Source organism: Bufo bufo, chromosome 1 (assembly GCF_905171765.1).
Source record: "Bufo bufo chromosome 1, aBufBuf1.1, whole genome shotgun sequence".
Classification (NCBI taxonomy): Eukaryota; Metazoa; Chordata; class Amphibia; order Anura; family Bufonidae; genus Bufo; species Bufo bufo.
The window spans coordinates 240,148,229-240,292,407 of NC_053389.1; the positions used below are offsets into that span (position 1 = coordinate 240,148,229).

At 44.6% G+C, this 144,179-nt stretch overlaps 2 protein-coding genes across 10 annotated transcripts; both read left to right on the plus strand.

Annotated features, from left to right (window-relative positions):
• Positions 1–33,393: 33,393 nt before the first annotated feature.
• ABCC9 (ATP binding cassette subfamily C member 9) lies at positions 33,394–116,957 on the plus strand. 9 transcript variants are annotated; one of them, XM_040437733.1, is made up of 41 exons: positions 36,206–36,951; positions 43,666–43,816; positions 44,229–44,370; positions 46,887–47,008; positions 49,255–49,421; positions 49,497–49,739; positions 60,814–61,002; positions 61,242–61,418; positions 62,298–62,453; positions 63,567–63,701; positions 63,775–63,937; positions 66,073–66,113; positions 67,248–67,390; positions 67,726–67,834; positions 70,360–70,470; positions 72,618–72,690; positions 74,627–74,732; positions 76,717–76,758; positions 80,622–80,660; positions 83,418–83,519; positions 86,622–86,706; positions 89,952–90,032; positions 92,446–92,583; positions 95,581–95,706; positions 98,084–98,198; positions 98,311–98,543; positions 98,645–98,817; positions 99,854–99,923; positions 100,003–100,160; positions 100,549–100,641; positions 101,646–101,748; positions 105,466–105,591; positions 107,896–108,016; positions 108,125–108,255; positions 110,326–110,404; positions 111,567–111,675; positions 112,023–112,126; positions 112,506–112,639; positions 114,021–114,083; positions 114,332–114,503; positions 116,676–116,812. In XM_040437733.1, the coding sequence occupies exons 2-40, from the start codon at positions 43,672–43,674 to the stop codon at positions 114,467–114,469; spliced, it is 4,785 nt and encodes a 1,594-aa protein (XP_040293667.1). In that variant the 5' UTR covers positions 36,206–36,951; positions 43,666–43,671; the 3' UTR covers positions 114,470–114,503; positions 116,676–116,812. The 9 variants fall into 9 exon arrangements, with proteins under 9 accessions (XP_040293659.1, XP_040293667.1, XP_040293715.1 ...); XM_040437781.1 differs by having other exon boundaries at positions 36,207–36,951; positions 98,099–98,198; XM_040437725.1 differs by lacking the exons at positions 36,206–36,951; positions 114,332–114,503 and adding an exon at positions 33,394–33,584 and having other exon boundaries at positions 116,676–116,957.
• A 10,835-nt stretch (positions 116,958–127,792) lies between these two features.
• KCNJ8 (potassium inwardly rectifying channel subfamily J member 8) lies at positions 127,793–135,428 on the plus strand. The gene is made up of 3 exons (XM_040437791.1): positions 127,793–129,028; positions 129,624–130,058; positions 132,857–135,428. The coding sequence occupies exons 2-3, from the start codon at positions 129,706–129,708 to the stop codon at positions 133,755–133,757; spliced, it is 1,254 nt and encodes a 417-aa protein (XP_040293725.1). The 5' UTR covers positions 127,793–129,028; positions 129,624–129,705; the 3' UTR covers positions 133,758–135,428.
• The last annotated feature ends 8,751 nt before the right edge of the window (positions 135,429–144,179 follow it).

The following is a 144,179-nucleotide window of genomic DNA, read 5'->3' on the forward strand; positions in this document are numbered from 1 at the left end:
ACGCGAAAAATTAGAATATCGTGCAAAGGTGAAACTAATATATGAGATAGACTCATTACATGCAAAGCGAGATATTTCAAGCCTTTATTTGATATAATTTGGATGATTATGGCTTATAGCTTATGAAACACCAAAGTCATAATTTTGAGGTACCCTTTGCTCAGGGGGTATGGATTAATTAGCTGACTAGAGTGTGACACTTTGAGCCTAGAATATTGAACCTTATTAAAATATTCAAATTTTAAGTTGCATTAATCATGCAATTCCTTTTAAGTTGCATTACTGAAATAAATGAACTTTTGCACGATATTCAAATTTTTCGAGTTTCACCTGTATATACACTGCTCAAAAAAATAAAGGGAACACTTAAACAACACAATGTAACTCCAAGTCAATCAAGCAAATGGGATAGACAACAGGTGGAAATTATAGGCAATTAGCAAGACACCCCCAATAAAGGAGTGGTTCTGCAGGTGGTGACTACAGACCACTTCTCAGTTCCTATGCTTCCTGCCTGATGTTTTGGTCACTTTTGAATGCTGGCGGTGCTTTCACTCTAGTGGTAGCATGAGACGGAGTCTACAACCCACACAAGTGGCTCAGGTAGTGCAGCTTATCCAGGATGGCACATCAATGCGAGCTGTGGCAAGAAGGTTTGCTGTGTCTGTCAGCGTAGTGTCCAGAGCATGGAGGCGCTACCAGGAGACAGGCCAGTACATCAGGAGACGTGGAGGAGGCCGTAGGAGGGCAGCAACCCAGCAGCAGGACCGCTACCTCCGCCTTTGTGCAAGGAGGTACAGGAGGAGCACTGCCAGAGCCCTGCAAAATGAACTCCAGCAGGCCACAAATGTGCATGTGTCTGCTCAAATAGTCAGAAACAGACTCCATGAGGGTGATATGAGGGCCCGACGTCCACAGGTGGGGGTTGAGCTTACAGCCCAACACCGTGCAGAACGTTTGGCATTTGCCAGAGAACACCAAGATTGGCAAATTCGCCACTGGCGCCCTGTGCTCTTCACAGATGAAAGCAGGTTCACACTGAGCACATGTGACAGACATGACAGAGTCTGGAGACGCCGTGGAGAACGTTCTGCTGCCTGCAATATCCTCCAGCATGACCGGTTTGGCATTGGGTCAGTAATCGTGTGGGGTGGCATTTCTTTGGAGGGCCGCACAGCCCTCCATGTGCTCGCCAGAGGTAGCCTGACTGCCATTAGGTACCGAGATGAGATCCTCAGACCCCTTGTGAGACCATATGTTGGTGCGGTTGGCCCTGGGTTCCTCCTAATGCAAGACAATGCTAGACCTCATGTGGCTGCAGTGTGTCAGCAGTTCCTGCAAGACGAAGGCATTGATGCCATGGACTGGCCCGCCCGTTCCCCAGACCTGAATCCAATTGAGCACATCTGGGACATCATGTCTCGCTCTATCCACCAACGTCACGTTGCGCCACAAACTGTCCAGGAGTTAACAGATGCTTTAGTCCAGGTCTGGGAGGAGATCCCTCAGGAGACCGTCCTCCACTTCATCAGGAGCATGCACAAGCGTTGTAGGGAGGTTATACAGGCACGTGGAGGCCACACACACTACTGAGCCTCATTTTGACTTGTTTTAAGGACATTACATCAAAGTTGGATCAGCCTGTAGTGTGTTTTTCCACTTTAATTTTGAGTGTGACTCCAAATCCAGACCTCCATGGGTTGAAAAATTTGATTTCCATTTTTTTTTATTTTTGTGTGATTTTGTTGTCAGCACATTTAGCTATGTAAAGAACAAAGTATTTCAGAAGAATATTTAATTAACTCTGATCTAGGATGTGTTATTTTTGTGTTCCCTTTATTTTTTTGAGCAGTGTATATATATATATCAATAACTTCATTACAAGTATTTATATAAATATCATAATTGATTCCAAGAGCAACATAACAATAATGTTCAAAGGGCGATTTTTTTTATAAAGGTGGGCACCACATAATGAGACGATAAGATCATAGTTTGAAATAATATCCTCGGTTAATGCTTGTCCATTCATAAGGAGGTCACAATCAGAGTCAAAATGTCCTATAAGATCCAGGGACAGTAACAATGACAAAGGTAGTCATATTCCCATAAAATCAGATAATAAAACCAAATTAATAATAAAATTAATAAGATACCATAAAATCAGAGCATAGGTTAAAAGCAAAACTCAACATCAGTGGAACAAAAACATACCATAATATAATCTTACATCTTACATCAGGTATGGAGGGATAAAACAAAAATGAAGTGGGAAAAGAGAAGAAAGAAAAAGAAGAAAAAAAAGAGAGAAAAAAAAGCAATAAAAAAGAAAGAAATACCAAACACAGTGACCAGAGGACATTGTGGAACGCATGCCCTACAATTGACACAGGAACATGTGAGTCTAAATTAAACCATCTATCCCCATCTGTTTTTAATTTTGGATCATGGTATAAATAGTTTGATAGTTTGTAGTATGTTATCCCCTGAGGAATCTTAAGGCGAAACATACAGTGCTGCTCATAATTATTCATACCCCATGGCAAATTTTGACTTAAAGGGGTTATCCCACTTTGCGTTTTTATACTTACCTGCTGCCACCGCGCGTTCACTTCCTGGATTCTGGCTGGGGGCGGGCTTCATCTTGATTGAAGTCTTCTCCCGGCCGGGCCGCGCACTGGACTGAACGCGCACGCTGCCGCGCATGCGCCATGTGACTTATTTCTGGCCAGTATAGTACAGAGCCGGCGTGCGCGTTCGCAGCTCTGTACTATTCTGGCCGGGAAGAAGTCACCGTCGCGCATGCGCGGCAGCGTGCGCGTTCAGGACAGCGAGTGGCCCGGCCGGGAGAAAAGAAGGAGTCTTCTGGGCAAGCGCGACCATCGGGATTTTGCAGAAGAGCGGTGGTCGTAACCAGGGGAGACCGAGTCACAACAATAAGGTAAGTGGGGATGAATTTTATCCTAATCGGTGGGAATTTGTTAATAAAGTATATTTACAAAAATGATCACTGTCAAATCATTAACAGATTTAACAGTGATCATTATGATGGGATAACCCCTTTAAAGTTACTTTTATTCAACCAGCAAGTAATTTTTTGATGGGAAATGACATACTGTAGGTGTCTCCCAAAAGATAATAAGACGATGTACAAGAGGCATTATTGTGGAAAAAAATCATTTCTCAGCTTTTATTTACATTTGAGCAAAAAGTGTCCAGTTGGCGTAAAAAAGGAGAAGCCTTTAACCCAAAGAACACCATCCCCACTGTCAAACATGGTGGTGGGAACCTAATGCTTTGGGGGTGTTTTTCAGCCAATGGACCACGGAACCTAATCACAGTAAACGGCACCATGAAAAAGAGCAATACATGAAGATTCTCAACGACAACATCAGGCAGTCTGCAAAGAAACTTGGCCTTGGGCGCCAGTAGACATTTCAGCATGACAATGACCCAAAACACACAGCAAAAGTGGTGAAGAAATGGTTAGCAGACAACAACATTAACGTTTTGGAGTGGCCCAGCCAGAGTCCACACTTGAATCCAATTGAGAATCTGTGGAGGGAGCTAAAGATCAGGGTGATGACAAGAAGACCCTCCAACCTGAAAGATTTGGAGCTCATTGCTAAAGATGAATGGGCAAAAATACCTGTGGAGACATGCAAAAAGCTGGTCTGCAATTATAGGAAGCGTTTGATTGCTGTAATAGCCAATAAAGGCTTTTCTATTGATTATTGAGAAGGGTATGAAAAGTTTTGGACTGGACACTTTTTGCTCAAATGTAAATAAAAGCTGAGAAATGTTTTTTTTTCCCCCCACAATAATGCCTCTTGTACATCGTCTTATTATCTTTTGGGAGACACCTACAGTATGCCATTTCCCGTCAAAAAATTACTTGCTGGTTGAATAAAAGTAACTTTAAGTCAAAATTTGCCAAGGGTATGAATAATTATGGGCAGCACTATACGTCGGGGCTGGAGCTACACTGGTCGGTATTTACATTTTATATGTTCTCCTTCTAGACCTATGCTTTGTTTATCTATAGTATATTGATCTATACTTACAGACTCTGTTTTATACTGTCATTAATTCTTGATTTGCACTATGCACTTTACTTTGGCGGTATATATATACGAAGCGAGGTGCAATATTACCATGCACCGGGCTCAGTAGTGGGTCTCAATGATTGTTGCCACAGCTTTAGTGTTCTCCGTTTTTTTCTGTATATGTATGCCATCACCAATTACAGTATGTGTTTTTATGCAATAAAGTTATTTGTAATTATATATACTGTGTTGTATTGTATTTTCATATTGGGGTGCTATATTTGTCTTACAACACATTGATTGATGATCTGTGGAGGCGGTTGTAAGTAGGAGGTTCATTTTTTAAGTGTAAACTCATTTTCAAACTTTTTTTTCCCCAGGAAAACCCTTTTAAAGAGGCTTTCTCACCTCAGACATTGGGGGCATATCGCTAGAATATGCCCCAAATGTCTGATAGGTGCAGGTCCGACCTCTGGGACCCACACCTATCTTTAGAACAGATCCCACAAAGTGAAGTAGGGCGCACCTTGCATGAACAGCCGCCCTCCATTCATTCCTTTTTTTTTTTTTTTTTACTTTTTTTTTATTGAAATACCATTTTCTGTTACAAAAAGCACATTTGGTACATGATATTGACATGGTATTAATTTACAAGTTATACATAAGGACAAAAAAAAAAGGCAGGAGAACAAGGAGTATAATACCTGTTGAACAACAAGAAGGATCGCTCACATCAGTCAAATGTGAAGTACAGTCTACATCATGGTTATTGTTATAAAGTATTTCAGAGTCATACCATAAAGGCAACTGTGTATATCTTATTCACAAGTTTTTCATCCACAAGATAAGTGTAGGGGTACATGTTCATTAATGTCCCGGTTTAGTAAAAATTGATGTGGTCCATAAGTCCCACCAGGAGCGATGTTTATTAAGGTAGTTGAAGGACGACGCAGACATTTTTTCATATCAGCATAATATTGGATATGTGTAGGGGTACATTTTGTTTCCAATTCGCTGCAATTTTCTGTCTCATTGCTATACACATGTGAGAAATAATAGTGGTATGTAAAAAAGAAAGCTTATCTATTCCCAATGAAAGGAGAACCAGGGCTAGATCTGGGTCAATAGGAAATTGGCTTCATTTGGATAATATCAAGAATATTTGTTCCTGACCCTCTTCACATAAGTGCAATCCCACCGCATGTGAATATAAGTACCTTCCGCTCTGCAACATCTCCAGCAAGTGTTTGAAGTGCCTGGAAATATTTGGGAAAGGCGGATCGGGGTATAATACCATCTATAGAAAATCTTTCGATATGTCTCAAGGTGAGAGGTACATTTAGAAAATTTTGAAGTAGATGAGAGAGCAGCTTGCCATTGATCATCTGAAAAGATTTGGTTTAAGTCTCTGTGCCAATGATTTTTAATAGTCTTATCTCCCTCTTCCAACAGTAGATTTCTATAGCAAAAATATTTTTTTTGTGAATTAGAGTTAGGATGCGACATCCACAACAATAATATAGAGTTTTGGGAAACACTGGAAGGGGCAGTGACTTTTGATTTAACCATATGTCTTAATTGCAAATATATAAAGTAGTCTAGATCCGACAAGTCATATTTTTCGAATTGAACCAGTTCAGCGTCACCAATATCTCTCAAATAAATGATGCCCTTCTTGGTCCATTCATTTTCAATGGGGACGGAAAAGATGCGGACAGCTCCGGAAAAAAATAGAACATGTCCTATTCTTGTCCGCAGCTGCGGACAAAAATAAACATTTCTATTGGGGTGCCGGCCCGGTGTTTTGCGAATCTGCAATTTGCGGATCCGCAAAACACTGCGGACGTGTGAATGGACCCAAAGACGCACTTTTTTCCCCTCAAAAGTGGAGGGAAAAAGTCAGTGCGTCTTATAAATGCAAGGTGATCCCAATTGTGCAGACTGCGGCAGCTCAGGAGCTCTCACTAACGGCTCCTGAGCTGCCATGAAACTGTGGGCGGGCGGGAGCAGGCTGGCAGCAGAAGTTAGCCTTCAGTGAAGCCTCCAGCGCATACATCACGGCACTAAGCAGCACCTTGGGGCTGGACGCTTCACTAAATGCTAAATGATGCCGGCAGCCCGCGCTTTGATTCATCTTTATTGTTTGCCCCCCCTCCCCAACGCCACCCAGCCAAGTTATCCCCAGACTGCAGTGAGGGGGGCACAGGTCCCGGGCGTCCCCGGATCTCCCCTGCAAATGCCGGCTCCGTGTCCCTCTAGCAGACAGATTATGTCTGCAGTCCCAGCGTTCCGCTCCCTCAGACCGCACTGCTCCCAGTCACAAGTCCTCTGCTAACAGCGCCGCTACTGCTCCGCTCACTCACCCAGCAGGAGGATCTCCTTCTTTGTGCTGGCCATCCAGCTGATTGGTGGTGAGCTCATCCTGCTCCCCCCCCTCACCCCCGCCTCCACCAATCAGCTCCAAAATCATATCATAGCTTTATATGTGGAGGTTAGAAATGGGGATTTATTTTGTGTTATGAAGTTAAGATTAGTAATGGATGAACATCTGCCGGGACGGTTCGCGAACGCGATCAAATGTTCGCGAACCGCAAGTTTGCGGTGGGTCCCATTCATTTTAATGGCAGGCGAACCTGAAAAACTTTCAGCTCATATTTGCAGCCAATAAATAATTACTAGAAGTGCACAAATAGTCCCACAACATGGACAGTGACATACCAGATGTATTATTCGAATTTGCGATCTCCATTCATTATTTTTTTCAATGCGAAATATCGGCAATATAATTTTTGCGTACGCGCATGCGCAAATGCATTATACAGTACCCAAATGCACTATAAAGAAAATATATTGGTATATAACACCCCGCTTCAATCTGTTTTTTTGGGGGGCGACTGGTATATCACACCAGTAGAAATTATTTGTTCCAATAACGCTTGTCCCTCTATATACCTGCAGTATCGCAGCAGAACCGCACACAACTGCCGCACAATACAAATGCACTATAATATACTTTCTAACATAGAAAGTAAATTATAACATTGTACAAGGAAGGCAATCCATTAGAATATACATAAAGATTAAACGTAACCTTTAATAATGTTACTATGAGGATCCGCAAAACACAGACACCGGCAATGTGCATTCCGCAATTTGCGGACCGCACATCGCCGGCACTATAATAGAAAATGCCTAATCTTGTCTGCAATTGCGGACAAGAATAGGAAATGTTAAATTTTTTTGCAGAACTGGAAGCACAGATGCGGAAGTGCGTATCCGTAAATGCGGATGCGGATCCGCAAATGCGGATGCGGATCCGCAAATGCGGATGCGGATCCGCAAATGCGGATGCGGACAGCACATTCCGGCCCCATTGAACGTGAATGGGTCTGCACCCGTTCCGCAAAATTGCGGAACGGATGCGGACCCATTTTGCGGACAAGTGAATGGGAAAAGATATCCCTCAAAATAAAAATAAATGTAATTATTAAAGTTAAAGGGGTTCTGCAGTTTGTTTTAACTGATGATCTATTCTCTGGATAGATCATCAGCATCTGATCGGTGGAGGTCCGACACCCAGGACCCCTGCCGATCAGCTGTTTGAGAAGGCAGCGGCGCGGCCTTCTCACTGTTTACCGCTGGCCCAGTGACGTCACGACTAGTATGAACTAGCGTGGGCGGGGCTAAGCTCCATTTAAGTGAACAGAGATTAGCCCCGCCCACGCTAGTTGATACTAGTCGTGACATCACTGGGCCAGCGGTAAACAGCGAGAAGGCCGCGGCGCTGCTGAAGTGCAGCTGCCATCTCAAACAGCTGATCGACAGGGGTTCCGGGTGTCGGACCCCCGCCGATCACATGCTGATGATCTATCCAGAGGATAGATCATCAGTTAAAACAAAGTGCAGAACCCCTTTAAGCAAAAAGCATAGATGTGATAGGCAATAACAGGTGCTTGGCGGCACTAAATCAGGTGCTCTACGGCACCAAATCAGAAACCATATGTCCTACCACAATCCGGGGGTTCCAGTGCACATCCATGAATCCCGGAGGGAAAGCAAAAACCAACTATCCCTGGGCTAGATGATGATGTGGTATTGAAGGACAGGGTGGGCAAAGAACTGTCCCTGATATTGCCCTACAGGGGGGTGCTATTCTGGCCCTGATAGCCTAACCACAGACCACCTGCCCTGATAAGAGCGACCCCGTCCTGAACCTTACCCTATATAAAAATGGCTCTAGTAAGCCCCTAGCCCCTAGGCCCCTGACTTCCAGGTGATCACTATATAGATCTATGTGTTTTTGACTCATTATAAATGTATAAGTATATCGCACCCCTTTGTGTATCACACATATAGATAGCACACCTATAAAATTACTTTTGTGGCCCTATTAGCTAGCGTTTGGTGTCCCTAAAAGCCTGTCCCTGCTCCACACAGCAACCTCTCCCTACACTGGCAAAACACTGAATGTAAAATGGCGGCCAGGTTTATTTATAAGGTAGGTGGTATGTCCATGTGCTGAAACGTCTAAATTGGCTGTCCTGTACCACCTGATGGATGTGTCATCGGTCAAAGTTCTTCATAATGTAAAAGAATATGGCGGGCGCAAATTTCTCCATATGTTCGCATGTTTGGCGAATCGCGAACACGCAAAGTTCACCGCGAAACGACCGCCGGGCTAACCGCAAGGCCATCTCTAGTTAAGATGTGCATACAAGAAATGTGAAATATAATCTTTCAGCATTCCTAGTTCAATTTGAACCCATCTCTAGAATAAATCCCTTGTCCAAAGTGATTTCAGGTGAGCTAAAACTACTGATTTATAATATAGTGCCAGAGAAGGACAACAACAAGCCACATGGTAAACAAGGACACCCGTCTTTACCCTAGCTCTCCTTCCACTCCACACAAACTTCATGATCATAACTTGCAGCGTTCTGATGTAAGATGGAGGAACATAAATCAACACATTCCTAAAGGTATAGAGAATTTTTGGTAAAATCATAATTTTGATTACAGCAATTCTACCTAGCCATGAGATACCAAACAGTTTGTAAGCAGTAAGCTTTCTCTTGATCTCGTCCAATAAAACAATATAATTAAATTGGAACAGTGTGGGGGGGGGGGGGGGGGTAAGACAATATAATACCTAAATATGGGAGGCTATTTTTGACCCATTGAAAGTGAAATTCCCAAATTTATAGGGAATATTTGGGATTTATTTACATAAATCTTATAGTAGGACACTTCACTAAAAAGATTGAGTATCTCTATGACCGCTGGAAACGAGATTGTGTCATAAATAAAATGGTGTCATCAGCAAACAGGCCAATTTTGTACATTGCCCCAAAGGTCCTAATGCCTGAAATGGCCTAAGAGATTCAAATGCTCTCCACTAGGGGTTCCATAATTAAAGCAAAAATGAGTGGGGACATGGGACAGCCCTGACGAGTACCATTCGTAATGTCAAACGTGTTATATAGAAAGCCCGAGGTGTAGACTAGAGCATTAGGGCGAGAGTACAACGCAAGTAACACAGTGAGAAAACTGCCCGTGAAACCAAATTTAAGTAGTGTGGCCCTCAAAAAACACCAGCTAACTTTATCGAACACCTTCTCTGCGTCCAGAGAAAGGAGCAGAGAAGGCGCTCCACATTTATCAATGATATCTAGAAGGTCCATAAGTCTTCTCGTGCCATAGAATGTTTGCCTGTTTTTCACAAATCCCACTTGGTCATTATTAACCAAGTCGGGTAAGATATCCACTAGTCGGTTAGACAATAATTTGGAAAAGATCTTTAAATCCAAATTGAGTAGGGATATAGGGCGAAAATTAGCTGGGGTATCTGGGGATTTAGCTGTCTTAGGCAGTGTGACTATCATGGCCGATAACATTTCTTTAGGGATGGGGTGACCATCAAAAAATTGTTGAAAGCATTCTCTCATGTGTTCTGACAGAGCTGGGCAAAATACTTTATAATATTCGTTAGTTAGTCCGTCAGGGCCTGGGGACTTATTTAGGTTAAGAGAAGCTATAACTTTTGTTATCTCTTCAGTTTGTACAGTTTTGTTTAGTATCTCTAATTGAGTAGCTGATAATCTGGGAAGGGAGATTTTATTTAGGAATGCACTAATTGTTTCTGGAGTAGGTTGTGCAGTTCGGTCATCCTTAGTAAGATTATAAAAATTTGAAGTAATAGGACGCAAATTATTTCGCGATATCCTGTGGGTTCATAATTTTTTGTCGGTCTGAGTTGTACAAAAAGGGAATTCTGGATTTGGCTGATTTAGTTTTGATTCTATTTGCTAGTGATTTATTGGCTTTATTACCACTGTAATAGTACATGGACTTAGATTTGCGAAGGAGGAATTCAAACCTAAATTGCATAAGGACATATAATTCGTGTCTAAGGTCTTTCAATTCAGAAGCATAAATTGCTTTAGGTGATTTTTTGTTTTATTCTCCAATTGTGTTATTTTGTTGGTGAGTAATTCCATTTTTTGGTGATGTTTTTTCTTTTCAAGGGCAGAATATTTTAGGAAAAGACCTCTCATAACTGCCTCGTGGGCACAACATACTGTTCCTGAAGTAACATCTGGTGCTGAGTTAGATTTGAAATATTCCTGCAGGGCTGTGCGGAATACATTTAGGTAATCTGGATTATTTAGAATGGAATTATTCAATCTCCAAGGCGCAAAATGTGACCTAAAAACTTGTAGTTTAACAATTATGGTCTGACCAGGATATAATACCTATAGCTTTTTCCCATATAATACCTATAGCTGATATGACATTTTGCAACAGTATTTTGTCTACAAAAATCATATCTGTGCGTGATTAAGAATCATGAGGAGTGGAGAAAAAGGTGAAATATTTTTCAGATGCATGTAAAATGCGCCAAGGATCAAAAATCCCCTCCTTATGCAGAAATTCTCTGTAGGAAAGATCTTTATCTCTAGTATCCAGTGGTGATTTATCAATTGTGGGGTCTATAATCTTATTATAGTCGCCACATAGCACCAGGAAACTGTGTTTTAGAGGCGTTAATGCTGTGAGGAATCGACATAGGAAGCGGATTTGAGACCTATTGGGGGTATATATAGATACAATCATATATCGACCCTGGTAATCAGCATAAGATGCAATAAGATTAAAGGAGACCGTATATTTTATTGCAATCATTAAGCCCGCTTTTTTTTTATCAGAATGTTAGTGAAAATGTGAGGGAATCTTTTGTTATTAGATAACATAAAAAAGACAACCAAAAACTTTTAGGAATCTAGGAGATCCCAAACAGTCGCCAATCCCATTCACAATTACCATGTGTAGGATTGGGGAGAATGTGTTGGGGGGGTGGTCAGTTGTGTAAAAGGGGTAAGTAACCAAGGTAACAATTCCAATATAGCAAAAGTAGAACAAATCCTCAGATCAGTAAGAGGAATAATGTAAAAAGGAGAAATATTTTGGCTAGCTCCAGCTAACCAACTGCCATAATTTTAAAGAAGTGGTTGCATAAAACCCGTAAGTTGGGTTATAAACGTATGAAAAAATGTAAAAAAAAAAAAAATTATGTTGAGAAAAATTTTTGGGGAAAAAAATATATAAAATAAATATAAAGATAGATTTCCCTGAGTATTAAGGATAAGGGTAGGGTACCTCACAGAACCACAATGAATTCCATCTTTTATCTTGAGACTTTCACTTCAGTCCAGTCTTGCATCAAAGTTGGAGGCTTCTGCTTTTCTGGAGATCTTTCTCCCTCTTGTAGTAGATGAAGGGACCTCGTGGGGAAAGCGGGCACCATCTTGGATTGGCACTGATGTGAAGAAGGAGGTGTGTTTGGTCGGAGGACCTGGAGTCTTCTTGGTCCTCGTCTTCTTTTGTCCTCCTGGGGTGGTAAGCAGGTTGTTGAGGAGCTCTGGGTAGATTTTGGAAGCGGAGAGTAGCTTAGCAGAGTGGTAGTTGGCTGAGGCTGCCGGAGTTCAGAGCAGTGCGCGTCCTCTCAGCACAGCATCCGGCCACGCCCCCTCCATTCAATCCTATGGGAGCACTGAAAATAGCCGACTATTTTCGTAAGCCCCATAGAAGTGAATGGAGTGTTGAGCGCGCTTGCACGGTGCACTTCCCATTCAATGTGACTGCAGAAGATAGCTGAGAGTACCATTCATCTATTTTCGCCTCTTCCGTAGAAATTAATTGAGGTTGGCCATGAATGCGCGGTGCGCCGTTCTTGACTTTGTGGGCTCCGTTCTAAAGATCGGTGTTGATCCCTGAGGTGGGACCCGCATCTATCAGACATTAGGGCATAGCCTAGTGATATGCCCCCCAACGTCTGAGGTGAGACAACCGGTTCAGTCATGAATTTTCAAAGTATGTACACCAGCCTCATCAAGTCTAAGAGATTTTTTGAGTAACGTATCCAGTTTGTACTGTGGGTTTTGGTGACAGATCCCCTTTAAATCCCATTGTGATGAATACCGCACCCCGACTAACGTCGGACATCAACTACGTAGAGCCAGCGAGATACGGTATGGTCACTGGTTACCAAGGCGTGACGTTACGCCCTCCTGAAGGAGCGGGTAAGGTCAGTCTTGGTACAGTTTTCACAGACTCCTTCTGTCCACACGGGCACAGAGAGGCAACAAGCTGAGAGAGCCTTTTCACTGCCCCAGTGAAACAGCGCGTTCTCAGCCCGGAAAGACTGCCACCCGTTTCTTGTTTGATATAAGCCCGGTCCGCTAACGGGATTATATATGGTAAGAAACCAACCCGTGGTAGCGTATTACTAGGCCGAAACACGGACGTGGGGATTCGTGATCGAGATACCAGACAGCACAAGATTAATTTATATATTTAATCGCCTTAAGGGCTCACTAGACAATATACTACAGTCCCTGACAAAAGTCTTGTCGCTTCTCTATTTTGTAGAAACTCCTGCTATTAACCTGACTTTTAATTAATCAATTGGTGTTAGAAATAGCTCATATGAAAAGCTAAAGCCCTCCCAAATGATGTTTAATGCACTGAAATAAATTTGTTTCACTGAAAAAAGATTTATCATTTAATCAAGACAGAAAGGTCAAATTTTGGCAAGACAAAAGTTTTGTCGCCAATACAGAAATTGAACAACTTTACTGCAAATCCAAAAATATGTGTCACGAGGGTGTCAAGAGCCATGCCTGACTCCGTTATACCCGGGGTCAGGAAGTCGCAGCGGGGGGCTGCGCGCTCTATGTAGAAAGATTGTGCTGTTTCTTTATTGCTTTTTCCTCTCTAAAAGAGAGGTTTACCTCGGCACCTGTACAAATCCAACCTGATGTCTCCCAGCCTTTTATTGTTGAAGTAGATGCGTCAGAGGTGGGAGTGGGGGCTGTGCTGTCTCAGGGTCCGTCTCCTGGCAAATGGCGTCCTTGTGCTTTCTTTTCTAAAAAACTATCTGCAGCAGAAAAGAACTATGATATTGGCAATAGGGAACTATTAGCTATTAAACTAGCGTTTGAAGAATGGCGTCACTTTTTAGAGGGGGCAATCCACCCCGTCACTGTGATTACGGACCACAAAAACCTTCTGTACCTCGAATCAGCTAAGCGTCTCACCCCTAGACAAGCTAGGTGGTCGCTATTTTTTACCAGGTTTAACTTTGTTATTACCTATCGTCCTGGGGCAAAAAATACCAAGGCAGATGCATTATCTCGTTGTTTCCCTGGAGGGGGTAATGTGAGTGATCCGGTACCCATTCTACAAAGAGGAGTGGTTGTCTCTGCGGTACACTCTGTTCTGGAGGGGAAGGTGTTAGAGGCCCAGGGGGACGCCCCGGTCTCTTGCCCCTCAGAGAAATTGTTTGTACCGTTGAACCTGCGTCTCAAATTATTAAAGGAACATCATAATTCGGCACTTGCTGGGCACCCGGGTAGTAAAGCAACCTTGGAGCTATTGTCTCGTCGTTTTTGGTGGCCAAGGTTGCGTCAGGATGTAATGGATTTTGTGTCTTCTTGTTCTACTTGTGCGCGCGCGAAAGTCTCTCATACACGTCCTGCAGGGTCTTTATTGCCACTTGTCATTCCCAATAGGCCATGGACACATCTGTCAATGGATTTTATCACTGACTTACCTTTGTCTGCGGGTAAAACAGTTATCTTGGTAGTAGTGGACAGGTTTAGCAAAATGGTACACTTCATTGCGTTACCCGCACTACCTAATGCTAAGACTCTCAGGTATTCATCAGTGAAATCGTGAAGCTTCACGGGGTCCCTTCCGATGTTGTTTCGGATCGGGGAACCCAGTTTATTTCTACGTTTTGGAAAGCTTTTTGTTCCCGTTTGGGGGTACAGACTGAGCGTACCAACCAAAACCTTGAGACATATCTAAGATGTTTTGTGTCTGAAAACCAAGAGGTGTGGTCATCAAATTTAACGTTAGCCGAGTTTGCCATAAATAATCGCCGTCAGGAATCTACTAGTAAGTCACCATTTCTTGGTGCATATGGTTTTCATCCCCAATTCTGTACTTTCAAAGAGGGGGGGTCTTCTGGGGTTCCCGAAGAGGAACGGTTTTCATCATCTCTTTCATCGGTATGGCAGAAGGTGCAAGCTAACTTGAAAAATATGGGAGGTAAATATAAATGCATGGCTGATAAGAGACGGTCGCCAGGTCCGGACCTAGGAGTGAATGACTATGTGTGGTTGTCTACTAGGAATATTAAATTAAAGGTTCCCTCTTGGAAACTGGGTCCTAGGTTCATTGGCCCTTACAAAATAGTAGCCATCATTAACCCCGTGGCTTTTCGCCTGGAGCTACCTCAGACTTTTAAAATCCATAACGTCTTCCATAAGTCGTTACTCAAGAAATATGTTCCACCTCTAGAACCGTCACTGCTGCCACCCCCTCCTGTTGTTGTGGATGGTAATCTAGAGTTTCAAATATCCAAAATTGTTGATTCTCGTCGGGTCCGTCGCTCTCTTCAATATCTGGTGCATTGGAGGGGTTACGGTCCCGAGGAAAGAATGTGGGTTCCAGCGTCTGAGGTAAACGCTGACAGGTTAGTTCAGGCTTTTCATGCCTCTCATCCTGAGAGACCTAGTCCTGAGTGTCCAGAGGCCCCTTGTAGAGAGGGGGGTACTGTCACGAGGGTGTCAAGAGCCACGCCTGACTCCGTTATACCCGGGGTCAGGAAGTCGCAGCGGGTGGCTGCGCGCTCTATGTAGAAAGATTGTGCTGTTTCTTTATGGTAGCTTTCTGGGTTTGCCTTGCAACCCTTTTTGGCTCACTCAGGGATCCGTAGCTCCTTCTCCTCAGCTGTTTCTTGTCTAGCACTCCCAACCTCCTTATATTCCCCTCTCACACTTCTCTGGTTGCCAGATATAGAGCTTCCTGCCTGGACTTCTATACTGACCCACTGGAGCTGTGTAACTGTGTTCCCTGGTTGTTGTTCCAGTACGTTACCCTCCGGATCCCTGTTGGGCCTTGGTGGTCTGCTGTTGTTGCCCACCTGGGATTATATGTTTGTCTGTATTGTCTGTCCTCTCCTTGGTGTTTCCCTTTAGTGTCAGTGGTGCGGACTAGTGATCCCACCGCCCTGTTCACTACACAGGGCTCATCTTAGGAAAAGCCAGGGTTTAGGCACGTGATCGGCGTACGGGTGAGGAACCCGTCTAGGGACGTCAGGGCAGTCAGGTGCCAGCCGCAAGGTGAGTCAGTGGTCACCACCACCTTTCCCTCTCCCTTGGACAGGGCCTTCCCATTTTCCTCCCTTTGCGTGACGCCGGTCATTACAATATGTCAGCAAATTAAGTAGTGGTGCTGTGAGATCCAAATTTAATATCTTGTATGACTTCCATGAGCTTGAAGGACAGCATCCATGCGGTTTGGCAAGGATTCATACAATTTATTGATGAAGTCATCAGGAATAGCAAAGAAAACAGTCTTGCATGCCTCCCAGAGTTCATCAATATTCTTTGGTTTCGTCTTCCATGATTCCTCTTTCATCCTACACCACATATGCTCAATGATGTTCATGTCTGGTGACTGGGCTGGCCAATCCTGGAGCATCTTGATCTTCTTCGCCTTAAGGAACTTTGATGTGGAGATGGAAGTATGCGATGGAGCACCACCCTGCTGCAGAATTTGGCCTTTTTTATGGTTGGGAATATAAGAGGTAGCTAAGATTTCTTGGTATTTTAGACTATTGATGTTGCCTTCCACCCTGCAGATCCCTCGCACCCCCCATACTGGATGTAACCCCAGGCCATGATTTTGCCTCCACCAAACTTCATTGTTTTCTGGGTAAATCTCGGCTCCATGCGGGTTCCAGTAGGTCTCCTGCAATATTTGTGGCGACTGTGGTGTAATTCAACAGAAGATTCATCTGAAAAATCCAACTTCTGACACTTTTCCAGCGTCCATCCTTTTAGCAGGCTGTGGCCCTTGGCAAATGACACACGGTTTTTCAATTGTATTTTGTTTAGTGCTGGCTTATGGGCACTGATTCGACCATGGAGGCCATTTTGAGACAGAATCCGACAAACTGTTATGGTTGACACAGGGACTTCAGGTGACCAGGTCTCGTGGAGCTCTGCTACAGTGGAAAATGGTCTGGCCTTGGATTTTTGAGCCAACAAACGGTCCTCTCGAGCAGTTGTCTTGCGGGGTCGGCCTGACCTGGCCTTGTCCAAAACGTCTCCAGTCTCTTCAAATCTTTTTTTTATCCTCTGAACTTGACGCTGAGACACATTGAAGGTGTCTGCCACATCAGCAGTGGATCTGGTCTTCAGCCTCTTGATAATCAACACTTTTGTCTCCGGGTGAATCTTAGGCATGTTTGCAGAGGTCTAGTTGCAGTTGATGTGAAGGTCTAGTGTACTGGGGTTCTTTTTCTACACACCTGAGACCTAATTGATCCATTATTAGTCACAGGTGAAGCTCATATGACAAGGCGACAACACTTATGTCTTGGCAAAAATTGACTCAATGGGCTTTACCAAGCTGTAAATATTAGAATACTTTTTGTCAGTTTTGTTTTGCACTGAAACATTATTACAAAAGCTGTTGGGATTAAAATGACCAATTTCTTGTAACAAAATCTTGATTAGAAATATATTTTAGCGGCACTTCAGGTCAATTTGTACACAAGCGACAAGACTTATGTCAGGGACTGTATACACACAAGGATATATACAGTGGTCTGAGGTTACAAATACAGGTGGTATGGTACAAACAGGATTAAACAGAGCAAAAGTCAGTTTAACAGATGGATGAGTCCTTTTGGGTTGTGATGAATCCTTTGCTGTAGTCACATGGAGGGCAGTGATTTCAACAGGTTGAAGGTCCCTCTAAACACATGGCACGATGTGACCCTCCTTCAGAAAAAAGACACACCCACTTTCTGGCACAAGCTTTTTAACCTGTAGCCGGCACCTCCCCTCCCGGCCTCTGCTGGGCTGGCAGCACATGAGCCAGAAAACCGATTAGGGCTCATGGCTCCAGACCAGAATGTCGCAGGGAGGTGGGACCAATGGATCCGCCTGGGTTCCGGCTACCAGTAGAGTCCAAGCATGGTACCATTATTTGGTTTCTGTGGGGAGATATGTATATCTCCCCTCCCTGGCATCCCACCACCACGCTATGACCACAGGCCTGTTCATCGTAGCCACAGGACATAAATATGCATCTGGTTTATGTCTGTGATGGACGGGCGATTCATAATTCCTTATAAATTGCTGGTTCCGTGATGTCTAATAATGTACATTGAACTGGGGAATAGCCTTGACCCCCTGCAGAGAAGTTTTTTCAGTTTCATTAGCTGGGTTCCTGGCTGGCTGAATAGAGGTGAGAAATTTAAACAAAGGTGGACTGCTAGAGGCTCTCTGCCATCTAGCTGGCTTTGAAGCTGAGCCCCCCTGTGGAGCTCACTACCACTGCTACCTTTTAGCAGATGGTTGGTGTGGGAACATGGCTGACAGTAAATATTAATTCATATTCCTCACACCCATGTATTTCAATGGTCAACCCCTTTAAGCTCCGATGACTGGCCTTCCATAGTGGGTGAATCGCAGAAATGTCAGACACAGGATACAGTGCCTGCTGGAGAAGAGTAGAGACCAGGAGGTCAGCCAGTGTCCAATTCATGAGGACAGAATGTTCAGAGTTTGCCTACAATGCAAGAGTTATTGTACCACAGGCATGTGAACCCAAGGAGCATCAGAGATTCTATGAGTTATGATTATTATTATTATCTGATCATTGATAAAACAAGATCAATCAAATAACAGAAACCACGAGACACAAGGGAGATGATGGCGGCAGTAGTGACAAACATGAAATATTGGAAATAAAAAAATAAAATAAAATGTACACCCCCATCCTCCAATACAACTCTGCAGCCGTAGCTGCTGGGATGACATCAGGCACTGGGGGTCTCTCTCCCTTCTGAGTTCAGGAAGTGTTAGTGCTTTCCCATGACACTGACCCCAGTGATGAGATTTACTGTAGGCCATGCATCATCTCATCCTCAGCGCACACTCTAGGGATCAGTCTTTATGATTAAGGGAAGGGCAGATGGAAATAGGCTCACATTTTTTGAGGCAACACCATCATTTGTAACTATAATAGACAAAATAGCCAGTGTGTGGGACAGAGTTAAAGCAAATAAATTATTTTTTCTCGGATGGGGCTGGTGCAGATATGTCCTACATACAGACAAGCAATTCACATTTACGGCATACATATTAGGACATCGTCAGACATCATCCACAACTCCATCGTCTGTCAGGCAAAAGATGTCTGACGATGTCCTAATATGTATGCCGTACACATCACCCTCATATTCCTTCAGCACATACACCTTATCCAGGTAAATCCGATCAGATCTGTGTGAGAATACTAGTAACGGCACAATGGCAGGTATACTTCTGTGTGTCAGATACTGTATATATCATCCTGTTATATTGAGGTCATCTTCAGCACCTATGCACACGGCACAGTACCACCTCTCCTATTTTATATGTATTACTGCTAGTATTCTCTAGCCCTTTATGATAAATGTAATTATCAGTATTTGCTCCTATTCTATAGATATGGACACTGCACAGTACCACTTCTCTTGTCCTGTATACTGGGTGTAATTCTCAGTGTCTGCTCTTATTCTGTATATATGGACACTGCACAGTACCACTTCTCTTGTCCTGTATACTGGGTGTATATCTCAGTATCTGCTCTTATTCTGTATATATGGAAACTGTACAGTACCACTTCTCTTGTCCTGTATACTGGGTGTAATTCACTGTATCTGTTCTTATTCTGTATATATGGACACTCTACAGTACTACTTCTCTTGTCCTGTATACTGGGTGTAATTCTCAGCATCTGCTCTTATTCTGTATATATGTACACTGCACAGTACTACTTCTCTTATCCTGTATACTGAGTGTAATTCTCTGTTTCTGCTCTTATTCTGTATATACGTACACTGCACAGTACCACTTCTCCTGTCCTGTATACTGGGTGTAATTCTCTGCATCTGCTCTTATTCTGTATATATGGACACTGCACAGTACCACTTCTCTTGTCCTGTATACTGGGTGTAATTCTCAGTATCTGCTCTTATTCTGTATATACGTACACTGCACAGTACCACTTCTCTTGTCCTGTATACTGGGTGTAATTCTCAGTATCTTCTCTTATTCTGTATATATAGACACTGCACAGTACCACTTCTCCTGTCCTGTATACTGGGTGTAATTCTCTGCATCTGCTCTTATTCTGTATATATGGACACTGCACAGTACCACTTCTCCTGTCCTGTATACTGGGTGTAATTCTCAGTATCTTCTCTTATTCTGTATATATAGACACTGCACAGTACCACTTCTCCTGTCCTGTATACTGGGTGTAAGTCTCTGCATCTGCTCTTATTCTGTATATATGGACACTGCACAGTACCCCTTCTCTTGTCCTGTATACTGGGTGTAATTCTCAGTATCTGCTCTTATTCTGTATATATGGACACTGCACAGTACCACTTCTCTTGTACTGTATACTGGGTGTAATTCTCAGTATCTGCTCTTATTCTGTATATATGGACACTGCACAGTACCACTGCTCTTGTCCTGTATACTGGGTGTAATTCTCAGTATCTGCTCTTATTCTGTATATATGGACACTGCACAGTACCACTTCTCTTGTCCTGTATACTGGGTGTAATTCTTAGTATTGTTAGCGCAATTCATGCGCTTCTCCTTCTTCTTTGTGTGGTGCCAAATCAATTAGAAGTATAAGTATGTGCATGCCATACAACTTTATAATGAGACCAGACACAGTAGGTGGTTTCATGAAAGCATCTTCTCATCTTCCCTGAGCCATGGTAGAAGAGCCCCTTTATTCACAGTACATTCACTTAAATAGCAGACATGACATCACAAAAGGGGTGTTCCTTAAGAAGAGACTATTGGCTCCTTAACCTGATAGGAGTGGTTTCAGCAACTTCAACTGAGTTTATAGGTGTATTTGAAAACTGTAATGTAATCCCCTCTTCCCCCTCCCTTATTGACCTTCTCATACATATGGTTTGCGGCCATCTAGTGGACAAAAATGTGTACTACAGAATGTTCTAATTATATATGCATAAAATAATAAATCGTTCTCTCACAAATCCCTCCTTTTACGGGAAATAGACCAGAGGTGAACAGGCAAAGTGAGGTACTCTCCCAACGCCCTAAACAGCGAAGAGCTGGACTTTCCTGGAGTCTAGTGAAAACTTTCTCCACACACTCTGTCCTGAGGACAATGTGACTGACTGATGATCTAAACACTTCCTCCCAGATTCACTTATCTTCACTATGCATTAAATCCCCAGCTCTACATTGGACTCAATTTTCCAAATCTCATAAATAATCTCATATTTTAACTAATTTTCTATAAAGCAGCATAAGTAAGTCCTCTGAATTGGGAATTCTATTCATCATGGCAAAATTGATGTCACTACTGGGTGTGGTATAATGATGCAGATATCCCTATACTTTCACTCATACCTGCAATCTAGATTGAGTAGACTGGCCTGGAATATTTCTAGTAGGCATCATAGGGGCAATTACTGCAGGTACATTTTTAACTGATGGGACATACAATTGGGAAGGGTTATTTTCAGACATCACTGGATATAATCCAGTGTTGGGAACTATGATAGGAATTGTGTACTGTCTTTGAGATCCACACATAACACACATGTTATTCGTCTCAGCATTCCTGTGATTGCACACACACTCCCATCCCACATAAGGAGGCGGTTGATGCTCTATGGAAAGAGTTTTAGGGGAGGGGGAAGGGATAGAGGGAGCAGAAGGCACAGTGGGTGGTGCTGATAAGCGCATTCCAGCACATGGTGTAGAGGAGGGGCTGACACAAGGATTGTTTGTTGGACCACAAGACCCAGGATTACTTACAACAGAGGTGGTGGGGAAAGGGATGCCGCATGGCAAACTGTCCTGTTCTTTGTTCCTTACCACACCCAAATCCTCCATCTTACTATACCAATATTGTCCATTCTTCTCAATTTCTTTCAACTTTCCATCAGTCACATCTGCAGACAACTTCCACCATAACTCTGCTTGCACCAGCCTATTATTATCTCTCAGCCAACCTTTCTTTTCTTGTAATATATTTTTCCATAAACTTTCCTTTAATCTTCCAGTTTCATGCATACCAATTGCCTGCATGAACGATTTTAACTTAGTTACTGAAATTTTTCCTTCTCTTTCTCTCATCAACTGAGCTGCTGTTAACATTTTTTTTTTCACTCTGTCCTGCAACATTAGAATTTCCCATTATTGTAGTTACACAAAGTTCAAACAATTGCTACTTATCAAACCCGCAAACTTAAGCGTAGTTGCACAAAGCTCAAACGGTATCCGATTACTATAAGTAATCGCCACCGAACCCACAAACTTAAGCGCAGTTGCACAAAGCTCAAATGATATAATAGTATTGAACCCACAATCTCTCAAAGTGAAGACCCCTAGTCAATTCACCGGGATACAAAATCTTAATAACTTCCAATTGCCTATGACAATTGGTGTTAACCCTTTTCTCCAGATTCTCGTCAGAATCTTGGCTGGGATCCAATTCTACGTCACAGGATATCCGGCTCAGCCGTCTAACAACTTCCGTTTAGTTCCAGCATGTTCCACCACACAAAGAAGGAATATTTCAACAGGTTCTTTCTAACGGACAGATCAGCTATAATTTGAACCCTTATATCGCGATAACACCAATTCAACTCTTGAGAAAACACTTGGGCAAAAGACTCAGAGGAGGTTGTAAGAATAAAAGCTTCTTACCTTGCTGCAGCTTATGCCTCGTCTGATGGTTTTACGCAAGTCCACTCCTGGCGTTTGAATCGGAAGTTACGCAAGCTGTCTGCCCCACGCTTGGCGCCATTTTGTTAGCGCAATTCATGCGCTTCTCCTTCTTCTTTGTGTGGTGGCAAATCAATTAGAAGTATAAGTATGTGCATGCCATACAGCTTTATAATGAGACCAGACACAGTAGGTGGTTTCATGAAAGCATCTTCTCATCTTCCCTGAGCCATGGTAGAAGAGCCCCTTTATTCACAGTACATTCACTTAAATAGCAGACATGACATCACAAAAGGGGTGTTCCTTAAGAAGAGACTATTGGCTCCTTAACCTGATAGGAGTGGTTTCAGCAACTTCAACTGAGTTTATAGGTGTATTTGAAAACTGTAATGTAATCCCCTCTTCCCCCTCCCTTATTGACCTTCTCATACATATGGTTTGCGGCCATCTAGTGGACAAAAATGTGTACTACAGAATGTTCTTATTATATATGCATAAAATAATAAATCGTTCTCTCACAAATCCCTCCTTTTGCGGGAAATAGACCAGAGGTGAACAGGCAAAGTGAGGTACTCTCCCAACGCCCTAAACAGCGAAGAGCTGGACTTTCCTGGAGTCTAGTGAAAACTTTCTCCACACACTCTGTCCTGAGGACAATGTGACTGACTGATGATCTAAACACTTCCTCCCAGATTCACTTATCTTCACTATGCATTAAATCCCCAGCTCTACATTGGACTCAATTTTCCAAATCTCATAAATAATATGAGAAAACTCTCCATATTTTAACTAATTTTCTATAAAGCAGCATAAGTAAGTCCTCTGAATTGGGAATTCTATTCATCATGGCAAAATTGATGTTACTACTGGGTGTGGTATAATGATGCAGATATCCCTACACTTTCACTCATACCTGAATAAGGACTTAGAATGGGTGCAATCTAGATTGAGTAGACTGGCCTGGAATATTTCTAGTAGGCATCATAGGGGCAATTACTGCAGGTACATTTTTAACTGATGGGACATACAATTGGGAAGGGTTATTTTCAGACATCACTGGATATAATCCAGTGTTGGGAACTATGATAGGAATTGTGTACTGTCTTTGAGATCCACACATAACACACATGTTATTCGTCTCAGCATTCCTGTGATTGCACACACACTCCCATCCCACATAAGGAGGCGGTTGATGCTCTATGGAAAGAGTTTTAGGGGAGGGGGAAGGGATAGAGGGAGCAGAAGGCACAGTGGGTGGTGCTGATAAGCACATTCCAGCACATGGTGTAGAGGAGGGGCTGACACAAGGATTGTTTGTTGGACCACAAGACCCAGGATTACTTACAACAGAGGTGGTGGGGGAAGGGATGCCGCATGGCAAACTGTCCTGTTCTTTGTTCCTTACCACACCCAAATCCTCCATCTTACTATACCAATATTGTCCATTCTTCTCAATTTCTTTCAACTTTCCATCAGTCACATCTGCAGACAACTTCCACCATAACTCTGCTTGCACCAGCCTATTATTATCTCTCAGCCAACCTTTCTTTTCTTGTAATATATTTTTCCATAAACTTTCCTTTAATCTTCCAGTTTCATGCATACCAATTGCCTGCATGAACGATTTTAACTTAGTTACTGAAACTTTTCCTTCTCTTTCTCTCATCAACTGAGCTGCTGTTAACATTTTTTTTTTCACTCTGTCCTGCAACATTAGAATTTCCCATTATTGTAGTTACACAAAGTTCAAACAATTGCTACTTATTAAACCCGCAAACTTAAGCGTAGTTGCACAAAGCTCAAACGGTATCCGATTACTATAAGTAATCGCCACCGAACCCACAAACTTAAGCGCAGTTGCACAAAGCTCAAATGATATAATAGTATTGAACCCACAATCTCTCAAAGTGAAGACCCCTAGTCAATTCACCGGGATACAAAATCTTAATAACTTCCAATTGCCTATGACAATTGGTGTTAACCCTTTTCTCCAGATTCTCGTCAGAATCTTGGCTGGGATCCAATTCTACGTCACAGGATATCCGACTCAGCCGTCTAACAACTTCCGTTTAGTTCCAGCATGTTCCACCACACAAAGAAGGAATATTTCAACAGGTTCTTTCTAACGGACAGATCAGCTATAATTTGAACCCTTATATCGCGATAACACCAATTCAACTCTTGAGAAAACACTTGGGCAAAAGACTCAGAGGAGGTTGTAAGAATAAAAGCTTCTTACCTTGCTGCAGCTTATGCCTCGTCTGATGGTTTTACGCAAGTCCACTCCTGGCGTTTGAATCGGAAGTTACGCAAGCTGTCTGCCCCACGCTCGGCGCCATTTTGTTAGCGCAATTCATGCGCTTCTCCTTCTTCTTTGTGTGGTGGCAAATCAATTAGAAGTATAAGTATGTGCATGCCATACAGCTTTATAATGAGACCAGACACAGTAGGTGGTTTCATGAAAGCATCTTCTCATCTTCCCTGAGCCATGGTAGAAGAGCCCCTTTATTCACAGTACATTCACTTAAATAGCAGACATGACATCACAAAAGGGGTGTTCCTTAAGAAGAGACTATTGGCTCCTTAACCTGATAGGAGTGGTTTCAGCAACTTCAACTGAGTTTATAGGTGTATTTGAAAACTGTAATGTAATCCCCTCTTCCCCCTCCCTTATTGACCTTCTCATACATATGGTTTGCGGCCATCTACTGGACAAAAATGTGTACTACAGAATGTTCTAATTATATATGCATAAAATAATAAATCCTTCTCTCACAGTATCTGCTCTTATTCTGTATATATGGAAACTGTACAGCACCACTTCCCTTGTCCTGTATACTGGGTGTAATTCTCAGTATCTGCCCTTATTCTATATATATGAACACTGCACAGTACCACTTCTCTTGTCCTGTATACTGGGTGTAATTCTCAGTATCTGCTCTTTTTCTGTATATATGGATACTGCACAGTACCACTTCTCTTGTCCTGTATACTGGGTGTAATTCTCAGTATCTGCTCCTATTCTGTATATATGGACACTGCACAGTACCACTTCTCTTGTCCTGTATACTGGGTGTAATTCTCAGTATCTGCTCTTATTCTGTATATATGCACACTGCACAGTACTACTTCTCTTGTCCTGTATACTGGGTGTAATTCTCAGTATCTGCTCTTATTCTGTATATATGGACACTGCACAGTACCACTTCTCTTGTCCTGTATACTGGGTGTAATTCTCAGTATCTGCTCTTATTCTGTATATATGGACACTGCACAGTACCACTTCTCTTGTCCTGTATACTGGGTGTAATTCTCAGTATCTGCTCCTATTCTGTATATATGGACACTGCACAGTACCACTTCTCTTGTCCTGTATACTGGGTGTAATTCTCAGTATCTGCTCTTATTCTGTATATATGCACACTGCACATTACCACTTCTCTTGTCCTGTATACTGGGTGTAATTCTCAGTATCTGCTCTTATTCTGTATATATGGACACTGCACAGTACCACTTCTCTTGTCCTGTATACTGGGTGTAATTCTCAGTATCTGCTCCTATTCTGTATATATGGACACTACACAGTACCACTTCTCTTGTCCTGTATACTGGGTGTAATTCTCAGTATCTGCTCTTATTCTGTATATATGCACACTGCACAGTACTACTTCCCTTGTCCTGTATACTGGGTGTAATTCTCAGTATCTGCTCTTATTCTGTATATATGGACGCTACACAGTACCACTTCTCTTGTCCTGTATACTGGGTGTAATTCTCAGTATCTGCTCTAATTTTGTATATATGAACACTGCACAGTACCACTTCTCTTGTCCTGTATACTGGGTGTAATTCTCAGTATCTGCTCTTATTCTGTATATATGGACACTGCACAGTACCACTTCTCCTGTCCTGTATACTGGGTGTAATTCTCAGTATCTGCTCTTATTCTGTATATATGGACACTGCACAGTACTACTTCTCCTGTCCTGTATATTGGGTGTGATTCTCAGTATCTGTTTTTATTCTGTATATATGAACACTGCACAGTACCACTTCTCTTGTCCTGTATACTGGGTGTAATTCTCAGTATCTGATCTTATTCTGTATATATGGACACTGCACAGTACCACTGCTCTTGTCCTGTATACTGGGTGTAATTCTCAGTATCTGCTCTTATTCTGTATATATAGACACTGCACAGTACCACTTCTCTTGTCCTGTATACTGGGTATAATTCTCATTCATTTCTCTATGAACATTGCACAGCCCACTTCTCTTATAATAACTATTAAATCCTGTTTAATTGGTGCATATTAAGATAAAGGTTTATTTTATAAGATATTGGTTTATTTTAGGAAGAGGTGAAATGAAATCTTAATATCCATAAAATTTGCTCATTCCCGTTTATGGTTTAAACAATTTACAGTGAGAAATAAATAAAACTCAAAATAAGTATGGACCCATAGTGGAAGCAGCAAAACCTTGTGGGAGGTCAGGGGCTCATAATTTCATAGTGGAAGGCACAGCAGTTTAGCTGCATGTATGTAATCCAGGAGAATAGTTGTTATTAAAATAGATGACAGTACAGTGCTAGGTGTACGGAACAAGACTTTGCAGCGTGGAAATCACCAGAGTAAACTCTGTGCAGACACTCAATAAGCAGGGACTGCTGGAAGATCCAAATCTGAAACTGCAGAATAGTGAATGCAACTTTGTAGTATAACTCAGGATCAGTACAGGATAAGTAATGTAATGTGTGTATACATTGATTCTACAGAAGAATAGTGAGTACAGCTCTGGAGTACAATACAGGATGTAACTCATGATCAGTACAGGATATGTAATGTATGTACACAGTGACTCCACCAGTAGAACAGTGAGTGCAGCTCTGGAGTATAATACATGATGTAACTCATTATCAGTAATTTAATGTATGTAGACAGAGATTCCCCTAGCAGAATAATGAGTGCAGCTCTGGGGTATAATACAGGACGTAACTCAGGACTAGTACAAGATAAGTAATGTACAGTACAGACCAAAAGTTTGGACACACCTTCTCATTCAAAGAGTTTTCTTTATTTTCATGACTATGAAAATTGTAGATTCACACTGAAGGCATCAAAACTATGAATTAACACATGTGGAATTATATACATAACAAACAAGTGTGAAAGAACTGAAAATATGTCATATTCTAGGTTCTTCAAAGTAGCCACCTTTTGCTTTGATTACTGCTTTGCACACTCTTGGCATTGTCTTGATGAGCTTCAAGAGGTAGTCCCCTGAAATGGTTTTCACTTCACAGGTGTGCCCTGTCAGGTTTAATAAGTGGGATTTCTTGCCTTATAAATGGGGTTGGGACCATCAGTTGCGTTGAGGAGAAGTCAGGTGGATACACAGCTGATAGTCCTACTGAATAGACTGTTAGAATTTGTATTATGGCAAGAAAAAAGCAGCTAAGTAAATAAAAACGAGTGGCCATCATTACTTTAAGAAATGAAGGTCAGTCGGTCAGCCGACAAATTGGGAAAACTTTGAAAGTAAGGGCTATTTGACCATGAAGGAGAGTGATGGGGTGCTGCGCCAGATGACCTGGCCTCCACAGTCACCGGACCTGAACCCAATCGAGATGGTTTGGGGTGAGCTGGACCGCAGAGTGAAGGCAAAAGGGCCAACAAGTGCTAAGCATCTCTGGGAACTCCTTCAAGACTGTTGGAAGAGCATTTCAGGGGACTACCTCTTGAAGCTCATCAAGAGAATGCCAAGAGTGTACAAAGCAGTAATCAAAGCAAAAGGTGGCTACTTTGAAGAACCTAGAATATGACATATTTTCTGTTGTTTCACACTTGTTTGTTATGTATATAATTCCACATGTGTTAATTCATAGTTTTGATGCCTTCATAGTCATGAAAATAAAGAAAACTCTTTGAATGAGAAGGTGTGTCCAAACTTTTGGTCTGTACTGTATGTACACTGTGACTCCACCAGCAGAATAGTGAGTACAGCTCTGGAGTATAATACAGGATGTAACTCAGGATCAGTACAGGATAAGTAATGTAATGTATGTACACAGTGACTCCACCAGCAGAATAGTGAATGCAGCTCTGGAGTATAATACAGGATGTAACTCAGGATCAGTGCAGGATAAGTAATGTATGTATACAGTGACTCCACCAGCAGAATAGTGAGTGCAGCTCTGGAGTATAATACATGGCGAAACTCAGGATCAGTAAATGAACAATGCCTGTAGAATATGGTAAATTAACTTTTTAAAGGGCAATTCCCATCTCAGCCTTGTATGGTCAAGAAGGGAGTAACCAGAGTAAGCGCTGGCCAGGGTGGCTGGAGTTATGGATTCATCAGAGTAAGGACTCATACACACGACCGTATGCCCTCCGAGACATACGGTCCGTGATCGGGCCATATGTCCTGGAGCGGCATACATCGTGCACACAGGAGCACACAGCATCATAGGGTACTATGATGCTGTGCGCATCGGGCCGCCCTCGGGACTATTCTCCTGCACTCATAAGATCATGAGTGCAGGACAATAGTCCCGCGGGTGGCCCGATGCACACAGCATCAGAGATGCTGTGCGCTCCCGTGCGCACGATGTATGCCGCTCCGGGACATATGGCCCGCTCACGGACTGTATGTCTCGGAGGGCATACGGTCGTGTGCATGAGACCTTATAGTGTATTACAGTGAGCTGCGTTGTTTCCAGTAATTCTGCAGCTATTGAAATGGTATAGCACGATGTTCTGTTTGCATAGCTCCTATTCCGTATGAGATTTGGAAAACAGCACAACCCACCCAAGCATTTCTGCAACAGTTTAATCCTGGGCTGGTGCTTCCTCTGGTTATTCCCATCTCAGCTATGAAAGGCTGAGGGGATTTAGTCTGCCTTCTCATATCCAGCAGCAGAAACTGCTGCGATGTGCTGCTGTTCCTGCAGTGCGTTTTCATGTGGACCTGCTCTATTCCATTGAATGGAGCTAAACCTCCAGCAGGCTCCTGCTGCGGTCCATGTGGTAACCGTGTGCCAAGAATGGACCACTACATCCTTAGTGCAGCGCCAACAACTGTCGGCCACATGAACTGTTTCAGCACAAGTTCTTCCAATTCTCAGTACCAAATCTACACTGAAAAATGCGCCTAAGATCCTCTGTGTGAGCCTGCCCTGAGATGGGAATAACCCTTTAAATCTCAATCACATGTCACCGCCTGGAGCAACACAGAGCACTTTGGTGGACTTTATGTACATCAGTTTCTAGGTTGCACTGGCTGAGCAAGCAATGATCGGAAGGCAACTGTTCTTTCCTGATAATTTCCTGCTCCTCAGTGGAGGTGAAGCGCCCATTTACATGCAACAATCACCTCCACTGTATGGGAAGAGCAATGGCTACTGCTATCTCTCATCCTCATACAGATTGATTGTTCCTGGGCAGCAGAACACTGTTCACACAGCACAGACTGCGGCACAGAAGCGATGATTTAGGTGAGCACATCAACGATGAATACATCCGACAGACAAGCATTTTGCTCATTCATCGGGGGCTCGGTGGCACCTTTACACGGGCTGATTATTAGGAACGGGCGTTTGTGCGAATGTTCGCTCCCGTAAATTGGTCAGATAGTCGTGTGTAAATCCGCTGCCTAGTTTTTCCAGTTTTATTCTAGAAACAGAAACCTGAACAGCGGCCTGGATCTGTCAAATGGGGTACCCGATGGAACCCAATGGCTATAGTGGGTCAGTCAGGTTTCCATCAGGGACCGTGACATTTTAGCTGAGAAAATAGTGAGGCACGCCAGTGTCTGGCCTCTTTTTACATGTCAGTGAATCTCAGACGTGTGCTGTTCGTGTTCTCTGCAGACAGCACACATATCCATTGATTTTAATGTGTTTTTTCACACATACGGTCAGTGGAAAACCATGGAGACAAGCACTACTTAGGTATGTGATGAAGACCAGACGCGCCCATTGAAGTCAGTGAAAACCACTGATGACATCCGTGTTCTGTCAGTGGTTTTCACGGACCATTGGTAGGAGACAAAGGCAAAAAAAATATACAATGCAACAGCACTCTGCAAACCAAATAAAGTGCAATAATGCCAAAATAATAGAAAGTATTCTGGTGCTAATGCTACGCTAATAAATATGAGATGCTTGGCAAATCATTTTGTACTAAATTATTTGGGCCCGTCTGCCAAACGTCAAGGCGATCTCAGTAAGACGGGAACCTAACATTAAATACCACATTAACTGGTGCCATACTGGCCTCCATTACATTCAGGGAATGCAGGTTCCACAATTGGTGGAAGAGACAATTGGTAGGAGACTTCCGCACCCCGCTACTGTCGCCTATGGTCTAATATAATGTCATCTATGTATTTATTTCAGGTCCAAACAATGTGCATTCCCTATTTTGTAACTGTTATTGTTCAAGTAATTTATCTGGTTCACCAGAAGGTGGCAGCAAGCATGGCAGAGCTACAGTTAGAGAGAATGAAGCCTTTCTTTCCATTCTAATTCTACCTCTAAGGAGGGAAGGGAACTAGTTAGTTACAGTCAGTCTAGCTTACCCCCTGCTAGGGGAAGGAAGCAGGTGCACGTCCCTGCTGGACATGCCTTGCGTGAGCCAGCCAGACCACCTTCAGCTCTGCTGGATGTGGAGGCTACAGCTTGGAGCCTCTGAAGCCAGGAGCAAAGTTCCCTGGACTAAGCTAGAGTCAGACTACAAAAAGAGAAGTTGCAGCATACAGCTAAAGCAAAGTTATTCAGTCAGCCTGTCAGACAGCAGAGCCAGAGAGCAACAGATGTAGCAGGGTTGAGTTTGTTTCGCCTGCCAGAGTTAATGCTAAAGCCTGCTGGGAACCAAGACAAAGCCTGAAACTGTTGGAGAAACGTTTATGCAAAGTGAAGCTGTTGTTGGACTTCATCAGAAGGTCTGGACTCAATTTATTTCATCATCCACTGGGATGAACACCACCCCCCCCTTTCATTGCTTTGGGGCCAAGGCCTGGGGTCCAGCGTATCCAGGTAGGAGCACTGTGACACGTGCAAAAACATTAGGGGCATTTAGGCCACCCTACACCACTCTGGCATTCCTACACCTGGGTACCATCCACAGTATCACTAAAAGGGGCCCTGTGCCCTTGTTGCTTCATTGCAACTGGCGTCACGAAAACAAGTACTAATACTCTTAAAGGGCCCTGGAGGGAGGCGCCCGCTGCAATTACATACACAAACCTACAAAGATTACCAGACCGCACGCAATTACAATACTGCATATACTTTATTAGTACATATAATAAGGAGGATTTGCAAAAAATGTGACATCATTGGAGGAAGAGGGGCACAGACAGGATTGGCGATATTAGCTGTATGCGTATATGCAAACAGATTCGACTATGCAGATAAAAGGCTAATCATAAAGTGCAAAGAAAATCACAAGCCTAATGCAATAATCTGCAAGCGGTTATACAAAACCAAATACAGTTCATAAGAGAGCCATTACCCATGCTGCGTCCCACAATCCAAGATGGCACCTACCTAGGGTTGCCACCTTTCCTAACAAAAAATACCGGCCAAGTTAAGCCACACTCCAAAGGGGGTGTGGTTGTGGGGGCGTGGCTTAATGCAGGTTGTTGAGTAGTAATAATGTGGCTCCCAGTATAAATGATGTCCCCATTAGTGCTCCTGGTAATATTAATTCCCCCATTAGAGCCCCCCAGTAATATTAAAGGGGTTGTCTCACTTCAGCAACTGGCATGCATTTATCATGTAGAGACAGTTAATACAAGGCACTTACTAATGTATTGTTATTGTCCATATTGTTTCCTTTGCTGGCTGGAATTTTTTCCCCATCATATTATACACTGCTCGTTTCCATGGTTACAGACCACTCTGCAATCCATCAGTGGTGGCCGTGCTTGCACACTATAGGAAAAAGTGGCAGTGTCTCTGGTGGACGGAACCATGGGAGCGCACATAGGCTAGTGCATTTTTCTATAGTGTGCAAGCGCGACCACTGCTGCTGGATTGCAGGGTGGTCGTAACCATGGAAACAAGCAGCATATAATGTGATGGAAATGTGAATGAAGACAGCAAAGGAGGCAATATGGACAATCACAATACATTAGTAAATGCCTCGTATTAACTTTCTCTACATGATAAATGCCATCTGCTGAAGTGAGTCCACCCCTTTAATACCCCTATTAGAGCCCCCCCCCCCCAGTAATATTAATACCCCCATTAGTGCCTCCAGAATTACTAATGCCCTCATTATTAATAATGCCCTACTTCTCTGCTTGTGCAAAAAAAAAAAATAACTCCCTCCCTCCATTTCATGGTGCCTTGCTGCTGACTGGAAGCTCAGGACAGGACCTGCGCTCCAGCTTGATGACGTCTCACAGGTCCTGTCCTGCACAGGCAGTCAGCAGCGCCATCAAATGGATGAGGAGAGTTTTTTTTTTCTTAACACAAGTGGGGGAGGGGGGAAGGGGCGGAGGCACTCATTAGTAACAGTTCTGATAGGAAAATACCAGTAATTATTATTGCAGGGAGAAAAAAATTAGCAGCCGGCAAGTTACCAGCCGGATGGCAACCCTGTGCCCACCCCATCCCCCGGAACACGTGTGTATGTATCCACATCCGCAGGCACAACCTTTACACAGAGATAAAGTATCATGGAAATGGCTGCACCTATTTGACCATCATCTGGTTTAGGCTCCCAATCACTGACTGTGTGGAATCGGCTATATTATGGAAATTCATTTTCAGTCTTGTACGTGGAGGAGAAGAATCCGACATATGAACCAAACACGGATGTCCGCAGATAAACACTGACCATCTCTGATGTCATCACAGAGTTGTGAAAGAGGACTTTGTTAACGGAATCTGCGACACCTGTGTCCCAGATCTATGAACATAGCCCAAGTTGTATCTGTCCCCTGGAAAGCTGAGTGTTGATCAGGATACTGGAATGAATGCCACCCAGCTTTCCTGGAGCCCTGAATGGGAAACTGTCCGTGTCCAGGAGTCTACCATGGAGGAGGAGACTCCAGGCTGAGGACGGCGGGCACCGGGTGATACCCACCCCCTCCCCCTTTTATGCCCAGGGTCTCCCCATCCCCCAGAGCTGCTGCATTTCGCTTATCATCCCTGGAGCCCTGACAGGTGCACTGTTCTGTGAGTACTCGGGGAGGATGGGGGTTATTATCTTGGTATCTCTCCGGTGAGGAGGCCCGGACGCAGGGGCAGGCGTTGCTGATATTACCGTAGATCTGCAGCCTGACAAAATGCATGAATGGCGACCGCCAGCTCGACCGTCCCCTGTTATCTGCCTCTGTATGATGTACTATTGTCTTTCCTAGTGTGATATAACCTTATGGGAGTACGATATCAGCAGTATATCTAACATTATTCTGCATTGTGCTACATTGCGCAGCGACCACTAGGAGGCGCTCTCTGGTGACATCCTGCAGGAGATGCCTATACGTTCGCACTGCGATGTAAGAATTCGTGCTATGCCGAGGCCATTAGTCTGACATATGAATATATTATGCTGAGGCCCGTTAGTTTACAAATCTCTGGGGGGCAGGGTGATATCTGTTACTTTACAATGTGCCCCCCCTGCCTGTCACTGCATCTTAAGATCAGGAAACCCACACCAGATATAGTGGCCCAAGTCCAACCATCAGATGTCCCATGTGACAGTGTGCCCCCAGGTCCAAAAACCTCCAGCGGATGTCCCGTTTAACAGGGCACCCCAAATCAGGAGACCTGCACAAGATCTTATTTGTGACATGGAACCCCAGAAATAGTGCCCCAACCATCAGATGTCCTATGTGACAGGGTACCCCCAGGTCCAAAAAATCCAGCAGATGTCCCGATTAACAGGGCACCCCAAATCAGGAGACCTGCAGCAGATATCCCATATGACAGGGCACCCCCCAGGAAACCCCTAGCTTATGTCCTATTTGACAAGAACCTCCAAATCAGGAAACACCAAGCAGATGTTGCATATGACAGGACATCCCCTGATCTGCAGCCGCTGTCCAGTAGATGTCCCATGTGACAGGACACCCCCCTGATCTGCAGCCGCTATCCAGTAGATGTCCCATGTGACAGGACACCCCCCTGATCTTCAGCCGCTGTCCAGTAGATGTCCATGTGACAGGACACCCCCCTGATCTGCAGCCGCTGTCCAGTAGAGATGTCCCATGTGACAGGACACCCCCTGATCAGCAGCCGCTGTCCAGTAGAAGTCCCATGTGACAGGACACCCCCCTGATCTGCAGCCGCTGCCCAGTAGATGTCCCATGTGACAGGACACCCCCCTGATCTGCAGCCGCTGTCCAGTAGATGTCCCATGTGACAGGACACCCCCTGATCTGCAGCCGCTATCCAGTAGATGTCCCATGTGACAGGACACCCCCTGATCAGCAGCCGCTGTCCAGTAGATGTCCATGTGACAGGACACCCCTCTGATCTGCAGCCACTGCCCAGTAGATGTCCATGTGACAGGACACCCCCCTGATCAGCAGCCGCTGCCCAGTAGAGATGTCCCATGTGACAGGACACCCCCCTGATCAGCAGCCGCTATCCAGTAGAGATGTCCCATGTGACAGGACACCCCCCTGATCTGCAGCCGCTGTCCAGTAGAGATGTCCCATGTGACAGGACACCCCCCTGATCTGCAGCCGCTATCCAGTAGATGTCCCATGTGACAGGACACCCCCCTGATCTGCAGCCGCTGTCCAGTAGATGTCCCATGTGACAGGACACCCCCCTGATCTGCAGCCGCTGTCCAGTAGATGTCCCATGTGACAGGACACCCCCCTGATCAGCAGCCGCTGTCCAGTAGAGATGTCCCATGTGACAGGACACCCCCCTGATCTGCAGCCGCTATCCAGTAGAGATGTCCCATGTGACAGGACACCCCCTGATCAGCAGCCGCTATCCAGTAGAGATGTCCCATGTGACAGGACACCCCCCTGATCTGCAGCCGCTATCCAGTAGATGTCCCATGTGACAGGACACCCCCCTGATCTGCAGCCGCTGTCCAGTAGAGATGTCCCATGTGACAGGACACCCCCCTGATCTGCAGCCGCTATCCAGTAGATGTCCCATGTGACAGGACACCCCCCTGATCTGCAGCCGCTGTCCAGTAGATGTCCCATGTGACAGGACACCCCCCTGATCTGCAGCCGCTGTCCAGTAGATGTCCCATGTGACAGGACACCCCCCTGATCAGCAGCCGCTGTCCAGTAGAGATGTCCCATGTGACAGGACACCCCCCTGATCTGCAGCCGCTATCCAGTAGATGTCCCATGTGACAGGACACCCCCCTGATCTGCAGCCGCTATCTAGTAGAGATGTCCCATGTGACAGGACACCCCCCTGATCTGCAGCCGCTATCCAGTAGATGTCCCATGTGACAGGACACCCCCTGATCTGCAGCCGCTGCCCAGTAGATGTCCCATGTGACAGGACACCCCCCTGATCAGCAGCCGCTGTCCAGTAGATGTCCCATGTGACAGGACACCCCCCTGATCAGCAGCCGCTGTCCAGTAGAGATGTCCCATGTGACAGGACACCCCCCTGATCAGCAGCCGCTGTCCAGTAGAGATGTCCCATGTGACAGGACACCCCCTGATCTGCAGCCGCTATCCAGTAGAGATGTCCCATGTGACAGGACACCCCCCTGATCTGCAGCCGCTATCCAGTAGATGTCCCATGTGACAGGACACCCCCTGATCTGCAGCCGCTGCCCAGTAGATGTCCCATGTGACAGGACACCCCCCTGATCAGCAGCCGCTGTCCAGTAGATGTCCCATGTGACAAGAAACCCTGATCTGGAGCCTCTAGTCAGCAGATGTCATATGTGACAGGACACTCCTGAATCAAGAAACCCCCAGCTGATGTCCCATGTGACAAGACACCCCCAGATCAGGAAATCCTTTACAAATCTTGTGACAGGGTTCCTCCAGATCTGGAGCTCTCACCCAGAAAATATCCCATGTGACAGAACACCCCAGATAAGGAATCCACAGGCAGATATTACATGTGAAAGTTTCTCCCATGTGAAAGGACAACCCTGATCTGCAGCTCTTATCCAGACGGTCCCGTGTGACAGGTCACCCCTATCTGGAGGCTTCACCAGGCAGATGGGCTTCCCACAATCTGGAGCTTGCACCCAGCAGATGTTCTATGTGACAGGGTACCCCCACCAAATGAGGAAACCCCAAGCAGATCTTCCACGTGATAGGGCACCTCTGATCTGGTACCCCCACCCTTCCAATGTCCCATGTGACTGGGACCCCCAGATCAGCTTCTGACGCTCCTGTTTCCTCTCTCGTTCTTGAGATTCTCACAGCTCCAAATAAGTGGAGTCTGGAGTAGGGAGATCTGTGAGGAAACTAGAGAGGAGGCAGCAACTGATCTCACGACCTAAAAATAATCCCAGCTCCAGCCTCATCCATGTGATAGAAGCCCCCAGAGCGGGACCTGCCCTGACTAATACCAGAGACCTGGAGCCTCAGACCCCCACAAGGTAAGAGTCAGGGTGCAGGCTGGGGTACTACTGCAGTGTCAGTTATGCTGGGCTACAACATTGTGGGGTCACAGTTCTGGGTGTGAACATTATTCAGCATTTCTCTAGTCAGGATCAGGGTCTGTATGGTGACAAGCAGCAGATTAACCCCAACGGCCCCTGCTCCCTGCTGGACGGGACTGCCATGCTGTTTACCCCGGGTCGGCTTGGCGTTGTGAAATATGTAGTTTTCCATTGAGATAAAAACTGCAAATCTTATGATATCTTGTATCTGTGCATAACATGTATCATCTCATATAAATTATACACATTGTATCATCTTACACACAGTATACACATTGTATCATCTCATACACAGTATATACATTGTATCATCTCATACACAGTATACACATTGTATCATCTCATACACAGTATACACATTGTGTCATCTCATACACAGTATATATTGTATCATCTCATACACAGTATATACATTGTATCATCTCATACACATTATATACATTGTATCATCTCATACACAGTATACACATTGTATCATCTCATACACATTATATACATTTGTATCATCTCATACACAGTATATACATTGTATCATCTCATACACAGTATACACATTGTATCATCTCATACACATTATATACATTGTATCATCTCATACACATTATATACATTGTATCATCTCATACACAGTATACACATTTTATCATCTCATACACATTATATACATTGTGTCATCTCATACACAGTATACACATTTTATCATCTCATACACATTATATACATTGTATCATCTCATACACATTATACACATTGTATCATCTCATACACAGTATACACATTGTATCATCTCATACACATTATATACATTGTATCATCTCATACACATTATATACATTTGTATCATCTCATACACAGTATATACATTGTATCATCTCATACACAGTATATACATTGTATCATCTCATACACATTATACACATTGTATCATCTCATACACAGTATATACATTGTATCATCTCATACACAGTATACACATTGTATCATCTCATACACATTATATACATTTGTATCATCTCATACACAGTATATACATTGTATCATCTCATACACAGTATACATTGTATCATCTCATACACATTATATACATTGTATCATCTCATACACAGTATATACATTGTATCATCTCATACACAGTATACACATTGTATCATCTCATACACATTATATACATTGTATCATCTCATACACAGTATATACATTGTATCATCTCATACACATTATATACATTTGTATCATCTCATACACAGTATATACATTGTGTCATCTCATACACAGTATATACATTGTATCATCTCATACACAGTATACACATTGTATCATCTCATACACAGTATACACATTGTATCATCTCATACACATTATATACATTGTATCATCTCATACACAGTATATATTGTATCATCTCATACACAGTATATACATTTGTATCATCTCATACACAGTATATACATTGTATCATCTCATACACAGTATATACATTGTATCATCTCATACACAGTATATACATTGTATCATCTCATACACAGTATATACATTGTATCATCTCATACACAGTATACACATTGTATCATCTCATACACATTATATACATTGTGTCATCTCATACACAGTATATACATTGTATCATCTCATACACAGTATATACATTTTATCATCTCATACACATTATATACATTGTATCATCTCATACACAGTATATACATTGTATCATCTCATACACAGTATACACATTGTATCATCTCATACACATTATATACATTGTGTCATCTCATACACAGTATATACATTGTATCATCTCATACACAGTATATACATTTTATCATCTCATACACATTATATACATTGTATCATCTCATACACATTATACACATTGTATCATCTCATACACATTATATACATTGTATCATCTCATACACAGTATATACATTTTATCATCTCATACACATTATATACATTGTATCATCTCATATACATTATATACATTGTATCATCTCATACACATTATATACATTGTATCATCTCATACACAGTATACACATTGTATCATCTCATATACATTATATACATTGTATCATCTCATACACATTATATACATTGTATCATCTCATACACAGTATACACATTGTATCATCTCATACACAGTATACACATTGTATCATCTCATACACAGTATATACATTGTATCATCTCATACACAGTATACATTGTATCATCTCATACACATTATATACATTGTATCATCTCATACACAGTATATACATTGTATCATCTCATACACAGTATACACATTGTATCATCTCATACACATTATATACATTGTATCATCTCATACACATTATATACATTGTATCATCTCATACACAGTATACACATTGTATCATCTCATACACAGTATACACATTGTATCATCTCATACACAGTATACACATTGTATCATCTCATACACAGTATATACATTGTATCATCTCATACACAGTATATACATTGTATCATCTCATACACATTATATACATTGTATCATCTCATACACAGTATACACATTGTATCATCTCATACACATTATACACATTGTATCATCTCATACACAGTATATACATTGTGTCATCTCATACACATTATATACATTGTGTCATCTCATACACAGTATATACATTGTATCATCTCATACACAGTATATACATTGTATCATCTCATACACATTATACACATTGTATCATCTCATACACAGTATATACATTGTGTCATCTCATACACATTATATACATTGTGTCATCTCATACACAGTATATACATTGTATCACCCCTAATTTACATTAGGATACAGTGTCTCTCTGTAACATGGAGCTGTACACAATGTACACATTATGCAGATTGTATATATACGCGCATTTAGATTTTCCAATCATTTATCGTACAGTGATGATTAGGAGGTCATATACTGAGATTACTAGCTGATACCCGTGAGCCAGTTGGACGCCTGTGTGATTGGTGGGGTCAGGGGGCAGATGCTGACATCACTATTGTGTCTATTGACCGATCCTGACATGAAGTCTTTGCACTGTACCACATGGTGATCATAGTGTGAACTTCCCACAGATTTATGATGTCATAAACCATTATAATATTTGTATACGGGGCACTGGATCTTGTCTCCCATATGAAAAGCTATCGTGACATATCCAGCACTGTCCTTACTTATATTCTACTGTATTATACTCCAGAATGGCATCAGTGGGGGAGACTGCTGCTATTACATGCAGCGATCCCCTCCACAGTATGGTGAGGAGTGATCACTAAATGCCATCGCTCATCCCCATACTGACTCGCTATTTTCTGGCAACTGATGGATGCTCTTTACACAGAAAGATCTGCTGCTGGCAAACACCCAATTTGTGTGTCCGCACAAATGATCTACGATGCATCGGGTAATCGGCGGCTACTTTACGCTGTCAGATAATCCTATGAACGCTTGTTATCGATTACTTGGTGGATTCTCGGCCCATGTAAATAGCCCTTCAGGCTACTTTCACACTTGCACTAGCAGGGTCCGGCATGGGAACAGCCTGCCAGATCCGTACTAACGCTAGTCCACGTTTGCTCCGGCCCCAAGCCGCAGCATATCAAACATGCCAAGAGGTGGCCGGCCAAAAACTGCAGCATGCACACATGGGCTAGCGTTAGTACGGATCCAGCAAGCTGTTCCCTTGTCGGACCCTGCTGGCGCAAGTGTGAAAGTAAAATCACAGAATAGAGCGGTCTATCTGGGAGGAAACGCTCAAACCTCAAACCCTGTGGCGTGTTTATAACCGGGGGAGCAGATCCTCCACATGTGACCCGTTGCTAACTGCGATCCCCAGCAAAAATGCACACAATGGAGGATGCCGGCAGCGGACCACATGTACCACAAAGGCATCCTACACAAGATGGAATAATGTGTGGATGGAAATATAAGAGTAAATAGATCACTGCAAATGGTGCGCAACTGACAATACAAGGCTTAACCCTCACACTGATGTGAAAAAATGAGATTTCAGTCAGTATATTCCTGGCGCACCATCAGTGAGCGTGTGTGAAGGTAGCCTTAGACCGGCCGTCTAGACCGGCAGCAGATCTATCACAGGGGCTGGGCAGGACGATGAATGTGGCGCAGGGACGGACGCTTCTCTCCGACTTTCTGGTTGGCTCACTTTGGTTTTTACTCCAGGACTGTCATGGCCCTTTCCCCTGAAGCCTACGTCTATTTTGTGCTAATCCCCGCCCCCATGTCGAGCATGTGGAATAAAAGTGTAGAAAAGTGTACGTCAAATGGCGACAATTTGCGTCATTTCTCACCACTTTTTTTTTAGACAGATTTTGGGAACAGATACATTAGTAAATCTGGGCCAGTGTGTCTTAGGCTAGGTGTACACGACGACATGTGTCGCGCAACAGATAGGGCGCAACTGCACCGCAACATTTGTCGCGCGACATTTTTGTGGCCTGCTCGTCTCAGACCTTCAGCGATCATGTGGAGCTGGTGTTCTTACAGCTAAAAGTGAAAAAACAAGCAAGGATTGCATTCACCCGTCCCACAGTCAGCCTCCTCCTAGCCTGGAATGGCTGATGCCAGCGACTGATTCGTTTTAAAGGGGTTATCCCATGAATAATGTACATAATGTAGTACATGACAACCTATTTCTAACACAGCTAGAACCAGCCCTGTGCCTCACATGGATCCAGAGATCTCCCCGTTCATTGCTCCAAGTAGATTTATTTCAAGCTGTCAGCTTAGGGGGTCATACCCTTTCTCATAGGCGTGACCTTTCTGCTGCTGCTGGTGGCAGTCAAAGGATGGAACTGAGCACGTGCTTCCGTCTCAGTGAGCAGGACAGAGAAATTAGAAAAAAGGAAACAGCAGGTGGCGCTATACAGATAGATTTCATTGAATAACTCAGTATCTATTACATGCAATTACAAAACTATATTCAGAACCAGGTGCTGGTTTCAAAAATGTAGAATATGTTTTTGTGGGACAACTATTGGACTAGAGCTGCAGTCCAAATAAATGCATTCAGTTAAATAGATAAAATCAATCAGTCGATTCTAGAGCTGCAGTCACAATTCTGCCGGTCGATTCTAGAGCTTCAGTCACAATTCTGCCGGTCGATTCTAGAGCTTCAGTCACAATTCTTCTGGTCGATTCTAGAGCTGCAGTCACAATTCTGCTGGTCGATTCTAGAGCTGCAGTCACAATTCTTCTGGTCGATTCTAGAGCTGCAGTCACAATTCTGCCGGTCGATTCTAGAGCTGCAGTCACAATTCTGCCGGTCGATTCTAGAGCTGCAGTCACAATTCTGCCGGTCGATTCTAGAGCTGCAGTCACAATTCTGCCGGTCGATTCTAGAGCTGCAGTCACAATTCTGCCGGTCGATTCTAGAGCTTCAGTCACAATTCTTCTGGTCGATTCTAGAGCTGCAGTCACAATTCTGCTGGTCGATTCTAGAGCTGCAGTCACAATTCTGCCGGTCAATTCTAGAGCTGCAGTCACAATTCTGCCGGTCGATTCTAGAGCTGCAGTCACAATTCTGCTGGTCGATTCTAGAGCTGCAGTCACAATTCTGCTGGTCGATTCTAGAGCTGCAGTCACAATTCTGCCGGTCGATTCTAGAGCTGCAGTCACAATTCTGCCGGTCGATTCTAGAGCTGCAGTCACAATTCTGCCGGTCGATTCTAGAGCTGCAGTCACAATTCTGCTGGTCGATTCTAGAGCTGCAGTCACAATTCTGCCGGTCGATTCTAGAGCTGCAGTCACAATTCTGCCGGTCGATTCTAGAGCTGCAGTCACAATTCTGCTGGTCGATTCTAGAGCTGCAGTCACAATTCTGCTGGTCGATTCTAGAGCCGCAGTCACAATTCTGCTGGTCGATTCTAGAGCTGCAGTCACAATTCTGCTGGTTTCCAGTTAGTTCTCAAGCTCCAGTACTTCACATTTCATTGCAGTTCCCTACTGGTCCAGCTTCTGTACCGAGCATGGTGTATAAGGCTACTTTCACACTAGCGTTTCTATTTTTCAGTATTGAGATCCGTCATAGGGTCTCAATACCGGAGAAAAAACCCTTCAGTTTTGTCCTCATTCATTGTCAATGGGGACAAAACATAACTGAACAGAACGGAATGCTCCAAAATGCGTTCCGTTCTGTTCTCATACCGGAGAGCAAACCGCAGCATGCTGCGGTTTTCTTTCCGTCCTGGGATGTGGAGCAAAACGGAACCGTCATGACCCACGTCAATGGGGACGGATTCTTTTTCTCTGACAATAGAAAACGGATCCGTCCCCCATTGACTTTTAGTGGAGTTCATGACGGATCCGTCTTGGCCATGTTACAGATAATACAGCCGGATCCGTTCATAACGGATGGAGATGGCTGTATTATCAGTAACGGAAGCGCCTTTGCTGAACCCTGCTGGATCCAGCAAAAACACTAGTCTGAAAGTAGCCTAAGACATGATGTAATGGCAGAATTGTGGCTGCTGCTCTGGATGTGACTTGAGTATAATACAAGAGATAACAGCAGAATTGTGACTGCAGCTCTGGATGTGACTGGAGCATAAGACATGATGTAACCGGTAATCTTCAGTCCCCCATTGACCCCATAATGTTCTGTTTTCTAGGAAGAAATGAGCCTCTCGTTCTGTGGTAACAACACAAATGCCTCCTACAATGTGAACCAAGGGGTACTGAACAATATCTGCTTCCTGGACGCCCTGAACCTCGTCCCTCATGTCTTCCTGCTGTTCATAACTTTTCCCATTCTGTTCATAGGTGAGTGTCCTGCTCAGAATCTGAGGATATGGGGGGTCCCAAATGCCACATGTGGACCGCACCTGGTTCATAGTGAATCATACATACATGTGGACTGTACCTGGTTAGGTGGGGCGTACACGTATATGTAACAGACCTGTGGATTATACCAGGGTATATTGTGGAGAATACAGAAAAGAAAGAAGGAGCTGACAATCTACAATAATTTTCAAAAAAAAAACTTTTGACCGGGTAGAGTGTTTTTGGAGGTCAGCTCCCGCAATCTCAGTCTGCAGATGATGCTCTGCCCAGATTTGGACCCATGACCAAGGTGCTGTAGAGGATTATGCCACCACCTGGGAGTATAAGGTTCCTGTGACTTCGTCATAGAAGTTTATATGATTTTTTAAAATGTTTTCTGTACTATTTTCAGGATGGGGAAGTCAAAGTTCAAAGGTCCAAATTCACCACAACACTTGGCTGCATTTCCCGGGACACAGCCTGCGATGGATCCTGACCTTTGTGCTGCTGTTTGTCCATGTGTGCGAAATCGCAGAGGGCATCGTGTCCGATACGTGAGTCCATGCCACCTACACAAACATTGGAGGATCCTGAGACATGAACTTTACATCAGAGGGGTAACATGCAACCATGGGGCCCCATGACAAAACTTGGAATGGGGCCCCATTCCACCATGATTTCAGCAGCATTTTCAGAAAAGCTTAGGACTGGTCTCTCTGAAGCAAAGGTCTAAGGCACACATTCATGTCATAGTACAGGGATAACGCACCCAGTGATGTCACAGTACAGGGATAACGCACCCAGTGATGTCACAGTACAGGGATAACGCACCCAGTGATGTCACAGTACAGGGATAACGCACCCAGTGATGTCACAGTACAGGGATAACGCACCCAGTGATGTCACAGTACAGGGATAACGCACCCAGTGATGTCACAGTACAGGGATCACGCACTCAGTGATGTCACAGTACAGGGATAACGCACCCAGTGATGTCACAGTACAGGGATAACGCACCCAGTGATGTCACAGTACAGGGATAACGCACCCAGTGATGTCACAGTACAGGGATAACGCACCCAGTGATGTCACAGTACAGGGATAACGCACCCAGTGATGTCACAGTACAGGGATAACGCACCCAGTGATGTCACAGTACAGGGATAACGCACCCAGTGATGTCACAGTACAGGGATAACGCACCCAGTGATGTCACAGTACAGGGATAACGCACCCAGTGATGTCACAGTACAGGGATAACGCACCCAGTGATGTCACAGTACAGGGATAACGCACCCAGTGATGTCACAGTACAGGGATCACGCACCCAGTGATGTCACAGTACAGGGATCACGCACCCAGTGATGTCACAGTACAGGGATCACGCACCCAGTGATGTCACAGTACAGGGATCACGCACCCAGTGATGTCACAGTACAGAGATCACGCACCCAGTGATGTCACAGTACAGAGATCACGCACCCAGTGATGTCACAGTACAGGCATCACGCACCCAGTGATGTCACAGTACAGGGATCACGCACCCAGTGATGTCACAGTACAGGGATCACGCACCCAGTGATGTCACAGTACAGGGATAATGCACCCAGTGATGTCACAGTACAGGGATAACGCACCCAGTGATGTCACAGTACAGGGATAACGCACCCAGTGATGTCACAGTACAGGGATAACGCACCCAGTGATGTCACAGTACAGGGATCACGCACCCAGTGATGTCACAGTACAGGCATCACGCACCCAGTGATGTCACAGTACAGGGATAATGCACCCAGTGATGTCACAGTACAGGGATAACGCACCCAGTGATGTCACAGTACAGGGATAACGCACCCAGTGATGTCACAGTACAGGGATAACGCACCCAGTGATGTCACAGTACAGGGATAACGCACCCAGTGATGTCACAGTACAGGGATAACGCACCCAGTGATGTCACAGTACAGGGATCACGCACCCAGTGATGTCACAGTACAGGCATCACGCACCCAGTGATGTCACAGTACAGGGATCACGCACCCAGTGATGTCACAGTACAGGGATCACGCACCCAGTGATGTCACAGTACAGGGATAACGCACCCAGCGATGTCACAGTACAGAGATATTGCACCCAGTGATGTCACATTAATGTCACAGTATTGGCATAATGCACACAGTGATGTCACATTAATGTCACAGTATTGGCATAATGCACACAGTGATGCTACAACACAATTATAATGCATGTATGATGTTACGGTATACAATGTAGTGATGGCACAGCACAAAATAATGCAAACAGGCCCCTTAGTTGCTGGACCCCATACGAGCTGCTATTCCTGCTGTTCTGGTAGTTACATCCATGCTTTACATAATAGCTTTACACCAGTCACATCCAGAGCTGCAGTCCTAACGATGCCGTTACACCATGTATTATACTCCAGTGACATCCAAAGCTGCAGCCACAATGATGCTGTTACACTATGTATTATACTTCAGTAACACCCAAAACTGCAGCCATAATGATTCCATTACACTATGTATTATACTCCAGTGACATCCAGAGCTGTAGCCATAATGATTCCGTTACATTATGTATTATACTCCAGTGACATCCAGAACTGTAACCATAATGATGATGCTACACCATGTATTACACTCCAGTGACATCCAGAGCTGTAGCCATAATGATTCCGTTACATTATGTATTACACTCCAGTGACATCCAGAGCTGTAGCCATAATGACATAGTTAAATCATGTATTATACTCCAGTGACACCCAGAGCTACAGTCACAATAGTGCGGATAGATCATGTCTTATACACCAGCCAAACCCAGCGCTGCAGTTATAATGATGCTATTACATTAAGTCTTGTACTCCAGTCACATCTAGAGCTGCATACTCAGTTATGCTGTTACATCATGTCGTATATTTTAGTCAGATTCAGAACTGCTGTCACAATTCTGCCATAACATCATGTCTTATACTCCAGTCACATCCAAAGCTGCATTTACAATTATACAATTATGCTTCAGTAACAGTCAGTTTCTGATGTGTTATGTGCAGGAAGATGACGTCGCGGCACCTCCACCTGTTCATGCCGGCCATTGTGGGATTTATTGCTGCAACCACGTCCATTATCTATTACCACAACATTGAGACGTCAAACTTCCCAAAACTGTTACTAGGTGAGAGGGTGAAAGAGAGAGCGATGCACAGGATGTGCACGGAGGGTCATTGTAGAGAGCAGCAAAGATGAAGAGGGAGAGTGCAGGGAAGATGAATAGGGAGAGTGCAGGGAAGATGAATAGGGAGTGCAGGGAAGATGAATAGAGAGTGCAGGGAAGATAAATAGAGAGTGCAGGGAAGATGAATAGAGAGTGCAGGGAAGATGAATAGAGAGTGCAGGGAAGATGAATAGAGAGAGAGTGCAGGGAAGATGAATAGGGAGAGTGCAGGGAAGATGAATAGAGAGTGCAGGGAAGATGAATAGAGAGAGAGTGCAGGGAAGATAAATAGAGAGTGCAGGGAAGATGAATAGAGAGAGAGTGCAGGGAAAATGAATAGAGAGTGCAGGGAAGATGAATAGAGAGTGCAGGGAAGCTGAATAGAGAGAGAGAGAGTGCAGGGAAGATAAATAGAGAGTGCAGGGAAGATGAATAGAGAGAGAGTGCAGGGAAAATGAATAGAGAGTGCAGGGAAGATGAATAGAGAGTGCAGGGAAGATGAATAGAGAGTGCAGGGAAGATGAATAGAGAGTGCAGGGAAGATGAATAGGGAGAGTGCAGGGAAGATGAATAGAGAGTGCAGGGAAGATGAATAGAGGGAGAGTGCAGGGAAGCTGAATAGAGAGAGAGTGCAGGGAAGATGAATAGAGAGAGTGCAGGGAAGATGAATAGAGAGAGAGTGCAGGGAAGATAAATAGGGAGAGTGCAGGGAAGATGAATAGAGAGAGAGTGCAGGGAAAATGAATAGAGAGTGCAGGGAAGATGAATAGAGAGTGCAGGGAAGATAAATAGAGAGTGCAGGGAAGATGAATAGAGAGAGAGTGCAGGGAAGATGAATAGAGAGTGCAGGGAAGATGAATAGAGAGTGCAGGGAAGATGAATAGAGGGAGAGTGCAGGGAAGATGAATAGAGGGAGAGTGCAGGGAAGATGAATACAGAGTGCAGGGAAGATGAATAGGGAGAGTGCAGGGAAGATGAATAGAGAGTGCAGGGAAGATGAATAGGGAGAGTGCAGGGAAGATGAATACAGAGTGCAGGGAAGATGAATACAGAGTGCAGGGAAGATGAATAGAGAGAGAGTGCAGGGAAGATGAATAGAGAGAGAGTGCAGGGAAGCTGAATAGGGAGAGAGTGCAGGGAAGATGAATAGAGAGTGCAGGGAAGATGAATAGAGAGTGCAGGGAAGATGAATAGAGAGTGCAGGGAAGATGAATAGAGAGAGTGCAGGGAAGATGAAGAGAGAGGGAGAGTGCAGGGAAGATGAATAGAGAGAGAGTGCAGGGAAGATGAATAGAGAGAGTGCAGGGAAGATGAAGAGAGAGGGAGAGTGCAGCAAAGATGAAGAGAGAGAGTGCAGGGAAGATGAATAGAGAGTGCAGGGAAGATGAATAGAGAGAGAGAGTGCAGGGAAGCTGAATAGAGAGTGCAGGGAAGCTGAATAGAGAGAGAGAGAGTGCAGGGAAGATGAATAGAGAGTGCAGGGAAGATGAATAGAGAGTGCAGGGAAGATGAATAGAGAGTGCAGGGAAGATGAATAGGGAGAGTGCAGGGAAGATGAATAGGGAGAGTGCAGGGAAGATGAATAGAGAGTGCAGGGAAGATGAATAGAGAGAGTGCAGGGAAGATGAAGAGAGAGGGAGAGTGCAGGGAAGATGAATAGGGAGAGTGCAGGGAAGATGAATAGAGAGTGCAGGGAAGATGAATAGAGAGAGTGCAGGGAAGATGAAGAGAGAGAGAGAGTGCAGGGAAGATGAATAGAGAGTGCAGGGAAGCTGAATAGAGAGAGAGAGAGTGCAGGGAAGATGAATAGAGAGTGCAGGGAAGCTGAATAGAGAGTCCAGGGAAGATGAATAGAGAAAGAGAGTGCAGGGAAGATGAATAGAGGGAGTGCAGGGAAGATGATGAACGCTGAGAGTGAGTGTTGTGCAGTAGAGTGCAGCACAGGTCAGTGTAAGGAGAGATGTCGAGCAGTTTAGAGGGGCTATGCTGTCATCTGGGGTATATCATATGCTGCCGTAGTAGATGGGTGTGACACATTCCTGGGGGGTTGGAGGACTTCCAGTTTTTCCTCAGTCCTCATATTACAGATCTGTCATGAGCAGACCTCACAAAAGAATTGACAGAAGGCCTCTTAAGTTACCTTCAGTCTATGCAGTTGTATTTGTGGGCGGCCATGTGGATTTTAACCCTTGTGTACCACTTCACAGCGCTCTTCCTCTACTGGGTCTTGGCCTTTATCTCAAAAACGATCAAGCTTGTGAAGTATTGTGAAAATGGCATTGGGGTGCACCAGCTCCGGTTCTGCATCACTGGGGTCATGGTGATCCTGTACGGGCTCCTCATGGCAGTGGAGATCAATGTCATCCGGATCCGGGTATGTCATTGCTTTGTCTGCTGCCCCTTCCGCTCTCAGACAGTCCCCTGATGTTCCTCTGTCCTCTTTTTCCAGAAATATGTGTTCTTCATGAACCCTCAAAAAGTGAAACCCCCAGAGGATCTCCAGGACCTGGGAGTGCGCTTCCTACAGCCATTTGTCAACTTACTTTCCAAAGCAACATACTGGTGGATGAACCCGGTAATCATCGCTGCACACAAGAGGCCGATCGACCTGAAAACCATCGGTAAATTACCGATAGCGATGAGAGCGCTCACCAACTACGTCAGCCTGAAAGACGCTTATGACGACCAGAAGGTAAGGGAATCCATTTCCCCGTGCTTGTATATAGGCAGGGTATATACTATGTAGGATTACCCTGCCGATGATAAGGGGCCAGAACTTTCCTTCTATATATGTCCAGGGCCGTCTTTAATATTGATTGGACCCTGGGCAAGAATTTACTTGGGCCCCCTGGATCCCGCCTTCCCACACCTTAAAAAAAAGCGAAAATCTTATACTCACCTGTGTCCTTTCACTGGCGCTCACTAGCTGCTGGTACGGCGAGGGATGGTGCAACGCAGACGCGCACACCTTACCGCGTCCTGGCACAGGCGGGCGTGATGACATCATCACGCCTGCCTGCGCTGGGATTTCACTACCAAATAGACCTCAGGCCTGTAGCCTATGACAAGTCTTGTCGCCATCTGCAAATTTTAAGGCGCATTGGCGATTATTTTGGTCGCCATCTGGAGCGCTGTATTGCATCAGTGACATGAACACTCTCCACATATAATGTTATATTACATCAGTGACATCACCGCTGTCCACATATAAGTGATATTTTACATCAGTGACATCACCGCTGTCCACATATATGTGATGGGCGGTGATGTCACTGATGTAATATATTACTTACCGGTATATGTGGACAGCAGTGATGTCACTGATGTAATATATTACTTATGTGTGGAGAGTGGTGATGTCACTGATGTAATAGATCACTTATAAGTAATATATTACATCAGTGACATCACCGCTCTCCACATATAAGAGGCATATTACATCAGTGACGTCATCCCTTGGCGCTGGGGTGCGCGGCCAGGGCCGGCCTTAGGTGTTCAGGCGCCCTGTGCGAGCTAACCTTGTGGTAGTGTTACCTGCAGTCCTATGTAAAACCACAGATAACACTAGTGCTAAATAATGTAGTAGTGTTACCTGCAGTCCTATGTAAAACCACAGATAACACTCGTGTAGATCATGTGGAAGTGTTACCTTCGTCCTTAGTGTGCCTCCCTGTGTCTATCGCACGGACTCCATGCTGGCGCTGCCTCCTCTTCCATCTTCTTCCTCTTGCCCCGCACAGAACGTTCTGAAGCAGCTGCGTCAAGACATAGGAACACTGTGGGCATGGTGATACACACAGGGAGAGACACACACAAAGGGACAGGGACACACACAGGGACGGACACACACACACACAAAGGGACAGACACACACACAAAGGGACAGACACACACACAAAGGGACAGACACACACACACACACACACAAAGGGACAGACACACACACACACAAAGGGACAGACACACACACACACACACAAAGGGACAGACACACACACACACACACAAAGGGACAGACACACACACACACACACAAAGGGACAGACACACACACACACACACAAAGGGACAGACACACACACACACACAAAGGGACAGACACACACACACACACACAAAAGGGACAGACACACACACACACACAAAGGGACAGACACACACACACACAAAGGGACAGACACACACACACACACAAAGGGACAGACACACACACACACACAAAGGGACAGACACACACACACACACAAAGGGACAGACACACACACACACACAAAGGGACAGACACACACACACACACACAAAGGGACAGACACACACACACACAAAGGGACAGACACACACACACACACACACACAAAGGGACAGACACACACACACACACAAAGGGACGGACACACACACACACAAAGGGACAGACACACACACACACACACAAAGGGACAGACACACACACACACACAAAGGGACAGACACAGACACACACACACAAAGGGACAGACACAGACACACACACACAGGGACAGACACACACACACACACACACAAAGGGACAGACACACACACACACACACAAAGGGACACACACACACACACACACAAAGGGACAGACACACACACACACAGGGACAGACACACACACACACACACACAAAGGGACACACACACACACACAAAGGGACAGACACACAAACACACAAAGGGACAGACACACACACACACAAAGGGACAGACACACACACACACAAAGGGACAGACACACACACACAAAGGGACACACACACACACACACACACACAAAGGGACAGACACACACACACACACAAAGGGACAGACACACACACACAAAGGGACAGACACAGACACACACACACAGGGACGCACACACATCATCAGCATCTGACCGGCGGGGGTCCGACACCCGGGGCCCCAGCCGATCAGCTGTTCGAGAAGGCAGCGGTGCTCAGCGGCCTTCTCACTGTTTACCGCTGGCCCAGTGATGTCACGACTAGTATCAACTGGCCTGGGCAGGGCTAAGCGCCATTCAAGTGAGCTGGAGCGCCACTGCCTTCTCAAACAGCTGATCGGCCGGGGTCCCGGGTGTCGGACCCCCGCCGGTCAGATGCTGATGATCTATCCAGAGGATAGATCATCAGTTAAAACAAAGTGCAGAACCCCTTTAATCACTCAGCTATAATAGCTGCATAGCCAGTTACTTAAAAAATAAAAAAAAAGACTTCTACTGTCCTGTACTTCTACTGAGACCTAAACTGTAGAAGTCTCATATATATATATATATATATATATATATATACACACACTCACCTAAAGAATTATTAGGAACACCTGTTCTATTTCTCATTAATGCAATTATCTAGTCAACCAATCACATAGCAGTTGCTTCAATGCATTTAGGGGGGTGGTCCTGGTCAAGACAATCTCCTGAACTCCAAACTGAATGTCAGAATGGGAAAGAAAGGTGATTTAAGCAATTTTGAGCGTGGCATGGTTGTTGGTGCCAGACGGGCCGGTCTGAGTGTTTCACAATCTGCTCAGTTACTGGGATTTTCACGCACAACCATTTCTAGGGTTTACAAAGAATGGTGTGAAAAGGGAAAAACATCCAGTATGCGGCAGTCCTGTGGGCAAAAATGCCTTGTGGATGCTAGAGGTCAGAGAAGAATGGGCCGACTGATTCAAGCTGATAGAAGAGCAACGTTGACTGAAATAACCACTCATTACAACCGAGGTATGCAGCAAAGCATTTGTGAAGCCACAACACGCACAACCTTGAGGCGGATGGGCTACAACAGCAGAAGACCCCACCGGGTACCACTCATCTCCACTACAAATAGGAAAAAGAGGCTACAATTTGCACAAGCTCACCAAAATTGGACTGTTGAAGACCGGAAAAATGTTGCCTGGTCTGATGAGTCTTGATTTCTGTTGAGACATTCAAATGGTAGAGTCCGAATTTGGCGTAAACAGAAGGAGAACATGTATCCATCCTCTGATGGCTACTTCCAGCAGGATAATGCACCATGTCACAAAGCTGGAATCATTTCAAATTGGTTTCTTGAACATGACAATGAGTTCACTGTACTAAAATGGCCCCCACAGTCACCAGATCTCAACCCAATAGAGCATCTTTGGGATGTGGTGGAACGGGAGCTTCGTGCCCTGGATGTGCATCCCTCAAATCTCCATCAACTGCAAGATGCTATCCTATCAATATGGGCCAACATTTCTAAAGAATGCCATCAGCACCTTGTTGAATCAATGCCACGTAGAATTAAGGCAGTTCTGAAGGCAAAAGGGGGTCCAACACTGTATTAGTATGGTGTTCCTAATAATTCTTTAGGTGAGTGTATATATATATATATATTTTATTTTAAGAGGTTGGCTATGCAGCTATATAGTGTAGTGGTTAAAGTTTTGGGCTGTGATGCAGAAGCTGTGAGTTCAAATCCCATCGCAAACTTTTTCAGAAATAGAAGTTAAATTTGATTTATATATTTTATATATTTTTTTGTAATTGTAAAAAATGCATGCATAATAAATGTGTAATTACAAAAATATTTAAAAAAAAAAAATATATATATATATATCTATATATATATATATATCATCCTTCTGATATATATGAATGCATAATATGTGAGAGACTACTAATGATGTAGCCATAATATATTTACATATATTATAATATATTATATTATACACTGCTCAAAAAAATAAAGGGAACACTTAAACAACACAATGTAACTCCAAGTCAATCACACTTCTGTGAAATCAAACTGTCCACTTAGGAAGCAACACTGAGTGACAATCAATTTCACATGCTGTTGTGCAAATGGGATAGACAACAGGTGGAAATTATAGGCAATTAGCAAGACACCCCCAATAAAGGAGTGGTTCTGCAGGTGTTGACCACAGACCACTTCTCAGTTCCTATGCTTCCTGGCTGATGTTTTGGTCACTTTTGAATGCTGGCGGTGCTTTCACTCTAGTGGTAGCATGAGACGGAGTCTACAACCCACACAAGTGGCTCAGGTAGTGCAGCTTATCCAGGATGGCACATCAATGCGAGCTGTGGCAAGAAGGTTTGCTGTGTCTGTCAGCGTAGTGTCCAGAGCATGGAGGCGCTACCAGGAGACAGGCCAGTACATCAGGAGACGTGGAGGAGGCCGTAGGAGGGCAACAACCCAGCAGCAGGACCGCTACCTCCGCCTTTGTTCAAGGAGGAACAGGAGGAGCACTGCCAGAGCCCTGCAAAATGACCTCCAGCAGGCCACAAATGTGCATGTGTCTGCTCAAACGGTCAGAAACAGACTCCATGAGGGTGATATGAGGCCCCGACATCCACAGGTGGGGGTTGTGCTTACAGCCCAACACCGTGCAGGACGTTTGGCATTTGCCAGAAAACACCAAGATTGGCAAATTCGCCACTGGCGCCCTGTGCTCTTCACAGATGAAAGCAGGTTCACACTGAGCACATGTGACAGACGTGACAGAGTCTGGAGACGCCGTGGAGAACGTTCTGCTGCCTGGAACATCCTCCAGCATGACCGGTTTGGCATTGGGTCAGTAATGGTGTGGGGTGGCATTTCTTTGGAGGGTCGCACAGCCCTCCCATGTGCTCGCCAGAGGTAGCCTGACTGCCATTAGGTACCAAGATGAGATCCTCAGACCCCTTGTGAGACCATATGCTGGTGCGGTTGGCCCTGGGTTCCTCCTAATGCAAGACAATGCTAGACCTCATGTGGCTGGAGTGTGTCAGCAGTTCCTGCAAGACGAAGGCATTGATGCTATGGACTGGCCCGCCCGTTCCCCAGACCTGAATCCAATTGAGCACATCTGGGACATCACGTCTCGCTCTATCCACCAACGTCACGTTGCACCACAGACTGTCCAGGAGTTGGCAGATGCTTTAGTCCAGGTCTGGGAGGAGATCCCTCAGGAGACCGTCCGCCACCTCATCAGGAGCATGCACGGGCATTGTAGGGAGGTCATACAGGCACGTGGAGGCCACACACACTACTGAGCCTCATTTTGACTTGTTTTAAGGACATTACATCAAAGTTGGATCAGCCTGTAGTGTGTTTTTCCACTTTAATTTTGAGGGTGACTCCAAATCCAGACCTCCATGGGTTAAAAAATTTGATTTCCATATTTTTTTTTTGTGTGAATTTGTTGTCAGCACATTCAACTATGTAAAGAACAAAGTATTTCAGAAGAATATTTAATTAATTCAGATCTAGGATGTGTTATTTTTGTGTTCCCTTTATTTTTTTGAGCAGTGTATATTCTAAATATATAATATGTGTAAATATATTATGGCCAAAAACTTATATATATATGTTTAAATTACTTTTAGCCTCTTTTTCTGAAAAAGTTTGTGACAGAATTTGAACTCACAGCTTCTGCATCACAGCCCAGAACTTTAACCACTACACTATATAGCTACATAGCCAGTCATTTAAAAAATAAAATAAAAAAAATTCTACTGTATAGGTCTCAGTAGAAGTACAGTAGAAGTCTCATATATTTTTTTATTTAAGTAACTGGCTATGCAGCTATTATAGCTGAGTGGTTAAGTGCCTTGCCTCTCATACAGAAGGTTGTGAGTTTGAATCGCAGCAGAAACTTTTCTAAAATACAGGCTAAATTAGATTTAAATACACTGGGGTTTCCCCAAGCACTGACTCCATATATGGACATAGCTATATATGGAGTCAGAGAAGGGACTCCTAAGCCGAACTAGAGTCCCGACACCCTCCCCTCCTCAGAGCAGGGGGTGTCTGGGGTTCTCCCATTGACCTCCATTGTGCTCGGCTGCTCGGTAGAACACCCAAGCATCGCGAAGTGTTGAACACGAGCACTTTGGTGCTCGCTCAACACTAGTCCCTATGGAGAGCCCAGTACACCACTGGATTTTTTAAAAATGCATATGCCCTGCAAGATTCGCAGGGCAAAGGAGAGTATCGGAGCATGAAATGACAGAATTAAAGACAGGTGAAGCAAATACGCCTGTATAATTTTACACCTAAAACCCGGCGAGCTTGATAAATGTACCCCAGTATATCTCCAAGTAATCAACCTATAGCAGGGGAAGGGGGGATGTTTAGAGTGAATGCACGATACAGATGTGTGCACTGGTATATATGTTACATCAAAAGATCTGCAGGATTTGACGTTGAGAGAATTTAAACTTCCCTGCGCCGTTTTTTGGGCTTATTTTGCATTTTACTCCAATCTCTCCAGTTTTGAAAAGTGGATTTGAAGTAGACGTGATTAGCTTGTCAATGTGATGTAAGCCACAATTGTGAACTGCGATTTTCATTTTCAGTTGTCTTAATCTTACTCCAGTAAAGTGGTGGTGTACAATCTAAAGTAACGTCTCCAGAAAGAAGTGTTAGGGTGCCGTCACACACAGTGAAAAAAAATGGATAAACTGTCAGTTTTTCATGGCCATTTTGCATTAGTTTGTGCATCCATTTTCTGTCTATCCATTTCTAACATCCCTTTTCATTGGCTTTTTTTAAGCCCAACCTCTGCTGTACTGTACACTCAGTATATATTATGACCCCCACTGTGTCCTCAGTATATATTATGACCCCACTGTGTCCTCAATATATATTATGCCCTCCACAGTGCCTTCAGTATATATTATGCCCCCACAGTGCCCTCGGTTTATATTATGCCCTCCACAGTGCCCTCAGTATATATAATGCCACCACAGTGCCCTCAGTTTATTTTATGCCCTCCACAGTGTCCTCAGTATATTTTATGCCCTCTACTGTGTCCTCAGTATATATTATGACCCCCCCCCCCCCACTGTGTCCTTAGTATATATTATGACCCCACTGTGTCCTCAATATATATTATGCCCTCCATTGTGTCCTCAGTATATATATTATGCCCTCCACAGTGCCTTCAGTATATATTATGCCCCCTCAGTGCCCTCGGTTTATATTATGTCCTCCACAGTGCCCTCAGTATATATAATGCCACCACAGTGCCCTCAGTTTATTTTATGCCCTCCACAGTGTCCTCAGTATATTTTATGCCCTCTACTGTGTCCTCAGTATGTATTATGACCCCGCCACTATGTCCTTAGTATATATTATGCCATCCATTGTGTCCTCAGTATATATTATGCCCTCCACAGTGCCCTTAGTATATATTATGCCCCCATAGTTTCCTCAGTTTATATTATGCCCTCCACAGTGCCCTCAGTATATATTATGCCCCCACTGTACCCTCAGTATATATTATGCCATCCACAGTGCCCTCAGTATAAACTATGCCTCCTTAGTGCCTCCAGTATAAATAATGTCCCCCTTAATGCCCCTGTATAAAAATTGCCACCATAGTGCCCCCTGTATTCTTATTGGCCTCAGCTAGCGCTATATATATATATATATATATATATATATATATATATATATATATAAAAACAACCATAGTGTCACAAAAAAAAATATATATACTGACCACAGGCACGTGCGGGCACACTCGCTACACACTGGAGGCAGCAGTGCTCCCAGCCTAGTGACGTATGATTATGCTGGGAGTGCCAGGTCCTGCTGCCACCAGTGCGGAGCAAATGTTCCCGGCATGCTTGTGGTGAGCTGAGTGTTTTTTTTTATTATAGTGTAGACATTTTAAACAGCTGCTAAATGGGTGCACTTCTGTCTAAAGCAGATCAATTGATTTCAGTGGGTCTGTCTGGTCTTCAATATGGCCAAAAATAGGATAAAATTAACAAAAACAACACCAAACGCCACATAGGGTAGTATTGTTATACAAAATGGAAGTCCCTAGGGCTTTATAGACGGCCCACTATAACAGATCTCACTGGATGTTCAGGCTCTGGACGTCAGTTTCTGGCAGGGATATGAGGGCCAAACAGCACCCTCAGATGCAAATAAAAGGATTCATGCGCCAACCCAAAGATGATCCGTAATGTACTTAATTATAAACACAAATGAAGCGTTTTGCGGATTCTCCCCTAAGGTATGCCTGTTTCGCAAACAGATAGAACATGTCCTATATTTTTCAGCAAAATGCGGACCACCAAACCATATTTGTCTGCAAAAAATGTGGATTCAACACGGACAGTATCAGTATTTTTTTGATCTGCAATTTGCAGACTGCAAAACGGATACAGTCGAGTGCATAGGGCGTAAAGGGAGCCTGTTACCAGGAATTTCCCAGTTAAACAAGGCATGCTGCCATTTAGGGCTAGTTCAGGTGAATGTCGTGATATCTTTCACTTAGTGATCCATTGTTACATTCTAGAGAAATCACTTTATATCCATATGCAGATGAGCACCGAGGACGGGCTTGCCAGAAGTCAGAACCAGGAGTGGGTCCAAAACAGATTAGAGGCACAGCTTTTTTCCATTATACTTTTCTCTTGAGCTTCCACTCCTGGTTTTGGCTTACAGCTACTGACTAGTTTCACATGGTTCAGATTCAGTCAAAAAAGCCTGAAAAAATAGAGCATCACGATGAACAATTTTTTACTCACAATGATGGACCTCATTGTAATCAATGGGGTCTGTCAGGTTCTGTAAGTGTCCATCATGAAATGGATCTGGCACTGCCTTCATTTTCAGATAACGGAACAGAAAAATATGAGCACAGCTATATTTCTGCTTGCTGTCAGTGACTGGGGACATTGGGACAAACTGGTGTAAAGTAGAACTGGCTTAGTTGCTCATAGCAACCAATCAGATTCCACCTTTCATTTCCCAAAGGAGCTGGGGAAAGTGAAAGGTGGAATCTGATTGGTTGCTCTGGGCAACTAAGCCAGTTCTACTTTACACCAGTTTGATAAATCTCCCTCATTGTTTACATCCAGGGGTTGGAAACTGTCCTACCCTAATACATATCACAGCTGGAGGTTTGTTACAGTTCTATCTGTTGAAGACAATCCCGTAAACAGCCTGGACTCCAGGCTGACATGTGTCACCTGCGCTGAAACATTGTAACAGACGATTTATGTGTGTTTACTTCATAGTACTGTCTAGACTGGAGTACATTGTAACAAACCTTTATCTGTGAGCACAAAGCAGGAAAGGGTTTCAACTGAATGTTTCCACTCATCGGCAGCAAGCAGAGTGTCTGAAAATGGTGAAGAATAAAAACATGAAGGGGTCATTTATTAAGACTAAGGCGTTTTAGGTGCGAGTTTTAAGAACCCCGTGTGTGCCGGCCTCTATATAACTTTGACACATATACCGCTTCCTTGCTGGCTTAAATTTAGACCATTTCTACACCTAAACCAGGCGTAGAAAATGATAAATGAAAGGCGCCTGCCGTCCTGTCCCTTTCCCCGCCCATGCAACGCCTCCTTTTTTAAACCTGGCGTGAGCAGGAAAAAATTGACGATTGCAGCGCAATTAACCTTTGCGCCACAATCTGAGCCAAAAATATGCCTAAAATTTCAGGCAAATTTCTATTAGTAAATGACCCCCAAAGTCTATAAGAAAGTTGCAGAGATATGCAATGTTAGATTGTAACATCAAAAAACCCATAGATCCCTGGGCCCCCAGGAGTGGATGTGGCCCGCAGTCGCCGCGGGGATGTAGCCGTATTGCTGCATGCTTTGCACGTGGATTGTTTCTGCCAGCGATGTTGTGGGCAGTAGGAGGTGACTCCTGGGTGGTGCGGTTATCGCCTGCGCTGTGTGAGTGTGGAGGGTTAACCACGTTATCGCCTCTTACATTCTGGCACTTGCTGCATTTTTCCATTGTGAGGTGAGACGCTGTTCTGAGCCGCGATTTAAACAAGTGCCTGGGTCGTGGCCAATGTGATTGGCGTGGAGTCTGCTCTTCTGCTCTCAGGACGTCATCTTCACTCATACAAGAGCCTGGGTTAAAAGGGGCACTCCACCCACAAAATGTCACTCGGTGGAATGCTGCCTATTTACTGAAAGACAGAAAGTAGGAAAATGAGTCATGCACCTGAAGGGGGATATAGTTCTGTGTGATACTGTATCATACATGATAGCTTTAGATGTTTGATGTATCTTCATGCAATCATATACGATTCCATCTGCTTAGCTGTTGTATCTAATCCTCTCTGCTGATCTGTGTGTCTAAGCCAATTGGTGTGATACTGTTTGTGTATCTAAGCCTATCATGTATGATGCTGTTTGTTGAGCCACTGTATCTAATCATATCATATGTAATACTGTCTGTTGAACTAATCTTTCTAATCCTATCATGTTTGATACTGTCTGCTGAGCTGCTATATCTAATCCTATCATTTGTAATACTGTGTTCTGGGTCTCTGTATCTAATCGTATCATGTGTGATACTGTCTGCTGAGCTGTTGTATCTAATCTTGCCCTGTGTGATACTGTCTGCTGAATTGCTGTATCTAATCCTATCATATTTGATACTGTCTGCTGAGCCGCCATATCTAGTTCTGTCATTTGTAATACTTTCTTCTGGGTCTCTGTCTCTAATCGTATTATTTGATACTATCTGCTGAGCTGTTGTATCTAATCTCATCATGCGTTACGTTGCCTGCTGAGTTGATGTATCTAATCTTGCCATGTGTAATGCTGTCTGCTGAGTTGTTGTATCTAATCTCATCATGCGTGATGTTGCCTGCTGAGTTGATGTATCTAATCTTGCCATGTGTAATACTGTCTGTGTTTGACCAGTATAATTCCCCTGTCCCAGTAACATTAGATGATGAGGGTTGTAGTGCTGTGTGAATAACCTTTTACATCTTTCAAATGTTTTGCACAGAAAAAGGTGATTGATCAGCCTCACAAGACTCCATCCATCTGGGTCGCCATCTATAAAGCATTTGGGCGTCCAATCTTGTTAAGCAGCACCTTCCGGTATTTGGCTGACCTTTTGGGGTTTGCTGGTCCTCTGTGTATATCGGGGATCGTCGAGCATCTCCGAGACACCAATAAAACCAAAATAGAACAGGTGAGTCCTCTCCAATAGGAGCGAGTTCCATAGTGTGACTGCTCTTACGGTAAAGAATCCCTCCTCTGCTGATAGTGGAAGCTTTAAGTGGTGACATAAGGGGCATGGCTTCCTAACTGCTAACAAGATCCTATGTATGCTATGTGTCCTCTAATCTGAATTCAGCCTCATATCTTACTGGTCTCACTATAATGTGTGCCCCCCGAGTAACTTTCCTCCTCCTCCTCCTCTGTCTCCAGGACCTGCCCAGCAGCCAGTTCATCAGTGTCTGCTTCCTTTCTTCAAAGGAGTTTCTGGAGAATTACTTTGTATTGGCCGTCCTTTTATTTTTGGCTTTAATTCTCCAGAGGACGTTCTTGCAAGCGTCATACTATGTCACCATAGAGACCGGGGTCAACTTTCGGGGGGGTTTACTGGTAAGTGCACCTCTCTTCCCCAAATGCTAAGTTTCTGTCTTAGACTGTGAAAGAATCTGAAAAATAATATTTATAGGGAAAGCATAGTTGCCAAGGGCCCCAAATTAACACCGGCTGTCCCTCATTTTCAGGGGCTGTCCCAGTTGAAAATGGGCAGGGCTTATGTAAGCCTAATCCATATATGGGCATCTGGGGTGTTCCCAGCGGTGGGGCTTATATGCCCAAATTTACCAACTGTCTATCCTCTCTCCATCTTCTGTCCTTTTAAGTGTAACTGTTGTATTATGTATGGACGGGGATGTTAAACATTTTTGTAACATACTTTACTAGTGAAAGATGTTTTTTTTTTCTAGAAAGCAGGGTGTAAAGATTATTTTTAGTGAAGCTCTAACTGAGCGTTAGTAAGGAGAGTCTGTCTTCAGTCTTCAGTGTTGGAACTGAGCGCTGAAGACGCCTGAGTGTGACATACAGAGGCTTCCAGCTTGCCTCTTGTCACTACCCCCGTCTCTGGCTACTGTATATGCTCTCTATCACTGCCCATCACCCTGTCTATCTGCCTTGTTACACACAGGGGTCTTCAGTGCTCAGTACAACTTTGAAGACTGGAGACAGATTCTCCTTAGCTTTCTAGTACAAAGAAACATCTTTCCCTAATGAAGTACATTATAAAAATGTTCAATACCCCTGTCCCTACACATTAATAAAAATGTTAGTTAAAAATAAAGCAAGGTGCGGAGACCAGGAGCGGCACCGGGAGCCGGTACCGGGGTAAGTATATTCCATGTGGGGTGCCCGACACATGAGGGGACATTTTATACTCTTGGAGACCCCCTTTAACTGATGTTTAATGAGACCACAACACTTTCCTTTCTGTTTTAGGCCATGATCTACAACAAAATCCTCAAGTTGTCCACCTCCAACATGTCCATGGGAGAAATGACCCTGGGGCAGATCAATAACTTGGTGGCCATTGAGACCAATCAACTGATGTGGTTCCTCTTCCTGTGCCCAAATCTGTGGGCAATGCCTGTTCAGGTACAGCTTCCAAGTAAGGGAATCTTTAATAATGGGGCAAAATTAGAATGAGCTTAAAGGGAAACTGTCACATTGAATATGGTGGTTGAGCTGCAGGCAGCATGTAATAGAGCAGGAGGAGCTGAGCAGATTGATACAGTATATAGATTTATCGGAAAAGATTCAGTATAACGTGTACTTTTCTCATTTAATTTCCTGCCCATTCTGGTTTGTGAAGTCAAGGACTCGGTGACAGTGACAGCCATGACTGTGTATACAAAGATAGCTGTCAGTCACTGATAGGACCGCCTCCTGGACTTCACAGCCTAGCATGGGCAGGAAATTAAATGAATAAAATACATGTTATACAGAATCTTTTCCGATAAAACTATATAGCAATCTGCTCAGCTCCGCCTGATCTATAACATGGTGCCTGCATTGCACTGCATTTTCATGGTGACAGGTTCACTTAAAAAATTATAAGCAAATGTAAACTGATGATTTTTGGTCACAGTGTAATTATATTACTATTATATTCAGTGATGTCAGTAACAGGGGGCGGGGCTGTGACAACCTCTCAGACATGATATAGAGGCTGGTTGTCAGCAGTAATAGATGGAATAGCTGTTACTGTAGTATAAGGTGTGTGGATCTCATGTCTGATCACAGTGTAATTATATTACTATTATATTCAGTGATGTCAGTAACAGGGGGCGGGGCTGTGACAACCTCTCAGACATGATATAGAGGCTGGTTGTCAGCAGTAATAGATGGAATAGCTGTTACTGTAGTATAAGGTGTGTGGATCTCATGTCTGATCACAATGTAATTATATTACTATTATATTCAGTGATGTCAGTAACAGGGGGCGGGGCTGTGACAACCTCTTAGACATGATATAGAGGCTGGTTGTCAGCAGTAATAGATGGAATAGCTGTTACTGTAGTATAAGGTGTGTGGATCTCATGTCTGATCACAATGTAATTATATTACTATTATACTCAGTGATGTCAGCAACAGGGGGCGGGGCTGTGACTACCTGTATGGATCTCATTACCAGGGAATGAAGGATGAGTTTGTTCTGAGGTTCTTCTATAGATTATTCTGATTCTTTTTGACTCTTGGTCTTTGTAGATTATCATGGGGGTCATCCTCTTATATAAGCTGCTGGGTGTCAGCGCTCTGGTGGGTGCCGCGGTCATCCTCCTTCTCGCTCCGGTACAATACTTCATTGCTACGAAGCTGGCGGAGGTTCAGAAGAACACACTGGTAAGTGTGGGCCCTGGGCCCCAGCTGATGACCGTCAGACTTTGTGGTAACATATCATTCTTTGTCACTTCAGGATTATTCCACCGAGAGGTTAAAGAAGACAAACGAGATTCTGAAAGGCATTAAGCTGCTGAAGCTGTACGCCTGGGAGAACATCTTCTGCTCCAGCGTGGAAGAGACCAGGATGAAGGAGTTAACCAGTCTGAAGACATTTGCGCTTCACACCTCCCTCTCCAGTGAGTGCCGGGACTTGAGGAGCAGGGGCTTCAGTCTTACAATGTTCAGGGGTGATGTTAGGGACTTGAGGAGCAGGGGCTTCAGTCTTACAATGTTCAGGGGTGATGTTAGGGACTTGAGGAGCAGGGGCTTCAGTCTTACAATGTTCAGGGGTGATGTTAGGGACTTGAGGAGCAGGGGCTTCAGTCTTACAATGTTCAGGGGTGATGTTAGGGACTTGAGGAGCAGGGGCTTCAGTCTTACAATGTTCAGGGGTGATGTTAGGGACTTGAGGAGCAGGGGCTTCAGTCTTACAATGTTCAGGGGTGATGTTAGGGACTTGAGGAGCAGGGGCTTCAGTCTTACAATGTTCAGGGGTGATGTTAGGGACTTGAGAAGCAGGGGCTGAAACCTTAGGGCTCTGTTACACAAGCGCGTCCCTTGCAGGAATCACGCTCCGTGTAAGAGAGGAATGATGTGTTCTGGACTTAGGAAACGCACAGCATTTGGCTACATTCACACGACTGTATGTGTTTTGTGGTCTGCAAATTGCGGTTCCGCAAAAAAAATGATGACGTCCGTATGGCATCCGTTTTTTTGCAGATCCATTGTAACAATGCCTATCCTTGTCTGCAAAACGGACAAGAATAGGACATGTTCTATTTTTTGGGCGGGGCTATGGACATACGGATGCGGATAGCACATGGTATGCTGTCCGCATTTTTTGCGGACCCATTGAAATGAATGGGTCTGCATCCTATACGGAAAAAAAACGAACGGACACGGAAACAAAATAGGTTTGTGTAAAAGTAGCCTTAGGGCTCATTCACACAGCCGTAGGTGGGCCGTTCCGTGCATTGGGGACTGCAATCTGCTCTCCCCAGTGCACGGGAACCGTAAGGTGCTGGGATGAATCCAGACCCATTCAACTTGAATGGGTCTGAATTCGTCCGTTCCGCAAAAAGATAGGACATGTTCTTTCTTTTTGCGGAACGGAAGTACAGAACTGAACCCCACAGAAGCACTCCGTAGGGTTCAGTTCCGTGCTTCCGTTCCGCATCTCCGGAATGGGTCCGCATCCGTGACGCAGAATGCATATGGAACGGTGTTTCCGTTTATTGCGGATCGGCATATGCGGTCCGCAATACGGAATCGGAACCCATACGTTGGTGTGCGTGAGGCCTTATGATGATTGATAATGCTGTGTGCCTCTGCGTGACCTTTCTGTAACAGAATCCCACTGACAGCTTTATGTCAGTATGATTCCATTGCACCTTTACACGGGCAGATTGTTGGGAACGAGCATTGACAGGAACGTTGGTTCCCGATTGTCTGGACATGTAAATCCACCATTAGGAGGCCCCGTACACATTAGATAACCCAGCCAGAAGTGTCGGATTTAGTTAACGATAATCTAATTTGCAAGGGGACCTTTATTTAAGGGTCTTAGGCAGCAGGGGCTACATCCTTAAAGCGTGCAGAGGCTGTGTCAGGGGTTGCAGTATTGTCAGGGACTTGGTGTCACACCTCGTGATGCCCATTATTACATCAGTCTGAGCACAGAGAACGTGGCTGCAGAAAACGTGGCTGCAGAAAACACAGAAGTGTCAGGAAACATTGTCATGTGGAGATCATGGGAAAATAGTATGTGAAGTGAGAGCAAATGATGGGTGTACGTGGTTCGGGAGATGGGGGGGGGGGGGGGGGGACGCTACAGCCTGGGATTACATTCTGCTGATGCTCAGCAGGGACCGCAATTCTCCGAAACTGGGTCATCAGAACAAATGGGAATATATAGGACGCTGGAGTACCCTGCAGGGTGAGGGGGATGTAGTGTCTTATTGTCCATGTATAGAAGATGCTGGGAGGGGGTAAGGGGCTGGGGCTCAGGAAAAGTTAATATTGACCCTTCACAGACCAGTATGCACCTGAGCCACTACTGGTGATCTCTTTTATAGAGTGGATCCATCTCTCAGCTGCACTGGATCCTATGGAGTCTATAGGCTATATTAAGGAAATCCTGAATCTATTATGTGTTGGTAGAGGGTAATCTGGATTTGGTCATTTGGAATAGAGCAGTCTGCCAGTGCATGCTGGGAGCTGTAGAGCCACAGACCCCTGCCCTCTAAAGCCTGTAATTTTCTGTATTTTGCAGTATTCATGAACGCAGCCATCCCTATAGCGGCCGTGCTGGCGGTAAGATCAGATTCTTTTACTGTGCTTTATAATGATCCTATACTCTGAGACCTCTTAGGTGATGGATTATCAGACATTCTAGAACAGGCATGCTCAACCTGCGGCCCTCCGGCTGTTGCAAAACCACAACTCCCAGCATGCCTGAACAGCATACAGCTATCAGCCTACAGCGGGGCATTGTGGGAGTTGTAGTTTTACAACAGCTGGAGGGCCGCAGGTTGAGCATGCCTGGTCTAGAATATAGGAGTATACATATGGATCAATAGATCAGGAGTCATGTAGGGGCTTTACAATGGTCACTCATCAATACTCATTTACTTTCCTGTACGGCTAAATTCAATTTATTGTTAATGACTCCAAACACGCTGACCTCTGACCTCCCCTACACCACCACCCGTGGTATAACACTGATCCTGCGGCTCCTTCTCTACCCTGATCTCTGCCTTTAGGGGTGAATTAGGAAGCCTCCATACATATTAGACGGTCAGCTGGTCCTGACTGTGCATTTGGCCAATATTTTTAAATTGGAGGGACCAGCGACCAATGGCACTCCATCTGCTCTGGAACTACAACTCCCAGAATGCTCCATTAATTTCTATGGGAGTTTAAGAACAGCAGAGCAAGTGTGCATGCTGGGAGTTGTAGTTACACAGCAGCTGGAGTAACAAAGGTTGTCGACCCCTGTTCTAATGTGTATGGCCAGATTTAGATATGGTCTAATAGCAGAATTGTGACTGCAGCTCTGAATGTAATTGGGGTCCAGACCTCTGCTAGTGTACTGCGTGTTATATGGAGGGGCACCCTGTAAAAGTAGAGGTGAAAGTAAAGCTACCTTTGATGCAGAGAAAATGATAATATATTATTTATTGATGTCCTCTGTTGTTGCGTTTAAAGGGGTTTCCATACCCCTTTAGTGCTATGACCTTTGGATAAGATGGGTCATAAAGTATTGTACATACAGCCTCTCCATATAGAAATGAACGGGAGTTATGAACACTTGTCAAGTGAAGGCCCCCAGAGACCCCCATTAATTTCAGTCCTCCCAGTGACATCCTCTCATTATGGGGATCTCTAGCAAGTTCCTCCTGCTTTGCTCTGATTGTGTAATATGCTGGTTTCTTGTGTGATCCTCAGACATTTGTGACCCACGAATATGTGGAGAGCAATACCCTGACTCCGGCCAACGCCTTTGCATCCCTGTCGTTATTCCACATCCTAGTCACTCCACTCTTTCTGCTGTCCACGGTGGTCAGATTTGCCGTGAAGGCGCTTGTCAGGTGCGTCATTAGATTCCTTATTGTTATAAGTGACTCGTAAATAACAGTTATGGCCACTGGGGGCGCCGTTCTGTGATTCATGATGCTAAAGGTGGACTCCACCCAGAGATTCTCAGAGAAACATTTTGGATGGAGTGTTCCCTTGACTACTCACATAAAGTGTCCGCCTTGGCCCATCAATTTGTTTTTTTAATGTAAATAGATCCAAATCTCTCCCCTCTTATAATAGATTTTTTTAATAGTCAGATCTGGTTTTCTGAAGTCATCAGATTTTATATGTAACATTTCACCTTTCAGTCGGACATGTGATTCTGTCTCGGCTTCTTTCCCTGCAGCGTTCAGAAACTAAACGAGTTCTTCACAAGTGATGAGATCAGGGACGACAGTGCAAGGAATGGAGATTCCCCTGCCCTACTGGATGCCTGCAGGAAACATCCAGGAATTGTATGTACCTTGCTCATCGCACTGAGGTCATCAGTGACACTGCGGTCTATAGATGTCACCACTGCAGAAACATAATGTAACTAATGAAGTGTAGACAGAAAGTGACCCTTATAATTAGTAACATGGGCACAGTGCCCCATATGTAAGGCACACATATTATATTAATGGGGTTGTCCAGCTTTAACACAGTTTTTGCCACCACCCAACCTCTCATGCAGTGGCTGGGTTTGGGGTGGCCCCAACGCTATGCTGGGTCCCAGGGACACTGTCTAAGTGTCACCACGTGTTGCTGCTCTCCGGAAGGGATGGTAAGGCGTGGTGCACCCCAATGGGAAATAAGTCCAGAGAGTCAAGGTCTGCAGTGAACCAGTGCTCTTCTTTACTGGAGGAACTCAAGTCCAAAAAATACAGGCAAGGCTCTGGACTGGCTTCTCCAGTCTCCTCCCTGGCAGAAGAAGGGTTCATGCTGAGGAATGACCTGAACTAGTTATCCCCCACTCTCTCTCAGAAGGCTGGTACCCTGGCCAAAGGCGGGAGGCCCATGCTCTGTGGCTTGTAGTCCGGCTGGCTCCTTGGTCACAGGGCTGGTGACCCATGGTCTGTGGCTCAGCATCCCAATCTCCCAGCGTCTTCTTCTGGTCACTCATGCAGTCTGGCAAGAGTCTCTTCTTCCAAGCACTGATCCCTAATTGCAGAACACTAGTCTCCTTATATACAGTTTCTGGCTGAACTAGAACCTGCTAGTGGGAGGGGTGGAGTGGAAAAACTCATCACAAACAAATACAATGTTACAGTTATCGTTTATCATAGACTTGCATTAGATCTTCAATGATACTCAATGGCAATAACACAGCAGTTTTTCCAGACAAAAACAAGTCTTCAGACATATTAACAAAGCTAAACCAAGTCTGGCTTTTTCCCTCCATAACATTCTCTTTCTTAACTCTTATGGTGGCTGTGGAAAATTACCAGCTTCTCATTATTAGCTAGAAAGTCCCAAAAGTCTCTTAGTGTTATTAACCCTTTCCACAGCGCTGTGCCATCACAGTGCAAATGAACATGATATATATCACAACAAACTTATACAATGCAGTTAAACAGTAGTAAACAGTATAAGTCAGTGCAAGTTAACCCTTTAAAGTAAAATAAAATGAGGAGTTTGCAAAGGGGAAACAAGCAAATGTCCAGACTTCACAGTTTCCCTGCTCCAGGGCACTACACTCACCCTGCTGAACCTGCGGAGAGAAGCATACTAACCTGCTACCCGCCTCTCAGGTCTAGCTCCTTCAGTTTGCCACCCTCCTGTTCCTTGCTTGTCAACTTTCAGAGTGGACGGGGTTGGTCATGCAGTGACTGATTGCTGCAGTGATATGTTCTCCATTCATCACATCATTGGGTCACTGGCTGGCGAAAATAGTTTTAAAGCTGCACAATCCCTTTTAAACCCCACCCACAATACATTATATATACTCCTTGCTTCAAGTCCTCACTATTTTAAAGACTGTTTGCTGTCAGTGAATTAGAACATTCTTGTTTATACTCAGAGTGTAAAAACCCATTCTGACCTAATATTTTTAACAGCAGCTGAGGGTTTGTTACAATGTATCTAAGCTAGACAATACTCTGTGAACTAAATAGCTTGGAATCCAGACTGATACATTTCGCCAGTATTGATACATTGTAACACAGTCAGGACAAGAGAGAGATGTGTACTGCTGATCTGTTGAGCTCACAGAAGATTGTCTACACTAACACAGTTGTAACGCTCTGTTATGAGAAGTATCCAGCCATGGCATGTTTTCATCCTCTGGATGTAGACAAGAATGTTAACAGCAAGCAGAGATGTTGAAAAATAAAAATGGGGACATTTATCACCCGCTTTACACCAGGAAACTGGGGTCAAAGTTTGGTGCACGTCATGAGCAAATTTTGGGGGCTTTTCCAGAAAGTGGGCGGAGGATGGTGGAGTTGGGATGGCTATAGCCGACCCAGCACTTTTATTATAATCTACACCAGGAAACTGGAGTAGATTATAGTGGAAATTTAAACTGGTATAGATTTCTGTATTAGCACAAAGATTCTTAATAATTGTGGCGCATCAGACGCCAGCAGGGGAGAGATTAAGACCAGTCTATCAGCTGGTTTCTTCAGTTCTACAGTATTCATGTCTCGGTATTCTTCACCAGAATACTAGAAGATCCTCCAGGGGGCCCAAGCTCTTCCTAATAGACTTAAATATCCCTTTAAGTCTATTAGGAAGAGCTTGGGCCCCCTGGAGGATCTTCTAGTATTCTGGTGAAGAATACCGAGACATGAATACTGTAGAACTGAAGAAACCAGCTGATAGACTGGGATCGGAGTAGGGACTATGGGTGAAACAGTCATATACGTTTCCTGCCTGTGGTACTGCGATGGGGTCTACAGAGATATACAGTGACCTCCTAGGATACAACATACATCACATAGATGGGGGCGCAAACTGTTCCACTTGTGTCTGCAGCATTTTGCAATCTTTTTTTCCATAGCATTCAAGAGCCATCAACAGGAAGCAGCCCCTGAGGTACCAGCTGGACAGGTACGAACAGTCCCCGCGGAGACAGATACGCTCCCCAGGCAGCGAAGAAGCCGCAATCAAGGTTCCTAGTATCTGTTATCTCCCATTCTCCTAGCATCTTAATGGCTGAAGCTACAGCATCCATTACGAAGATATATGCAGAATGAGCAAATATAGTGAATGTATACAGGGAGTGCAGAATTATTAGGCAAGTTGTATTTTTGAGGATTAATTTTATTATTGAACAACAACCATGTTCTCAATGAACCCAAAAAAACTCATTAATATCAAAGTTGAATATTTTTGGAAGTAGTTTTTAGTTTGTTTTTAGTTTTAGCTATTTTAGGGGGATATCTGTGTGTGCAGGTGACTATTACTGTGCATAATTATTAGGCAACTTAACAAAAAACAAATATATACCCATTTCAATTATTTATTTTTACCAGTGAAACCAATATAACATCTCAACATTCACAAATATACATTTCTGACATTCAAAAACAAAACAAAAACAAATCAGTGACCAATATAGCCACCTTTCTTTGCAAGGACACTCAAAAGCCTGCCATCCATGGATTCTGTCAGTGTTTTGATCTGTTCACCATCAACATTGCGTGCAGCAGCAACCACAGCCTCCCAGACACTGTTCAGAGAGGTGTACTGTTTTCCCTCCTTGTAAATCTCACATTTGATGATGGACCACAGGTTCTCAATGGGGTTCAGATCAGGTGAACAAGGAGGCCATGTCATTAGATTTTCTTCTTTTATACCCTTTCTTGCCAGCCACGCTGTGGAGTACTTGGACGCGTGTGATGGAGCATTGTCCTGCATGAAAATCATGTTTTTCTTGAAGGATGCAGACTTCTTCCTGTACCACTGCTTGAAGAAGGTGTCTTCCAGAAACTGGCAGTAGGACTATGAGTTGAGCTTGACTCCGTCCTCAACCCGAAAAGGCCCCACAAGCTCATCTTTGATGATACCAGCCCAAACCAGTACTCCACCTCCACCTTGCTGGCGTCTGAGTCGGACTGGAGCTCTCTGCCCTTTACCAATCCAGCCACGGGCCCATCCATCTGGCCCATCAAGACTCACTCTCATTTCATCAGTCCATAAAACCTTAGAAAAATCAGTCTTGAGATATTTCTTGGCCCAGTCTTGACGTTTCAGCTTGTGTGTCTTGTTCAGTGGTGGTCGTCTTTCAGCCTTTCTTACCTTGGCCATGTCTCTGAGTATTGCACACCTTGTGCTTTTGGGCACTCCAGTGATGTTGCAGCTCTGAAATATGGCCAAACTGGTGGCAAGTGGCATCTTAGCAGCTGCACGCTTGACTTTTCTCAGTTCATGGGCAGTTATTTTGCGCCTTGGTTTTTCCACACGCTTCTTGCGACCCTGTTGACTATTTTGAATGAAACGCTTGATTGTTCGATGATCACGCTTCAGAAGCTTTGCAATTTTAAGAGTGCTGCATCCCTCTGCAAGATATCTCACTATTTTTGACTTTTCTGAGCCTTTCAAGTCCTTCTTTTGACCCATTTTGCCAAAGGAAAGGAAGTTGCCTAATAATTATGCACACCTGATATAGGGTGTTGATGTCATTAGACCACACCCCTTCTCATTACAGAGATGCACATCACCTAATATGCTTAATTGGTAGTAGGCTTTCGAGCCTATACAGCTTGGAGTAAGACAACATGCATAAAGAGGATGATGTGGTCAAAATACTCATTTGCCTAATAATTCTGCACTCCCTGTACATCTAGATGAATAACACTGAATAACATCTGTACTGTAATACCTGTAAATGGAAGGAGTTAGGAGTTAGGGTCCTTTTACATTGGGCAATTAGAGCCCCAAACAGGTACCAATCTACAATATACAAGTCAATCTGCGCTTATTTAAACAGTCTTTCACCACGGTCTGATGCAAAGTGAATGGGGGATGAACAACCGTTAATACGATCATTCATATCCCATACAGTTGCCATATTGTCATCAGCACATCCTGATGTGCTGCTGTCAAATGATGAATTTCGCTGGCACATTAGAAGATGCATTTGCTTGATTCTCAGGTGATCAGGGTCGCATTTACACGGGCAACTATCTGAAATAAATGTTTGTACGAACTCTCAATCCCGATAATTGGCCCTAGATTTGCATGTGTTAAATGGCCCTTAGATTTTATCTACAGATTCAGGATAGTAATAGTGCTGTTCATTCATTTCTCTTAAAGGTGTACAACGGCTACTTCTCCTGGGGGACAGGATTAGCAACATTATCCAATATTAATATCCAAATACCAACAGGTAAGATAAGATATCCTCTCACCCTGAAAGACAGTTACACCCCGCACAATGTGGTTTCCTGGATTGAAACGTCTCAGTGAGGTCACAAGACACATGTCTCTGCCGCTCTACCATGTATGTGCGGTGAGCTGGACCGGGGTATGCACTCTGACGCCAAATTATGCAATGGCTAGGTCAGATGTAGTTGATAGTTTATAGTTTAGTTCGTGACGCCAATTGCAGCGTGCGCAGGGTACAGTCACAGGGCCCTTTAAGGTGTTGTAACTCACGTACCAGGTTAGGAATGCCAGAGTGGTGTAATGTCTCTGTATGGTAGTAGTAATAGTGTCAACAGTGTCTCCTACCTGGGTACGGCTGGACTCCTGGATCCTGGCTCACTTGCAATAAAATGAGTGTGGTGCTAGTAGGAGTAATAGAGGGATTTTCAGCAGTAATTGAGATCGAAACCTTAAATAAAGTTCAAACTGGTCTTTACTGGTAGTAATTCTCATCCAAGCTAGGTACAGCAATAGTCTTTGGTCCCAGCAGGTATTGGCAATGTGTGGCAGGAAATTATCTTCTGCTCTATCATGTGCCTGGAGCTTTTGCAGGAAAAGGACATCTGCTTGTTAGCTCTAAAATGTGGCAGGAATTTGGCTTCTGCACTGACTATCTTCTGCTGTCTTGGGGACTGACTAGCTAAGGAGGAATTTGGCTTCCCCTGGGGTCTCTGGTCTCTACTCACAGTATACTTCTTCCTGGAGTTCTGGAGTTTGTCTGCTTGATTCTACCATCTGAGGCTGAAGGGCTCAGCCTGGGGATGATGATCAATGTCTCAGCCGAGACAAGATCCTGGCTTGGATCCCTATATCTGGGAGCTCCTACACGCACAGCCTTCCCCTAGCCGGGGTGGCTGGCACACTAACTTAACTTCCTTTCCTCCCCATGAGGCAGGACATGGGCCAGCCCACTTCTGCTCATAGAGGGGGAGCTGAACTGGAATGAACTATTCCAGTTCAGAAACACTAAACTGTAGTCCTTGCTGAACACATTGCTGCCACCTGCTGGTGAACATGAAAATTACAGCAATATACATTTAACAAGGATTAGAATGCACAATTGTGAGGAAATTACATGAAATTACACAAGATGACAATGTTAATGCCCTTAACAGGTTGTAGCGGGGTAGAAGAGTTTCGTAACACAACTCTGTGGTGTTACATATGGCTCTTAGCAAATCAGAAGAGCAGAGTGGAGTTACAAAAAACATATCCCTGCCGCTCTACCATGTATGGCTCATAGCCAATCAGAAGAGCAGAGTGGGGTCACATGACACATGTCCCTGCCGATCTACCATGTATGGTTCATAGCCAATCAGAAGAACAGAGTGGGGTCACAAGACATATGTCCCTGCAGTTCCACCATCTGTGCCTGTTCCCTGTAAGGCCTTAGCAAATCAGAAGAGCAGAGAGGGATTAGCTGGGATCTCTACTTTTTAAGAAACTAAAAATGTTGCATGATCTACTTCCTTACAGCTATAACTCCTAGAAGACAGGCATCTCTATCCTAATTGAACCAAGAGGTCACACGACAAAATTCCCATAAGTCCTGATCCCTCACAAACAGGAAGAACCATCTCGACCAATCAGAAAGTCCCTTGAGCCAATCATCAAAGTCAGAAGCAGTCACATGACACACTGTGCTGCAGCAGTGATAGAGCAGAAGTACAAGGTCACATGACCCACTCTATGCAGTTAGAAACAGGAAGTGTCCCTTTAACGAATTGGCAGAGCTGAGGGTAGTCACAGGAAGATTCTGTTTCCAGGGCATCTTCTGGCCTCTGGATTGGCACCATGCTGCCTCTGTAATGTTAGTGTGTGGGGATAGGTTACAGTTTTACTGTATTTCTACCATTGCCATGGAGACTCTTTGCGCTGATAATCTTCCTGTTGTGCAGGTCAGCTGACCATGGTGGTGGGACAGGTTGGGTGTGGAAAATCCTCGCTGCTGCTCGCCATTCTTGGAGAAATGCAGCCGCTGGAAGGAAGAGTTTGTTGGAACAAGTAAGTGGAGCTGAAAACGTTTATCTACTGTTGTCCTGAGGCGGCCATTTTACAGCGATGTAAAGTATAGAACCTGAGTTTAGGTCGGTAATAACCTGTCTGCGGATAAAGATGCTCATCTGTAGAAATAGTATCCTAAGTAAAAACCCTTCAGCATGGTGGAAAATCATTGATAGATGATTGGCGCTCAATTCTGGTATTCATCTTGTGTGATGCTGGTTTTAAGTGTTTCCAGAGCGTAATACACATATTACAGCACCCAATCAGTAGGGGTTAAAAAACGGTGCTGTAAACTCTGAGTGCCAGGAGGAATCTGCAGGTCTCCTCTTTTGTTCAGTTAAATCCAGATAGTGCGACATATGCTTCTTATTCTTTCTTTCTTTTTTTTTTTTCCTTTTCTGATAGCAGATTTTTTACTCTATTTCCTGAACATGATAATGGAGGCGGCCATCTTGCCTGAGCCGTTCTTAACAGCATTTAAAGAGGACCTTTCATGGGTCCGAACATTGTAAGATAACTATCTGGACATGTAGAGCGGCGCCCAGGGATCTCACTGCACTTACTATTATCCCTGGGCGCCGCTCCGTTCACCTGCTGTGGCCCCGTTACCTTCTCCGTGCTGTATGCTAATTACTACTATCGGTAAAACAGGGAGGAGGCTGCCCTGTTTCTCCCTGGGCGTTCCTTCTCCCTGGCTGTAGCGCTGTCCAATCGCAGTGCAGAGCTCACAGCCAGGGAGAAGGAACGCCCAGGGAGAAACAGGGCAGACTCCTCCCTGGTGTTCCGATAGTAGTAATTAGCATACAGCGCGTGAGAAGATAACGGGGCTACAGCGGGCGAACGGAGCGGCGCCCAGGGATAATAGTAAGTGCAGTGAGATCCCTGGGCACCGCTCTACATGTCCAGATAGTTATCTTACAATGTTCGGACCCATGAAAGGTCCTCTTTAAAGATGTGCTTTATAGCAGCCACCATGGTCCATAGAATGGACAGGAAGGGACCTCATTGACTTCTGTGGGAGAGTTTTCTAGGATCCTAGGTTATCCCCTATGTATAGATAACACATCATTGTAATTCTGCCTGTGATGATAATAAGATGACTACTAAAAAGTGATCTGTATAGATCAAGAAGTGGCACTTATTATTAGGCCTAATGAAAACTGCAGGCTTCTTAGGATTTTGTTAAAATATAGATTGTGCCATTGAAAATGAAAAATGTTTAACATAAAAACTTGATTTAAAGGGGTTGTCCCATCTTGGACATTGGTGGCCTATTCTAGCGATATGTCCCCAATGTCCAAGATGGGACAACACCTTTAAACAATAGGTCATCTTGCCATGACACATTTCCTTTAACCCCGAGGGCTTTCAGAGGAGTAGATCATAGGCCCTGATATTTATGACATCCCTGGTGGACACTTGGAGTGAATGCCCACATCATGATGTCCTGACATGCTGTTTCTAGGCTTAGGCTACATGCATACGACCGTATGTGTTTTGCGGTCCGTTTTTTTTTTTTTTTTGCGGATCCATTGTAATAATGCCTAAAACGGACAAGAATAGGACATGTCCTATTTTTTTTGCGGGGCTACAGAACGGACATACTGATGCGGACAGCACGCGGCGCGCTTTCCGCATTTTTTGCGGACCCATTGAAATGAATGGGTCCACATCCTATCCGCAAAAAAAAACGGAACGGACACAGAAGCAAACAACGTTCTTGTGCATGTAGCCTTATCTTGTGCGATACAGTCTGAGAGATCCACACAGCACTACACCCCACATCATGTGCTCCTGAGCCGGTGTATCTAAGCTCAATCTGTGTACATTCCAGTTGCTTTCCTCCATTCTAATAACATATGCGTTTCTCTAGGCTTCCTTCCTGCCCGCGTTCCTCTGCCGCAGCCTTGATTATGGTCAGAGGTGACAGATTATTATTTGCAGGACTCTTTTTCTATAATGACTTTTTTGCTACACATTTCAGACTCCCCCCTGAAAGTGACTGGGGTACAGATGAACTCTTCAGGTATTGACCTGTTCTGAACATGTTCACAAATCATTATAGGATAGGAAGAGTGGAAATTGTGTGTAACCTGTGAGGAAACCGTATATAGAGGGCTGCATGACGAGAGCAGAATGTTGCGGTCAAATATGGTCCCCTCAGGACATCATCGTGCAGCTGCAGACTAATGCCTCATTCACACGTCAGTGTTCAGTCAGTGATTTCCATCAGTGATTGTGAGCCAAAACCTGGATTGGAGCCTCCACAGACATTAGGCCTCATGCACACGACCATATTTTTTCACGGTCCGCAAAACGGGGTTCCGTTGGTCCGTGATCCGTGACCGTTTTTTCGTCCGTGGGTCTTCCTTGATTTTTGGAGGATCCACAGACATGAAAAAAAAGTCTTTTTGGTGTCCGCCTGGCCGTGCGGAGCCAAACGGATCCGTCCTGAATTACAATGCAATGACGTTGACACAATATGGTGCAATTTCAAACGGATCCGTCCCCCATTGACTTTCAATGTAAAGTCAGGAGTTAATATACCATAGGATCTGAGTTTTCTCCAATCCGATGGTATATTTTAACTTGAAGCGTCCCCATCACCATGGGAACGCCTCTATGTTAGAATATACCATGGGATTTGAGTTAGATCGTGAAACTCATATCCGACAGTATATTCTAACACAGAGGCGTTCCCATAGTGATGGGGACGCTTCTAGTTAGAATATACTACGAACTGTGTACATGACTGCTGCCTGGCAGCACCCGATCTTTTACAGGGGGCTGTAATCAGCACAATTAACCCATCAGGTGCTGCACCAGGAAGGGGTTAATTGTGCGTATCATAGCCCCCTGTAAGAGATCAGGGGCTGCCAGGCAGCAAGGGGCATACCCCCCTCCCTCCCCAGTTTGAATATCATTGGTGGCCAGTGTGCGGCCCCCCCCGGCCCCCCCTCTATTGTAATATCATTGGTGGCCAGTGTGCGGCCTCCGTCGCCCCCCCCCTCCCTCCCTTTATTGTAATATCATTGGTGGCCAGTGTGCGGCCTCCGTCGGCCCCCCCTCCCTCCCTTTATTGTAATATCATTGGTGGCCAGTGTGCGGCCTCCATCGGCAACCCCCCCTCCCTTTATTGTAATATCATTGGTGGCCAGCGTGCGCCCCCCTCTATTGTAATATCATTGGTGGCCAGTGTGCGGCCTCCCCTCTCCCCCCCCCCCCCCCCCGCCCGATCATTGGTGGCAGCGGAGAGTTCAGATCGGAGTCCCAGTTTAAACGCTGGGGCTCCGATCAGTAACCATGACAACCAGGACGCTACTGCAGGCCTGGTTGCCATGGTTACTTAGCAATATTACAATATTAGAAGCATCATACTTACCTGCTGCGCTGTCTGTGACCGGCCGGGAGCTCCTCCTACTGGTAAGTGACAGGTCTGTGCGGCGCATTGCTTAATGATAGCGTCCTGGTTGCCATGGTTACCGATCGGAGCCCCAGCGATTAAACTGGGACTCCGATCGGAACTCTCTGCTACCACCAATGATGGGGGGGGGCCGCACGCTGGCCACCAATGATATTACAATAAAGGGAGGGAGGGGGGCCGACGGAGGCCGCACACTGGCCACCAATGATATTACAATAGAGGGAGGGAGGGGGTCGGGGGAGGCCGCACACTGGCCACCAATGATATTACAATAGAGGGAGGGGCGGCGGGGGGGGGGCCGCACACTGGCCACCAATGATATTCAAACTGGGGAGGGAGGGGGGTCTGCCCCCTGCTGCCTGGCAGCCCCTGATCTCTTATAGGGGGCTATGATATGCCCAATTAACCCCTCAGGTGCAGCACCTGAGGGGTTAATTGTGCGGATCACAGCCCCCTGTAAGAGATCGGGTGTTGCCAGGCAGCAGGGGGCAGTCATGTACACAGTTCGTAGTATATTCTAACTAGAAGCGTCCCCATCACTATGGGAACGCCTCTGTGTTAGAATATACTGTCGGATATGAGTTTTCACGAAGTGAAAACTCATCTCTGAAAAAGCTTTTATGCAGACGGATCTTCGGATCCGTCTGTATGAAAGTAACCTATGGATCACGGACGCGGATGACAATCTTGTGTACATCCGTGTTCTTTCACGGACCCATTGACTTGAATAGGTCCGTGAACCGTTGTCCGTCAAAAAAATAGGACAGGTCATATTTTTTTGACGGACAGGAAACACGGATCACGGATGCGGCTGCAAAACGGTGCATTTTCCGATTTTTCCACGGACCCATTGAAAGTCAATGGGTCCGCGAAAAAAAACGGAAAACGGCACAACGGCCACGGATGCACACAACGGTCGTGTGCATGAGGCCTAAGGTATAAGGGAAAGATCTGCACCTGTTCTGTCTTTAGAGCCGCACCTGGTTTTGGCTCAATATCACTGATGGAAATCACTGACCGAACACTGATGTGAATGAGGCATAATAACACTGGGTTACACAATGAGAACAATACCATCCACCTTGGATACTGTGCCTCCTACAGCCGGGATCACACTGCATGAAGCTGAATGTTAGGCCTCATGCACACGGCCGTGGTTTTGGTCCGCATCCGAGCCGCAGTTTTTTGCGGCTTGGATGCGGACCCATTCACTTCAATGGGGCCGCAAAAGATGCGGACAGCACTTCGTGTGCTGTCCGCATCCGTTGCTCCGTTCTGTGGACCGCAAAAAAAATATAACATGTCCAATTCTTGTCCGCACTTTGCGGACAAGAATAGGCAGTTATATTACATGCTGTACGTGCCGTTCTGCAAATTGCGGAACGCGCATGGACGCCATCCGTGTTTTGCGGATCCACGATTTGTGGACCGCAAAAAACACAACGGTCGTGTGCATATAGCCTTAGTGACATCTTATTACAGTACAGCAGCGTTATAAGAGGAGTGGCACATGATGTAAATGTCTCAGAGGTTCTCAGCTCTGTAGTTATGGTAGTGATCCTGGAGGCAAGGAAGGTTCTACACCTCCTGTCACTCATCAATCGTCTTGAAATGGCTGATACAGTCAGCCTCTCCCTAACCTGAAATGGCGTATTCACCTTCCCTACAGTCAACCTCTCCCGAACATCATATGTTTTTCTCCAGTAACATGCAGAGCTACATCTTAAAGGGGTGGTCTCACTTCTACAAATAGCATTTATCATGTAGAGGAAGTTAATACAAGCCACTTACTAATGTATTGTGATTGCCCATATTGCCTACTTTGCTGAATGGATTCATTTTCCCATCACATTATACACTGCTCGTTTCCATGGTTACGACCACCCTGCAATCCAGCAATGGTGGTCATTCTTGCACGCTATAGGAAAAAGCGCCAGCCTATCTGGTGGCCAGGACCATGGCACTGCACGTGGGCTAGTGCTTTTTCCTATGATGTGCGAGCACAACCACCGCTGATGGATTGTAGGATGGTCGTAACCATGGAAACAAGCAGTGTATAATGTGATGGAAAAATGAATCCAGCCAGCCAAGGAGGCAATATGGACAATATCAATACATTAGTAATTGGCTTGAATAAACTTTGTGTACATGATAAATGCCATTTGCCAAAGTAAAACAACCCCTTTAATGGCAGTTCTGGATGTGACTGGAGTATAAGACATTGTGACAGCAGCTCTGAATGTGACCAGAGCATAAAATATACATAGCAGCAAAATATTGGCTGCTGCTCTGGATCTGAAAGGATGTAGCGGCAGAATCTTGAACACAGCTTTGGATGTGACGGGAGTCCATGATGTAACAATCCTATGGAGATTTCTCCTATGGGCCGCGATTGATGTCTTGTTTATGTGAAGACGCTTTCTCGCGTTTCTTTCATTCTAAAGCTTTTCTACCGTAACTTGCAGCGTAGGAGAAAGTGACCCCTCTCCTGACGATGATGACAGGTATTATTTCTGCTCTCTGTGGGTCTTGTAATCCTGAGCCCGTTCATCTGTATTGTGATCCTCTAACATGTGGGGGAATCTACGGTTAACCTCCAATCATTGCTGGTGATTGTGGTGACGCATCATCTGTGTCTCTAATCTTGTCCTGTGCCTGGGGGCTCCATGTCCATTAACTGCAGACTCTTCATTTTCAGCTTGATTTCTTAAAAATCCATCACCCCCCTTCCCCCAATCCATTAACTGTAACTCTTCTCCCTCCCAGTCATTCTCCTTTATTTGCAGGGACGTTCATCCCGTGGGATCGCCCGTGTGTCGCGCATGTTATTATTTTTACCAGCAGGACCAGCACTAACCTGGAAACTTATTTATCTGAGTTTTCTGTCTTACATTTCTAGATTTCCTCTTCTCCCCTATAATCCCAACATTATCTTCTGCCTGCACTAGGATATTATTTTGGGGTCGATCTATAATAATTTTCACATGGCAGATTTTGCCTCTATGGTCGCTGCCACGTTTTTCACCTTGAATGCCATGAACCCGCTCGCTGTTTAGCCCCACTGAATGAAACTAAACCTTGACCTGCACCTGCCATGGCTTCCAGTGGTATCTATCTAGACACTGCACCTAGAAGGGACATGTACCTTGGCACGGTTGTGTCGTTAAATCACTTGCCACCTAAACAAAAGCATGGCCTCCTATTGAAAACAATTGGAGGCTGACACCGCGTGGCCGTGGCTCTGAATTTGCACCAAAATTCTGGCAAGAGATACTGGGTGTCATTTATCATGCTGGTCTGAAGTGCGATTAGTCAGGCGTGATGTGATGAATTAGTCGATGTGTCCTTGAATTCGTCAGGCACAGGTGGATTGTGCGCAATTAGACTTCTCATTGGTCGGCTCATGAATTAGACCCAAAAGTGCAGCGAAAAATTTGCATATCAGATGAAAAGTCGCAGCCATATACATATGTTTGTGAGAAGGCGCACGTCTACTAGCCGATACAACTATTTTTATAAAATTTTCACCCGGCTAAAATTTTCACCCGGCCCAACACAAAGCTGACAAACAGAACTACGGCAGTAAAAATTTGAATGTTTTAGTGCCTAATACATGCAGAAAAAGGCGCACCTACATAAATAGGCCGGGAAAAAAAGGCCTTAAAGAGGATCTTTCATGGGTCCAGACATTATGAAATAAGTAGCGGGTTGTGTAGGGCATAGTGCAGGCATGTAAGATCACTTACTAGATTATCTGTCTGGCCCTCCATTCCCTGCTGTGCCCCCCTTTTACTTTTCTCGCCTGGCATGGAAATGAATAGCATCGGAACAGGGAGGAGGAGACTGTCCTGTTTCTCAATGGGCGTCTCCTTCTCCCTGGCTGAGAGCTGTCCAATCGCAGCGTCACAGCCAGGGAGGTGAGATTTTTATATTTTCTCCCTGGCAGTAACACTCTCCGCTGTGATTGGACAGCTCTCAGCCATGGAGAAGAAGACGCCCATTGAGAAACAGGGCCGTCTCCTCCTCCCTGTTCCGATGCTATTCATTTCCATGCCAGGCGAGAAAAGTAAAAGGGGGGAACGGAGAGGCATACAGATACGCTAGTAAGCGATATTATGAGCCTGCACTATGCCCTACACAACCCCCTACTTATTTTGTAATGTCTGGACCAATGAAAGGTCCTCTTTAAACTGAAAATTACAAATGCCTCCAAAACAAGTGCCCTTTCATTAGTAAATATGCCCAAAAAATTTGTCTAAAATAGGAAAAGTTTTACTAAAACAGGTGCAAAACACTATAATAAATGACCCCCACTGTGTGACCGGGCCCACAGATGCTCACAGTAAGGGCTCATTCAGACGGCCGTATGCTGTCCGCAAAAATACTGAATGCTATCCGTTTTTTTGCGGATCCGCAAAAAAAATGAAACATGTCCTATACTTGTCCGTGAAAATCAGGACATGGCCCCATTGAAGTCTATGGGTCCGCAAAAATACTGAATGCTATCCGTTTTTTTGCAGATACGTTTTTTTGCGGATCCGCAAAAAAACGGATAGCATTCAGTATTTTTGCGGACAGCATACGGCCGTCTGAATGAGCCCTAAAGGAACTGTTCAAACGACATCACCATGGGCCTGTGGCACACCATGCTTATAGATGGCAACTTATTAGAGATGACCAAATCGCTAAAAATTTGTTTCCGGTACGATTCAGCTAAATTGTCTACGTCATTTGATTCCAAATAGAATCTACCTGAAATCTAAAGTTCTGTGATTGCCTAGAAAAGTCTCTCTCTGTCACCTTCTCTCTATCTCTCCTCTCCTTGATTCTCCCGAAGTGAAACAAAGTTGGAAAAATTCAAGCCAAATTTCCAAATTGTAGAATTGATTTGCTCATCTGTAGCAGAGGGATATTCCATACGCAGGTCTGGACTGTCATAACTATATAATATATCTAATAGCCAGTATCTTGGTTTTGGGCCCATTAGCACCTTAACAATGCAGAGGGTCCCATGACGTACTGCGCTGGCAGTAACGCAACCCAATGCAGATTACAATATAATCAATAATAATAATAATAATAATGTAATCCAATCTAAGAAACAGAACATGTCATTTCTATTTAACCAGTTGTCTTCCTGTAAGTTGTCAGAGAGTCTGCCCTTTTTCCCATTATCGATGACCGATGGATTGAATTGTGGTTGAGGTATTATGTTTCCTGCAGGAGTTTCTCGGCTGTCTCTTATATTCTTTCATTTACAGTAAGAACAGGTATTCAGTGGCATACGCTGGACAGAAGCCTTGGCTGCTCAATGCCACCGTAGAGGAGAATATCACCTTTGGGAGCCCATTTATCAAGCAAAGGTAAGACCCTGTGTCCTGAGCTGCAGCCTGTGTCCAGCATTAGGCTTCATGCTCACTTCCATATAACAGCTCAGTACAACCACTGTATAATATTACACCCTCAGAGTGCTCTTCCTTGGTACCTCTGGAGGCCTCATGTGCCTTCATTGCACCACCTAATGTTTCCAGTACATACAGATGGATACAGGATGCTCCATTTGGATTCCATATGCCATGTTCCATCAAATGTAGTGTGCTTGGATGCGTTATCCCCTAGAATCAGTGGTCCAGAGGGGCACCATATAGAGGCACATGGAGTACCTAGAGCTTTGTATCTGGGAACATTAGAAACTCATTGGGGAGATTTGCTAATAAAACTCCACCAGAATTGTAGCGCAGTTTTAGCTAACACACTTGTCTTGTCCAACAATAGTGTGTGGCTTAGAGGGATATGGGTGTGACCTACCATAAAGAGGCATGGCTCAAGATGTGACAACTTACACCAAATTCTGGCATACAGTAGACTAATAAGTAGGTGGTATAAAGTTAGATTAGACAGTCTAAATGTGCACCAGATTTATAATCCAGCATCATCCTGGAGAAATTTGGAGCATTTTTAGACTGCCTAGTTAGACAGTATTAGCAAATCTGCCCTGTATGTTTATAATGTTGTCCTTCCAAAAACTACGAACTCAGGTACACATAACCTCATAGCATTGTGAAAGAAGTAATGTTTTCTAAATCGCTGGATTTCTGTCACGCTCATGTGTGGGAGGAAAACACCACACCGAGCCAGTACCCACATCCTCTCCTCTGGTCCATAATCCTTCCAGTGAACAAGATACTGAAGAGATCTACGGAGAACTCGAGAGTCAATAATCTTGGCGATCTGGAATTCCAAACTGCTGTCCACCATGACAGGAGTAGGTGGCAAGGGGGGCGACTCCAAAGGTTCAATATATCTCTTCAACAAAGATTTTTGAAACACATTATGAATTTTCAGAGCAATAGATCTCAGCAGGACGCTCTCCCTGACGAAGGCCATGTAGCTTGGTCTCGGCCAGGGAGGTCTGATCCGAGTCATCATAGATGAGACCCAGAGCTTTGAAAAATTTATCCTCCGGCAGAGAAAAAGCCCATAACTGAGCATCCCCCTTAAGCAATGAAATAATCACACCAACTCTCTGATTCTCATCCCCAGATGTACATAGCTTAAAATACTGTTTGCATGCCTCCCTAAACAAAATGAAATTATCACTTCCCCCAAAGAATTTGTCCAAGAGGGCAACATTAGGCTCAAGACAGGCTTGGTAACCACCAACACCACTAGGACCAGTAGCCTGTGGTCTCTGGATCTGCGAGACGGTCATGCGGAGGTCAGCTACCTCCAAAGACAGCCCCTGCAGCTGTCAGACCAGTGCAGCAATAGGATCCCTGGCTGTACTGAAATAAGCAAAAATGACGGTTTTGGTGGTTTATATTGTCACGCTCGTGTGTCGGAGGAAAACACCACACTGAGGAAAGAAGGGAAAGGGGATACCGGAATTAGGCCTGGAAACTAGGGAAGGAAGATGGACACCTCCTAGAGAAAACCCTAACTCCAGTCCTGACAGACAACCAGTATGAACAGGCCCCAAAAGTACGGATGGAGTAGAGATAACACTCCTGTTTTCTGAGATTTCTGAGTTGTGTTATCTAATATAAGCAAACACCTTCAATTGCTTTTCAATGGCTTTTGTCTCAAGATAATGCGATGAGTTAAAAAATTTGAGTTAAGAGCTGGAGTGCTAACCCTGCTACATCTGTAGGCAAGTTCATACACCGGATACCTAGAATCCTATCTCACCCTATAGGACCCTGGAACTAATGTCAGGACTGAGTCTACCTGTTCCTCCAAAGGGAAGGACGAACAGGAGTCTCCCTCAGGCCTAATGACAAACAGCAGGGAAAGGCAATACATATATATCAAAACATAATACAAAAAGGGAACACTTATCTTCAATGAAGCTTTGGTAGCACCAGGAACTCAGCCGAGAACCAAACACAAGCTAACCACAAGTCCAACAGAAGCTATAAACCGCATAGCATAGTGGGAGAAACAACAATAAATAAAAAAGTTTAAATGATCACAATAGCAACACCTGGGGATAGAAGGTGTGGCAAGCACCAGAAACAACACAGATGTCATTTGATCCAAAAGGAAAACATGTCAGATCAAACCACGTGTTGCCAGTCTCACAGATCTCCTACCACCTGTCGCTGGAACGTCCGTGACAATTTATTTACTCTTTGAGGCTGGATGTCTCTACTCTGGGGCTGCATGCCTGAGCTTTTTGAGGCTGATTGTCTATACTATTTGATGCCAGGTGCCTGCCCTTTCTGAGGCTTGATGTCCAGGCTCTCGAAAGCTTGATATCTGCTCTAATTGAGGCCTGATCTCTGTGCTCTCTGTGGCCTGATCTCTGCACTCCCTGAGGCCGGATATCTGTTCTCCCCGAGGCCGGATATCTGTTCTCCCCGAGGCCGAATATCTGTTCTCCCCGAGGCCGAATATCTGTTCTCCCCGAGGCCGGATATCTGTTCTCCCCGAGACCGGATATCTGTTCTCCCCGAGACCGGATATCTGTTCTCCCCGAGACCGGATATCTGTTCTCCCCGAGACCGGATATCTGTTCTCCCCGAGACCGGATATCTGTTCTCCCCGAGACCGGATATCTGTTCTCCCCGAGACCGGATATCTGTTCTCCCCAAGGCCGGATATCTGTTCTCTCTGAGGCCGGATATCTGTTCACCATTAGTCTGGATATATGTTCTCCCTTAGGTCAGATATCTGTTCTCCTTGAGGCTGGATGTTTGCGCTCCCTAAGGAAAGATGTTTGCTCTCTGAATCCAGATTTCTGTACTGTTTGAGGCTGGATGTCTCCTCTCTGTGAGGCCTCATGTATGCTCTCTGTGAGGCCGCATGTATGCTCTCTGTGAGGCCGCATGTCTGCTCTCTGTGAGGCCGTATATGTGCTCTCTGTGAGGCCGCATGTCTGCCCTCTGTGAGGCCGCATGTCTGCATTGTGACTGGTTAAAAATATGTATTTTACAATTAATAATCCCTGTTTTTACATTATGTAGATATAAAGCTGTAACTGAGGCATGCTGTCTACAGCCGGACATTGACCTCCTGCCATTTGGAGATCAAACAGAAATAGGAGAAAGGGTAAAGTGAGGAATATAAACTCTATGTCTACATATAAAGTTAGGAATATAAACTCTATGTCTACATGTAAAGTGAGGAATATAAACCCTATGTTAACATGTAAAGTAAGGACTATGAACCCTATGTCCACATGTAAAGTGAGGAATACTATAAACCCTATGTCAGCATGTAAAGTGAGGAGCATAAACCCTATGTCAATGTGTAAAGTGAGGAATATACTGTAAACCAGGCTTGGACTGGGCCACAGGGGTACAGGTGAATCCCCCGGTGGGCCCCTGAGCAAGGTGGGCCCCTAGTCTCCAGCCCCTGCACAAGTGGCACATAACACAGTAGACTTACTGCACTACATACTATGAGTCTATGCTCATATAAAAAACGTGATATATTATTATAAGGAAACTCCCCAGTTTATTATTATAGACCCCTTCAGAGCTGAGATGACTTCTAGGTATAGAGGAAAGCTAGCCAGTATCCTCTTCCCCAGGACCTACCTTCTCAAAATTGCTGCAGGGACCACCATATTCAGTCATCTGGTAGCATCTTGCTGCTGTGTAAGCAGGTAATAATTGAATGTATCCATACGGTGGGCCCCCAAAATAAATTTTATTGGTGGGCCTAGGCACACCAGTCCGACACTGCTGTAAACCCTATGTCTCCATGAAAAGTGGAATGTGGATTATAAATCCCATATCAACACGTAAAGTGAAGAATACTATGAACCCAATTTGTACATGTAAAGTGAGGAATAATATCAACCTTATGTCTAGATGTAAGGTGAGGAATATAAATCTCATGTCGACATGTAAAGTGAGGAATATAAATCTCATGTCAAAATGTAAAGTAAGGAACCCTATGTCTACATGTAAAGTAAAGAATAATATGAGCCCTACTGTATGTCTACATGTAAAGTGAGGAATATAAACCCCATGGGGCACATTTATTAAGACCGGCGTCTGTGCCTGAAAACACCTAATATAGGCGTATTTCAGTATAATAAATGACCCCCAATTTCTACATCTAAAGTGAGGAATATGGACCCTGTGTCTACATATAAAATTAGGAATATGAACCTTATGTCAACATGGAAATTGAGGAATATGAACCCTTTATCTACAGTGTGCTGTCTGCATCTTTTGCGGCCCAGTTGAAATGAATGGGTCCGCACCCGTTCCGCAAAATTGTGGAACGTATGTAGACACATTCATACAGTCGTCTGAATGAGCCCTTACCCTTATACTTTTCCTCTCATTACAAATTACTCCTTCTATTATACATATTCCCCCTCTCATCATACATCTACCCTCCCATTACACATCTCCACTCCATCATACATCTCCTTTCCCATATACATCTCCACTCCACCATACATTTACCCTCATTACACATCTACTTTCCTATTATACATATACCCCCTCTTATTATACATTTATCCCACCATTATACATGTTTCCCCCATAATATATCTCCTCCTGTTATAATTACCCCCATTATACTCCCTTCCTCTCCACTAGCCAACTGTGATAAATTAGGGATCTCTGGACATGTAAATGTTTATCAGCTGATGTCACATTTTTCAGTGAATTCTCGGCACATCCTGAAATCTCACCATCCATAAATACCGACACCACTGCGCACACAGGCTAAATATACCCCTGCTGTTTGCATTCCTGCAGCCCTTGGTTAGGTCATTAATTGTGGTGTGCAGATTGTTTTGACTCTTCCAGTGATAACATTTCATCAGCATCTGACCCTGGGGTGGGGTGGGGGTAGCAGGAACTTCTGTGATGGCATCTTGTTTCCTTAGAAACAAAAATACATATAACAAACAATAGTGGTGTCCTCAAAAACTAGAAAATAATTGAATTTACAAAAAGAAGGACCCTTAAAACTACAACTTTATTAGGATTAAGTTAAAATCCCCTTATAAACCCACTAATATATAGGTATTAGTTCATGGCAACAACAGTGGCCCAGCAGCCTTAGTACAAATAGTACCCAAAGGATGACAGGTACAATGACAAGGTTCGGGTTGAAGGACAGTATGATTGTGGAGCAACGAGCAGGGAGCGCTTTCCCTATCGAAGGCCCTACTAGAAGCCTCAGCCCAGGGACAACCCCTAATGGTGGGGTCTCACTGTCCTCGTGCCTGTCCTAATAAAACCTGAAATGCCCCAAGTGATTGGATTATTATTATTAACAACACCCCGATGCATTTCACCTGGACGGGTTCCTCAGGGAGTCGGTAATAGTTAGAAATAGTCCCAACAATTTTGATAATGTATTAGATGTAATAAGATAGACACAAAAAACATCAGTTTAGGCAGACTTAACAATGGGTACCAGATACATCACATGTTCCCGTCGGGCTTTTGGAGGAGGATGCTACCTACAAATAAAAGAAGCAGATATAAATGCCCATGAGGGAGGACCAAGTGACATAAGAGTCACAATATGTACAATGGAAGGTCTAACTTACATGTTAAGTGCCCCATCGGTGGCTAGACTGCCTCAGGAAGAGTGCTCGATACAGCAGTGAGGCCTATTAATCGGGGGAGGTTTAAATAGGGTGCCAGAGCGCGCCTCTCAAACAGCGGAAGGAGCACTTCCAGTAGGTGGAACGCTTGGGCATTTATATCTGCCTCTTTTATTTGTAGGTAGTATCCTCCTCCACCATTAGGGGTTGTCCCTGGGCTGAGGCTTCTAGTAGGGCTTCGATAGGGAATGCGCTCCCCGCTTGTTAAGTCTGCCTAAACTGATGTTTTTTGTGTCTATCTTATTACATCTAATACATTATCATAATTGTTGGGACTATTTCTATTACCGACCCCCTGAGGAACCCGTCCGGCGGAAATGCGTTGGGGTGTTGTTAATAATAATCCAATAATTTAGGGCATTCCATAGTTTTTTTAGGGCAGGCACGAGGACAGGGAGACCCCACCATTAGGGCTTGTCCCTGGGATGAGGCTTCTAGTAGGGCCTCGATAGGGAAAGCGCTCCCTGCTCGTTGCTCCACAATCATACTGTCCTTCAACCCGGTCCCTTTTTATAGAACCTTGTCATTGTACCTGTCATCCTTTGGGCACTATTTGTACTAAGGCTGCTGGGCCACTGTTGTTGCCCTGAACTAATACCTATATATTAGTGGGTTTATAAGGGGATTTTAACTTAATTCTAATAAAGTTGTAGTTTTAAGGGTCCGTTTTTTTGTAAATTAAATTTTCATCTTGTTTCTCTCTTTTCTATAGGGGATCAATTTAAGTGGTGGACAGCGGCAGAGAATATGTGTGGCGCGGGCGCTGTATCAGAACACCAGCATTGTATTCCTAGTAAGACAAATTTCTCCTCCTTCTCCTCACCCATTGTATCTGCACTTTAGAAATATGTGCTGACAGATTAGGAATTCTATCTGTTCCTAGGAAAGCTGGGTTAGGCCCCATGCACACAACCATATGTCTTTTGTGGTACGCACATTGCAATCCACAAAATACGAATAACGTCCGTGTTGCTTCCACATTTTTTTGGGACCCGTTGACTTCAGTGAGATCGTGGTCCATTTTGCAGACAAGTATAGGTTGTGTTCTATCTATTTGTGGAACGGACATACGGATTCAGAAAGCACAAAGATCATCCGTGTGCTTTCCTCATCTTTGTGTATGTTCTGCAAAAAGAATGATTCGCAAAATGCGGACCACGGACCCATTGAAGTCAGTGGGCCTGCAACAAAATGTGGAAGGCACACACACCGCATCCGTATTTTGCGGATCCGTGGTTTGCGGAATGCAAAACGTACACGTTTGTGTGCATGAGACCTTAGGCATTGAAGCTTTTCCCTGTCCAGTACTGCTGCATAATTGTTGTTCAGGGGTATGGGAAAGCTGGATGAAAGCTATCGAAGTACGACCACATGGAGTCGAAATTCTGCTGCAGATTTCGGTGTATATATTGCAAAAACAGACTTACCAACCTTTTAGTTGGTAAAATCGTTTTACATTAGACACTCCTATTTGCCTATTTGAAAATCAGGGACAGTCCCAACAAAATTTACATTAGACACTCCTATTTGCCTATTTGAAAATCAGGGACAGTCCCAACAAATTCAGGACAGTTGGCAACTATGCAAAAGGTCCAATCGCTTAAAGGGGTTATGCCATGACTAATGTAAGCTAGAACCAGCCCTGTACCTCACATGGATCCAGAGATCTCCCCATTCATTGCTCTGCTAGATTTATATCAAGCTGACAGCTGAAGGGGAGTGGCTTTTCTGCTGCAGCTCAGGGGGTGTGTCTTATCTGCTGGAGCGCTCTCCCTATCACAGCTCAGGGGGTGTGTCTTATATGCTGGAGCGCTCTCCCTATCACAGCTCAGGGGGCGTGTCCATGCTCTCTTAATCACAGCTCAGGAGGCAGTTGGAGGATGAAACTGAGCATGTGCGGCCTTCACAGGGAACAGGTCAAAGAAATAAGAAAAAAAAACAGCAGGTGGCGCTATACAGATACATTTTATTGAATAAATCAGTGACTATGCTACATTTTTAATTACCTGCAATTACAATAGAATGCAGATGCAGATGGTTTGAAAACTGTAGAATATTTTTCACGGAACAACCCCTTTAAGACATCTGTCTTGGTCCCATGGTCATATGTGCCCACATTGCTGAGAAAAATGAAATTTTAATGTATGCAAATAAGCCTCTAGGAGCAAGGGGGGCGTTGCCATTGCAGAGAGAGCTGAGCCCATTGCTCCTACAGACTCATTTGCATATATTAAAGCATCATTTTTCTAAGCAAGCCGGGCACATATGAACATAGGACCAACACAGATGCCTTCAGCTGCCAAGTGCACATGTAACAGGTCAGCCAGTGTTGTAGGCACAAATCTGCTGACAGATGCCTTATAAATCTTCAGCGTTTCAATTTATTCTGCGGACCTCCACTGCAGATTTCACTCTTTCATCCGGACAGGGTGAAGTCCACAGCCATTTCTGTGGCAAAGACCAGAAGTAATACATGCAGTTTTTGTTGCAGTATTTGTCATGAGTTTCCACTGTGCGTCTTCATCAAAATCTGCAGCAGGACCAGCAAAGTGAATGAGATTAGACAATCTCATGTGCACTTTGCTTTTTAACTCCATGCGGAAATTTGTGAGATTTTTGAGCAGATTTGCAAATGTAAAGGTGAAATCTACAGTAAAATCTGAAAAATCGAACACATACCGTTTTTGGTGTGGATTTGATGTGAAAATGCACAGAAACTGTTAGTACGGCTACATGCACACAAACGTATTTTGTTTCCGTGTCTGTTCCGTATTTTGCGGATAGGATGCGGACCCATTCATTTCATTGCCAGCAAAAAATGCGCACAGCACACCGTGTGCTGTGCGCATCAGTATGTCCGTTCCGTAGCCCCGCACAAAAAATAGAACATGTCCGTTTTTGGCATTGTTACAATGAATCCGCCAAAAAAAACGGATGGCATACAGATATCATCTGTTGTTTTTTTTGCGGACTGCAAAACACATACGGTCGTGTGCATGTAGCCTAAACCGGCCTATTTTTAATGGTCCGTGAAGAAAAGGCATAAAAATAGGGCATAGACTATTTCTGCGATTTTTATGGATCGATGGCCACAATACAATTAAAGGGGGCTGTTTTTAACAGCTGTCTTATAGAAAGCACCTGTTAAAAAAGGCAGTTAAAAACATTGATAAAACACAAACGCTGACATCTCATGTTCCTCGTAGGATGATCCATTCTCGGCTCTGGATATACACCTCAGTGACCACTTGATGCAGGAGGGGATCCTGAAGTTTCTGCAGGAGGATAAGAGGACGGTAGTCCTGGTGACGCACAAGCTGCAGTACTTGACCAACGCTGACTGGGTAATGATCCACAGCAACCACTGACAAACCTCTGCTGCAAGTAATAGACTTTGGGTGGTCTTTTAATATGACTCCCACACTACAAAAAAAAAGTTGCATAGCCTCGTTTTAGAACTTTTTGAACACCTGTGAGCCCACATTTAGGAGCACGCAGCGTTTTTTCGTTGCCCTCTTCACTCTGGAGGGGTGTGGTGGAGACAGGGCATCAGGCAGCCAATTCACTTTCCTATAGTAAGTGATGAATGAAATCTACTCCACCTAGGGGCTAGAGTGCATGGGCTGCCAAAGGATGCACCTAATTTATTTATTTATTTTCTTTTATTTTTCTTCAGTGTGAAATTCAAGTGTTATATACTGCTGTCATATTCTGTTATAAAAAAAACAACATTTTGGGCAAAAAACTAAATTTGCGGTTTTGTCTGCATCTGTCAGTGGGAGATACAATCTTGAAATATAGCAAAAATATTCTGGGTTTAAAAAAACACCAATTTTGGGCAAAATACTCAATTTTACAGGACTTTTTTTTAAAATTAACTTTCTTTATTATTATTTCAATATTAACAAACAGATTTATATCATTCACATCATTTTTCAAACTGAAGCCCCCCCAATTCCCTCCCCCTCCCATCCCATGATGTGTCCTACTTCTCCACCAGCCCTCCGTAACATGACCGAAGTGTGGCGTTGCAATTTGTTTGTGGCTCATGACCGAGGAATGGTGGAGAGAGATGGAAAGCGGAGGGAGCTCTATGGGTTCCATTCTCCCCAAATTCTACTCCATTTTTTCTCTATATCTCTTTGCTTCTACAAAATATGTTCATATCTCTTATTGATCTTTACCAAATTTAACCAAGAGCGTGCTATTAGGAGTCTTGCCAAAAACATTATTTTAAACAGAAGATTTTTTTTATATTGGTGACACCCCACCTTGGCAAGTTCCCCCAATACCCAGCATTCAGCAATAAAAGGAATCCGCACATTCAGTTTTATCTCTATGTAATCGTGAATAGTCTCCCCATATTGTTTCAACTCTGGGCAAGACCAGAACATATGCAAATAATCCGCATCAGAAACATCAGACCTAGGACAATTAGAATGATCCCTAACACCACATTTATTAAGCCAGAGAGGGGTAACATAAAGTCTATGTAGAATATTAAACTGCACCAGAACGTGATTGAAATTATGTGATACCAATTTTAAATCCTGAGCTAACTTTCCCTGATCCTCCAAATGTGTCGTTAAACATTCTTTTTGCCAAGCCCTCTGTCCCGGGGACCAAGTATCACCAAATCGTGCTATTATTAAGCTTTTATAAAGTTGAGAAATCTTCATCTTTTGCCCCAAGTTCTCTATCAATTGATTAAATTGTGTACCAGTGAAAATTTGCAACCTGCTTTTTTCTTTAATACTTAAAAGTGCCGATCTTAACTGTAAATACCGAAACCATGATAATTTCTGTGATTTTTGTCTTTGTGATAATACCGTGAACGAAACAATATCCCCACTTCCTACTACCTGTGTCAGATATAAAATATTACCTTTTTGCCAATATAAATCTCTACTTAATTCAACTAAAGTTTGTAAGTGCTTATTGTACCACAACGTCGTACATCCAATTGACCCTTTCACTCCGTACCAAAGTCTAATCAAATACCATGATTTCATAAACAACTTCCTGGCGGATTTAAATTCTCTGTCGGGGTCGGTCAATTGATCCGACTCCAGCAGAGTAAAAAAAATATCTGCTATTCACTAAATGCTTGCGGAGTGGACTATCCATCCACTCACGGAGAAAACAGAACTGCGCGGCCAAGAAATAACCCCTGAAGGAAGGGAGATTAAGTCCTCCTCTCTCCAAGGGCTTATACCAATAGTCTAATTTGAGTCTTACGCGTTTCCGCCCCCATAATAAGTCCCTAATAATTCTTTCTAGCAATTTAAAAAATCTATCCCCAATCCAAACTGGAGAATTCTTAAAGACATATAATAACTGGGGGAGGATCACCATCTTAATTAGAGATACCTTATCAGCCTTCGACAGAGATAAACGGAGCCATGTTGTTATTTTTGACCTCAGCTTATTTATCAGTGGAATCAAGTTAAGCGAAATTAAGTCTTCCACCTTAGGAGAGATTATAATACCTAAGTACTCAAAAGAATCAGAAATTTTCAGAGTGTTCATAGGGGCCTCGTTAGGGAGTGAAAGGTTATCTAACGACATAATCCTATTATCCAAAGGCATAAGGGTAGTTTTTTCCCAGTTTACATCCAGTCCTGAGACCTCTCCGAATTGATGTATCGTTTGAATACTGTTCAGCAAAGTAGATTGTGTCCGTTAAACATAAAATAAAATATCGTCTGCATAAAGAGAGATTCGGTCTTCGATTCCTAGTACCCCAAAGGATGCACCAAATTTATGACAAGGCCTGCACCTCGTCATAAATAAAGTTAATCCTCTGGGAGAACAGTGGATATCAAAGAGCAGCGTAAGAACAGCCATTTTCCAGTCACTGGCAGGGTTCTTCAAAAAGACAATAAATTAAAACACACAGGCGAAGATGTATTCAAACCAGGCTTTCTGCGCTGGTCTTGAAATACCCTGCACTGGCGGAGGATGTGCTTAATTTATGACGATATCTTCATTTGTGCCAGAAAACTGCCGTAAATTACGATAAATTTGATGGAGCTGCTTGCCACGACCCATTCCCACCCTTGCCATGCCCCCCTTTAGGGAAACAGCGCCCGTTTAGGGTGGAGTAAAATTGATAGAGGGGACAGTTTTTATAAAAGTTTCACTTGGGACTTTTTAATGCCACTTTTCAAGCACAAGGGATAAATCTCCCCCACAGTCTACCGGAAGAATGCAAGACTTTAAAGTATGCAGGGATTCTGCTTCAAGTAAAGGAGACCGTGCCAGCCCTTTAGTTTCTGGTTGTCACTCCTCCATGGTGTATTTGTCAGGTCATGTGACATCCGTCGTTCTCATCATTCCAGATCATCGCCATGAAGGACGGCTTCGTTCTCAGAGAGGGAACATTGAAGGATATTCAGAATAATGACAATGAATTGTACGAGCACTGGAAAACCCTGATGAACCGTCACGACCAAGAACTGGAGAAGGTATTAAAGGGACATTACACAGAGGTTTACCAAAAAGATAAGATTGTATGAATGATGGGGCTGTCATTCTGCCAAACCTCTCGTGTGTGTGAACAACTCAGGAGTCACTGTTCAGGAAGTCATCATGGTTCCTTCTGGGAATCATTGGGTTTTCAGCTGTAGCACCCCTGTGAGACAATGGGTGGACTTCCCTTTTATCCTTATACTCTATTCATATCCAGAGCTTAATCCACAATTCTGCTTTTGCATTATTTGTTATCAGGGCTTTTTTTCTCAGAGAAAAGGTGGCGGAACTCACCCCCCCCCCCTCCCTGGCCACGCCCCTACCCACCCCTAGGACCGCCCCCTAAAACCGCTCCTTTAGAGAACAGGGATACACTGTGCCACACAATACTGTATATTGTGTGGCACAGTGTAGAGGTATACTGTGTGGCACAGTGTAGAGGTATACTGTACATTGTGGGGCACAGTGTAGCGGTATACTGTATATTGTGTGGAACAGTGTAGCGGTATACTGTATATTGTGTGGCACAGTGTAGCGGTATACTGTATATTGTGTGGCACAGTGTATGCTATATGTCTATAACATAAACATATTTCACATGAAAACTTACTGTTACTTGGCTTGACCCTTGGGGATCTCGGACACAACTTCAACACTTGGCCGGGGGCTCGGCGGAGCTGATGTTGTGTTTTATCCTAATGAGAAAGATTTCATAATAAGGATTTGGAGAAGGGGCAGTGGGGTCGCAGAGCAGGGAGATGCTGGTGCTGCTCCTAGGGGGGGGTCATACCATGGGGGAGTAATAAAGCCCACCATAATGCCCCCCCCCCCCCAGTAGTAATAATTCTCCTTATAATGTGACAATGCAAAAAATACCCCCTTATGCCCCCAGTTGAGCTAATGTCCCCCATAATGTGCCAGTATAAAATACCCCTATATAGTGCCCCCAGTAAATGCCCCCATAGTGCTCCTCTCCCCCTTCCTCCTAGTGCCTCCCATAATGTACTAGTATAAAATGCCCCATATATCGTGCCCCAGTAGATGCTCTCAGTGTCCCCCATAATTTGCAAGTATAAAATACCCCTTCTTAGTGCCCCCCGTAGATGACTCCATAGTACTCCTCTCCCCCCTTCCCCATAGTACCCACCATGTGTCCCAGTATAAAATGCTACTGTACAGAGCCCCCCATATAAAATACCCCTTCTTTGTGACCTCAGTAGATGCCCCTATAGTGCCCACCAATAATGTGCCAGTAATAAGTGCCCTCAATCACGTGCCACTGCCAGTAATAAGTGCCCCCATCACCTGCCAGTAACAAGAGCCCCCCATCATGTGCCAGTAATAAGCCCCCCATCACGTGCCAGTAATAAGCCCCCATCACGTGCCAGTAATAAGCCCCCCCATTACGCACCAGTAATAACCCCCCATTACGTGCCAGTAATAAGCCCCCCCCATTACGTGCCGGTGCCAGTAATAAGCCCCCCCATCATGTGCCAGTATTAAGCCCCCCTCCATCATGTGCCAGTATTAAGCCCCCCATCATGTGCCAGTATTAAGCCCCCCATTATGTGCCAGTATTAAGCCCCCCCATCATGTGCCAGTATTAAGCCCCCCATCATGTGCCAGTATTAAGCCCCCCCATCATGTGCCAGTATTAAGCCCCCCCATCATGTGCCATTAAGCCCCCCCGCCCCCCCCCATCATGTGCCATTAAGCCCCCTGCCCCCCCATCATGTGCCAGTATTGTAATAAGCCCCCCAATGTGCCAGTAACACTATTGTAAAAAAAACAAAAAAATTATACTTACCTCAGTGTCAGCGATGCGATGCAGGCCTCTTCCGGCCTGTGTCCCGTGCTGTATGGCTCAGGCTGCGCAATGACGTCATCGCGCCGCCTACGCCGGCCTCTGATAGGCTGCCGGCCTAGTGCCTGCAGCCTATCAGAGGAAGGGGAAGGGACACGCCTCTCCCTCCCCTGCACCGCCGCAGCACAGGCAGATTACTATGGAGATGAGCGCAATGGAAGCGCTCATCTCCCTGTGCCCGGCGGCGGCTCACTTGGGGGGGGGGGGGCATTTTAGTTGGGGGGGGCACAGCGTGATGTAGGGGGGCCGCGGCCACCTCTGGTCCCTTCCCGGCGACGCCACTGCTAAGCAGCGGGCTGGCTGGGCCCAGTAACTAAAGGGGGCGGGGCGGGGGAAAATAGGTGGCGGAACGCCGTTCAGGGGCGTTCCGCCAGAAAAAAAGCCCTGTTTGTTATAGTCCGATTGCATTTACCGCTGCATCCACAATTCTGCTATTATATCATATGTTATTCTGCAGTCACACCCAGACCTGCAATCAAAGTAATGTAATTCAATTATTTTTCTTCCTGGTCATCCACATGCAGGACACAGAAGCGGACCAGGCCACGCTAGAAAGGAAGACCCTGAGGCGAGCCATGTACTCCAGGGAAGCCAAAGCGCATCAGATTGAGGAGGAGGGTGACGGTAAAGTATTCATCTAGACAGAAAACATTGGGTGGACCTTCATCCATTCCTCCGTGTAAGCAGTGTCCACCATTTTTCTTTGATGTCAGTTTTTTTTATTCTCATCACACAGAGGAAGAAGAAGAGGAGGATGAAGAAGACGAGATGTCTACTGCCTTGAGGCTCAGGACAAAGATGCCGTGGAAGACCTGTTGGAGGTATCTGACCTCTGGTGGATACTTTCTGCTCTTTTTGATGGTTTTCTCTAAGCTTTTGAAGCACTCTGTAATCGTGGCCATCGACTACTGGCTAGTCCGCTGGACAGCGCCATCACAAAATGTCAGCAGAGACTCGTATAACATGACGGTAATGCAGCATTAGTGTTATTATAATACAGTAGAAATCCATTAGCAAGGCAGGCACATTATGCCAGTTGCGTGTAGATGACACGATCCATTCCATCTCAGGCAGGGAAGAATGCAGATGATCGGACATATTATGTGATGGGGTTCTGCATCCTCAGCGCCTCTGGAATCATCCTCTGTCTCATCACCTCACTGACCGTGGAGTGGTTGGGCCACACAGCTGCCAAAAATCTACATGATAATCTGCTGAAGAAAATCATCCTGGCACCAATCAGGTAATGTGTCCAGAACCCTTCTCATTTCATCCCTCTGTCAGAACTCCCTGGTATTCAATCATAATGAAATAACCCTCTCAGTTCTCCCTGGCAGTCATTCATAATGATATAACCCTCTTAGTTCTTCCCACCTATCAGTCATAATACAATAACCTTCCCAGTTCTCCTTGGCAGAGAGTGAACCACCTGTCCCTATCCCTCGTTCAGTTCTCCTTCACATACAGAACTCTTCTGTCACTCCTCTGGCAGTTCTACCTGGCATTCAATCACAATGAGATGCCTTCATACTGCATTGAGATGCTGGTAATGTTATCTGCTTCACTGTGACCACAATTAGGAGCATCCATGTGAAAAATCTGCTGTTTTTGCCCCAGAATTCTTCTGCCACCAGTTTCTGGGACAGGTATGAAATGTCCAATAGCTACCATTGGCAGACATATTATTTTCCATGGAGCCAGTTTGTTGTTCCTTGGTCACTCAAAGAGACCTTCCTTGGTTGTCCTTGGAAGTAGTCAGGGATTTATTATTTAATTTCAACTGTGGCCACGCATCCTATGGAAAAGGACTGCAGATAAAAACCATGATGCTGCCAATATGGAGCAGTCAGATTCCAGACACCATGTTGGTCATCTAGAACCTGACTGGGCTTGGTTTCCAGGGATAAATGTTAGTAAATTTGTTGGGGTGATGTGAAAATTAGGCTCTTCCTTCAGCAGCACAGGTGGGGATAAAAAAAATGTGTAAAATGCCACTTTTGTACATGACTGGTGTGTGCTGGAGTCACATAGGGGAAGAGGCTCGGAGTCAAGCTGGCCATCCCCTAAATGTCCCAAGTGTCTCCACCTCTGTGAATCCAGTAAGGTAATTAGCAAATGGCATAGATGGGACTTAAAGTGCATTTTTGAGAAAAAAAACCTGCTTCTGTTTTTCAAGGAGACACCTGTAAGAATCGAGGGAGTCTAATTGCCCTGTAGGTAATGACATATATTGTTTCAGGTTGGATGGTCCCTCTCATCCTAAGTCTCTGTATTTGCAGGTTCTTTGACACAACGCCACTCGGCTTAATCTTAAACCGTTTTTCAGCTGATACAAATATCATTGACCAGGTGAGACAGTGGTATGGTGCTCACTTCGTTCAGTCCTGACATGACTCCAGCGGTTATGTGACCCTTGTATCTCCCTCAGCACATTCCCCCCACATTGGAGTCTCTTACCCGCTCGACCCTCCTCTGTCTCTCAGCAATTGGAGTCATCAGCTACGCCAACCCAATGTTCATGATTGCACTTCTCCCACTCGGCGTTGCCTTCTACTTCATCCAGAAATACTTCAGAGTTGCCTCAAAGTGAGTATGCTGGGACCCTAAAAAGCAGTATATAGTGCAGACATTGTGTAAAGATGCATTTCTCCACCAGTGTGGAGGTTTTCACCCAACTTGCTCTGGTTCTTGAACAACAAATCTGACGAGTGAAGCAGTAATATTGAGCAATGGAGGAAACATCATTGAACGTCTATGCAGATCTTCTATACAGGATGTGGAAAAACTGGGTAACAACTTACTGAAGGGTGCAGGGAAATGAAATCACTCATTTACAATGTCAGTCTGTCTTAAGATACAGTAGATAAAACTAATTGTGTGGAGTCCCGGAGGCCCTATTAAGAGCTGCTCCTCATAGACACAACATTTTCATGTTATCAGCCCTCACTTTGTTTCCTCTGTTCTGTGTCTTCAGAGATCTCCAGGAATTGGATGATAACACTCAGTTGCCACTGCTCTGCCACTTCTCAGAGACAGCCGAAGGTCTCACAACAATCCGTGCCTTCAGGTACCCTCCACGTTTCTCATTTACTGCATATGATGTTTACTTATATGAGTCAAAGGCTGCAGGATAAAGTAGAATATAGTATTCAGAAGCCATAGATGAGCAGCTTCTAAGGGGCATGATGGTAGTAGGTTGGTCCCCCATCAGGTACTGCTGTGGCTCAGATTCTGGAAGAAAGAAACAGCACTGATTGGGGGTCATTTATAAAGACTTGTTTCCCGCCTTGTGCTGGTGGAGAAAGTAGCTAATTTATGGCCCAGGCCTCGTCATCAATTAGGCCCACTGCCAGCAGTCCATGTGCCTGTAGTCAAAACTACTCCAGGCCCCATTACTCCCAAGTTATGAGCATGGCGCTAAAACACCTGTGCAACAAAATATTGTTGCATGGGCGTTAATAAGTTTCGAACAGGATCTTGCAAATTGTTTTACACCAAAAACTAGTCCCCACCATAAATGACCCCATTGTGTTCCTTTCTGACATGTCTGCATTGAAAAGGTGGTGTAGCCACGTTGTAAGCAGTCCACAGATGTGGGTTTAGATCTGAGGACAGTGCAGAGATGATGGGAATATCCATACTGACTGCTGCAGGCTACAATTTACCACACAATTCTCCTGGGCCTGATAGCACTTCCTGGCAATATGTCCCTCTGTTGTCATTCAATACTGGGATTATATCCATAAATATGGCGGAGGGTCTTTCCCTCTTTGTTGCGTATTCTGCAAGTTAGGGGTCAGACAGATCAATGTAATAATGATGCAGTGATGGAAGAACAACTGTATGATAAGCAGGGCCACATGCACATGACTGTATTTTGTGTCCCCCTCCGATCCGCATTTATTTGTGGATCGCATATGGACCCTTTCATTTATACAGGTTCGTATTTTGCTGATCTATGGTTTGCGGACCGCAAAACGGATACAGTCATTTGCATGAGGCCTAATGGTAAAGTGAGATGAGCGCAGGATTCAGGCTTCTGGATATTGAGCCACATCTTCTCATCCACAGACATGAATCCAGATTCAAGCAGAGAATGCTAGAGCTGACGGACACCAATAACTTAGCCTATCTGTTCTTATCTGCTGCTAACCGGTGGTTGGAAGTCAGAACGGTAAGAATTGCGACTACTTGTGCTACAGAGGTACGCTAACCACCCACAATACTCATCATCTATCCATGCTGCACACAGCACACCCCCATCCCCACTGCATAATGCCACTCATCATGTATCCACACTGCACCTTCCCACTTATCATTTATTCACACTACATAATCCTGTTCATCATCCGTCCACCCCACACAATCCCATTCATCATCCAGCCATATTGCAAACATCCCAGTCATTATCTCTCCACATTGCACACATCCCACTCATCCACCTGCCCCTTCTCACTCATCATTCATCCACACTGCATACACCCTACTCAGTATCCATCCACACATTGGACACATCCTACTCATCATCCATCTACACTGCACACTTCCCATTCATCATCCACCCACACTGCACACATCCCATTCATCATTCATCCACACTGCACACATCCCATTAATCATCCATCCATCCACACTGCACACATCCCAGTCATCATCCGTCCACACTGCACACATCCCATTCATCATCCATCTACACTGCACACATCCTGCTCATCATCCATCCACACATCCCATTCATCATTCGTCCACACTGCACACATCCCATTCATCCACACTGCACACATCCCATTCATCATCCATCCATCCACACTGCACACATCCCATTAATCATCCATCCACACTGCACACATCCCAGTCATCATCCGTCCACACTGCACACATCCCATTCATCATCCATCTACACTGCACACATCCTACTCATCATCCATCCACACTGCACACATCCCATTCATCATTCGTCCACACTGCACACATCCCAACCATCATCCGTCCACACTGCACACATCCCAACCATCATCCGTCCACACTGCACACATCCCATTCATCATCTGTCCACACTGCACACATCCCAACCATCATCCGTCCACAATGCACACATCCCAGTCATCATCCGTCCACATTGCACACATCCTACTCATCATCCATCCACATTAAACACATCCTATTAATCATCTGTCCACACTGCACACATCCCAACCATCATCCATCCACACTGCACACATCCTATTAATCATCCATCCACACTGCACACATCCCAGTCATCATCCGTCCACACTGCACACATCCCATTCATCATCCATCTGCACTGCACACATCCTACTCATCATCCATCCACACTGCACACATCCCAACCATCATTCGTCCACACTGCACACATCTCAACCATCATCCCTCCACACTGCACACATCCCAACCATCATCCGTCCACACTGCACACATCCCAACCATCATCCGTCCACGCTGCACACATCCCAGTCATCATCCGTCCACACTGCACACATCCTACTCATCATCCATCCACATTGCACACATCCCATTGATCATCTGTCCACACTGCACACATCCCAACCATCATTCATCCACACTGCACACATCCCATTCATCATCTGTCCACATTGCACACATCCTACTCATCATCCATCCACACTGCACACATCCCATTCATCATCTGTCCACATTGCACACATCCTACTCATCATTCATCCACACTGCACACATCCCATTCATCATCTGTCCACATTGCACACATCCCATTCATCATCCATCTACACTGCACACATCCTACTCATCATCCATCCACACTGCACACATCCTATTAATCATCCATCCACACTGCACACATCCCAGTCATCATCCGTCCACACTGCACACATCCCATTCATCATCCATCTACACTGCACACATCCTACTCATCATCCATCCACACTGCACACATCCCAACCATCATTCGTCCACATTGCACACATCCCATTGATCATCTGTCCACACTGCACACATCCCAACCATCATCCATCCACACTGCACACATCCCATTCATCATCTGTCCACATTGCACACATCCTACTCATCATCCATCCACACTGCACACATCCCAGTCATCATCTGTCCACACTGCACACATCCCAACCATCATCCATCCACACTGCACACATCCCAACCATCATCCGTCCACACTGCACACATCCCAGTCATCATCCGTCCACACTGCACACATCCTACTCATCATCCATCCACATTGCACACATCCCATTGATCATCTGTCCACACTGCACACATCCCAACCATCATCCATCCACACTGCACACATCCCATTCATCATCTGTCCACATTGCACACATCCTACTCATCATCCATCCACACTGCACACATCCCAGTCATCATCTGTCCACACTGCACACATCCTACTCATCATCCATCCACACTGCACACATCCCATTCATCATCTGTCCACATTGCACACATCCCAACCATCATCCATCCACACTGCACACATCCCAGTCATCATCCGTCCACACTGCACACATCCTACTCATCATCCATCCACACTGCACACATCCCATTCATTATCTGTCCACACTGCACACATCCCAACCATCATCTGTCTACACTGCACACATCCCAACCATCATCCATCCACACTGCACACATCCCAACCATCATCTGTCCACACTGCACACATCCCAACCATCATCTGTCCACACTGCACACATCCCAACCATCATCCATCCACACTGCACACATCCCAGTCATCATCCGTCCACACTGCACACATCCTACTCATCATCCATCCACATTGAACACATCCCATTCGTCATCTGCCCACATTGCACACATCCCATTCATCATCTGTCCACACTGCACACATCCCAACCATCATCCATCCACACTGCACACATCCCAACCATCATCTGTCCACACTGCACACATCCCAACCATCATCCATCCACACTGCACACATCCCAGTCATCATCCGTCCACACTGCACACATCCTACTCATCATCCATCCACATTGCACACATCCCATTCATCATCTGCCAACACTGCACACATCCCACTCATCCTCCCTCACCTTCCCCCTTATCAACCATTCACACTACATCCCGTTAATTATCCATCCACACTGCGCACATCACGCTCGTCTGTCCGTGACTCCTCCCAATCTGATGTCACCCTGCAAACCACTGAAAAATTGTTTGTATAAAATGAGAACTTTCCCAGATGACGGAACATAGAGAACAGCAGCAGCCGCTGCCAGGACTTAAACAGTGTGCCCGGTGCCCAGATACAATGCAGCCATGAAGTGTTTACATCTGTTGATCTACCTGTCACCCTGACGAAGGGCAGCCGCTCTCCGGAGGGCGCAGACAATGAGAAGCCACTGTGTGATGTGCAGATTTTATATATAAAGTCATGACTGTTACAAGAAGTTATTGGGTTTACACAGGCTCAGTGCCCCTCAGGAGCAGTCTGAAGTGTATTAGTTGTGGAATCCACAGCAGAAATCGGAGGGTCAGCCTTGGATTACTGACAGTTTTTCGCATTCAATGGGGCGAATCCATGTGCTGACATATGCCACCTTTTCTGCACGACTGAAACTGAGCCAGAGTGAACTACGGCGCAAATTGTCATTTAAATTATTGTACAGCTACAACGTATTTTAGCACGAAACATACCCTTAAAGTATCAGATCACTGGACATGTCATCTTTTGAAAGGGAAACCCACCACATTTTCAAAGGAGAAGAGGATCATTAGTCAGAATCCTTGAGTGAGTGCAGCCTAGAATCCAATATAAACTCTATGATTTCAGTAGACTTCACATGATAAGGTCTCTTACCTCCAGGAATTATGATGTCATCTGTGGATATGATGTCTTTCTGTGTTTCCTCAGGATTACCTGGGAGCTTGCATTGTGCTCACGGCCGCGGTCACCTCCATCACCTCTGGTCTCACCTTTGGTCTCACCTCTGGAATCAACTCTGGAATCGTTGGATTGGGGCTCACTTATGCCCTGACGGTTGGTGTCTCCTCTTTGGATTGTAAGAATTAGATATTTGCTTGTATGATCCATAGAGATTCCAGTTACATTCGAAGCTGCATTGAGTATTCTGTTTTATACACCTGGTTTATAAACATATGACTGGTGTTCTGGGTGTGACTGCAGGATAAGCCATGATGTAACAGCTCTGAGTGTAACTGGAGGGATACGGGGGATACTATATCTCCTTACGGAGAGCGCCTAATTGGCATGAAGAGTCTTATAGACCTGGCAATGCTCCTCTGGAAATCTCAGAAGAAGGTTTTAAAATGAGCTCTCTGCCTTTTGTGCCACCAGATGTAAGGTAGCATCCTGTATGTCAATGTTCAACCTTTAAAACAGGCCTTGAGAAATAATAATAATTAAGCCAGCATCTCATCTGCATGACATACATCCTGCCTCCTCTGAATACATGGATTACTGATCCCTTGATAAAGGTCATACATGACCGAAACGTCGGGACCATCACAGATATTCCATGTTATGCTTTAATCAATACTGGATGTAATGTGACACAAAGTGTCTAAATATGAGTAAATAAATAACCCTTAATTTCATCACAAGTGGTGTGCCATAGATCTTTCCTATATATTGACTTTACTCTCTATCAGCACCCACCTCTAAGTAAAAGGTGTGCAGACAGACTCGGACTGGCCCACAGGGCTACAGGTGAATTCCCCGGTGGGCCCCTAGTCTCCCACCCCCTGCACAAGTGGCACATAAAACAGTAGACTTACTGCACTACATACAGTACAGACCAAAAGTTTGGACACACCTTCTCATTCAAAGAGTTTTCTTTATTTTCATGACTATGAAAATCATAGATTCACACTGAAGGCATCAAAACTATGAATTAACACATGTGGAATTATATACATAACAAACAAGTGTGAAACAACTGAAAATATGTCATATTCTAGGTTCTTCAAAGTAGCCACCTTTTGCTTTGATTACTGCTTTGCACACTCTTGGCATTCTCTTGATGAGCTTCAAGAGGTAGTCCCCTGAAATGGTTTTCACTTCACAGGTGTGCCCTGTCAGGTTTAATAAGTGGAATTTCTTGCCTTATAAATGGGGTTGGGACCATCAGTTGTGTTGAGGAGAAGTCAGGTGGATACACAGCTGATAGTCCTACTGAATAGACTGTTAGAATTTGTATTATGGCAAGAAAAAAGCAGCTAAGTAAAGAAAAACGAGTGGCCATCATTACTTTAAGAAATGAAGGTCAGTCAGTCAGCCGAAAAATTGGGAAAACTTTGAAAGTAAGGGCTATTTGACCATGAAGGAGAGTGATGGGGTGCTGCGCCAGATGACCTGGCCTCCACAGTCACCGGACCTGAACCCAATCGAGATGGTTTGGGGTGAGCTGGACCACAGAGTAAAGGCAAAAGGGCCAACAAGTGCTAAGCATCTCTGGGAACTCCTTCAAGACTGTTGGAAGACCATTTCAGGGGACTACCTCTTGAAGCTCATCAAGAGAATGCCAAGAGTGTGCAAAGCAGTAATCAAAGCAAAAGGTGGCTACTTTGAAGAACCTAGAATATGACATATTTTCAGTTGTTTCACACTTGTTTGTTATGTATATAATTCCACATGTGTTAATTCATAGTTTTGATGCCTTCATAGTCATGAAAATAAAGAAAACTTTTTGAATGAGAAGGTGTGTCCAAACTTTTGGTCTGTACTGTACATATATTCAGTGTACAGCACCTCAACCAGCCTATGTTCACATAAAAAACTTGACAGATTATTATATAGACACGATCAGAGCTGAGGCGACTTCTAGGTATAGAGGAAAGCTACCAGTGTCCTCTTCTCCCCATGACCAACCTTATCAAAGCTGCTGCAGGGACCCCCATATTCAATCATCTGGTAGCATCTTGCTACTGTGTGAGCAGGTAATATTTTAATGTATCCGTACAGTGGGCCAAAATAAATTTTGCTGGTGGGCCATAGGCACCCCAGTCCGACACTGTGTGCAGATCTCAATAACCAATAGTAGCATCTCATCTGCAGACAGCTGACGGTGATTGCCCCTCATCAGTGCAGAGCAGATAGTATTGGCTTAACTGGGTGAGAGGCCTAGGTCAGGATTCGGGGGATACGGTGTTTCCTTATGGAGAACGCCTAATCGGCATGAGGAGTCTTATAGGCAACGCTCCTCTAGAATTCTAGCAAGAAGCAGAAGATGTATAATCTACAGGAAGTCCTTGTTTGAGGTGACATGACCGTTATGTGGAGTGATGTATTGAGGTGTTGTTGCTTTTCGCCCATATTCTGTAGGTAAGTAACTACCTTAACTGGGTTGTGAGAAATCTGGCAGATTTGGAGGTTCAGGTTGGAGCCGTGAAGAAGGTGAACAGTTTCCTAAACATTGAGTCGGAGCCTTACGAAGGGACGATGGGTACAGTATCCTATTTAATAGACCTATTAAATTTACCTGATGTGAGGGAGGGGAGGAGCTCCTACCTGGAGGTTCCTGTAACTCCCATGTTTTATGTATTCATTCCAGATCTGCAGCAAGTGCCAGATGATTGGCCGAAGAATGGTGAAATTAAGATCAGCGACTTGTGTGTACGATACGAGTCTAACCTCAAGCCAGTTCTGAAACACGTGAAGGCGTATATTAAGCCGGGTCAGAAGGTGACTACAACCCTCAACATTATACCCAAGGGAGCAAAGCAACTTCTTCCACTTCTCCCCATAATCTCAGACACCACACTGTCATTGATGACACAGGGTTAATATATATTGTGGACTCGTATATAGTCACTTGTTCCACTCCACCCAAAGTCCCTTGTTCTGTAGCCCCCATTATCTGGCAGCAACCTATAGCTCTGCTCCTTCTGAGCTTCCTGGTTTATGAATAGAATGGCAGGTGAAGACACATATGTGTAGGGAAGGCATTAACATCCTTTAAAATAATCATTTATGAAGGTAGCTGTAATTTTGTAATGCATTTCTTTAACCTTTATTGCTCCTATCTTCTATTCTAGTCTATGGTTTCATGACCATGTCCAGCAAGCTCTTTCTTATTTCCTGTGATGTTATGTCCCTGGGTGTTTCAGTGACAGGGGAGTGTCTATGTAACTAGCTGGGTGGGAGAAGCTATATAATAGCTGGGTGTGGTTAGGGGCAGTGATAGGGCAGTGTCTATGTAATTAGCTGGGTGGGAGGAGCTATATACTAGCTGGGTGTTGTTAGGGGCAGTACTAGAGGTGTGGTGGAGAATGGAGAAGTGCATCATGGGTTTGGTTGGATACAAGAACAGGAAGTGCTGCATACAGGATGGAAACAAACCAGAGGGATTTGTTTCCATGGTGAAAATGGGTCAGGAGAGTGCAAATTGAAAAAGAAAAAGCATAGGGAAGATGTACATGAAAAAAAGCAACGACATGAGCATATCTGTTAAAAATTATAGTAATACCGGCAAACAATTTAGTCCCAGTAAATCTCTGGGAGGCAACCTCTATTGACTCTACCGGTTACCTGAGTCGGAGACTAAGGGCTCATTCAGACGGCCGTATGCTGTCCACAAAAATGCGGATCCGTTTTTTTGCGAACAGTTTAGCATGTCCACAAAAAAACGGATTACATTCAGTTTTTTTGCTGATCCATAGACTTCAATAGGGCCATGTCCTGATTTTCACTGACAAGTATAGGATATGTTTCATTAGATTTTTTTGCTGAGCCGTGTAATGGAAGAAAAGGGCCCCATAGAAATGAATTGAACAGCATCTAATCTGCAATAAAAGCGATCCGCATTTTTGCGGACCGCATACGGCCGTCTGAATGAGCCCTAAGACTCAGTTTTTCAAGGGTCTTCATATGTTCTTGGAACACATAATAAGGCCTAGTTCACACTTATTATTGTGAGCCAAAAGCAGTAGTGAAGCCTACTCAGAAATCTGGTGTAATTTAAAGAACTGCACATATGTGCACTCAGCCTAAGGGCTTGTTCACGCGAACGTGTGAAGCCTGTGCTGTGGACCGCAAATTGTGGTCCGCAATGCACGTGCACCGTCCGTGGGGCAGCCGCATGGGGATCGCAGACCATTCACTTAAATGTGTCCGCGATCCTTCCGTTCCGCAAAAAAATAGAGCACGGAACCGCAGAAAGCACTCCGTAATGCTTTCGTAGTGTTCCGTTCTGTTCTTCCGTTCCGCATCTCCGGATTTGCGGACCCATTGAAATGAATGGGTCCACATCCGTGATGCGGAATGGCCACGGAACGGTGCCCGTGTATTGCGGATCCGCAAATGCAGTCCGCAATACGGAAACGGGCAGCACGCGTTCGTGTGAACGAGCCCTAACACTGTTCTCTGTTTATAAAGGATATCCATCAAAGATTAAAAATGAACTTTGCAAATTGCCTTGATTTAGAAGTGCTCTTTTGTTTTGTGTCTACAGCTCCCATGCAGACAAATCCTGTGTAGTCCGATTCTGCGGTCATACTCCCCCCTACTTCTTACTGATGTACACTTGGTAGGGGAGTAAAGGAGAGACAACACAAGCTTTGTTTGTAGTCTGTAACCATGGAGACTCATGTCTGCGTAGGAGCTGCAGACACAAGAACAGATTTTAAAATCAAGACCATTTTCAAAGTTGCTTCATTTTTTAGATTCATGGAAGAAATAAAAAAGAAGTTGGTTGTAAAGATAGGCTTTAATAAATGTCCAGGTGACCTACTGTGAGATTCCTTCTCTTCTCAGGTCGGGATCTGCGGTCGTACGGGCAGCGGTAAATCATCCTTATCACTGGCGTTCTTCAGAATGGTTGATATATTTGACGGTTAGTTGATATTATTACATTTACACTGGGACAATTTAACAAATAAGTGAATGAATTGATAATGAGATTTCTCTGCCACTCCCTGCTTGTTCGGTGTAGATCCTTCTACTGCATTGAGGGAGTAGTAGTGTTTTGCAGATTGATTAAAGGATAAGCGACCCCAGTGCATTATGGGAACTCAAGTCTATGAAATTCACATGTTGGTGCAGGGCCTCCAGTGCTGAGGTTACGGGTTTATTTTTAGCAGCGGCTCTAAGTGTTGTATATGCAGTTTATTAACAAGCCAACCGTGAATATAATGATACAAGATCTCTGCGCTGATAGAAGCCGCCGTCCCTTGTCAGCATTCATATAAAATATACAGGCAGAGGGGGCTGTTGAAAGTGTCAGATTAGGGCCCCCTGTGGTGCTGCCTATATAATTACCCCTCCTTCCTCTGGGCCCAGTGCATGCTCTACTTTCCTCTCGGCCCCTGCTCATCCCCTAGATGTGATCCTCGCAGTGCCTCTGGGCAGCTGGGGCAGGATACCATGGAAGGGGCCAATCTAAGCTGGGGGACCCTTCATCTCATGGGCCCGGAGCATCCATGGGGGTTCATTTTTAGTACATTGATATCCAAACTGAAACAGTTGCAGAAATATAACTCCCGGCATGTTGTACACAAACATAGAAAAGGATTCTTTACGGTAAAAGCAGTGGGACTATGGAACTATCTGCTTGAGGAGGTGGTGATGGTGAGTACAATAAAGGAATTCAAGAGGGGCCTGGATGTGTTTCTAGAGTGTAATAATATTACAGGCTATGGCTACTAGAGACGGGGTCGTTCATCCAGGGAGTTATTCTGGTTGTCTGATTGGAGTCGGGAAGGAATTTTTTATTCCCTTAAAGTGGGGAAAATTGCCTTCTACCTCACAGGGTATTTTTTGCCTTCCTCTGGATCAACTTGCAGGATGACAGGCCGAACTGGATGGACAAATGTCTTTTTTTGGCCTTATGTACTATGTTACTATGTTCTAAAAAGCTGCAGGTTGGATTATTTTGTGGAGTCAGGGCACTGGTTATATTATTAACAGTGCTGGTGATCATTTGGTTACCGTCTGAGAATTTATTATACTTTATATATATTTATATAACATTATGTATTTTTCTGTGTTTTATGCAGGAAAAATAATCATTGATGGAATCGACATATCTAAGATCCCACTGCATACGCTGCGATCCAGGCTGTCAATCATCCTCCAAGACCCTGTACTGTTCAGTGGCTCAATACGGTAAGTGCATACTGGGGAAAGGGAGGTTACACAAATCAACAGTGTATAATTATTCTAGAATGTAACTTCGAGCTCAGTCTGCTGTAGATAAAGCTTCACCATTGTATAATGGAAAGTTCTACAACTTCCCAATAGATTTGTGTTCCAATTTCTCATCATTTTCAAGATTTCTGCTTGCTTTCATGTTTTATACAGTATGTTGTATAACATAGGACTGCAAGTAAACCTCACACTGCGCACAGGCAGGAAAGAACAATTTTAGCTATGCTATATCTATATGCTAATACACTTTGCACAATTCCTCTGCGCTGCTGTGAGCACTGTCAGTCCTTTTGTTTCATGTACAGACTAAACTTGGATCCAGAATGTAAGTGTACAGATGACAGGCTCTGGGAAGCTCTGGATATCGCACAGCTCAAGAATCTGGTGAAGGCTCTGCCGGGAGGTCTAGGTATGTGAAAGGGGGATGTCACATACAGATGAGCAGCTCACTTCTCCATTTAAAGGAAGGAATACAAGCTGCAAACCACAGACTCATGTGTAAGGAAGCCATAAAACATCAGGAGAGCGAGCCGGGGCCCGAGCTGTCTGAGAATGTGCAGCCATTCCGGATGTAGACCCAGATTTTATTCGTTATCCCCGTAGACTGTTCTGAAAAAAAATGCACTATGGTGCACTATATATTTGTCTACCACCCTCCCCCAAATCTCCTGTGTTATACCAGTATACGCAGACCACCATACAAGGGCTGGGATGTTGTAACACTTTAGTCTTGTGTTTTACCAATTGTAAAGATTAAGAAATATCTTTGTTTTCTCCCTATTATGCAGATGCCATGGTCACGGAGGGCGGTGAGAATTTCAGCGTCGGACAGAGGCAGCTTTTCTGTTTGGCCCGTGCGTTTGTCCGGAAGAGCAGCATCCTTATAATGGATGAAGCCACTGCTTCCATCGACATGGCAACTGTGAGCAACCCACCATATCCACTCCCCCCTATGTAGACGGCAGATGCTCCTGCTACACACTCTGCTAATCTACTGCCCTTTCCTCTGACCCTGCAGTCACTGTGAGGAGTCAGGAAACCTGAAGGGGGTTATTTATGAAGACCGGCGTTTTAGATGTCGGTCTTAATAAAGCCCCTACGCTGGTGGCAGATCGCTGAAGTTATGTAGAGGCCCGGGCCTCTACAGAACGCCGGCTTTTCATGCTCCGCTTCTAGATGTAAGAGAGCTTCCTAGCGGTCTTACATTTAAACCAGGCGTAGTAAATGATGAATGAGACGCCCACTTCTTTAGACCTGGCTTGAGCACAATCTACGCCTAATAGAGGCATATTTCAGGTTAATAAATGACCCCCGAAGAGTCTATAGGTGTTCATAGTTACCAGAAATCAAGGAGCTTCCAGAGCGAATAAAAAAATTGAGGCCGACAGAACACAGGAGGAACTGCTACCTCTGATTCCGATTGTAAATTCTATTTCCAATGGGACAGTCACTTTCAGTGGCAATTATTTTATGATTGCATTTTACTCATTATGGCCTAAAAATTATTTTTTCAATTGGTCTTTATTAAAATTATTGAGCCATTCTGTCACAAAGGGTTAACTGCCTAGCTTTGTGAATAGTACTTTCACTTTCTGCCAGTCATCTAATAAACCTTATCTCTAAATGACTTAAACGGTCTTAAACACTTATTTAAGCCACATTCTTATCAGTAAGATAAGCATTGAGCTGTAATGAGTGTTTATTAGGTCAGAGATAAGGAGCCGCTCAGATGCCTGATGGAACAGAGTGAAAATTGAGATCCTGCTACTAGATAAACTCAAAGCTGTGCAGGGAAACAGGCTCAACATTTTTAATAACGACCAACTGAAAACAATGATATTTAACTCAAAATGAGTACAAAACAATAATAATAATAATAATAAAAAAAAACAAAGGTGTCCATAGCTTTTAAGTCCCATGATGTACAGTAGCTGATATGACAGAAGGTTCTTCATATACATAACTGGAAAGAGGTCCTGAATGCAGGCTTCCCTTCAGATGCAATTTCTATTTTGTAACTGGTGATTTCCATTGTTGTAAAGTACAAATGATTACAAAGTCAGTGAATTCCTCAAAGTCTGTTTTCTGATGTGATGACTTCCTCATACATTAGGATTTACTTTCTTCTCATGTCACAGACTTGAGGTTTATCGGCACCATTTATGATTTGTACGTTAAAGCTTTTTATATGTGAGATCCCCGTGTCTCCCTCTGGAGTCAGGTGGCCCCCTTCCCTCGGTAATATGAACAATTAATATTGGATGTAACAAATGTATTCCTAATTCACCATATTCTCTGTACAGGAAAATATTCTGCAGAAGGTCGTAATGACGGCATTCGCTGATCGAACAGTAGTCACTATTGCAGTAAGTATAGTGGAGGGGGTGCCCCGAGAGGGATAATGGGTGTGAATACTGTACTGTATTATTACCCGAGGGATGACAGCACCATGAGGAGCGCAGGGGACCATTACGTCATGGATTCAGCCCTGCTGTAAACCTGTGGAGATCTTACCGCTGTCTCTCTGTGCGGTTGTGTCCTCCTTCTCTATTCTTCACCTTCTTCTAACCTGTTCTTTCCTTTTCGGTCTCTCTCCTGTCTCTCTGCACTGTAGCACCGAGTGTCCTCCATTTTGGAAGCAGGCCTAGTGTTAGTCTTTTCCGAGGGTATTCTGATAGAGAGTGACAGTGCAAGAACTCTCCTCTCCAACCCAGATGGTCTTTTTACCTTTCTGGTCAAGAATCACAAATAGAATCAATCAGGTCATCTTCGCTGCTGTCTGCCTGGTACGATGCTCTAAACTGACCCAGTAATAGATTACTAACCCCTTGTATCCCCAATGTACACACAGATACACTCTTTGGAGGCCTGGGGGGGGGGGGGGGGAGGCTTTACTGTAATGGGGTGACCTTCATGATTCTAGACAGTCACTGGAGGTCTTACTGTGAGTGTTGACTACATGGGGAAAGATGCATTGTCAGCTATGGTTGACCCCATTCCACACACAATGGAGCCAAATTATGAAGAATCACCACTGAAGCATCTGTAAGCCTACAAACGTATTTTGTTTCCGTGTCCATTCCATTTTTTTGCGGATAGGATGCGGACCCATTCATTTCAATGGGTCCTCAAAAAATGCGGACAGCACACCGTGTCCTGTCCGCATCAGTATGTCCGTTCCGTGGCCCCTCAAAAAAATAGAACATGTCCTATTCTTTTGCAGACAAGGATAGGCATTGTTACAATGGATCTACAAAAAACGATGACATACGGATGTCATCAGTTTTTTTTGCGGACCGCAAAACACATGCGGTCGTGTGCATGTAGCCTCAGGCCTTTTTCACACAACCATATGGCTTTTTCAGTGTTTAGCGGTCCGTTTTTCACGGATCTGTTGTTCCGTTTTTTGTTTCCGTTGTGTTTCCGTTTCTGTTCCGTTTTTCAGTATGGCATATACAGTATACAGTAATTACATAGAAAAAATTGGGCTGGGCATAACATTTTCAATAGATGGTTCCGCAAAAACAGAACGGATGCGTAAGACATACGGATGCATTTCCGTATGTGTTCATTTTTTTGCGGACCCATTGACTCGAATGGAGCCACGGAACATCCTCCTTCCTCTTCTTAAGGCCTCTTGCACACGAACATTTTTTTGTCCGTTTTTTGCGTTCCATATACGAACCGTATACGGAACCATTCATTTCAATGGATCCGCCCAAAAAACGGACGGTACTCCGTATGCCTTCCATTTCCGTATTACCGTTCCTTTCAAACATGGAACATGTCCTATTATTGCCCGCAAATCACGTTCCGCGGCTCCATTCAAGTCAATGGGTCCGCAAAAAAAACGGAATGCATACGGAATGCATCCATATGTCTTCCGTATTCCTTCCGTTTTTGTGGAACCATCTATTGAAAATTTTATGCCCAGCCCAATTTTTTTATGTGCTTACTGTTTAAACATTATTGTATGCTTCCGTTTCCGTTTGTGATCCGCAAAAAACGGATCACAAAACGAAAACCAAACGGAAAAATGTAACCGCAAAACGGAAAGGAAACACAACGGAAACAAAAAACTGAACAATGGATCCGTTAAAAACGGACCGCAAAATACTGAAACAGCCATACGGTCGTGTGCAGGAGGCCTAATGATTATAACATTTCACTCCTTTGTCCCCTCTGTGCACAGTATAACCTCCTCAACCAACAATACTGCTCAAAAGTATTTATTCAACCAAACCTTCTTTTCCTTCCTGCTGGATCTCTGTAAATGTTCAAAAACCTCCTCAGTGACAAAAAAAATCTAGTGTAATACAATAAACAGAACACATGTAGGAGGGGAATGCAGCTTTAGCTTCTCTGAGTCTGAATGCTGTGAGAGGAAAGGGGAGGAGGGGTATGCAGCTGCATCTTGTCTATTGTTCTCTGTCTGTGAGGCTAAATGCTGTGAGAGGGGAGTAGAGTATGCTGCTGCTCTTTCTTCGTGTATCTGTAAGACCTCAGGCACACCACTGTATGAATTCCCAGTCTGGAGACTGGGGATCCACAAAGTACGGATACCCGCCCGCATCCCACACTTTCCTCTGTCCCTATTATGCTAATGCTTAGACTGCAGTTACAACTTTTCTGTGTGTGTGAGAGGACGAATGCTGTGAGAGGGGAGGTGGAGCAGCAGGAAGAGAGATCTCGACACACAGAAGAAAATGTACAGAAAAAAACAAAGTAGAAGAGGCAAAATCTGTCGTGTATGCCCAATATTTTTTTTTTTAATACATCTAATTTATAACTATAGCTGCTGGGATTGGAGGTGGGGGAGTACTATTTTTTTTTTTTAGTAATGGCCGATGCACAATAACACATCTTCACTCTTCATATCCCATATCATGACTCTGACTCCACCCAGCATCCATACTACTTCACAATCATAACCTCACATCCTGTGTTGTTCTCGGCAGCATCGGGTTCATACCATCCTCACCGCAGACCTGGTGATCGTGATGCGCCGAGGGAACATTCTGGAATACGACACACCGGAGAGACTCCTGGCACAGGAGGACGGGATCTTTGCTTCCTTTGTCCGTGCCGACATGTGACACAATATCATCGGCGTGAAGTATTTTTCTAGCTTTTTATATGAAGTGTTTATATTTTCTATTTATAAAACGCATGAGAAAAAGGAATGAGAATTTCTAAGTCTCCAGCATTTCTACTGCACTGATAATAAAGGTTTGCTCACAGATGCTTCCATCTTATTGCTGCATCCAAGATCACAATTAGAGGAGGTTCCACAGTGGCACAGAGTATGTCAGGAGAGCAGAGTGCTGATTGTGTGTGTGGGGGGGAGGGGGGGGAATAGATGACAGCCTGAGAGTTACATAGTGGAAGTAGCAGAGCCCACAGCAGCACTAAGTATGTAGTGAGAGACGTGGTGATCATGTGGTGGGTCATAAAATGAGTTACATCATGAAGGAACTGGGTCCTCCCAGCAGCACAAAGTGTTTCAGGAAATAAGAGTGCTGGTCTTGTGAAGATTATAGACTAAGAGGTACATAATGGAATGAAAGGAATCCCCAGCAGCGCAGAGTATGTCAGGAAGGTTGTGTACTGATCATGTGTAGAGATGAGCGAACTTCTGTTTTAAGTTCGGCGTCTAAAATTCGGCTTCCGGTTAGCGGAGGATCCCGATATGGATTCCGAATTCTGTTGTGGTCCGTGGTAGCGGAATCAATAATGGCCGATTATTGATTCCGCTACCACCGACCACAACAGAATTCGGAATCCATATCGGGATCCTCCGCTAACCGGAAGCCGAATTTTAGACGCCGAACTTATTAAAACAGAAGTTCGCTCATCTCTAATCATGTGGCATAATTACTAGTGAGTTTTTTCCTATAGTATGCAAGCACGACCATGTTGCTGGACTGCAGGGTGGTCGTAACCATGGAAACTTTCTCTGCATAATAAATGCTGTTTGCTGAAGTGGCAAGACCCCTTTAATGCGGTTACACCTTCCGAAACATAACAATGTTATAGGTCTTGGAACTAATAAAAGTTATTTAACACATTATATGCACCCCAAAAGGATTCCTATAAAAACTACAACTCGTTCCACAAAATTCAAGGTCTCATACAGCTAAAATGAAGAACCACAGAAGTGGAAAAATGTTACTGGACCTCTGCACTTCCTACAATATTTATTAGAGACATACATTGAAAATATGTAGATATATGTAACTTATCCACAGGATATGCTATTGCAGCATACCAAACCACATGGGAAACACGTGAGGCTCACGGTGGATCGATAGGTGCAATAGTTCATGTACTCACGGTTAGCAGATGCCTCCCTGGGCCGGCGTACAGTGGATGGGAAGACAGCGCGAAATCCTCAGGGGCACTCTCGGTTGCAGGGAACACCAGCCAGATGTTGGTTGAGGTGCCCTTGATGGTAATGGGTGTAAGGTGCTTTGCTGGCTGGGCCCCTGTGTCCGTGACGTCCACACCGTTAGGTGCAAATGTTGGTGGTAGTAGTTGAAATGATGATATAGAATAAGGGAGACTAAAGCTTTTAACAAACTCCCAGTACTTTACTGAAGCTGATCCACAGATCATGAAGGTATGTAACGGTCATTTACATAAAGGCAGCTTTCACAGGGATTCACATTAGTTCCCAGAAGATCGTCCTCTATAACAATCAGTCTTTCTCTCTCTTATTTCTCCAGGTTGGAGGGATGAACTATCTCTGTTGTACTATATAATGCTGTACCTTTGTATCCTCTTCTAGGAATACTATATTCAGACAAATGGCCCTTTTGTCTTTAATTATGGTGGGTAGCTTGTAGCTTTAAATCTCTCCACCTGATGCAAAGGAGTCTGGAGTCTGATAAATGACAGTTACCTTCCTTCGTCAATATCCTCATTCCCTCTCTGGGTAGCCCGGAGATACTGTAATCTTTTCCCTTCTATTGGCTGGTACATGGAACTAAGTATGGAGTTTGGATAACTCACAAAAATGGCTGCTGAGGTTCAGCTTGTCCTCAGACATGACACACTGACCTTCTTCTTCCTGCACTGTGCACTGAGTGTGGAGTGGAGTTAGCCTTGGGAGGCTTGTTAGAACCTCCCCCTCAGGGCTGGGACAAGGTCCACCACCAACAGAGGCTGAGCTGCCCAAGTGTGCCCCCCCCCCCCCCCCAACTTGTGGAGTCTTTACTAAATACTTACTGTTGTAATTACACATAAATATCTGTGGATGACACACTTATGGGGGACCTGTGGATAAATGACACACTGTTATGAGGGAATCTGTGGATGACATACTGTTATGGGGGGATCTGTGGATAACACTGTTATGGGGGGATCTGTGGATAACACTCTTATGGGGGATCTGTGGATGACACTGTTATGGGGGATCTGTGGAGGACACTGTTATGGGGGGATCTGTGGATGACACTGTTATGGGGGATCTGTGGATGACACTGTTATGGGGGATCTGTGGAGGACACTGTTATGGGGGGATCTGTGGATGACACTGTTATGGGGGATCTGTGGATGACACTGTTATGGGGGATCTGTGGAGGACACTGTTATGGGGGGATCTGTGGATGACACTGTTATGGGGGATCTATGGATGACTGTTATGGGGGGATCTGTGGATGACAGTTTTATGGGCGGATCTGTGGATGACACTGTTATGGGGGGATCTGTGGATGACACTGTTATGGATTGTGATTCACAATGGATATTGGAGCCTGCAAATTACAAGGAAGGCAGCGGTGGGGGGGGGGGGGGGGATGATGATTGATAACATATATATCTAAATGGCTGGGGGGAGGGGGGTTGAGGGCTTGACTTGAGTCATCTACTGATCAGAGCATTAGAATTGCAGGAATTAATAACATCTAAATGTCTGGTGGGGTAGATGGGGGGGGGTACAGGTAGATGGGGTGGTAGGACAAGGGCGGATGGGGGAAGGGGGGCTGGGTTAGATCATCTAACCCCCTTCCCCCCACCAGCCCTCGACCTCCCCCCCCCCCATCTACCTGTACCCCCCCCATCTACCCCACCAGACATTTAGATGTTATTTATTCCTGCAGCTCTAATGCTCTGATGATCACTAATCAGTAGATGACTCAAGTCAAGCCCCCCCCCGCCATTTAGATATGTATGTTTGTTATTAATCAGACATCCAACCCCAACCCACCCAACTCCCCCAGGGCGTTCCTTGTAATTTTACCCCATCCAGAACCCCATCAGACCTCAGATCAGACGGAAAAGAATATTATCTTTATTTAAGAACTATCTTACTTCACTTCAGGGCAGACTCTCACGCTCTATCCCTGCTGGGGCCTGGGCTGGGTCGTGACACAGTGCTGTGCTGCTGCCTGCTGCTGCCCGCACTGCTCCTGGTCTCCAGAGGGCGCACATGTGACCTGACTGTGTACAGCGCGTCAGGCAAGGCAAGCGACTGAGCAGAGACCAGAGCAGCGGAGCGGCCGAGCCAGGAGGCGGAGCGGGGAGGGAGCACATAAGTCAGTGCCAAGTGCTCACTACTCCCTCCATCCTCCAGCACGGCAGGCGCAGCAGCAGCAGCGACGTGGTCAGTGGCCTGCCTGCCGCCCAGAGGCTGGGGAGCTGGCCTGCGCCCTGAGGCTGGAGCCTCCCCAGCCTCTGTGTCGGCCCGGCCCTGCTCCCCCTCCCTATGAGAACAAATTTACAAGTACAGTTTACATGAAACACAATCACAACATTAAGCAGTGTGTTTCAGGACACTGCACTATGAATCTACCATAGATGTAAATCTCACCTCTAGGACCTGCACCTTTCTGTAGAACAAGAGTCCACTGACCGTCCTGATGAGGTGACCACCATAATCTTAGGGAGAATGAATGGACAGGTGGATGTGCATGTCCATAGCTGTTGTGCGCTTCTATGGGAGTTATGGAAACAGCTAAGCAACACTGACACCACTATGGTTACAGACTACTCACTGGTGGTCCTGAATTAACTGACGACACTGCTGTTGAGGGCCCTTTGGATAATTGTAACATCGTTCGGGGGCCATACAAAATTCTCAACTTAAAAATTTGATGGCTATATTTGGTCAAACATATAAGTGACTTAGGGGTAAGTTACAGATATTGCGCTTCAATTAAAAAAATCTAGAGCGCTGTAAAATGGCGCCTGCACTATATATTACAAATAGTACAGGCGCCATTTTGACCACATATAGCAGTCTAATTTTTAAGTTGAGAATGTTATATATTTAGTTCTTTATTTGGCATTAATAGCAGCCAAGCTAAGTCCAGAGAGGGGTTCACCCAGCTTTCTCGCTCCCTGCCACCGTCCCTGCCTCTTTCTTTGCCCCTGTCCCTGCCTTTGTCCCTTTCTCAGCCTCAGATCTGCCCCCCACCTCCTCCAGCCTCAAATCAGCCTCCTATCAGACCCCCCAGCCTACATCAGCCTCAGATCAGACCCTCCCCAGCCTTAGATCAGACCCCCAGCTTCAGAACACACCCCCATCAGACCTCCCAACCTCAGATCAGACCCCCATCAGACCCTCCCAAGTCTCAGATTAGCCCCCATCAGACCCTCCAGCCTCAGATCAGACCCCCCCCCCCCAGCCTTAGATCAGACCCCCCAGCCTCAGATTAAGTGCCCAGCCTCAGATCAGGCCCCCAATAGGCCCCCCAGCCTCAGATCAGACCCCCCCAGCCTCAGGTCAGCCCCCATAAGACCGACCTGCCTCACATCAACCCCATCAGACCCCCCAGTCTCACATCAGACCCTCCCCACCCTCAGATCAGACCCCCCAGCCTCAGATTAGGCGCCTAGTCTCAGATCAGGCCTCAATAGGCCCCCTCAGCCTCAGATCAGACCCCCAGCTACACAGACTTCTCTCCATAGTCTTTTTTATCACAAAGACTACTGCACATGCAGACTCCCCAAGTGTCCCACTTTTTAAGTGAAAATCCCTATTATGGACCCACGTCCCTCTGTTCCTCTTTGCTCCTTAAATGTCCCTCTTTTTGATCTGAGGTATAGATTTGCATTGTTACATTAACAATATTGATCAAGAAAGTGTTTGGTTCCTCTTTGTATATTTTACCCCACCTTGTGTATTATTTAATGCAATTTGGATTTTAGAAATGTCTATATTCAGATAAGTTTTGCACTATTAATCTATTAAAGCTATGAAATATTTTTTTCTCCTCTGTAATCACTGAAGAAAATAAACTAAACTGTCAAATGAAATGCAGAATGTAAATTAAATTCCCCATTAAAAGTGTCCTGTCTGACCCAGAAAGAAGTACAACGGCATCTTAAAAAGATTAAAATAGATAAATCGCCTGGACCAGATGGCATACACCCCCGTATCCTAAGATAATTAAGTAATGTCATAGCCAGACCCTTCTTTCTGATATTTAAGGACTCTATACTGATAGGAAGTGTTCCACAGGATTGGCGCATAGCAAATGTGGTGCCAATATTCAAAAAGGGTCCAAAAACAGAGCCCGGAAACCATAGGCTGGTAAGGCTACTTTCACACTAGCGTTCGGAGCGGATCCGTCTGATGTTTCATCAGACGGATCCGCTCCGATAATGCAGACGTTCGCATCCGTTCAGAACGGATGCGTCTGCATTAAAACTTAGAAAATTTTCTAAGTGTGAAAGTAGCCTGAGCGGATCCGTTCAGACTTTACATTGAAAGTCAATGGGGAACGGATCCGCTTGAAGATTGAGCCATATTGTGTCATCTTCAAGCGGATCCGTCCCCATTGACTTCCATTATAAGTCTGGACGGATCCGCTCGCCTCCGCACGGCCAGGCGGACACCCGAACGCTGCAAGCAGCGTTCAGGTGTCCGCTCACTGAGCGGAGCGGAGGCTGAACGCTGGCAGGCGGATGCATTCTCAGTGGATCCGCCTCCACTGAGAATGCATTGGGGCCAGACGGATGCGTTCGGGGCCGCTCGTGAGCCCCTTCAAACGGTGCACACAAGCGGACACCCGAACGCTAGTGTGAAAGTAGCCTAAGTTTAACATCTGCTGTGGGTAAATTGTTTGAAGGTTTTCTAAGAGATGCTATCTTGGAGTACCTCAATAAAAATAAGCAAATAACGCCATATCAGCATGGCTTCATGAGGGATCGGTCATGTCAAACTAATTTAATACGTTTCTATGAGGAGGTAAGTTCTAGACATGACAGCAGCGAATCAATGGATGTCGTATATCTGGACTTCTCAAAAGCATTTGACACTGTACCACATAAAAGGTTAGTATATAAAATGAGAAAATGTCTGTATGTGGGTAAGTAACTGGCTCAGTAATAGAAAACAGAGGGTGGTTATTAACGGTACACACTCAGATTGGGTCACTGTCACTAGTGGGGTACCTCAGGGGTCAGTATTGGGCCCTATTCTCTTCAATATATGTATTAATGATCTTGTAGAAGGCTTGCACAGTAAAATATAAATTTTCGCAGATGACACTAAACTGTGTAAAGTAATTAACACTGATGAGGACAATATACTACTACAGAGGGATCTGGATAGACTGGAGGCTAGGGCAGAGAAGTGGCAGATGAGGTTCAACACTGACAAATGTAAAGTTATGTACATGGGAAGGAATAACACTGGGTAACACTGACATGGAAAAGAACCTAGGAATTTTAGTGAACAGCAAACTAAGGCTACTTTCACACTAGCGTCGGGGTTCCGCTTGTGAGCTCCGTTTGAAGAGTCTCACAAGCGGCCCCGAACGCATCCGTCCAGCTACCAATGCATTCTGAGTGGATGCGGATCCGCTCAGAATGCATCAGCCTGGCAGCGTTCAGCCTCCGCTCCGCTCAGCAAGCGGACACCCGAACGCTGCTTGCAGCGTTCGGGTGTCCGCCTGGCCGTGCGGAGGCAAACGGATCCGTCCAGACTTACAATGTAAGTCAATGGGGACGGATCCGTTTGAATTTGACACTATATGGCTCAATTTTCAAACGGATCCGTCCCCCATTGACTTTCAATGTAAAGTCTGGACGGATCCGTCTGAAGCTACTTTCACACTTAGAATTTTTTCTACAATATAATGCAGACGGATCCGTTCTGAACGGATCCCAAGTCTGCAAAAGCTGTAGAAACTAGTATCAGGCAGCTGCTGCCAAGGCCAATAAGATAATGGGTTGCATCAAAACGGGCATAGATGCCCGTGATGAGAACATAGTCCTACCACTTTACAAATTAATAGTCAGACCACACATGGAGTACTGTGTACAGTTCTGGGCTCCTGTGTCTGCACCTGCTCCTGAGGAAGGGGAATTCTAGTCCCCGAAACACGTCGAGCCATACATTGTCTAAATAAAGTGATTGATTGATCTGAAGCCTTGAAGTGTGCTGCCATCCATCACTGTCAATCTATATGCGATCCTGGCCGGGGGGGTTCAACGTCACAGGTGTTATGTGCTTATTCTGATGACTTCCCACCAGTGAAGTGAGTGCACATATATTTATTGCCTTTTTATGTAACTTATATTTTTAAATATCCTTATAATAATTTCATGAATTGTGGTTTTGGTTATCCTTTTATCCATTGATTATCGAATAGCCTATATATTGGTTCGTATGATCAATATTTCTATCTAGTGATCTGAACCTCTCACCTTAATATTATTACTTCTATACGTGTCTACCTTTGGACTATTATTCTCCTCACCTACTCCATTAGCCTCTACCACCTCAAAACGCAATTACTTATAATACTTTTTTCTAAAACTCTAGGAGTGGCACTCATTACTTATCTGTCCCTTTTTTTTCCTGTGGGCAGAGACTGTTTGCTGGGGGTAACCCCCCCCCTCCCCCTTTCAGGGGACATCACCTCTCCCCACACTTCCGTAACCACAGTTTTTTAGGTGTTCTGATATTTATCAAACACTCTTCTTTGAACAGCCTACCCTTATTCCTGCTTTCCCTCTCTTCTTCACACACTATCCCACCACTGTCGGCGCCCTTTTTACTTCATTCCCTTTTGGGATTCTTTGATCCCTGAAGGATTGGATTAACTTCCTTTTTTTCTGTTTCCACTGTCCTCCTGTGAACAAGGCAGAGCTGGAGAGGGTTCAGGGGAGGGCAACTAAAGTAATAACTGGAATGGGGCAACTACAGTACCCTGAAATATTATCAACATTAGGGTTATTCACTTTACAAAAAAGACGACTGAGGGGAGATCTAATTACTATGTATATATATATCAGGGGTCAGTACAGAGATCTCTCCCATCATCTATTTATCCCCAGGACTGTAACTGTGACGAGGGGACATCCTCTGCGTCTGGAGGAAAGAAGGTTTGTACACAAACATAGAAGAGGATTCTTTACGGTAAGAGCAGTGAGACTATGGAACTCTCTGCCTGAGGAGGTGGTGATGGTGAGTACAATAAAGGAATTCAAGAGGGGCCTGGACGTATTTCTGGAGGGTATTACAGGCTATAGCTACTAGAGATGGGTTGTTCATCTGCAGTACGCAGCCCTGCAGGGTATTGCGATAGTGAGGTCACGGTTACTAGGCAAACAAGGGTTGCTCTTGGTTACTCACAGTTTATAGGATGACCCTGGGCAGGCATACAGCAGTGATGGAGAGGCTGGCACAGTAGTCCTCTGCAGCACTCTCTGTATATAGGGACCAGGCCGGTGGTAGGTGAGGAGCCCTGGGTGTTGCAGGTTTTAATGCGCCAGTGGCAAGATCCCTTTAAGATTTGTGACGCCAGTGCCTGTAAGGCTACTTTCACACCTGCGTTCAGGTGTCCGCTCGTGAGCTCCGTTTGAAGGAGCTCACGAGCGGTCCTGAATGCAGCCGTCTGGCCCCAATGCATTCTCAATGGAGGCGGATCCACTGAGAATGCATCCGCCTGCCAGCGCTCAGCCTCCGCTCCGCTCAGTGAGCGGACACCTGAACGCAGCGTTCGGGTGTCCGCCTGGCCGTGCGGAGGCGAGCGGATCCGTTCAGACTTACAATGTAAGTCAATGGGGACGGATCCGCTTGAAGATGACACCATATGGCTCAATCTTCAAGCGGATCCGTTCCCCATTGACTTACAATGTAAAGTCTGAACGGATCCGCTCAGGCTGCTTTCATACTTAGAAAATTTTCTAAGTTTTAATGCAGACGGATCCGTTCTGAACGGATGCGAACGTCTGCATTAAAGGAGCGGATCCGTCTGATGAAACATCAGACGGATCCGCTCCGAACGCTAGTGTGAAAGTAGCCTAACGGTGGCACACCGATTTATAGTAGTAAGAATTGAGGAACACAGTTTGTAGTGAACCAAAACTTCCTTTACTAGAGACAGTTAACTTTGTACAGTCTTTTAGGTTCAGTTCCATATAGCAGTAGCAGTGTTAAGCAGGCTTTTACAATTGGCAGGCAACAATGTTCTTGCAAGATACTCAGATGGTTAAACACACTTACAGACCAGGCTGCACTATTCCTCAGAACTCCTGGCTGTCTTTATCCCAAGGCCCGGATGCCCTAATGCTGGCTTTATCCTTGGTAGCAAACTTCCTCAGGTATATATCCTCACTTTAGGTAAAATACTTTTGCCCTTCAGCTCACTTGTCTGGCTGGAAACACTTCTGCTCTGCTCTGTACTTGGTTGTGGGAACCTGGTTTCTCAGGAGACAACTCTTCCCCTGGTGAAAATCTTCTGAGCTAACTCTGGCTCAATATCCTCAGGCAGGCAGATCCACACTTACTAGCCTCCTGGTGTCAACTAGAAACCTGGGCTGTCTAGTTGCATGTCAGAGCCTGCACCTCAGCCCCACTCTGGCTAAATGTCTTCTGGCCTCTGACTCTACACACCTCTCCCTGAACAGGACCTGACTATTTATATTAGGGGTTCCCTAGCTCCCTCTACTGTCTTGGAGGAGGAATTACACCCTAACAGGCCTGATAGTCATTTAAAGCAGGAAAATGCACATAAAAAACATGAAAAAAGTGGCATTTTGCATATAAAACACAATAGCCCTGTTCCACAGGAGGTGGAGTATGACGTGGCCCAATTGACCCTTGTGTAGTGCCCACATTTACCTAGTGGCACACTACACATCCAGGAAGTTATCCTGGATGATAAAAAGTGAGGAGAATTGGCTTCTACCTCACAGGGTATTTTTTTTGCCTTCCTCTGGATCAACTTGCAGGATGACAGGTCGGATGGACAGATGTATTTTTTTCAGCCTTATAAACTATGTTACTATGTTACTATTGTGCACTAAGAAAACTATGAAAGTGTATAAATATGCAGGGGAAATGGACTTTCACACAAAGAACCATAAGTGACCGTGCAAAAAGTTGGGAGGTGTGCACATGTCCCCTCTTCTCTCACAGACTGCTTCCCATGCCCCCCATTACACAGAAGTCTCTCCATATACTCTTTTATTACATAGACTTCCCCATCTGTTACATAGGCTGCTCTGCATGATCCCCCCATCTTCAAATTAGGTTGCTCTATATGCCCCCTCTCACACTGCCCTCCCTCCACACACATATGTCCCATATGCCACCTCTATCCATTGCAGGACCTAAGCAATGATTTTTCAGCTTCCAGTTGACTCCTTGCATTGATCATAGAGATGACTGCCGCGAGGGGATAGAGGGGCCCATGGAGTGTATCTATAAGGCTACCTGAATCTGTCAATAATTGGGCAGAGCAATTAAAGGAGTTTTCTAGGCCTCCAATATTGATGATCTGTCCTCAGGATAGGTCATCAAAATCCATGCAGTCTGACACTGTCCAATCAGTTTTGACAGAAGCAGACTATGTAGGGACACACCCAACCGATAATAGTCAGTTGTCAATGTCTAGGAGGAACAACAAGGGGGTTGTGCAAGAATACATAATTTCTAACAGGTGCTGGCAGTATGCCTCCATTACTGAAAAGATCATACTTACTTGCTCCCTACTGCTCTGGTCCTCTGCTCTGGCTCTGGATCTTCTATCCTTGGCATCAGCATAATCACCTGATCCTCTTCAGGCAAACGCTGGCTTCAGCGGCCAGTGACGTATCTCTTGTGGACATGTCACAGCTGATGCTAGCGGCTGGCTGAAGATGATCAGGTGCCTTTGCCAATGCTGGGGAGGAAGAAAACAAACCCTGGACTGGAAGATGGAAATGTGGGAACCAGCATGGGGAACTGGAGTGGCGAGGAGCAGGTAAGAATGATCCCTTTAGTTGGGGAGGCAGGCTGCTGGCACCCGTTAAGAAAGTTATGTATTCCCGAGCAACCCCTTTAAAGTAGCTTATAATGCCAACCGCAAGTAAGAAGATAGTAAGGAGAAGCTGAAGGTTACTACTTGGCAGAGGGGTCCAATTGCTCTCAGGTTGTGGGGGCTTTATGAGATTCGGTGATCTTGGGGTCCTCAGGAGATTTCTGAAGGGGTTTTTCTAGTGTTTAGTGGAAGCCCTGATATTGAGACGTTGGTTCTATGTCTGCCGGTCAAATCATTATGGCCATCATACTGGACGTCAGTCTTCCTGATTTTTCCTGCACTGATTTATATCCAAGAGCAACAAACGAAAAACACAAAACATCGCTTACAGATGATTGGACCTGGGCCATAATACCATCCCCTAGTTCAGTGATTTAACCTTCCCATCCCTGGGGTTGCTTCTTATTGGTTTCTAGATAAAATTCTATGTGGGAAAGAAGTCGTCAATGATTTTTGCTTTCTTTCTGATTCACCTTCCTGCTCTGACATCTTTGTGTTTATAATCTCACAATTTCTTGAGTCCCTTGTGGATCTTTTATTGTCCAGTCTCCACGTGCAAGGAGGTCCTATTACATGATGTCCATGCATGATCCCTGGTCAGTAAACTTCCACAGTCCTGGGGTCACCCGTATCAGCCAGGGATCATGACTCCTGTTTGATGTTCCTGCATAGGGTGCCAGGGTTGGCTGTACCTGGGCACATTACCCTGATCTGCAGTGCCCGAGCCTCCAGGGACACTAAGACAGAAATCCCTCTGCTCTCAGACCCTCCCCTCACTACAAACTGCAGCTGCTGCAGGAAAACTTCCAGACTGAGAGCTGGACAGGGGAGCAGACTTATGTGCTATGTGGAAAGTTCTAAGACAACCGAAAACAGCTCTAGATCCAAAGAAGGTGATCCAGGACATCAAGGTATAAGGACTGGTCAGTCTGTGGGTCACACTGAAGGCATCAAGGTGCAGGGACCAGTCATTCTGTGGTCTACAGTCAGCATCTACTCCACCAGCGACCTGGACCTAAGATCTGTATCTCAAATCTGTACAATGTGGACAGACGGTAAGTAGTGGCTGTTTAAGATATGAGACAGCATGCATGCTGATTAGACAGGTGGAGTAGACTGTGCTGTGAGAGGAGGGGGTGCACTGTGCCCAGTAAAGGGGTGACGTTCCTAGAATACTAACAATTCCTGATACTGGTATATTTACTCCATATATACCACATCTTCAAATACTAGGGTATTGTACATGGGGTCAACACTGCTCACTAGTGCATGGATAATTTCCATTATTAGTGATGTCACCACTGCTCTGTAGTGAAAGGATAATCTCTATTCTTAGTGATGTCACCGCTGCTTTCTAGTGAAAGAATAATCTACATTCTTAGTGATGTCTTCGTTGGTCTTTAGTGAAAGTATAATCTCCATTCTCAGTGACATCATGCTGCTCTGTAGTGAAAGGATAATCTGCATTCTCAGTGATGTCATCACTGATCTCTAATGAATGGATAGGCTGCATTCTTTGTGAGGTCACCTCTGCTCTTTAGTGAATGGATAAGTTGCATTCTCCATGATGTCACTGTTGATCTCAGTGATATCATACATTTTTTTTGGTCTTCGCAGGAGTGAAATCTTTTCTCTATTTTTCCCATTTAGATTGTACCCCCTGGAGGTAGCAGGACTCTCTCCCTGACATCCCACATATTGTAGATTATTATTAGAGCATGAAATCAGCAGAATGTTGGCCCGGAAGAGCATAATACCTGAGGAATATGTTTTGGCCAGAATTGCTGCAGAAAATCTTCGGAAACCAAGAATCCGTGACTGTCTGCGAAAAGCACGTTTTGTAGCAAAGAATGGAGCATGTAATGTGGCACATAAAAACATCCGGGAACAAGGACGTTTTCTACAAGACGTGTTCACCACCCTGGTAGACCTGAAATGGCGGCACACTTTGGTTATCTTCACTATGTCCTTTCTGTGCAGTTGGCTGTTGTTCGCCATGATGTGGTGGTTGGTGGCTTTCGCTCATGGTGATATGGACATCAGAGAGAATATAATCAGACGAGAGCCATGCGTCGCCAACGTTAAGTAAGTGGGGAAAGGGGGTGGTGGGTGGCAGAGGGAAGATTTATTATGAAGGGAATTTTTAAAGTCACTTTTGCAGGAGTCTCTGTTTCCGTAATCTGGGCCTAATTTATCAAATGTTGCATGCCATTGAATACATTTGGTGCAGACTAAGGCCTCTTGCACACCAATTTGTGTCCCCCGTGGCCGCATTGCGGCCCACATATACACGGGGCACCAGCATTGTGCATTCCGCATCACAGATGCAGACCCATTCACTTGAATGGGTCTGCAAATCCAGAGATGCGGTGCGTAACGGAAGCACTACGGAGTGCTTCTGTGGGGTTCTGTTCCATGCTTCCGTTCCGCAAAAAGATATTTTATCTTTTTGTGGAACGAACGGATCGTGGACCCTATTCAAGTGAATGGGTCCGCAATCCGCATGCAGCACGCGCACGGCCAGCACCATTTCTATCAATGTCCAGTGGCACATAAAGTGTGGATATTGATGTAGATGGTGAGTTACAGCTACACAATGGCCCTATAATAAGGATGTCAGCAGAGGAGCTACAGGCATCAAATTATGTGTAGACCACAGTGATTCCATAACAGTGACATCCATAGTGCCCTCTTCTAAGGCCTCATGCACACGACCGTTGTTTTGGTCCACATCCGAGCCGCAGTTTTTGCGGCTTGGATGCGGATCCATTCACTTCAATGGGGCCGCAAAAGATGCGGACAGCACTCCGCATGCTGTCCACATCCGTTGCTCCGTTCCGTGGTCCGCAAAAAAAATATAACCTGTCCTATTCTTGTCCGTTTTGCGGACAAGAATAGGCAGTTATATCAATGGCTGTCTGTGCTGTTCCCCAAATTGCGGAATGCACACGGACACCATCCGTGTTTTGCGGACACACAATTTGCGGACCGCAAAACACACAACGGTCGTGTGCATGAGGCCTAACAGTGACATCCAGAGAGCCCGCTACAGTGTCTTCATTACAATAACAGCCACAGTGTCAACATCTACAGTGTCCATATGACAGTGCCAACCACAGTGTCTCCATAAAGGTGGCAGCCACAGATGTCCCATAAAAGAGACAGCTGCATTGCCCCATAACAGTGAAAGGCACAATGTTCCCATAACAGTGCAAGACACGGTGCCCCAATAACAGTGACTGCCACAGTACCCTCAAAGCAGTGACAGCTCCATTGCCTTTACAGTCACAGTGTGCATGTGATATTAGAATACTCAGCACCATCATAACATTGCCAGTCACAATGCCCAATAACATTGACAGCTACTGTGCTCCCTATACAGGAGCAGCCACAGTGCCCCCCTAACAGTAAGAGTGACAGTGTTCTCTATAACAGTGACAGCTGCATTTGTCCCTATAACATCAACAGTACCCCAGTAACTGCCACAATGTGCCCATAACAGTGACAGCCATAGTTTCCCATCCCATAATGCTGATGTCCACATTGATAACCACAGTGTCCCCATAAACGTGACAACTGCAGTACCCTAAAACCTGGAACAGCCACAATGTCCTCATATCAATGACATCCACAGTGCTCCCATGACAATGACAGTCACATCCTTTGGAAACATTATAGGTATATAGGCTATGTATAAGGACAATACTATTGGTCCAAAACATGTAAGCATCTTCTGTGGATACATATTATGGGGGTCATTTATTATACTGAAATACGCCTATATTAGCCGCATTTCAGGCGCAGATGGCTGCAAAATGGTTAGTTGCGCCGCCATCTGTGACTTCTCCTTGCTCACGCCAAGTCTAAAATTGTGGGTATGGCATGGGTGGGGAAGGGGGCAGGCTGGCAAAGGTCTAAATGTAAGACACCTAGGAAGCTTAGTCTTACATTTACATTTGTGAGTAGCTAATATCCGCCGAAGGGATGTTCGACTAATGCCACTCTCCAGTGACATGCGGCGAGTGCTACGCTGTGGGCTCTTGCTGAATGAAGCTAGGACAGCCACTGATGTTTCTTCATTAGAGACAGATTTCATGCGTCCACATTTTGGCAAATCCAACACTGAACCAGTTTCACGAAACTTAGCAAGCAGTTTGCTAACTGTAGCATGGGAGATGGGTGGTCTCGTAGGGTGTCTTGCATTGAAATCTGCTGCAATGACCCAGTTACTGTGTTCAGCAGTCATCAACACAATTTCTATCCATTCCTCACGTGTTAACCTCGGCGACATGTCAATGGCTGTAAACAAAGAGAAACTTGTAAATAACTCATGAAAGAATAAAGTTACGTTAAAACCAAGCACACCATTGTTTTTCGTGTGAAATTCCCAATAAGTTTGATGTGTCACATGACGCTTTTCCTATTGAAAAAACAAAAGTTGGATTCAAAATGGCCGCCATGGTCACCACCCATCTTGAAAAGTTTCCCCCCTCACATATACTAATGTGCCACAAACAGGAAGTTAATATCACCAACCATTCCCATTTTATTAAGGTGTATCCATATAAATGGCCCACCCTGTAGTACCGGCGGAGGATCCACGAAGTTATGAAGAGGCCTGCACCTCTTTATAACTTTGCAGAACCACCGCCAGCAATAGGGCTTATTAAGACTGATGTCTAAAGTGACAGTCTTAATAAATGTGCCCCTTTGATGCCGCCATAGCAAGGACATCCACAGTGTTCTAGGGAAAATCATAGAGCCCCCACAGCAATCACAAAGACAGTGCTCCCAAAAAAGTTTTATTGCATTATGTGAATGATAAAAATTCTGATTTCCTGTTTAGCTTTGCACAATAACGACCATTTTTTCCTCTCTTCCAGGTCATTTACGGCTGCTTTTCTTTTTTCCATTGAGGTGCAAGTAACTATTGGATTTGGTGGACGGATGATGACAGAAGAGTGCCCCCTCGCCATCAGCCTCCTGATTATGCAAAACATTGTTGGTTTGATTGTCAACGCTGTCATGCTGGGCTGCATCTTCATGAAAACAGCGCAGTCCCACCGCCGGGCTGAGACCCTGATCTTCAGCCGCCATGCTGTGATAGCTGTGAGGAACGGGAAGCTTTGCCTAATGTTTCGGATTGGTGACCTGCGTAAGAGCATGATCATCAGCGCCTCTATAAGGATTCAAGTGGTCAGGAAAACGGTTACTCCAGAAGGCGAGGTAATTCCTATCCATCAGATTGACGTTCCTGTGGACAACTCTATAGAGAGCAATAATATTTTCTTGGTGGCACCACTGATTGTCTGTCATGTGATAGACAAGAGGAGTCCACTATATGATGTCTCAGCCTCTGACCTGTCTACACAGGACCTTGAGGTAATTGTCATCCTAGAAGGAGTGGTGGAGACCACAGGAATTACGACCCAAGCCCGGACCTCCTACATCACTGAGGAGATCCTGTGGGGTCACCGCTTTGTGTCCATTGTCTCAGAGGAGGAAGGCATCTATTCTGTGGACTACTCCAAATTTGGCAACACAACTAAAGTGGCCACACCACGCTGCAGTGCCCGAGAACTGGACGAGAAGCCTTCCATATTAATTCAGACCCTCCAGAAGAGTGAGTTGTCCCACCAGAATTCCCTCAGAAAGCGCAACTCTATGAGAAGGAACAACTCCATGCGGCGCACCAACTCCATGAGACGCAACAACTCAGGACTTATCATACCCAAAGTGCAATTCATGACCCCAGAGCAGAACAAGTCATCAGGGGAGACATGACAGAGACACCCCATCCCCCTCTGCCTTCCACTGCCCTTCTTTACCCCCCTTTGCCACAGTCATCTGCTCTCCACCCCCTATCTCCACCCACGTCCACCGTCATCAACATTTCTCTATCCACCTCTTCTGCATTCCTCTTCTGCCCTCCTCCTCAATCTTCCTACATATCCTTCATCACCAACCTTAGGGAGCATTTACATCAGTGCTATTATTATCAGGATCTCTGTTGGAGGCTCTGCATTGCAGATGTTAACAAACCTTAACTCTACCTACCTTCATCTTATTTCTCCCCACTTAACCTTTCTTTATGTATGTCTTCCTTTGCCCACCACCTTTGCCTTCATCCACTCTCCTCCATTCTTCTCCACCTTTCTGTGTCCCTCCTCATCTTCCGCAGTCCACCCACCTATGCCCCCTACTCTGCATTTCTCGGCCATCCTCCACTGAACTCCTGCTCTCCTCCTCCTCTTCCATCTCATTCCTCTGCCCTTTTCTGTCTTCCTGTGCCCTCCTCTACCTTCCAATCCACCTCTGTCTATCTTTCTCCACTTTCCACCATCTTGCTCCACCTTCCTCCACTTTCTCTGCTTTCCTTCCCCACTTTCCTCTGCCTTCCTCCACCCTCCTCTGTCCCCCTTCACCCCTGCTCATCTGATATAGTCCTCTCCTCTGCAATCCATTTATTTTTCCACCCACCTCTGCTCTCCTGTTCTACCATTATCCATGTTCCTCCACTCAACTCTACTCTTCTTCTCTACTCCCCTGAACCTATCTGTGTCTTCCTTCTATTTCTGTTTATCTCTTCCAACTTCCTCCACATCTCTTTGCCCCCCTTAACTACCTTTCTCTGCCATCCTCCAACCTCCTCTGCTCTCCGTCACCGCCCTATGTCTTCCTCCTCCCATCTCTGCCTGCCCTCCTTATTTTTCCATCTTTCTCTACATTCCTTCACCCTCCTCTTTTCCCCTCTCTCTCTCTATTTATTGACTTGTATGCAACACTTGTTATTACTTCTAGAATTATGCTTTTTTTTTTTACCTCTTGCACACAGTGAATAAAAGCCTTAACCAGGGTCCTCTCTTGCACATCCTACATTGAAGCCCCCTATGGACATTACATGGGATATGGTCTGATGTCAATGGACAACCTGAATGACTGGAGCTTGCTCATTTTTTCATAAACATTTTACTCTGTGTAATAGTGTTTTCTCAGTATAGAAAAAAAAACTTTTGTTGCCTAGAAACTATCAGCATATTGCTGTTGGCTGATCTGTTTACTAAATCTGTGACAGGGTCACACGGTCAGGTTTCTGCATGCAGTTTCGAAAGCCAAAACCAGGAGTGAATAAAAAAAAATAAGAGAAGTCATATCTGTCCTTTATTCTTTCTCTCCTTTTTTGATACAATCCTGATTTTGGCTTCCAAAACAACATCAGGAAGTCTGAACGTGTGGCAGTATTCTTAGGATATAATGGACTTCACCCTTTGATCAATAATGACTCAGGTACCTGGCTGTATACATAACAGTCATCAGTCATGATTGAGGTGGTGGGGAGTCTGGTGTCTTAGCGACTGTTATGCACACAATATATTTTTTTGTTTGGTATTGTGGCACGGGGGTAAAAAGTGCGCAGTAATGTGCCAATTGCAATAAAATCCAACATTATTATGCATTCGCATAGGGTGACAATGTGTGCAGATCTTTTCTTGCCGTCAGTAAATGGGAATATGCTTATATTCAGAGGCTGAAAATCTGTACAAAACTAAAAGCGGTTGTCCAGCCACTTCAAATTGTTTAAAATCCACTCAAAATAGTATAAAACAATAAAATAAATAATACATTCCCAACCTCCCTCAGCTCACATTCTGATGTTCCCCAGGTTTCTAGAGGGCTCTGTTCTTTTTGGTTCCTCTCTACAAGGACATGTGACCACTGAAAACAATCATTTACTGTAGCAGGTCACTGTATCCTGATGATAATAAGTTTGGAGATCTATCTTGCAAGATATGTTAGACACTTTTCTCCTCCTTAGTTGGCTTACTTTAAACAAATATTCTGCACCATAATAATAGTGCACAGCATTACTGAATCTAGCAAACTGGCACGTTTTAGGACTCCACTTTGGCACCCCCCTTCCTTTTGTAGACACTTTATGAAAACTGTCTAAGGAGGCATAAAACGTGTCTAAAACAGACAATAAATTAATAACGCTCCCCCATTGTGAACAGCATGGAGCAGCAGGACAGGCGGGGAGATTAGCCCCTGGTGGGACGCAGCACAGATTTCCTTATAAGGAGAGTTCATTGGAGCCTGGAACATCTCATTACATTAACTCGCTAACACTGAGCTCTGCTGAGATCTCATACATTGGAAGCACGCATTTATTCCAGATGATCAGTCATATTGAGGAAATGACTGTGGAATTTCGGTTACAAGTGAACCTTTAGGATTTATCTGGATTTCTGCACCGACTACTAATACAACGTGGTCTGATGGTTATCTGCCACTATTTTAGACAAACACAATCTAACTAATCTAACACTCCCCAGTTTTAGTGTTCATGTCTTGTATTGAGCACACTGAGAAACATCTGCAATGCAGAGAGAAAAAGAAAGTGAACTTTTGAATCTAATAACTTATTGAACCTATTGATCCCCTTTAGCAGCAATTGTCTCCACTAAATATTTCCTGTAGTTGCAAATAAGATTTGCACATCATTGAGGAGGAATTTAGGACCATTCCTCCCTGCAAATGTGTTTCAGTTTGCCAATATGCCTAGGATGCATTGTGTGCATAGGACTCTTCAGGTCATTTTACTGCATCTCAATAGGGTTATGGTCAGGACTTGGATATCCCAAAACACAAATATTCTTTATCAACCCTTCTTCAAGTCTGCCATGTCATCTCAATAGGGTTAAGGTCAGGATTCTCACTTGGACATCCCAAAACACAAATCTTTCTTTACAACAATTCTTCAGTTGATTTACTTATGTGCTTTGGGACATTGTCCTGTGCATCACCCAGTGTCTCTTCAGCTTGAGGTCATTGCTGTCCTTACTTTCTCCTGTAAAATGTTTCAACACACCTTAGAATTCCTTGTTCCCCCAATGTCCACAAGGTGTCCAAGCCCTGAGGCAGAAAAGCAGCAATGATCCCCCGTCCACCATGCTTCACAGTTGAGATGTGGTGTTGGTTTGCAGTGTTCTTTTTCCAAACACAGAATTGTGCATATGTGCTAAAAAGCTCCACTTTTGTCTCATCTGTCCATAGAACATTTTCCCAGAAGCGTATACACATCTAATAGGGTCCCTGCCCCACCCAGTTTCGCAGTATGTGTGCATTAAACATTCCCAGGCAATGCCGAATGCAAAGTGTGACTCCCCAGATAAATGAATTTCCATTTTTTTAGTGGAAGAAATTTTTAATGAAGAAATTGTACTAAAAAAAGTTGCCCTCCACCTCGCCCACTTTATCTGACTTCTATGACGGAAAACATGCAATAGCCCCTTAAATATGGCACTCATTCCAAACATGCAGGACCTTGTCTCCACTCAAAAATAACAGATCCAAATGGATGAAAAATAATAGACATAAACGGATGAAAAATTAGCACAGCAGATTTTCTCTTCTTCTGACAGATCAGAAAAACGGAAAACAAAATGGTGGTGTGAGTGAAGCATTACACAAGTGTCATTTGTCACAGATGTTACAGATTACATGGCTGGAGTAGGAATGAACAGAGACAGTTGTATCTTTGCAGTTATTATGCTTACATTACACTTCACTAGCTGACTTTGTAAAGTAACAAAGAATATAAGGAGTTGCAGAGTTAGAAAGTTTATGAGTCGATGCAAACATGGGGCAGACCCTAAATAGGGTCAGAAATAGGAGGTCATTTACAAACTTTTTTTTACCAGTTTTTGGGGTAAAAAGCCTTTTTGCAACTTTGTAAACAACCATGTGACAATATTTTGTTGCACAGGCATTTTTATGCTGTACTTGCCACTTGGAGTGGTGAAGGAGTGGCAAGAACCTGACGGGGGCCGAGCCAGGACAACGGGCCTGACAAATTTACTATAATGGGGACGGGGACGGAGCTCCGGCACAGCACGACTTTTTAGTCCGGCGGCTTTCTCTGCCCCCGTCCATATTATAGTCAAAAGGGACGGAGCGGCGGTCCGGCGGCACGGCGAAATAGCGGAAGGACGGATCCGATATGGTGAACAGCCTGTCGGATCCGTCCTGCCGCAAGTGTGAAAGTAGCCTAAGCAAGCTCCTTTTACCAGACTAGGCAGAGCTAGACTGACTGGGGGTCATTTATTAAAACTGGCTTCTTACGTTACTTCTAAGATTTCCTCATTCGCTGCTGTGAGATTTGGCTAATTTATGACGTGGCGTAAATGTTGGTAAACTTGCCAGGATCCATGTCCCATGTCCCAAGTCGTGAACATAGCGCTATAACACCTATGCGGCAAAATATTATTTAAAGGTCGTTAAAAAAAGTAGCAAAAAAGGGGTTTGTGACTTTTTTTTACATCTAAAACAGGGGTGCTTTATAAATGACCTCCTCCTCTCTATTTAGAGAGGGTGACACCTGCCCCATCTAGTGGTGGCCGGAGGTTACGGCCTAGACTTTCATATGTAAAAGTATCAATACACAGCAATATATATTTTAACAAAGTTTTGACCTTACAGCAGTATATAGGCACAAATGCACATAAAACCATTTTTGCAGTGTACTATTACCTCGGAATCGAAGCTGACTTCGGATCCAAGTTTTAACGTGATTTTCCACTTAAGAAAATCAATGCTGAAGCTATTCAACGAAGTCTCGTGCGACTTTGCGAATAACTGACTTTGGCTTATCGGAGGCCGTACATTTTAATGCTGTACAGAGACGGATCTTCGTACAGCATTAATCTGAAGTTTTGAATGAAGCTACTTTGGATCTATGATTCAAAGCACACTTAGCGCATCACTACTCACGAGTATGTAACTCCACCAGACTGATTTAAAGTAACAATATAACATTATTGTGCCAACATTAGCAGAACAATGCAGGACATCAAACAGCAAAAAGTCCCTAGCACTGTCTAGTAGGACACTGCCAGTATGAGTTAGGCCCCATTCACAGGACCGTATTTTTGGTCCTTATCCGATCTGAATTATTTTGGATAGGATGTGGACCCTTTCATTTCAATGGGTCTTCAAAAAATGCAGACAGCACACCGTGTGCTGTCCGCATCCGTATATCCATTCCGTAGCCCTGCAAAAAAGATAGAACATGTCCTAAGGACGCGCATTGTTACAATGGATCAAAAAAAAAAAAAAAAAAAAGGAATGCAACAAGGACGTCAGATGGAAGTTATCCGTATTTTTTGCAGATCCGCGTTTTGTGGACTGCAAAATACATACGGTCGTGTGAATTCACCTTTAAACAGTCCTTTACATTCAGTGAAGAAGACATTCGGATTAGTGTTGAGGGAACTTGTGGTTTCAAGTTCGGCATACAAGGTTCGGGTTCAGGTTATCTAAGAATTCAGTTACAAATTCTGCTACCACGGTCCATAAGTTATGTTCTGTGGTAGCGGAATCCATAACCGAATTCTTAGAACCTTGTATGCCGAACTTGAAACCACAAGTTCACTCAACACTAGTTAGTATGCATTGGAATTTTCTAAGTTAGATGGTCCTGGTCCCATTTTCCTACTTGGTCCCTGTGCAGTTAGACAGGCTGCACATATGGTAGACCAGTCCTCTGCTAGACCGTAGGGCCCTGTTTTATTAGCAGTCCATTATTAAGTCAGTGCTTAGACCCACTAGTACTCTGATAAGCCAGTCTGTCCCTGGAAAGCATTGCGAAAACATCCAGGTGATCTTGGGCAATTTTAAGACATCTGCAGTAGCTTCCCTTGTGGTGTCCTTCTATGAACCCTGAACACATCAACAGAAGTTTACAGAGTTTATGAATAGCAACAGTCTCATATTTTCTCTACCCAGGGCTTTCACTTTTGTAGCATTTTCCAGCTTCATGCATCTCTGTAACATATCTTCTGAAAGTTGTATGCATTGAAGTGTGGATGTTTGCTTTATGGGCTCAATAAAAAAAAAAGACAAAAACCCAGAAAATTCCAAAGGGTTCATTTCCTTTTTCTTTCTAGGTTTCAAAATGCATTTCCCCTTGGGAAAAAACCTAGCTATGTAGTGAGGCAACCCCCTTTCCCAGTTTAGATAACCGGACAGAACTAAATGTGATAATGCTGGGTAACACCCGCTCTGATATCTACAATGCTATGACAGTGGTCACCCAGCTTTTCCTCATATAGATAAGTGCATTTTGGAAGAACACAAAGTATTCCTTAATATGCTTCACCAGGTGGGAGCTCATCAGTAGAATTGTGAGTGCTGCTTTGGCTGTGACTGAATTATAAAACATGATGTAACAACAGAATTGTCATTGCAGATCTGGCTGTGACTGGAGTACATGACATAAATGCAGAAAAGATGATCCTGCCTAATCATTGTTACCAGGGGCGGATTGGCCATAGACCTTACAGGGAAATTTCCCAGTGGGCTGATGCCCAGGGAGACACCTACAGAGCGGCAGAAACAATTGCTAAATCATGTCTTATACTACAGTCACATCCAGAGCTGTAGTCACAATTCTGCTTTCTCATAATTTAATATACTCCAATCACAGCCATAGCTGAATTCTCAGTTCTGCAGTTCTTAACATTTTTTACTCATTCATATCCAGAGCTGCTGTAACAATTATCTTAAATTATCTTATACTACAGTCGCATCCAAAGCTACAGTCACAATTCTGCTGTCTCATAATTTCTTACACTGAAATCCCATCTTCAGCTGTATTCCCAGTTCTTATAACTTTTTAAACTAAGATAAAGTGAAAAATCTGCTGAATTGTGAATGGAGTCCTGTATCCTGTTCTGTGCACAGATGGATCCAGAGTAGATGATTTTCAAGAATATATCATATAGAAGACCACATGGAGCAGCAGGATGGATAAAACCAACTTGTATTTCCAGTCCTAGCTATGGCTATGATTAAGGACTCTCTGAAACATGCTAGTGTTACCTGTCTGACCTCTGTGCTGATTTACAAGCTTTTAACCAGATTGGATATAAGAGTTGGTTTTAATTATCCTATTGCTCCTGCTGTCTGCTATATGTTATAATTGGGAAAGTGTTTTACAAAGCTTTTAATAGGGACAGTGCAGGGACAATGCAGGGAGAGGTTTCTGACACTGTAGGGAGGGCATAGGGAGACTGCAGCACAGTGCAGGCTTTGTAAGCTGAAGGGATCCTTAGGAGACAGTGCAGTTTGCATCAATCGCCTGTGTAGGGTCCACACATTCTGTTATGCCTTTATTCTCAAATTCGGGTGAATAACCTGTGCAAAATAAGCATTAGTGTGGTGTCCACCCAGGGGTGGGATTCAAGTTTTTAACAACAAGTTCCCTACTCAACGGCAGACACGTGGCGTCACGACACATGTTTACATATACATACACCATATACACTCACCTAAAGAATTATTAGGAACACCATACTAATACGGTGTAGGACCCCCTTTTGCCTTCAGAACTGCCTTAATTCTACGTGGCATTGATTCAACAAGGTGCTGATAGCATTCTTTAGAAATGTTGGCCCATATTGATAGGATAGCATCTTGCAGTTGATGGAGATTTGAGGGATGCACATCCAGGGCACGAAGCTCCCGTTCCACCACATCCCAAAGATGCTCTATTGGGTTGAGATCTGGTGACTGTGGGGGCCATTTTAGTACAGTGAACTCATTGTCATGTTCAAGACACCAATTTGAAATGATTCGAGCTTTGTGACATGGTGCATTATCCTGCTGGAAGTAGCCATCAGAGGATGGATATATGTTCTCATTCTGTTTACGGCAAATTCGGACTCTACCATTTGAATGTCTCAACAGAAATCGAGACTCATCAGACCAGGCAACATTTTTCCAGTCTTCAACAGTCCAATTTTGGTGAGCTCGTGCAAATTGTAGCCTCTTTTTCCTATTTGTAGTGGAGATGAGTGGTACTCGGTGGGGTCTTCTGCTGTTGTAGCCCTTCCGCCTCAAGGTTGTGCTTGTTGTGGCCTCACAAATGCTTTGCTGCATACCTCGGTTGTAACGAGTGGTTATTTCAGTCAACGTTGCTCTTCTATCAGCTTGAATCAGTCGGCCCATTCTCCTCTGACCTCTAGCATCCACAAGGCATTTTTGCCCACAGGACTGCCGCATACTGGATGTTTTTCCCTTTTCACACCATTCTTTGTAAACCCTAGAAATGGTTGTGCGTGAAAATCCCAGTAACTGAGCAGATTGTGAAATACTCAGACCGGCCCGTCTGGCACCAACAACCATGCCACGGTCAAAATTGCTTAAATCACCTTTCTTTCCCATTCTGACATTCAGTTTGGAGTTCAGGAGATTGTCTTGACCAGGACAACACCCCTAAATGCATTGAAGCAACTGCCATGTGATTGGTTGACTAGATAATTGCATTATTGAGAAATAGAACAGGTGTTCCTAATAATTCTTTAGGTGAGTGTATATGCAACACACATACATAAATGCACCATATATACACTGCACACATACCACATAACTTTTTAAAAGCCTAGGGAGCTAAACTATGCAATAGAAGCACTCATCTCCAGCTACCGCTGTAATTTTAACAGCCAAATCTGGAGAATCTGAGGGAACTGACTGAATCCCATGCCTGTGTCCACCTGATTTCCTAGATAAGCAATTGAATTAGGCCTTCATTCTCATATTGGGATGAATAACCTGTGTAATATACCCGTTAGTGGGATGTCCCCATTGACATTGAATAACTTATTTTACATACTGTATACAGTTACTGTTACCATACAGTATGCATACAGTATGTCCAACAAAGAGGTGCCAGGGCCCGCCAAAGGAATGGGCAGTGGCAAAAATGTTGCTAGAGCCAGCAGAAGTGGCAGCAGAAGAAAAGGGAGGTAGCAGCAGCCGCAGCAAAAGGCCAGAGCTATCAGTGTCATCCAGCGGTCGTGTTTTGATGATCAATCCCACTGTCCGGGAATGGTCTTCAACATCATCTCAAGTGACATCAGCCAGGAGTCGGTGGGTTTCTCTGACACCACACTTAGGTGGAATGGCCCAGAAACAAGCTCTGTGCCCTCTCCTGTCCTGAACCTGCCTCTTTCCTTTTCTGCTCCTTCTGCCAGGCAAGAGATTTATGCCGCCGTCTCTGCTCTGCTTCTTAGCAAGGAAAATATTACTGAGGACAGTCAGCAGCTATTGCCCAGTGCAGATTTAGAGGAGAGGTCCTCTGCTTCCTCCTGTAAGTGTGCAAGTAGCGACGATGAGAGTGGCATGGGAGCTATTGCGCATGGCCAGGGACGTGGCTGCCAGCCTCAGGGACATCCATGGTGGTTCCAAGGGGTACTTCGGCGTCGGTGCAAACGCAGGCAGGCGGGTCTGAACAGGAGGATATAATGAGGTTAGACTATAGGGCGAAGGGCGAAGTCTACGTTTGTTTTGAGGGCCCGTTGGGGGCACATTTAAAGCAGGAGGTTAGGGAGCGCATCTGGAAAGGGGAGTACATGGAAATATTTTCCCTTCTCCCTTTGGACAAATTAAATTTGGATAGGGCGCGAAAGGATGAGGGCAAGAGGGAGGTCGAGGAAAAGCGTAGGTACCGGCTGGTACCTAACTGGTTGCAGGCGTTCGCGATATTGGCCAGTGTGATAGGGGGAAAAGCGCCGGAGTGCTGCTCCGCGTTTTTTTGTTACTTGGATGCCATCGGGGAAGCTTACCGTGTATATGGGGGTATGGCCTGGCTACGTTACGACGAGCAGTTTAGGCAGCGGAAGGCGGTGCGCCCAAATATAAAATGGGACCACGAAGACATTGCTTTGTGCCTAAAAGTGACGGCGCCGATTAGGTCAGACCAGCCCTTTCATAGCGAATCAGAAGCGGGGGGACAATCCGGACTCATGGTAGCATCAACAAAGGGATTGTGCTTTCTATTCAATGAAGGGGGGTGTAAATTTGGAGCTAAGTGCAAATTCAAGCACGAATGTTCCAATTGTGGTGGGTCCCACTGAGCCACGCAGTGTTTTATTGGGGTCAAGCAAAGGGGGAGCGAGGGTTCTGGAAAAGGGGGAAACACTGGTGCGTCTGCAAAAGATGGACCGGTTTCTCACTAGATATCCAGATGGGGGGGGCTGCAAAATTGTTATGGGAAGGTTTTTTCGGAGGGATTTAAAATTCTGTTTATTCCGTCTGGGCCCGTGCTGCTTAAAAATAACTTGCAGTCGACAAGGGAGCACCCAGACGTAGTTACCAAAAAGTTGGAAAAGGAGGTTAGGCTGGGAAGGATGGCTGGCCCGTTTTTGG

What these genes read in the sequence shown, in the direction of transcription:
- KCNJ8 (XM_040437791.1), top strand. Translation starts at nt 129,706, where the DNA reads ATGTTGGCCCGGAAGAGCATAATACCTGAGGAATATGTTTTGGCCAGA. An exon ending in CCATGCGTCGCCAACGTTAA is followed by an intron (nt 130,059 to 132,856) that starts GTAAGTGGGGAA and finishes CCTCTCTTCCAG; the next exon opens with GTCATTTACGGCTGCTTTTC.
- ABCC9 (XM_040437725.1), top strand. Translation starts at nt 43,672, where the DNA reads ATGAGCCTCTCGTTCTGTGGTAACAACACAAATGCCTCCTACAATGTG. An exon ending in ACGACCAAGAACTGGAGAAG is followed by an intron (nt 95,707 to 98,083) that starts GTATTAAAGGGA and finishes TTTTTCTTCCTG; the next exon opens with GTCATCCACATGCAGGACAC. An exon ending in GATTGAGGAGGAGGGTGACG is followed by an intron (nt 98,199 to 98,310) that starts GTAAAGTATTCA and finishes CTCATCACACAG; the next exon opens with AGGAAGAAGAAGAGGAGGAT.